Source organism: Hippopotamus amphibius, chromosome 2, assembly GCF_030028045.1.
Source record: "Hippopotamus amphibius kiboko isolate mHipAmp2 chromosome 2, mHipAmp2.hap2, whole genome shotgun sequence".
Lineage (NCBI taxonomy): Eukaryota > Metazoa > Chordata > Mammalia > Artiodactyla > Hippopotamidae > Hippopotamus > Hippopotamus amphibius.
This window is the reverse complement of record NC_080187.1, coordinates 214,956,562-215,087,709: the sequence shown is the minus strand read 5'-3', so window position 1 is coordinate 215,087,709 and position 131,148 is coordinate 214,956,562. Positions and strand designations below refer to the sequence as shown.

The following is a 131,148-nucleotide window of genomic DNA, read 5'->3' as shown; positions in this document are numbered from 1 at the left end:
GCCAGGACTTGGGCTGTGAATCACTGCAGGCTCCCTGATAAGCTACTGCCTCCAGCCCCGCACAGCTGTCTGTTGAGAGATAACAGCCTTATAAGCCTTTCTGCCCAACTCCAAGTCAGGTGGGAGGGTGGAGGAGTGCTGTATACTGGAAGCACTCTAACAAATGGTGGGGGCGGGGGGGAGTCCCAGGATCTCAGAAGCAGACCCTGCCCCCTTGCAACTTAACAGCATCCTTGGAAAGGAGGAGATGGGGAAGTATGTAAGTCACTTTGTAGGCAGAAACCTGAAATAAATCCAGAAGTAGATTTCTCCAGTTGACAGAAGGGGCTCTTCAGGGAGTCCACCCCTACTCCCCATCTTGGCTTGAGCTTTGAATGGGGTGAGCCCTGCTATAAGAAATTGCTCTCCCCAATTTCTTGTTCTTGATGAGTCCTGGGGAGGGCCAAAGGGTTTGGGTGTGCTTGTCTTCCTCTCTTAGGGGTGGCCCGAGAAGCATGGAGAGAATGTAAACTGTCCTGACAACTAAGGTGCCCTGGGCTGGCACTGGGCATCCTCATCCAAAGCAAATGATAAAACTTGGAAAAGGTCCCACGTGGTTGAATCTTAAAAGAGACTGGTCTTGGTTCTGGAAAAGGGCCAACTTTCCACAACCACTGGTGTTTGAAGTCCTGATTGCCGGGTCACCAGGACTATACAAGCAGAGACTTTCTCTTTTGATGCCTTGGGTCAGGTAAGTCCTCTTGAAGCCTAGAAACTCGTTCTGCGGTGTGGGGAGGAGAGGGGCATGTTGTTTCCCCACCTTCAGAGCATTAGCCTCTTCACATGGTGAGCTGAGTTCCTGCCCCCATGCTAGAAAGCAGGTTATGAAACTGGCTTTCTTTTCTGCACCTGTACTCTACTCCAGCAGCTTCAGTTCCCAGGATTTTGATAGGTGATCATAGGTGCCAATGGAACCCAGCACCCATGAGCTCCCCACCCCTGCTTTACTGGATCCTCTGGCCCTGCTGACCCAGGAGCAGGCTCCAGAGGTGATAGATATTCCTATATATCCCACCCCTTATTCTAAGGTGGGAATAAGGCAAGGACTGGCCAGGGGAGCACCTCAGAGACGGTTCACTTCAAGAACTGAGTAGAGACAGCATATGAGGGAGTGGGAAGCCCCTCACACACACGCACCGTGAGACCTCATCTTTCCAATAGTGGCCTCTATCCAAGAACTTCCTGAGCCCTGCCTTGGGGCACTTCCAGGCTAGAGGTGGCAGTGAAGACTCACACCCACAAAACTGTCCCATCACACAATCAAAATCCATTTGGTAACATAAATGTGTATCATCCAAGGCCAGAGCATGTGGTCAGACGGGCCCTAGACCACCAGCTGGACCTCGAGGGACTTCATTGTTGTGCCAGGTCCCAGTCTAGGCACAGGGTGGGACTGGGGAGGAAGAATCACAGTATAATCAGACATTGTTTCTGCCACAAGGATGTCCCAGTCTAGGGGAGAGAAAAAAGAAAGTTACAGCACAATACAATGACAGTGGGAGAAGGGAGTTCTGAGAAGAGGCACTTAATTTACTCAGAGATGCTGATGGAGCTAGTTCCCCAATGACCAGAAGGAATTAGCCAGCTGGACAGGACTGGACAGGGATTTCCAGGCAGAACACAGAGGTGATGCTGTGTCTGGTGTGGAGGCAGGCACAAGTGTGTGAAGGAAGCATGGTGAGACCCAGGTGGGACTGGAATACCAGGTGGGAGCTACGTCACACCTGAAGATTGGGGGATGGGGGGGATTGGAAGCCAGGGAGTGCCCTGGTCTGATTGATGTTTGGGAAGGATCCTTCTGGCACCTGTGTAGGTGGGCGGTGGATTGGAAGGGGCCTGACTGCATTCAGTATACTGCAGGGAGGTAGGAAATGGGACAGTGGGAGCAGGGACATATTTGAGAGCTACCCAGGCTAGGTAGGATTTCCCTGCTATTACAGCCAGGATAAAGGAGAGATAAAGGTGGCATTAACCCTAGCTTGGCCAGGACTTAGCCTGCCTTCCTGGCATCACAGGAAGAACCAAATAATAGATGGATTTGGGGGGAAGAGGGTGAGGTAGTGTGGGTCCACAGCTTCAAACTGGTAAAAGCTTTAGAAGCTCTTGTCCACTAACCATGAATCTGCCAGGGCGTGTTCACTGCACAGTTGGGGGAAGACCTGGGTGAGACACACTCCCACCCTGCCAGGCACATCTACCCCACTGGCTCCCTTCATCTCCCAGCCCCCACTCCATTAGTTCTACAATTTGGATCATTGCTACGCCCATACTGGCCACTAGGGACTCTCTAGTCCCCTCTATTTCACTGAGATGTTGAAATACCTACAGGTCTCCCAGAGAGAAGGATAATTGAAGAAAGGGAGGGAGGAAGTATAGTCAAAGGAAGATCTCCTGGTGACACCAGGTTTCTTCCTGTCAGAGCACAGATCTTTGTAATTGTGCCCTCATTAGTGTGAACCTCTGGTTGTCACCCCAATAAACCAGAAGCCATGATTGAATGGATCCTGCCTGCCTTGCTCTCTACCCAGCTGCTGGAACACAGGAAGCCCACAGAGAGCTGTTAACTGAGTGAATAGACTGGCTGAACCAGATTTCTTTTTTTCTTGGCTCCATTGTGTCTTCATTGCTGTGTGCAGGCTTTCTCTACTTGTGGTGAGTGGGGGCTACTCTTAGTTGCGGTGCATGGGCTTCTTATTGCGGTGGCTTCTCTTGTTGCAGAGCATGGGCTCTAGGCATGCAGGCTTCAGTAGTTGTGGCTCAAGGGCTCTAGAGCGCAGGCTTCATAGTTGTGGCACAGGGGCTTAGTTGCTCCGTGGCATGTGGGATCTTCCCAGACCAGGGCTCTAACCTGTGTCCCCTGCATTAGTAGATGGATTCTTAACCACTGCACCACCAGGGACATCCCTGAACCAGATTTCTGAACTGTTCTGATGCCACATCAAAGTCTTTAACTGTCCAGCCCCATAGACAGTGGCCAAAGTTTCCCCTTTTCCCTACCACTGCTTATTCCCTATCCCCACCATCTGGGCCCTTGGGTTCTACCTTCTCTTTGAAGAAGCTAAGGGTCACTATGGTGATATCCAGCTTGAGGATTCTGGTGTTGTTTCTGACACCTGCTGACTATCATAGATATTGAGAGTTGAATTGTGTCCCTCCAAAAGGTATTTTGAAGGCTTAACCGCTGCTACCTATAAATGTGACCTTATTTGGAAATAGGGTCTTTGCAGAAGTAATTAATATATATATAAGATGAGGTCATACTGAAGTAGGATGAGTTCTTAATCCAATACACCCTTATAGGAAGAGGAGAAGAAACAGAGACAAACACATAGAGGGAAGAACAGCCTGTGAAGATGGAGGCAGAGATTGGAGTTTATGCAGCTGCAAGACAAGGAATGCCAAAGATTGCCAGTGAACAACAAAAGCTAAGAAAAAGGTACAGAACGGAGTCTTCCCCAGAGCCTTCAGAGAGAGCATGGTCCTGCAGACATCTTGATTTTGGACATATAACTTCCAGAACTATGAGAGAATGAATTTCCATTGTTTTAAGTCACCCAGCCTGTGGTACTTTGCTAAAGCAGCCTTAAGAAACTAATACAATAGGTATTCTCACCACCTTCTTTGGGACTAGGAAAAAGGAATATGGGGTGTTTGCCAAGGTCCAGTGTTGCATGGAGAGAGACTCTCTTCAGGTTTCTGCTAGCAAATATGAAGCCTGGTGTCATATTGAACAGATCATAGGCTTTGTAGGAAATGAGGCTGCCTCTGATCTGAAGCAAGTTAATTCTTCTCTGAGCCTCAGCCTTCTCATCTGTAAAATGGGCCAGATTGCTGTGGGGATAATGCCAGGCTTCCCAATGTTTCATCATTAGAATCACCTACCGCACTTGTTAAAAAAATATAGATTGCACGTTATATGTTAATTATACCTCAATTAAAAAAAAAAAAAGAACAGATTGCTGGGGTTGAACTCCAAAGCAACAGGATCAGAATCTCCCAGGAAGGACCTGGAAATGGGCATTTCAATAATATCCTCAGGTGATTTTGATGATTAATCAAGGCTGATTAGTCCTTGAGATAATATATAGAAGGAGCGTCACTCACACTGGTAAGAGAGACCCAAAGTTAAAGCCCCTTCTCTTCCCCTGCCCATTCAGCTGTGGAGAGAAACTCAACTATTCAAGAACTGTTGAGAGCTGCCTCCTACAGCTGTTGCTGGAAAAGAGAGTCTCTTGGCTCAGGGAGCTGGGGGGCAAGGAAGAAACCTTTAGGAGAGAAGCTAATGAACTCAGAACACAAAGCACCCCTCCCCTGGGCCCTGTTTCCTGACAGGAAACTGAGGGTGTGGAGCTCAGTTCAGAGAGCTACAAAAACTCAGCTTTCTTTGTTTAAAAAAATATATATAAGGTTGTGCGGAAAACATGGAACCTGCCTACATTGCTGGCAGGAATGTAAAATGACGCAGGCTGCCTTGGAATAGCTTGGCAGTTCCTCAAAAAGTTAAACCTAGACTTACTTTATGACCCATATAACACTTCTAGATATATATCCAAAATAATAGAACACATATGTCCACACAAGAACATGTCCACAAATGTTCATAGCAGCCTTACTCGTAACAGGCAAAAAGTGGAAACAGCTCAAATGTCCATAAACTGATGAATGGGTAAACAAAATGTGGAATATCCATACGATGGAGTATAATTCTGCCATAAAAAGGAATGAAGTATTGATTACAACATGGATGAACCTTGAATACATTATGCTAAGTGAAACTGGACACAAAAGAACATTCATATTTATATGAAACATCCAGCATAGGCAAATCCATAGAGACAGAAAGTAGATTAGCAGTTGCCTAGGGTTGGTGGGGTTGGGGGGATGGGGAGTGACTGCCATTGGGTACGGAGTCTTTCTTTGGGGTGATGAAAATGTTCTGGAGTTAGTGATAATGCTTATACAACATAGTGAATATACAAAAAAACACTGGATGATACACTTTAAAAGGATGAATTTTATGGTTTGTGAGTTATACCTCAATCAAAAATTATATCCTTTAATGATGTTCTCATCATAAAAGAAATAATTTAGGAAATTACATAATAAGCATTAATTAATTAATTATGAAAAAGTACCATTAGAGCTCTCCTACCCACATTAGATGGTGGCCCCCAACAGGATCACCTTTGAAGGCTGCCTCCTCTTGCCACCCTTTCTCCCTGATTCCCAGGTGATCTGTGTGGTGTGTTTATCCACCCCACCTCCATGCCTTGTCCCTAGTCTCACAACCTGCCATGCCCTGGGAAAAGAACTTTCTATAATTTTACAATAGAAAAATACAACACTCACCATTTATTGAACTCCATTTATTGAGCTTCATTTATTGAAGCTCAAATGTCCAGCCAGGACACAGTATTTTGTAGTTTCCATTGTTATTCTCACTATATAGATGAATTAACTGTGGTTCAGGAAATTGGAATAACTTGCCTAGGACCCTGTGGCAGAGCTATAATTTAACGGCAGCAAGAATGTCATTCTCTCAGGTGCCCCCTCTTGTTCATTTCCATTTTCAAAGCAGTCTAGTAGTGAGATCTCCGTCATTGGAAGTACCCAAGTGGGGACCTGAGGAAATGAAAGCAATATAGGATCCGTCAGGCTAACGGCCTAAGACCACTTCTGGCCCTGAAATGGCAGGATTCATTTTTTTCCCAAGGCATGCTTAATTCCCACCAGAGAAGATAAGAGATTTTCTTGCATATGAACTCCCCTTTACTAGAAATTCACAGGATAGAACAGTGTCTTTGTCCTCACAAGCTCCTCAATAATCCCTCCCCTCCTTACACATCAGAGGAAATGCCTCATCACAACTCTTCCAGGATGAAGGCACTCGGCTGCAGCAGGAAGTTGATAGGCTGATCAACTGGTAACAATGATATCCCTGAGGCATTAGAAGTCCAGCTGCTGCTTCTTCAGAGGGATAGCAAAGGATTTCAGGGCGGAAAGTGATAGAAAGAGACAAAAGACCCTGACAGCCTTGAGCAAGAGCTGGAGGGAGTAGACAGAATGGTCTGGGGGCTGGGGGCACAACTGGAGGCAAACTTGGGAACAAGCAGGGCCCTCCCTACTTAAGTGATGTGGTAGGCTGACTTCAAAGATGGCCTCCAGGATTCATGCCCCCTGGTGCACATGCCTTGTATAAACAGGGCTGAATTTGTAAACTAATCCATTTAATTTGAGTTAATCAAAAGAGAGATTACACTGGATGTAACTGACCTAATCAGATGAGGTCTTTAAAGGAGGGTGAAGAAATAAGTGGTAGTATTGTGAGAGGGCCTATGGAGGGTCCATGTGGTAAGGCCCTGAGGGTGGTCTCTAGGAGCTGAAAGTGGTCCTTGGCTGACAGCAAGAAAAAAATGGGGACTCAGTCCTACAACCGTAAGGAACTGAACTCTGCCTATACAAGCTTGGAAGAGGACTCTGAGCTCCAGATGAGACTACAATCCTGGCTGACATCTTGATTTCAGTCTTGTAAGACTCTGAGTAAGAAACCAATTATGCTATGAAGGCATAACTGACCTACAGAAACTGAGAAATAATAAATGGGTATTGTTTTAAGCTGCTTAGTTTGTGGTAAATTGTTACACAGCAATGAAAAATGAATACAGGTGATGAGGGCTTACAACTGCCCTCAAAGTAGCAGGAGGTGCAGAATTTGCTGAGAAGTTGGGACTTCCCTGGTGGCGCAGTGGTTGAGAATCTGCCTCTGCCAATGCTCGAACCACGGGTTCGAGCCCTGGTCTGGGAAGATCCCACATGCCATGGAGAACTAAGCCCGTGCACCACAACTACTGAGCCTGTGCTCTAGAGCACGCAAGCCACAACTACTGAGCCTGTGTGCCACAACTACTGAAGCCCGTGCACTCTAGGGCCCGTGTGCTCTGCAAGAAGAGGAGCCACCACAATGAGAAGTCTGCGCACCACAGCAAAGAGTAGCCCCTGCTTGCCACAATTAGAGAAAGCCTGTATGCAGCAACAAAGACCCAACACAGCTAAAAATAAATAAATAAATAAATAAATAATATTTTTAAAAAAGAAGAATTTTCTGAGAAGCCAGCATCACTTTATGGGTGATGGGGAAAGAAAATTTCTGGAGTCTGACAAATGTAGGCTCAAATCTAAGCATACTGTTCATCAGCTGTGTGATTATTGGGCAAATGTCCTTTGAGTCTATTTCTTCATCCATAAAATAGGGATAAATACTTATCTCACAACATTGTTATGAGGCTTAGATGGGATAATAAATAGTTTGTAGCATGCAGCAGCACATAATAAATTATGGTCATAATTGTTTTTGAAAACAACAACAACAAAACACACAACACTCCAGTAGCCAATCTAAGGTACTGTAGCTAAAGTGGACTGACAGCAGAGACCAGCTGGGATTCAACTGGCATATACCTCAGTGCTTTTTTTTTTTTTTTTTTTGGCTACAGGACCTTGAGGGATCTTAGTTCCCCAACCAGGGGTTGAACTCAGGCCACAGCAGTGAAAGTGCCCAGTCCGAACCACTGGACCACTAGGGTACTCCTAGCCCAGTGCTTACTTGCTTGCTTGCTTCCTTCCTTCCTCCCTTTTTTTAATATAAATTTATTTATTTATTTATTGGATTTTTTTTTTAATTGGCTGTGTTGGGTCTTCATTGCTGCACACGGGCATTCTCCGGTTGTGGTGAGCAGCGGCTACTCTTCTTTGTGGTGCATGGGCTCCTCATTGTTGGTGGCTTCTCTTGCTGTGGAGCACCGGCTCTAGGTGCATGGGCTTCAGTAGTTGCGGCACATGGGCTCAGTAGTTGTGGCTCATGGGCTCGAGAGCGCAGCCTTAATAGTTGTGGCACATGGGCTTAGTTGCTCCATGGCATATGGTATCTTCCTGGGGCAGGGCTCGAACCCATGTCCCCTGCATTGGCAGGTGGATTCTTAACCACTGCACCACCTAGGAAGTCCTTTCCCTCCCTTTTTTTTTTCAAGTTTTTATCACTTTTTTGTTTTTGTTTTTTAATTTTTATTAGAGTACAGTTGATTTACAATGTTGTGTTAGCTTATGCAGCAAAGTGAATCAGTTACACATATACATATATACATATACCCACTCCTTTCTAGATTCTTTTCCCAGCGCTTTCTTAATTATGGGACCCTGATCTTATCCAGAGCTTCCAGCTTTTGATGAATATTAATTGAAATCAAAGAGGCAAAAGATTCCCCAGGTGTCCTTTCATTACCTTGGTGGGAGATGAGGCCAGGTGCTTTGAAAAAAAGCTTTTTTATCATTTTCCCAGCCATGTTCATACCCCCTAAAGCCACTTTGCTAGGGAGGAAACAGAGAAGGGCCGATACTGACACCCTGCGGACAGGGCCTAGCGTCAGGATGCAGAGCCTGAATGTCCATCTTTTCTTTCCTCAGTGGATCCAGGGATAGAGAATGAGGGATAACAAGAGATAATGAGACTTGTCCCATTAACTCTGTGGGGCACCAAGATAATTCAGGCCTGGGGAAAGTGGTCCCACTGCCCAGGAGCTCAAGGTCAGAATGCAGTTAGTGAGGCCAGATTTGATGTTGAGTCTTGGAACTTAATCAATCCCCTCCTGTAGGGATTGGGGGAGGACGTTTCACCAGAAATATCCAGGTGAGTCCTGGAACTAGGGATTAGGTCTAAAGAGCCTCGATTGCCAGCAAGGAATCAATTTCTGAGCCGGTTTCCTTCTCTGTAAAGTCAAGTGGTTGGACTCATTTTTTGAATGCTTGCGGGTTTGTGGTATAAGAATAGTTACTAGTAAGGTCCCTTATACGTAGGCAGTCGTTCTGTCCCACTCGTTCTCTTATTTTAGGCTCAAAGCGGGGGATAAAGCAAAGAAGGTATTTTTATTATAATTTGTCGTTGTTATTGTTATTGTTCCCATGTTGCGATGCAGGAGTCGCCTCCCCAGCCAGGCTTGAACCACGCTACTGTCCACTGACGGCTCTTCGCCTTCTTCCTTCCATCCTCGCGCCATGACGACCGCTGCGGCCCGCGGGACCTCACAGCCGGCGGGACCTGACAGCCGGCGGGGAGCAGCGCCGAAATACTTTGTCCCGAGCGCGCCGCCGTAGCCCGCCCGTGGCCGCGCTATGCCCCTTTCCACCCAGGCGCGAGCGCCGCAGTGGGCGGGCCTTCACGCTCCGCCCGTCGTGCGTCGGTGCGTGAGTTCGGCCCCCACGAGCTCCCCGGCGATCTTGAGCTCACGCCCGGCTTCTCCTCAGCCTTGAGCTGCGCGCCGCCATCGCCGTCATGCTAGGCGCCGCTGTCCGCCGCTGTTCGGTAGCAGCAGCCGCAGTCGCCCGGACCAGCCCCGGAGGCCTCCTGCGCCCCACTCCGGCCCCCGGCCCCGCCGCCGGTAAGGCCCCCGCCTGCCACTGTCCGCTCCCGCGTGTCCTTGCGGTGACCTGGGCCCCCGCCGCCACGCGAGGGCAGGCTCGCCCAGAGGCCTAGCTGCTGCCCCGCGGGGCCGGTGGCCGAACCTGGTGACCGCTGGCCGTTCTCGCCGCCTCCTCGAGCTGTGGAGGACTCGAGGGCGCGCCCCCGGGGCCTCGCTCGACGCGACTTCCTGGTGCGGGCACCGCGGACCGGTCAAGTGTGGACCTGCTGTGGGCACCAAGGAGGGGGCGCAGCGCACCTCCCGCGCCCACCGGAACCCTCCGGTGCCCGGGCCGTCCACCGTGCCCCGGCGCCGACCCCGCGGCCACCTGACTGGGAATGGCCACCGGCGGCCTGCAGCGCTTCGGCGAAGGTGACATTGAGCTCAGGGTAGGGGCGGGGGTGGTCCCTCCGGGGACCCCGGCACCGCCACCCCCGGCGTCTTCCGAAAACATGTTATATACTTCTTTGTGCGACACAGTATATAGTCTTTCCATCCGACATTTCACTGTTAGCTTTAGAGACTGCTGTGCCACGTTCCAGTTCTTCCATTCTTAGGACAGATCGACGTGTGTGGTTGTTTCCTGAGGTCTGGAGGAGAGCCTGACTGTTGATAGGTCTTACGATAAGAATATTACTGTTTCGAAAAATTGGGTACCACAGCCCCAGGAATCCTGAGTTCTTCAAACATGGGGAAGCTTAATTTTTTGCTTCCGGTTAGAAGCCTGATTGCTGTTTCTTATTTTCCCTTCCCCCTATATGTGTTCCGGGAGACTTTGTGTCCAGCACTGAACTTTTAATTATTGTAACTGCACTTTGATTTTGGTCTGTGATGGTAGTATATGCTACATTGTGACATTTGGCCCCTAAGCCCGCATATTTAAACATGTGAACTTAAACTCTTCATAAGTTTGGAGATAGTGATTTATCTCCTAGGCGTTCTAGTCACCCTCTTTAGGGTAATTCATAAACAAAGCTTTATTTTAGGTGTTGTCGTGTAAACCTAAATATTTGCCACAAGGAGGCAGTCTTGGTTACATTCGTGTCAGCCACTTTCTAGCTGTGTGACCTTGGACATAGTTAAACCTAAAGACTAGGTTTCCTCATCTTTAAAATTGGGATAATGTTTAGTAGTTGTGAGGTTTAAATGAGATAATGTTAACTCTTAGCACCTTTCCTGGCGCAAATGCTTAATACGTATTTGCTCTTTTATAGTGTATTTCATTTTTGCATATTGTAGGTGAGGTTTGTTAATAGTGTGAGACTGAAGACGTTTTATGCAGTTAAAAGTCAAAAAGGACTAAGATTCTTGGATGAGGCTATCCAAAGTCAAATGAAGGAGCTCTGGAGGGGTTAACCTGAGGGGCTGCAAGTTTGCAACAGATAAGTAGCAATCCAAATTCCATATTTGGTCCCAGAAGAAGCCTCCAACTTGAAACAGAATTGTTTTCCAATAACTGCTGAATTAGATAATTCAGTGTTTTGAATAATGGTTAGATTCTTAAAAGTTACACAATCCTGCCACCTATTCCTTACCCTGATAGCTCTGGAAAGGGGGGAGGGGTCTCTGCTTTTCCTTTCTTGGTGCAGGGCAAAATTTAAGTAGCACTTTTTATTACCTTCCAACCTTTTCTGCACCACTCCCACATTTATAGATTTCCAGCCTTTGGGCCCCAAGGTTCATGACTGCTCTTAAGTCTTGTACCTGCATAAAGAACCTTGCCTTTGAGCTTGTTCCTGCAGCCTCCACATTATTCACTTCTTTCCATTATTCCTAGAATCACCACCACCAAAATGTCCATTCTTTGAACCTTGTCTGAGCTGAGTAGTTATTGAAGGGGATTAATGAGCCCCTTAATTTTTCTAAGTATGTTAGCCTTTTTTTTTAAAGATTGCTTAACTGAATGCCAAAAAGCAATGTTAGGAATAGGTTTTTAGATTGTAGCCCTAGAAATGTCCCAATTTTTTTACAGCTGCTTCTCTTTTCCTACTCTGGAATCTTCAGTTTATATAAAAGTACTAAGGAATTGTTTTCCAGAATAGTTTACCATACAAGCCTCAAAACTAGGTGGAAGTGCTGTACTTAATTAGGGGTGGTGTGAGGGAGGGAAAGAATGCCTATATAGTTTACTGAAAAATCAAAATGTTAAGCATGTCCATATCTAGAAGAATGGATCCTGCTCTACACATTACTGGAATTAGGACTATAAACCACGTGGGAGAGTACGTTTTTCCCAACCTAGAGGCTATGTGTGTTCCCAGTGCTTGCTTGGTATGCTATAAATAGTTGTCTCATGCAAGGTTTTTGTTTTTTGTTTTTGAATACAACCAGTTTGTAATTTGGGACTCTCAGAAGAAAGGTGAACAAATTGTCAAAGGTAATCCATCTATCTCCCTGTCTAGGATTTGCGGTTGCTGGCCATCTTTTTCATAGTTAGAAAACAAAACAAAGCCACAGTCATTTAGTGAAATCCATGCTCATGCCCAGCAGTGAGCAAAAGAAATTTATTATCATGAACCACTTTTTGGGTGGTTGGAAAGGTACACTTAATAATTACCTCTGGGGAGAGAATTATAGACTTCATTTTTCTTGGGTAAATACTTAGAAGGGGAATTATTGGGTATGGTAGCTGTGTATTTAACTTGATAAGGAACTGCTAAGCAGTTTATGCTTGATTATATACTTGCACTTTAAGTATTCTGCTAAGGATAGCTTTAGTTTTTGAAAAAGGTAGTTTACAAATTTTTGGTAACAGTAGGCTAAACTGTTTTTGATATGTTAATCCTTTAAAATCCTTTAAAAATAACTAGAAATTATACCAAGCTTATCTAATTCATATAATGAGAACTGCAATTTGAAGAATGTTGCATTTCTATAAATTATGATTTCCATAAATAGAAGATCAATCAAGACATTTCTAGATAAGGATTAATTTAAAGCTACCATTCATTGAGTACCTACCTACAAGGTACTAAGGCCTGGCAAAGTGTTATCTGGCTTTCACTTTTAATCAGCATACTCTGCTAAGGTAGTGGTATCCCCATTTTACAGATAAGGAATATACAACTTGAGTTAATTTTACTAGGGTCAAACGGCGGGAGAGTGAAGAGCCTAGAAGTGTTTGACTAGGCTCCTCTGCCTCCTAAAACTCAAAGGTAGAAATACCTTTTCCCACCTCCTGCTCCATTCAGAGACTATTTGGAAAGAATTCAAATTTCTTAACTCCCAATTCACTGTCCATTTGACAGGCAAAAACTAAAAATGGGAAAGCTTTTCATATGGTACTGGAAAAGGTATATTGATTGGGAGCAGAATGCTAAATGTTTCCTATTTTCTTGATAGTGTTATATTAAAAAACCTCACTTCTTAGAAATCTAATAAAACTTTTTTTCCCATTGGGTGTAAGTCACTTTTTTAAATTAGAATGTTAGGTCAGGGGGCTGTAGTTTGATAAAAACAGTTTTTAAATTACCATTGCTTTGTCAGGATGTGTAATTTATTTTGAAATATAATTTAATGGAGAGCATAAGGGATTTTTTTGTTTTTTGGGGGTTTTTTTTTTTTCAATTTGTCAAGAAAATGTATCATAAATTTGCTTAAGAACTAGAACGGACATTATTTCTTTTTTTTTCTTTTTTTTCTTTTTTTGGGACATTATTTCTTTTGGCCCCGCTGTGCAGCCTGTGGGATCTTAGTTCCCCAGTCAGGGATTGAACCCAGGGCCCTTGGCAGTGAAAACTCAGAGTCCAAACCACTGGACAACCAGGGGGTTCCCAAGAATGGACATTATTTCAAATTAGGAATTAATACTCTGCTTATCATAAAAATAAGAATACAAAAAAATAGCTTTTCCTTCCAAAGATAACACTTAACAATTACATGTCAGCATTACACATTAGGGGGATAAAAGCATAAACATACATATATAATACTTTTTGCTTTTCTATGCTTAATTTTTAAGACTTTTTTCAAACCAGTACATAAGATTTGTTTCATTTGACCTGCTGAATAATTTTCCTACCATGACGTACATAGTTGTTTCAAAACTTAATGCATTAAGTGTATTTAATACCACCGAACTGTATATTTAGAAATGGTTAAGATGGTAAATTTTATGTTATGTGTATTTTAAGACACACCAAAAAAAGAAAAAATTTATGTATTGGCGAGACATGTCAAGTACTACTTCTGTACCTTGAAGTTATTGCTCTTTCTCCCCTGTAGCTATCCAGTCAATTCGCTGCTACTCCCATGGGTCACATGAGACAGATGAGGAGTTTGATGCTCGCTGGGTGACATACTTCAATAAGCCAGATATTGATGCTTGGGAATTGCGTAAAGGTAATTGGAACATAGGCATATGTATCTATTTTAGTGTAGAATTATGAACTGCTGGGTAGTCTTCCACTATTTTGTTGAAAGTAACTACAGTTAACCCTTGAAAAACTTGGGGTTAGGGACACTGGCACCCACCCCCACGTAGAAAATCCACATATAACTTTACAGTTGGCCCCCCTTATCCACAGTTCTGTGTCCAAGGTTCTCCATCTACAAACTCAACGAACTTCAGATCATGTAGCATTGTAGTATTTATTGAAAAAAAATGCACATGTAAGTGGACCTGTACAGTTCAAATCCATGTTGTTCAAGGGTCGACTGTATTTTGAAAACGTGTCATGTAAGCTGGGTATTGTCATGCATCTTACAATTAGGAAAGCTTATGTATCCAGAGTGAGTGTTTCCTGTAAAGCAGGGTTTTAAAAGAGGCACAGTTGACATTTGGGGTCAGACAGTTCTTTGTTGCAAGGGCTCTCCTTTGCATTGTAGGATATTTAGCAGCATCCTTGGTTTCTACCCACTAGATGCCAACACCCCCACACACCCCTAGTTGTGACAATGAAAAACATCTCCTGGGGGACAGCATTATTACTGCTATAATGATAGGCCAAGGTGAGCAAGATTTAACAGTTGTGTAACTTTTAGATAATTTGTGCAAATAGTCATTTGGTTCTCTTCCCCACTTGGTAAAAGTTGGGGGTTTTTGTTATTTTTATTCTCAGTTATGATTTGTCTTGCCCTGAATAAGTGTCCAGTCTGAGTAAGCTAGAACTTGTTAATCTTAAATTTGCAAATGCACATTTTAACATAAGTAAGTAGCATTAATAATAACCAGGCTAGTAGACTGGTAGATAACTAATTTTATGTGTAGGCAGTTTATCTCAGACCAAGAGTTCATTCTCTGTGACTATACTCTAGCATTGCAGCTGCTGGTGTCCTTTGTTTAAATATTTTAAAATAAATAAAAGCAGGAAACCTAAGTGCTTCATGCTTCTCTTCAGGAATGTAATGACTCCATTTAGCTACAACTGGGGAAATTTTTGGATAATCTTGAGTAGAAGTAATGAAAAGAACATCAGTTCTGCATTCCCATTAAGAGAATCCTAGATTGTATGATGTGTCATTTTGTGCAGAGCCAAAAGTAATCATGCCGTCATTTTCTGGTTGAATGTTTATGACTGTGCACTGATGGTTCTCTGTATCTCCTTAATGCCCTCATTTGGGCTTCATTACCTCCTTAAGCATTTTTAGATTATTTTCCAAACAGGTCTGTTTTAAAGCAATCAAAGTACATACATTGTACTAAGAGTTAAAGATATGAGTTGAAAATGACCCTCTTGTTTGAGAAGAAACCAGCTAATTGAAAATAGTGTTTGCATTTAAGAAAACTCTTGAGTTTTTTTCCTTCAGTCTGCATGCTACTGCCCTGGGAATGGAAGTGCCATGTCCTTACCTCTGGACCACCAGGGAATTCCCAAATATTTTATTTTAGAGATAAGAGAATAGAAGCCCAAACAGAAAAGATCACATGTCTATGGTTCAATAAAAATATAGGTAACTAAAACATAGTTTAAGTGAGGATGTTCCAGGTTGATATGACCCCTCTTTTTAATTTAACAGGGATGAACACGCTTGTTGGCTATGATCTGGTTCCAGAACCCAAAATCATTGATGCTGCTTTGCGGGCATGCAGACGCTTAAATGATTTTGCTAGTGCAGTTCGCATCCTAGAGGTTGTTAAGGTCAGTGAAATAACAATGCTGTAAGTTTTTCTGGAAGTAGGTGGACAACTGATTAGGTATTGGCATATTCTGTGTTTTTGAATTTGTTAAAATACCTAAAATTAGTCTTTATATAGCTAGAGGGATTGTACATTGTGGTTACAGTCTTTTTGGGAGGTGGTTTGGTAAAATTCAGGGACTAAAAATTGTGCTTGATACCCATTTGTTCAGCAATCCTGTTTGCGAATTTATCTTAAAGAAATAATTAAGAACGTACAGCATCTTAATGTTGTAGAAGTGTGTTCAACATTAAAGGTATTTATGGGGACTTCCCTGGTGGCACAGTGGTTAAGAATCCGCCTGCCAATGCAGGGGACACAGGTTTGATCCCTGGACTGGGAGGATCCCACGTGCCTCGGGGCAACTGTGCCTGTTTGACACAACTACTGAGCCTGCACACTTAGAGCCCATGCTCCACAACAAGAGAAGCCACCGCACTGAGAAGCCTGCGCACCGCAACGAAGAGTGGCCCCCACTCACTGCAACTAGAGAAAGCCCTCATGCAGCCAATAAATAAAAAAATAAATTCATTAAAAAATAAAATAAAGATATTTATAGTATATTAACTGAAGGCAATTATGAAGTAATTTTTGTGGTATATAACCCCATTTTATTAGAAAGTATAGAGAGAATGATCAAAATGTAAGAGGATATGTGCTTATTCTCCTCCCTCTTACTTGATTATAGTTTCTAATTTTTCTGTAATGAAAAAATTAATGCATTGAATTTTAAATTAGAATTTTATAATTAAAAAAATACAATTAAGGAGACCTAGAATTTGTTAAAGATAGAAGAGTAATAGCTTGGCACTGTCTTAGTCCATTTGATTTTTAATATTTGTCCCTGAGGAACCTTGTGACAATATAGGTGTAATTGTATGTTATGGTGAGTATTCATCAAAACTCTCTTGTCTTGGAAATAAGTATTCTCTAAGTGTAGCTCTCCATGAAAAGACATTATGTTCTATAAGAAAGAAATTCAAGGTCTGTAAGAGGGAAAGTATGACATTATCTAAAATGGGTAAGATAATTAAGGGTTCTGTAGGCTATCAATCCATTCAGCACCAGTAGTTAATTCAGTTAGGGTCTCAAATTGAGGCAAATCAGAAAACTTTTTTTCCGTGTTAACTTAATTATTCCTGTTGCCTGTTGGGCACATTTAATTGCCATCACAAAATTCTGTCATCACCACCTTCTTTTCCAATAACTCGAGTCTTTAAAATGTTTTTTCCCTTGGATTTAGTCCAATTGCCTTAGTCTCCAGGTATCTTAAAAACCTACCTTGGATAGTGCCTACATAAGTTGCTCTCTTTTTGAACAAATATGTTAACTTAAAAGTAGGTGACTTGTATTCTCTGCTACTGGCCTCTGCATATGTGATTAAAAGCATTTTCAAGTTAATTTTGGTAACAGAGACAGCTTTTCAGAGCTAAATGTGAATATTTTCTTTGCCAATAGGACAAAGCAGGACCTCATAAGGAAATCTACCCCTATGTCATCCAGGAACTTAGACCAACTTTGAATGAACTGGGAATCTCCACTCCAGAGGAACTGGGCCTTGACAAAGTATAAACCCCATAGGTAAGCTACATACCTGAATAAGGCAGGAAAGAATCCAGGGAGGGGTAAGTGAGTGGTATTTCAGTATCTCAGAGTAAGACCTTTTTGTGGCCTTGTTAGAGGCTGTGAGCTTAGAGATTTAGAGAGGAGTACCTATGTTTAAGGAGCTAGAATTGTTGTTTCTAGTTGTTATAATTACTCTTTTACTGGTGTAAAGTCAAGTAAAAGCCTTATTTTAAAATCTGTATAAAATATTTCAAGCATAAAGAATAGCATAGGGAATAACTGTAGCAACACCCCAATTTTGAGATATTATTTTTGCCATGTTTGCTTTAGTTTCCCCCCTCCCCCAAGAAACGACAGTTTTCACATAGAGTTGAAGCCCTCTCTGTACCTTTTCCCTAATTCCAGCCCTTTAAACTAAACTCCCTTTAAACTAGCCTTCCTCCAACTGAAGGTAGTCTACTACATACAAGGTGTTCATCATGCATGCTTTTATGCATGGTTTTTTTGCATCTGTTTATTTTTAACAGCAAGGTTTTGTTGATTTGATGCTTCTGTTTTTGTGTGCCCAAGTTGGAATATAATAGTTAACTGATATTCATTGATAATAAAAACTTATTCGATACCATGTCCTCTTGGAAAGACAGATGAGGTAATAAAACCAGCCACAGGGTTGCCAGAGTAGTAAGCAGTATGCAGAAAATCTTTTGTAAAACAAAATATATAAGTAATAACATATATTTATTTTATTTTACAAATAGTGTCTATAACTCTTACTGTGTCAGGTACTGTTTTATGAGCTTTATAAATATTAATTCATTTAATCCTCATAAACTGTCCTGTGAGGTACTTACTGTTATTGTAATTATTCCCATTTTACTATTTTACTGATGAGGAAACTGAGGCACCTTGTCCAAGGTCATACAAGTAGTGGAGGAACCCACATTTAAACCAAGGCAGCCTGTCTCCAGAGTCCATTGCTTTTACTATGCCACACATCCTTTGTAGGCATTGCAGTACTGAGGCATTTACTAAGGCCATACTCTTATTTCTCAGAGTTAAATAGAGGATTTGCTTCCTAAGAGTAAGAAGTTTTAAGAGCTAGTATCAGATCCCTCACAGGATAAAGAACCAGTGAGCCTGGTTAGGGTAGCATTCGTGAACACCTAATTTCATACCTAATAAGCACTTATTTAAAAATCTTAGAACTCAAAAGAATCCCTGCATTCAATCTTCCTACTGACAAAGTAAACAGAAAATGCCTGGGGTTTTATAATCCAATTTTGAGGTATCTTTTTACAGCTTGCTTTGGAGCAGGAGTCTTAATTTATCTTTGTCCACCCCTATGCCACCACCTCCTCCTCCTCCTCCCTGAAGCCAGATAGCACATCTTTGTAAAATGTGGAACGGCTTTCATTTATCAAGTATTATTCCAGGGAGTTTAGAAGATCTTTGTTATATAGGATATTTTGTAGCTGCAGTAATACTGTATTTCTTTTACTTAAAATTTTTTTAAGAGGGCAACTCCCCAACACTTTTCTGATTGGAAAAGAAGACTACCCCAATAATTACCAGGTGTATAACAACAAAAAACTAAACAGCTAGTACCTGGTGTGTTGATTGCAGGCAGGATTAAGTAAGAGCAGAAGAGACCACACAGAGGCAGTGGTTTTCTTCAGCTGTTGCTCTGAAAGTTATTTTTAGTAAGATTACTTGTTTTCTTTATTTCCTAGCTAATTTTTCATGTTTTCTCTTACAGATGGGCTTCCCAAGGATTTATTGATAATGCTACTTGATTGTAAACAAACACCTGGAAATACTGATGATAACATATTACCTTATTTGAACAAGTTTTCCTTTGTGGAGTACCAAACTATGTAAATGTAACTTGGACTTTAATAAAAGGGAAATGAGTTTGAACTGAAATTAGGTATTGTTTCATGTGTTTGCATTGAAAAGCAAAAGAACTATTATAGGGTTGTTAGTTTCACTGTTTGGTTGCCACCTTATATGCTGAGAGAATGGCTTCAATTCTCTGGAAACCACCCAACATGAAAGTCAGCTACATAAACATATTTGGGTGCACTGGCTGGTAATTTAGCTAAAAATTAAAAATCATTTATGTTGAATTTTCTTGTTGACAGGGCCAGCAAGTACCCTGGACTTATGGGATTGGTTCTCTGTAGGGATAGATCAAATTGTGTACCTTCCCCCAGACGGGTGAAATGAAGTTTTGAAGTGGTCATTGAGATAGTCTTGAGGATGTACTGTGTAGTAGCCAGTCCCTGCATACTTTACCCCTAAATACTTAGTGCCTCTTTCCTTCCTTACCTGTTCTTCCCTAGCAGTACAGTGTTAGCCTTGGACATCAAAGAATTTGCTGGGGTAGATTTGGAGGCTTTCTGCTTAAAAGAACTGAGTAAATGAGTTTACTTCTTGAAAAAATAAAATACATAAATCCTGTCTTACCTTTGAAGCCCCATAATACTGGAAACCAGCTGCTGGATCAAGAGGTTTTAGGTTTGAGTGACTTCTAATACATCCAGTTCAGACTGCAGCATCAGGCTAATTGGATTAATATTAGGTTGAAATTTAGATGTCTGCTCTCCTAAAGCCATGTAAGGAAATATTAGTAAAATCAGTTCGGGGGTACTTCCCTGGCAGTTAAGCCTCCGTGCTTCCACTGCAAGGGGCATGGGTTCGATTGGGGAGCTATGATCCTGCATGCCCCGCAGCGTGTCCAAAAAAAGAAAAAAAAAGGTAAAATCGGTCTTGGTAAGGTTTGACACAAATGACCTTTTATAAAAGGCTGATTACTTACCCAAAAGTCCCCCTTTTTAAGAAGTAGAAATGTGAAGCTAACAATATTTATGGTCTACTTCTTTTAGGTAGAGCTAGAACAGAGTCACAGCTTGTTGACGGGTAGGGCTTCTACCCTAGCAGAATGGGGTCTCTAGCTTTTTCTTTCCCTACTCTTTGTTTTGAAAATTTTCAGACCAATTAATGGTTTACTACATTTGTTTTGTCCTAGTATATATACACTTTTTTTCCTTAATCATTTGAAACTAAGTTTCAGACATGACACTTTACCCCTAAATACTTAAGCAACATCTAAGAAAGAGGAATTTCTCCTAAATAACCACAGTACTGTGAATGTGCTTCAAGAAGTTTGGCATAAAATATATACAGTTGATTTTTCTGAGGAGTCCAGGCCAGTGGTGTAGAATGTCCTGTATCTGCATCTTCCTGATTGTTTCCTCATACTAAAATCTAGTTAAACGTTTTGGGCAAGAATATGGTTGCTCCCCGCCCCTGTGCCCCACTTATCTGCAGTTTTGCTGTCTGCAGTTTTGCTTTCTGCAGTTTGTTACCCATACTAAACTGTGGTCCAAATATATTAAATGGAAAATTCCAAAAATAAACAAGTTTTAAATTGAGCGCTGTTCTGAGTAGCGTGATGAAATCTTTTGCCTTCTCTCTCCATCCCATCCATCCCATTAGTCACTTAGTAGCTGTCTTAGTTATCAGATTGATTGTCATTGTATCACGGTGCTTGTGTTCAAGTAATTTTACTTAATAATTTCCCCAAAGTACAGGAGTAGTAATGCTGCCAGTTTGCATATGCCAGAGAGAACCTGTAAAGTGCTTCTTTTAAGTGAAAAGGTGAAAGTTCTTGACTTAAGGAAAGAAAAAAAGTCCTATGCTGAGGTTGCTAAGATCTACACTAAGAAAAACTCTTCAATCTGATATCGTGAAGAAGGAAAAAAATGTGTGCTGGTTTTGCGGTTGAACCTTGAACTGCAAAAGTTAAGCCACAGTGAGAGATAAGTGCTTAGTTAATATGGAAAGACATTAAATTTGTACAATAAGATATTTTGAGGGAGACATCACATTCACTTAACTTTTATTACAGTACATTGTAGTTATTAATTATTGTTAATCTCTTACTGTGCCTAATTTATAAATTAAACGTTTTCATAAGTATGTATAGGAAAAAACATAGTCTTTACAGGGTTTGGTACTATCCCCAGTTACAGGCATCCACTGGGGGTCCTGGAATGTATCCCCCGTGTGTAAGGGAGTATGATGTGAGATTCCAATTATATCCCAAGAGGGACATGATTGTTAGTATGTCCTAGTGTTTTTTTTTACTACATCTACCCATCAGCCAATGGAAGGCAACACAATGTAGCAAGAGTGAGAAAACAGTTTGTATTCAGACCTATGTTCAAATCCCATTCTACTATATAGCAGTTATATGACTATGGATAAGTTAGCTAACCTTCCTGTGCTTCTGTTTTATGATCTGAAAATGAGAGCTACTTTGCAGCTTAAAATGAGAATGAAAGATTAGTAAGATTAGGTCTTATTTATTATAATCATTTTTATAATCATGATGCTTGGGAAAATGGTTTAAGCCTAGCCATTCTTTAGGAGTTTCCTGGTGGTCTAGTGGTTAGGATTCAGCACTTTTACTGCCATGGCCTGGGTTCAATCCCTGGTTGGGAAACATTCTGCAAGCCGTGTGGCCAAAAATCCAAGAAACCAAAATTTATTTTCTCACAATTCTGGAGACTGGAAGTTCAGGATCAAGGTGCCAGCAAGGTTGGTTTCTGATGAGGTCTGTCTTTCTGGCTTGCAGATAGCTGCCTTCTCTCAGTATCCTCAAAAGGCATTTTTCTCTGTGTGTACACATTTCTGGTGTCTTTTTTTTTTTTTTTGCCACACTGCACAGCATGCAGGATCTTAGTTCCCCAACCAGGGATTGAACCCGTGTCCCCTTCAGTGGAAGAGCAGAGTCCTAACCACTGGACCACCAGGAAATTCCCTGGTGTCTCTTTTCTTATAAGGACACCAATCCTATTGGATTACAGCTCCACCCTTATGACCTCATTTAACCTTAATCGCCCACTTAAAGGCTGTGGCTCCAAAAAAAGGCACACTGGGGGTTAGGGCTTCAACATATAAATTTGGGTGGGTGGAGGCACAATTCAGTCCATAACATCAAAGACATACACCTGACTGGTATAAAAAGAGGTTAGGCTTTTGAGGCAGATAAGTATTCAATTCTTATCTATACAACTTTGTGGCCTCCAGCAAATCAGTTAATCTCTGTGATTCTCACTTTCCTTATACATATGTGAAGTAGGTATGACAGTACCATATGAGGATGCTATGAGGATTTGGAATATCTCTTCCCTAGAGGGAGATGACATGAATTAAGGTGGGGCTTAAGGTGGGGCTGGTGACCTGGAAACCCAGAAAGACCTGCAGATTCATGGGCTCCGTGTGTCAGTTATCTGTGCTCTACCAATAATAGGAAAAATCAAAGGGTAAAGTCTGAAATCTAGTGAGATGGGAAAAGAAAACCTCAGAAGTAGCAGGATAAAAAATTCACCCCGATGAACACATGCAAAAATCCTCAACAAAGTAGTAGGAAACAAAAGTCAACAATATATTAAAAGGATCATATAACATTATCAAGTGGGATTTATTCCAGGAATAAATGCAAGGATGGTTCAATATCCACAAATCAATCAACATGATACAGTCAGTCCTCCACATATGAATCTTCAAGTTGTGAACTTTCAAAGATGCAAACATGCATTTGCATGGCCAATCATGTAAGTTAGTTCACATGTCTGGCATACTTTTCAAGGTACTGTACTATAAGATTTTAAAAGTTTATTTTTTGTGTTTGTTTTTTATGTATTATTTGTGTGAAAGGTATTATAAACCTGTTGCAGTACACTACTATATAGCCGATTGTGTTAGTTGGTACCTAGCCTAACTTTGTTGGAATTTATGAACAAAATGGACTTACAAATGTTCTCTTGGAACAGAACTTGTTTGTATGTAGGGGACTTACCGTACATCACATTAACAAAATAAAGGATGAAAACTGTATGATCATCTCAACAGATGCAGAAAAAGCACAGGACAAAATTCAACATCCAGAAAAAAAAAAATTCAACATCCATTTATGATAAAAAAAAAACAAAAATAAAAACCAACAACACTCAACAAAGTGGGTATAGAGGGAATGCACTTCAACATAATAAAAGCCATATATGATAAGCTCATAGTTAACATCATACCCAATGATGAAAGCTAAAAGCTTTTTTCTAACACCAGGAACAAGACAAGGATGCCTACTCTCATCACTTTTATTCAACACAGTATTGGAAGTCCTAGAGAGCAATTAGACAAGAAAAAGAAAGAAAACGTTTCCAGAAGGAAGAAGTGAAACTGTTACTATTTGCAGATGACCTATTATATATAGAAAACCCTAAAGACTCCACCAAAGAAAGTGTTAGAACTAATAAAAAACAAATTCTGTAAAGTAGCAGGGTAAAAAGTCAATATACAAAAATCTGTTACGTTTCCATACACTTACAAACTATCAGAAAGAGAAACTAAGAAAACAATCTCATTTATAATTGCATCAAAGAAAATAAAATACCTAGCAATAAATTTAATCAAGGTGAAAGACCTGTACACTGAGAAGTATAAGACGTTGATGAAAGAAATTGAATAAGACAAAAATAAATGGAAAGATATTCCATGCTTATGGACTGGAAGAATTAATATTGTAAATGTCCATAATACCCAAAACAATCTATAGATTCAATGCAATCCCTATCAAAATTACAGTGGCAGTTTTCACAGAAACAGAACAGAGTCCTTAAAATTTGTGCGGGATCACAAAATAGCCAAAACAATCTTGAGAGAGAAGAACAAAGCTGGAGGCATCATGTGCCCTGATTTCAAACTATATTACAAGGCTATAGCAATCAAAACAGTATAGTATTGGCAAACAAACAAACAAAACCAGACACAATGATCAGTGGAACAAAATAGAGAGTCCAGAAATAAACCCACACATGTATGATCAATTAATTTACAATAAAGAAGGCAAGAATATACAGTGGAGAAAGGAAAGTCTCCTCAGTAAATCATGTTGAGAAAACTGGACAGCCACACCCAAAAGAATAAAACTAGACTATCTTCCATCACACACAAAAATTAACTAAAAATGGATCAAAGAGTTGAATGTAAGACCAGGAATTGTAAAACTCCTAGAAGAAAACATAGGTGGTAAACTCCTTGACATCTGTCTTGGTGATTTTTTGGATTTGATACCAAAAGCAAAGGCAACAAAAGCAAATATAAACAAGTGGGACTACATCAAACTAAAAAGCTTTTGCATAGCAACAGAAACCAACAAAATTCAAAGGCAACCTACTGAATGGGAGAAAATCTTTGCAAATCATATATCTGGTAAGGGGTTAATATAAAAAAAAATCTACTTTAAATATGCACAGAGGGGGACTTCCCTGGTAGTCCAGCAGCTAAGCCTCCATGCTCCCAGTGCAGGGGGCCTGGGTTCAATCCCTGGTCAGGCAATTAGATCCCACATGCCACAGCTAAGAGTTTGCATGCCACAACTAAAGATCCTGCATGCCACAACTAAGACCTGGAGCAGCCAAGTAAAAAAATAAGTAAATAAAAGAGCCCTTCATTTTTAAAAAAAATTTTGTTTTTGGCTGTGTCCGGTCTTAATTGCGGCACGCGGGATCTTCGTTGCGGCATGCAGGATCTTTCTCTGCAGCACTCAGGCTCTTCATTGTGGCACACGGGCTTCTCTCAAGTTGTGGCGTATGTATTTTCTCTTCTCTAGTTGTGGCGCACAGGCTCCAGGGTGTGTGGGCTCTGTAGTTTGTGGCACGCAGTTTCTCTAGCTGAGGCGCGCAAGCTCAGTGCTTGTGGTGAGTGGGGCTAGTTGCCCCACAGCATGTGGGATCTTCCCTGACCAGTGACTGAACCCAAATTCCCTGCATTGGAAGGTGGACTCTACCACTGGACCACCAGGGAAGTCCAAGAGCCCTTTCTTAAAAAAAAATAAATTAAAAATAAACGTGGGCAGAGGACCTGAATAGGTATTCTTCCAAAGAAGACATACAGATGGCCAACAAGCACAAGAAAAAAAGTATCAAAATCACTAATCATCAGGGAAATGCAAATCAAAACCACAATAAGATAATCACCTTACACCTGTCAGAATGGCTATTGTCAAAAAGACCAGATAACAAATATTGGTGAGGATGTGGAGACAAGGGAGCCCTTGTGCACTCTGTGGGAATGTAAACTGGTGCAGCTGCTACGGAAAATAGTATGGAGGTTCCTCAAAAAATTAAAAATAAAACTACCATATGATCCAGTAATTCCACTTCTGGGTATTTAACTGAAGAGAATGAAAACACTAATTTGAAAAGATACATACACTCCAATGTTCATAGTGGCACAATTTACAAAAACCAAGACATGGAAACAACCTAAGTGTCCACTGGTGGATGAGCAGATAAAGAAATTGTAGTATATATATATATATATATATATATATATATACACACACACACACACAATGGAATATTATTCAGCCACAAAAAACAGAAATCCTGCCATTTGCAACCACATGGACCTTAAGGGGATTATGCTAAGTGAAATAAGTCAGACAGAGGAAAACAAATACTGTATTATCTCACTTGTCTGTGGAATGTAAGAAACAAGACAAAAAAATCAGGCTCATAGATAGTACAGAGAACAGATTGGTGGTTGCCAGGGTAGGCAGTTGAGGGGTAGGTGAAATGGGTGAAGGGCATCAAAGGTACAAACTTCCAGTTATAAAATAAGTCATAAGGATGTAATATAGTGCATGGTGACTATAGTTAATACTGTATTGCATATTTGAAAGTTGCTAAGAGACTAGATCTTAAAAGTCCTCATCACAGGAAAAAAAAACATAAAATATTTTTGTATCTATGTATGGCGACAGATGTTAGCTAGACTAATTGTGGTTATAATTTCACAACATATACAAATATTGAATCATGTTGTACACCTGAAACTAATATAATGTTATATGTCAATTATACCTCAATAAAAAATAAATTCACCACTGCCTCCCATTCTTTTCTATACCTAATCTGAGACACTTGCCTAGACAAAGGAATTTCAAATTTAGTGGGCAGCAGAACCAGAATTCTCAACCAATGATAAAGATTCATCTGTCCCAGGACCAGAAAATTTAGGTGATGAGTGGGATTCCCATGATCTGGAGCCAAAGATAAAGAATGTGACTTGGGCTCAACTCGGTGGTATTGTTCATACTCCAGAGCCCCCTGTGGACTCCAGCTGAGACCACCTCCTTGCTTTACAAATAAAACTTCTATGAACATAAGAAAAAAAGAAGAAGAATGTGACTGCCCCATGGGGGCAGGAGTGCCTGAAAGCCAGGGTGGGAGTTTTAGCTTCTAACAGCCAAGAATCTTCCCCCACCCCCAATAACAAAGAATAAAAGAAACAAAACTAGGAATCAGAGACTAGGAGGTACCTTATGTGTCCTGTTCATCATTAGATCTGCAGGGCCTAGTATAGCACCTGCCACACATTAGGAGATGAATAAAGCTTTGCTGAATGGAGGAGCTAAGGATCCCCAGGCCCAGCAGGGGAGCCAGCACAGACATTCTGGATTAGGGTCTGAGTAGCTGCCGTGAGGAAGAGGGGCTCTGTGCCCTTTATGCTGTGGCTGTTCTTGACCTGGAGACTCATCTCCTTACAACCTAGGTTTTATTCTTTGCTGTTTGTTTTGGGCAGTAGGAAGTAATTTATTCTGGTTCCTAGTGAATATAATATCTTAAGCAGAAAAATACAACTGCCACACAGTTGGTAGTCACAATTTCTTCATAATAAAATCAATTTGGACTATATGGTCTCTAAGATCCCTCCTAGCCCCAAAGTTCTGATTCTAAATTGACTAAAAGTTAAGAAGGGAAATAGGACATTCATTCAACAAATACGTATTACTACGACTTTGTGCTAAAAACAAGGGATAAAAAATAAATAAGGCAGTCTGTCCTTGGATAATGTAAAGCTGAGTGAGAGAATAAATACTAAGTCCTTAGAACACTGTGTAAGCTTCATAAGGTTACATTTCTCGAGCACTTACTATATGCCAGGTGCCATTCCAAGCACCTTACGACTTAATCTCATAATTCTTATAGGTACTATTATTACCCCCATTCCTCAGCTAAAGAAACTGAGACATAAAGAATTAAATAACCTGCCAGTAAATGCCAGAGCAAATAATCTGGATTCATATTCAATCACATAGCAATTAGCTGAGCACTAATGATAGGAGACCCAGGAGTGCCATGGATGAGGGCACTCAAACTCTTTTTCGCCACAAGTTCCTGGAGATGTTGTGACATCAAGAGGGTTCTGATCACATTTTCTTTGGCCCTTGGTGAGGTTTCCATCAGTTTAACAGGCACCATAAGAAAAACTATCTCTTTGGAGTTCAAATTCCAGGTTTACCACTTACCTGGTGAATCTGACCAAATCTAAGCCTCATTTGCTCAGTGGGAGTAACAGTGCTTCATTGGGAGGTCAGAAGGATTAAAAATTAAGTTGAGCCATATGAAATTGCTGTGGAGCTCGAAAACAGGGGTGGAATCCACCGAAATAGTTAGCATTCTTTCTGCTTCTGATTTTTCAAAAAAATTAGTCCTTTTCTCCTATCCTGTCTGCAGCACACTCTCACTCAATCCTTTGGGTGGCCTTGAGGGTTCATAAATTGCACACTGTTGACTTACCCTGCAGAAGCTAATAAATAGTCTTGGGACAGCCTCATGAGATTACTACATGGAGCTACTTTCCAGTCAGCCACAACCACATCTCTTGGGGGCCAGAGAAGTCAAGAGCCATGACAGCTCCATGTCCCAATGCGCACCTACTCAGCGCACTTTCTTTCTTTTTCTTTTTTTAAAAAAATATTTGGCTGCACTGGTTCCTAGTTGCAGCACACAGGGGTCTTCAGTTGTGGCATGCATGCAGGATTTAGTTCCCTGACCAGGGATGGAACCCAGGCCCCCTGTATTGGGAGTGTGGCGTCTTAACTACTGGACCACCAGGGAAGTCCCAAACTCAGCACACTTTTGCTCTTCTTTCCAAGTCCTATTTTGTCCTTGTTTGTTGCTGTAAGGCAGGTAGTGATATTGGTTCCATTTTTAGAAAATTTTTTAAAAATAAATTTATTCATTATTTATATTTATTTACTTATTTTTGGCTGCTTTGGGTCTTCCTTGCTGCACACAGGCTTTCTCTAGTTGCCACCAGCAGGGGCTACTCTTTGTTGCATTGCCTGGGCTTCCCGGTGCAATGACTTCTCTTGTTGCAGAGCACTGGCTCTGAGAGCAGGCTTTCAGTAATTGTGGCACTTAGGCTCGGTAATTATGGCACATGGGTTCTAGAGGTCAGGCTCAGTAAATGTGGCACATGGGCTTAAGTTGCTCTGAAGCATGTGGGATCTTACCTGCCCAGGGCTCTAACCCGTGTCCCCTGAATTGGCAGGTATTTCCGTAACCACGCCGCCACCAAGGAAGTCCCTGGTTCCATTTTAAAATGTGTAAACTGAGGCCTAGAAAGGGTCAGGTCTCAGGCATCGCATGGTGTTGGAAATAACGAGGGTTTGGCCTTAGATCTATCGGCCATGGCACTGTCTCTAGTTGTGTGACCTCCACAAGGTCCCTGAACCTCTCTCCGGCCTGTTTCCTTTTCTGGAGAAGGGCACTAAAACCCCGCTTTCTCATACCGCTTTTCCCGGTTAAATCCAGCCTCTGCCGGGTTGGCCCCTGGAGAGCTCCGGCTGTGGCGAGACGACCTGCGCGGAGACACTGCGGAGAGCGCGTGCGCGCCAGGGCATAAAGGGCTCTGAGTCTGTGGGCGCACACCCGCAGCCCCCCAGAAATACTGACACTTGATTTCGGCTAGAGACATAACTTGGCTTGATATCCCCAGGCTCAGGCCAACTACAGCACCGCGGTGTGCCAGAAAGCAGGGACTGCAACAATCCAGCCCCCGGAAAGGCGGAACCCTTGAGCCAAGCCCACAGCAGGCCGGGCCCGAAAGCTCGGGAGCTTACGGCCTGCGCCTGCGCCTGCGCCTGCGCGATGCCATCTTGCTCGCGGAGGGAGCGCCTCCCTCCCGGCCTGCGGCTGGTCAGCCAGGAGGCGGGGCTCCGCGACTCGGCGGGGCGTGGCCGGGCGATGGCGTCCGCGGAGCCCAGTGGGCCTGCGGCGCGGGCGTCCCTCCCGGGACCCCGGCCCAGCGGGACCGGAGCGGCAGGGCCGCCCTCCGGGCGAAGCGGCATTGGAGTCCCCCGGCTGGGGGAGCGGACCCCGGCGGCTGTGGAGAAGCGGGGGCCGTACATGGTGGCGCGCGCGCCTTCCATCCAGGCCAAGCTGCGTGAGTGCGGCCCGATGAGGGGTCTCGGCTTGGGCGGGCTGCCGCGTCCCCGGGGCTCCGGAGCGCCGCTGGGGCGACCCCGGAGGGGCACCTGCAGCCCGCTCCCGCACCCGCACGTCTGTTCGGAGAGCGGGCTCCTGGCGTTTGGGAGACACGGCGGAGTGGGGAAGACCCCGCTGACTCGGGCTCTTTGACTTCCAGAGAAGCACCGGGACCTGGCCAAGGCAGTTCTGCGGAGAAAAGGCATGCTGGGGGCCGCGCCCAAGCGCCCCGACTCTTCAGGGAAAAGGTCTCGGTGCAAGCGTTTCCAGACAAGGCCTTAGTGCTCAGGCTGGGAGACACAGTACCCATGTTTAAGGCCCAGCTAGTGATTCCCCTGGCGCCAGCTTGTCAGGTTCACTGTTTTAAAATGGGATGAGGAACGACGTTTTCTTTCCTTCCCAGGATGTGATGGTGTTAGGGAAAGGGCTTTGGAATAAGAGTTTTGTCAGTGCAGGATCATTTACTGTCTAAATTAGGGAGGACATAGTGGCCGGGGTTCCCAGGAGTGAGGATGGAGAGCAGTGTGGGAACAGACAGGGTTGTATTTTTTTCCTTAACAATAGACAGTGGTTCTTAACAGAGAACGGTAAACTCTGAGGGCTGGATGGGACCTTACCCAGGGCCTCTTTTTTACAAATAAGAGCTAAAGCAGGTGAAGGAATTTGCTTAAGGTCTTTCGTTTTTCTGTTCTCTGGGGCTTTTCCTGTCATGAAAGAGGAGATGTGCTTTTCCTCAGGGGCAGCAGGGGGAGTGGTGTGGGGAAGTGTGTATTCTGAGCCGCTGTAGCCAGATACATGGCAGGCAGTGATGGCTGTCCAGGTAGAAGGCAAGTCAGGAGTAGCGCAGTCAGTGTCTTTTCCATAAGGGTGAGGACTCTGGCTTTCCCTGTGAAATGCTGGCGTTTCATCTATGCTTGGTCTCTCCCCCATCTCCCCTCAGGTCAGTGAAGTTTAACAAGGGCTATACTGCTCTTAGTCAGAGTCCAGATGAAAACTTGGTGTCCCTCGAGTCTGACAGGTGAGTGCTCTCCTTGGAAATACCCCTTGGAGTGACTTGGGTAAAATTGCAGGTCACTTGCTTCGCTTATTCCCTGTCTCTTCCAAGACCTTTTGTGCATGTTCCAGGGCTGCTGCTTCAGAGCACTGTCTCTTCCCAGGATGGCTTGCTTAGACGACTCATAGGTGAGCTTGCTGCTCCTGGATTTGAAGCACCAACTGTGTCTGGGGGAATCATCCTGCCCCACTATGTCTGCACTGTTAGTGACAGTGACCCTGTCCCTGCTGGAGCCAATGGAAGGAGCCATTTACTCTCATGGCAGACTATGGGTTTGAGTTCTGTGGTGTGTGATCTTTGCTTCACAAGTCCTCCAGACCCCCCTGCATGCTGTGCACCTTGCCATTTGTAGCTGTGCTCCACAGGCATCTCCCTGAACTGTCTTCCTTCCTCTTCTTCTAGTGATGGAGAGCTGGAATCCAGATACTCCTCCGGGTATTCCTCTGCAGAGGCAAGTCCAGAGCACCTTTCTGTGGCGGGGCCAGGCTGGAGGCAGTGTCACTGCCACTGCCAAATGCTTGTCTGGTTCCTACTGTGTGCATGGCACTGTGCCAGACTTCCAGTCTGTTCTCCAGTCTTCTACTCTGCCCCCTCCCCCAGCAGAAGTTTAGGTGTCTGAGGAGGGCTGTTGAAAGTCCAGGAGACCACAGACCCTTAGGGATGGAAATGACCCCACAGGTCTTCCAATCCAGGCCACCACTTAGAAAAGGAATCCTTTTGATAAATCCCAGCTAAGTGTTTACCATCCTCTGCTTGTTTGAATGCTTCTTGTAATCGGGTACTCACTACCTCCAAGAAACCTTGCTGTCTGTCTTCCCCACCAATACACACAATTCAGGTAGCTCGTAGACAAGTCTTCCTTGTTAATTGGAAATGTCTATTACAATTTAGACTTAGTGCTCCTAGTCCTGTCTCCAGTGTCACATAATAATTTTAGTCTCCCTTCTTTTGTCTTTTATCTGAGATCAGCATTCCTGTCCCTCCCCTGGCCATCCTCTACCAAGCTTGCTTTCTTTCAGGCCAGACAACTTCTGTTCCTTCAGTTGTTCCATCTATGGAAACAGAGTGAGATAGATATTCCTGGGCTGGCCCTTTGGACATATTTCCAGAGTGACTGTCCCAGACAAAAACACAGGGATGTAAAGTTCTGGGATGTGCGGCTTACTGCCTTTGACATAAGTGAAGTGCTGGGGACTTGACTGTATACCACTGGTATTTCTTCCTTGTTCTCCTGGAAACCCTTGGCCACCCCCTGAGTTTCTGCCAGATAACACAGGCAGTTTGAAAATTGTATCCTCCTTGAATATTTGGGTGCCTAAGATTGTTAAAACAAAGAAAAAAAAATTAGCCAAGAGCCAGAGAAAGTCCCACACTCCCCAGTCTCATTTTCCTTCTGCTTAGTGGAACTGGTGAATCCAGTTCCATTGACAGGTTCCACTTTGCAAGGAATGAGTTCTGTCGGCTTGGCATTGAAGAATAACGTGTCTAACTGGCGGTGTAGAAAAAGCTGTTCCCCACCCCGTTCTACTCTAGCCCATATTCCTCTACCCTTCTACCGCATTGTTCTGGTATCATTATTCCATATTCTTCAGCCTTCATAAGGACCAGTCTGGGTTCCCACTGGGAGTAGCCAGGGCTTGACTTTCACTGGAATCTGATATTTACATCAGCTGCCTCAGGATTCTTTAGAGAGGGCAGCTTCCCTGGGAGCTAGTGACAATGCAGCCTGGACAGTACTGGCTCGGGCCCCTGGATTTTCCTCCCTGCTGGGTGAGGCACACATAGGAAAAGGTGGGACTTCTTCCTGTAGTCCAGGGGATGTGTGGGCTTGGCCTGAGGGTGGAGCATGGGCAGTAAGCTCCAGTAAGGAAATATGGGTCTGTCTTTTGGGCAGCAGTTATTTCTGCCTTGTGGCCTGCCTTATAGTTCTCTCCTCTCCTGCTCTTAGCAGGTGAACCAGGATGTGAGCCGGCAGCTGCTTCAGGATGGGTATCACCTGGATGAGATTCCAGATGATGAGGACTTGGACCTCATTCCCCCCAAGCCTATGACCTCCTCAACGTGCTCCTGCTGCTGGTGCTGTCTTGGGGACTCTTCCTCCTGTACCCTCCAGTAGACGTAACCCCCTAAGATGGGTCCTGCTCACCATGCCTGCCAGAGTCCTGTTGGCCCTTCATCGGTCAGAGTGGAGTGAGAAGTGCTCTCAAGCCCAGAATCACTGGAGACACTGACCCTCTGGGAAAGTCAGTGACCGCAGTTATCCTATACCTGGTGTTTCTCAGGCCAGAGGCCCCCATCTGGGCCATAGGGTGATAGTTGGAATTCTGTAGTTTTCCTCTACTGTTGGAGAAACCACTTTAATAAGGGCAGGAACAGAGGAATTCTGGTTCTTATGATGAGTGACAAAGTTGGCTAAGAGAAAAACTTGCAGACGTCTTGACTGGTATTTGCTATCATGCTCTATGGAGGGAAAAGGAGAGCTTTTGTGCCTAGGCTGTGCTGGATGGTGTTTTATGGGGCAGAAAATAGCACTTTATGGCTTGCAGCGGGGAGTCTTTGAAAAAGAATTTAACTGTTTGGGACCAGTTCAGTTCAAGAAATTCCATACGCTCTCCTCTTCCTAGCTCCAAGATGGGTTACATGTTTGACCTTCAAAAAAGCATAAAGCAGGGCCCTTTGGCCCTCTTCCAGTTGTTCCTCTTTGACTATAGCAGGGAGTACAGTAGGTTGCTTGATGGCACAGCCTTGTCAGGGCTTCCAGAATCCCTGGAAGCAGAGCATTCCCAACTGGCCCAACTGTCTGGGTGAGCTTAGTAACTTGGTCAGTCCATCCCTAGAGAAAAACTGCTCTACTATGTAGACAGAATTTGTCTTTCCTTGGTTGCTATTCTTCACTTGGTCTTAGCTAATATCTTCACCCAGTCTTTGAGCTAAAGTTGGGTGAAGGTTCTAGAGCTCTCCCAGACGCCAGCAGTTTTTGGTTGCCAGCAGAGGGAGCTGCAGGAATAGGTAGGTACCTTCCCATTTGTTTAACTTTTTTTAAGTTCCCTGACCAGGGAGGGTTCCTGCAGTGGAAGCACGGAGTCCTGACCACTGGACCACCAGGGAAGTCCCTCATTTGTTTAACTTTTTACACTTGAGCAGCAATGGGTGGGAAGTATACTGGTGCAGCTGTGTGGTCTTTGACATAGACAGAGGATCACAGACAGGATGAGGAAGGACCTGTGAAAGCTCCCAAGGCCCCGCCTGAGGATATGATCTTGCCATTGCAGACGGCCTCCCTTCACCCTAGCAAGAACCATTCTGTTGCATCCAGATTCCTCTGACCACAGCATGGGCCTCACGGTGGATACTCAAGACTGGGCTTTGGGTGCAACACAGCCTCTCTCAGCCCCCAGTCTGAACAAAGCAAAGGCAGACATAATCTCCCCTGTGATGACGCCCCCCTCCCCATAGCATTTCTTGCTATACCAGACCTCCCTCTGGAATTTAATTTTCCAGTGGTTCCTTTTTTTTCTTTTGCCTTATCTAAAACCAAATGGGACTGAATGGGAGTGGACAGGGCTCCCAGCCTAAGGGGTAGGGCAGTCAGGATTGAGGTACGGCCCCAATGTGGGAACCTGCCCAGTCTGTTGCTTTATTTGGTTAGGACAGAGTAGCCTGAGACAGCTGCTGGGGGGTGAGGATGGCAGTGGGACCCCAACACCAAGGCCCTCCGGTGGTGCTTGTTATAAAGCCACGCTGGTGTATTTGGCTGCACCTCTCCTGGGAATGTTTCAGAGCTGACTGACCCTGTGTGGGAGGCGTTACCTTTGTAGCAAAAGTTGCAAGAACACTGTACAGCATAGCAGGGTAGAAGTGGTCAACTGCTTGGGGCTAGAAGCCACAGGCTAACATGTCACCAATAAAGGCACCAAGGTGTCTAGAACCAACTGCCTTAATGAAGAGTGCTGGGTGTCCTGTAGGCAACGGCACTCTGGGGAGACGGGGGTATTCAGGCTGACCTCACATATGGGAGTGGAACTGTATGGTGTTTACAGAGTACAGAACTCTTGGCTTCGGCTTCTACAGCTCTGTAAGTTTGTGAGAATAAATACAATCATGCTAGTTGAGCCGTCTCTGTGTTGCAACAGGATTTTTAAGAATGCCTAAACCACGGTCACTGCCCCTTCTGAATTCTGAAATGAAGAAATAGCCTCATAGGCCCAACTGTGACCATTCTGCCAAGGACCGCCTCTCCTCTCTCCTGTTCCCGATGGGCGTCATTTTCAGGCCTGCTCATTGGAGACCATGGATGGACTAGGCCTTTGCACATGACTTCTGTTTAGAATGAGTTCCTTTTGATAGACCCTTTCTTCCCAGGTTTTCTTGTTTTGTTTTGGATTTTGTTTTTGTTTAGCTGAAGGAAGTTTTATTGGAGGCCAAAAAACCCCAGAACAGATTGGCTAGAACTTTTTTGAGGTAGTTTCCTGGAATTCCATTGTACAGGTCTAGTGTGGGCAGGAGTCCAGAAAGATCCCTTTGTGTGAGACTATTCCCTTACCAACAGGAAGGAGCCACTAGCCTGGGTTTCTGCTTAGTCTGGGGTGAGAGGATCTAAGACTGCAAGTCAGGAACTTCAGTGGCAAAACACACAGCTGTGCAGCCTCCGGCAGAGGTGTGTCCCACCTCTAGAGGGCAGGCACAGGAGAGCAGATGCCCTCCTCGTGCTTCCTGGCAGTGTAGGAAAAAAGCAGCTGGGTTTCTCTTCACACTAATTGGATTGTTCTCTCCCTTAGACCCTGTATCTACAGTGACTGAATATGTTCTAGAGAAGTGGTTGACAACCTGTAAAGGCCAGTCAGTACATTCGGCTTTGCAGGCCATACAGTCTGGTGCACCTACTCAGCTGTGCCATTGTGGCCTGAAAGCAGCTGGACAGCATGTAAGTGACAGGGCATGGCCAGATCCAGCCTGCTGGCCTTAGCTTGATGATCCCTGCCCTAAAGCCAACTAAAACACTGGAGAGAAGAATCTTGCACTGACAATGCCTTTCCTTAGACTCATCTTCCACTGTCTGCAGGGCTAGAGGGCCCAAGGCTTGCCTGCAAGCTCTGCAACTGAGGCTACAGCAGGCTGCCTCTCCCACACCTTCCTTTAAAAGGCCTCTGGAGTCTAGCCAGCCTACCTCAGGGAGCTGTTTGAAACAGGAATAAAGCAAAAACCAGACACTATCCAGGGAGGGCTCTTGCAGCCCACTTCAGAGACTGGAATGGCAAAGGCTGCTCTTTACCCCGCAGGCCTCAACACAAGTGATCTTTAATTGCTTTGACAGAGCAACATTAGTCCACAGGCCTACCCTTTTCCTTCCTTTGCACTGAAGAAATGGGCAGTCCCAGCGCCAGAACTCTGTTCTTACAAATTAATTACTATCTTGGCCATGACCAATGCTGAGCTCAGCACAGATCTCACCAGCCTGCCTGATGTTACAGGCTGGAGCAGAGCTGTTGCTTCACACAGTGAGGAGAGCCTGGCTCAAGTGTGGCGCAAAGACAAGGGGAGTGTCAGCCCTCGGTCCTCACGTGGGCCCTTCCTACCAGGAGACGGTTCAGCCTAGGCCTGCTCAGGAGTCACTACCCTCACGCTCCTCCACCCCAGCTCTCTCAGGATGTGCCCAAAGAGCCCAGAGCAGGGAAGGGATTTGGGCTGGGCCTGAGGGGGTGAGGCTGGCCAGGATTTAGGGTGACTGGCAGAGGAGAGCCAGGAAGGCTGTGGCCTCTACAGCAGGCAGCAGGCACGGAAGAGCAGCAGGTCCTTAGGCACAGTGAGCTTCAGTGAGACACTCTCATTGGCCCCAATGAAGAGCACCCCGCCACGCTTCAGGGGGATTGTCGCCTGGGCTGTGGGGGTGCTGGCTGTCACTGTCCCCTCCACCAGCAGGAGGATGCTGGCAGAGTCCAGTGCCAAGACCTTGTATTCAGTGGCGGAGCCAGGTACCTGGGCAGGAAGAAACAGCAAGATGGGGCAGGGTCTGAGCTGCTGTTAGCTCACAGGGGTCCTGGGACAACCCCAAGGGCAGTGAGAGGGAGAGCTCCGTCGCCTTCTCCCCCACTGCTCAGGCTTTTGTCAGCACGGAGACCGTTGCCTGGTCCTTGGTAGAGAGAGGCACGGGCCGGTCCTGTGGCCATTCCCCTACCACGTGAGCTTGGCAGAAAGGAAACCCAGCCCCAGGTATACTCCATGTTGTGGCCCTTGCCAGGGTTCTTCATGCCACAAAAAACACCCACCACAGCCCTCACTCACCTCCATCTTCATAACGGTGAAGTCTGGCACAGGGGGATCATAGATAGAGAGGTAGGGGTCTTCCTGACTCCGTGCTGGAGGAAAGAGCCTGTCCTGGCTGGGGCTGGGGGTATAGCTGAGCATTTCACACAAAGTCGGCACATCGATGAACTTGGGTGTCAACCCAGCACGCACCGTGTTGTCTGAACATGCCATGCACTCCACGCAGTCTGGGGACAGACAGTTGTCATGTGCTAAGCTAATGAAGGATGCCTTGGAGTTTGGCTCTCCAGGGCTGGGCCTTCTAACCTAAGCACCATGAGCTCCCTGCAGAATTAGGTAGCAATGTGTGAATTGCATCTTCTGTGACAATGGGCTAAGATAACGGATACCAAAAACAGGTGACATGATAATCACCCGCCATTGTCAAGGGGGGTCATGTGAGCCCCGAGGGGAGCCCAACCCTCTGGAGACTGTATTTTCCCCTTCTACCACAGAATGCTGTCCATGAGCGGATACACTGCCAACAGTCAAAATGTGACACCCTTCTGTGGCAATGTGTTTTTTAACATAAAATCTCTGTGTAGGTAGGACAGACATGTGAAAGCAATGTGATGCAGGAAGAGAACAATGGCCTTGATTCAATATAGCCTGGATTCAAACTGGGGTTTCCACACATATTGATAGGACTTAACATGAGAGTATCATGACCTCACAGGGGTGGTGTGAGGATCCCAGCAGTGCCCGACACCAAGCTGGCATTCATCCTGCTGGCCCCTGGAACCCTGGGAGGCCAGAGTTGGATGGGACTTTAAAGGTGGTCTCCTCGACCACCCCCTCCTGTTTTGTCCAGACGGGGAAACAAGGCCCGAGGTGGATGGCAGTGGGGCTCACTGCTGAAATGCGGCTTACCTCCTTTCAGGTAGGCATGGGGCATGTTGGCCTCCAGAAACATGGCCTCCCCTGGCTTCAGGGTAAGCAGGTTCAGGAAGTAGATGGCAAAGCATCCGATATCACCTGGGTACTGCTGGTGTAGCTGTAGCAAGAGCTCCCCACAGATGTCCTCCATGTTGTTTCCAGCAGCCACTGAGGGTCACAGAGAACCCCAAGGCCACTTAGGAACCCTCAGGGGCATTCACAGCCTCACCCTGGCCAGGGAGAGTCCTGGGGAAGTCCTTACCCAAGGAATCCAGAAATGGGTGGGCATGTTCTCCTTTGGGGGCCAGCCTTCCTTGATATTCCAGCCTACACAGATGCCGGTTTCCCCACTGTGACTATATGCCCACCACTCTACTAGGCACTAAAAGGCGTAGAGTGTAGTCCTTCTGAGGTTTCTCAACCTCAGCATTATTGACATTTGAGGCCAGAGAATTCTTTGTTGTGGGGGGCTGTCCTGTGCACTGTAGGATGTTTAGTAGCCTCCCTGGCCTCTACCCACAAGATACCACTAGCACCCCAAACCCAGCTTTGACAACCAAAAATGTCTCCAAACTGCCAATGTCCCCTGGTTGAGAACCACTGTTCTAGGAACTTAAAATCTAGTTAGGAGATAACCCGGGGTTCCGTGTGGGGGGACCATCTGTCCCAGTTAGCCCAGGCCCTTCCCTTAACACTGAAAGTCACTCAGTCCCAGGCGAACTGAGATGGTTGGTCACCCCAGACAGCATGAAGCAGGATGCAACCAAGAGCCAAAATGTGTCCTGGAGGCGAACCGGGGGGCCTGAGCTCAGCCTGGGCTACAGCGGTAAAGGAAGGCTTCTTGGAACTTGTGGGGAGGAGGGGAGGGCGGTGAGCTGGGTTTCCTTGACTGTGGAGAGAAGGGGGAGGGTATCTCTAAGTAAAAGCAGAGTGTGTCCGTGCCACAAAGAAACCAGTTGGTCTGGATTGGAGGGTTGTTCTGAGTCTTCATACAGAGACGGGCTGAATGCCTACTCTGTGCTAAGCACTGTGGGACACGCAAGGGTCAAGGAGACAGGTCCCTGGCCTGGAGAAAACCCCAGTGGTAACAAGTGTGCACGCGATGATATCTACTCACAGGTGCTAAGGGCTATACCTGATGTATGAACAGGGTGCTATGGGAGCTCTGAGCAGAAGTAATCAGTTCCGCCGTGAGTGCAAGAAGCCCTAAAGGGAGAGGCATGCAAGCAGAGAAGACACCAAAAAAAATAAAAGGAAAAAAAAGTACGGTATGCTTGGGTAAAATAAATAGTTCCTTGTGGGTTAAAGGTAGCAGAGGAAATGTGTAGAAGAAGAGCCCGAAGAGCTCTGAAGTTGCCTGGAGAAGGAGCTGGGGTCTCATCACGTGTGCCATATAAGCACCTAGCTGACAGTTTGTTCTGTTTTTCACTGCCTGTATTGACTCTCCAACCCAAAGGTGACACAACCACACCCATCACAGACATTTCCTGAAGTCTCCTTAGTTAGCACAAGGTTGGGCACAGAGGAGGTGTTTAAGGAAAGACCTACTGATTGAGGGCTCCGGACTTCAGGCCTTTGGAGCAGAGAGAAGATCCTTTTATCTCCTTCCTGGTCTCTAGCCCCAAAGTATAAAACCCTCCATGGAGAAGAGCTATAAGGCTGAGGAAACCTGAGAATGCCTGGGTGGAAAACATCTGATAGTCTTCCAGGCCAGTCTGTCTCCAACCACCTAAAGATGGCCAGTTAGGAAGCAGCACTCAACCTAGAGCCTTGTTCCACAAAGACTGGGAAAGAAATGCTAAGTCACTAACAGGTCATCTGAGTCAGGCCTGTTTTGGTGTTCTACTTGAGCAAAGGGGTTGAGAATCCTATCCTCACATCCTAGTGTCTGTGCCAGGGGCCCAGGATGGGGCACGGCACCCAGGCCTGAGACGCCCACCTTGCTGGGAGATCCGCTTCACCAAGAGGTTGAGCTGCTCCACCACCACCTTCTTCTCGCTCTTCATCAGGTGGGAGAAACAGCTCCGCAGAGCAGAGGCCACAGCCTGGGAGTCATGGCTCAGGCTCTGCTTCAGCTGTGTTGCTGCATCATCTCCCATTAGAAACTGGAACTCGGGCACCTCTGCAGGAAGGTCAGGCCAGGGCCCATATCAGGAATGATTAAGATGGAACCCTCAAAAGTGGGAAGCTGGAGGAGGCCTCCCCATCTCATCCCTAACCAAGGAGCCAGGCAAGGCTACACAAGCTTTGAAGTGAAAACCGACTGCTCACCACCAGCCCCCAGCAACCACCCCTGAGCCTGGTCTCACAGGCCTGCCCCCGGATTGTCAACAATTTATGAGGCCAACCAGCCCCTTAGTTCCTGTGACTTTCAGCCTCTGTTCTCTGCCACTGTTCCAGCCCTGCCCTGGGTTGCCCATGCATCCTAGGCCCAATATGCACGCCCAACCTTACTTGGCAGAAAGCTCACAATCTCCTCCACTGGCCGGAAGCCACATAAGCCCTGGAAGGGGGTGAGGGCAATGGCCATCTCTGGCTTGTGGTTGGCATCAGGGTAGTGCTGTGGAGCCTGGAGGTGCAGCTTCTCTGCCAGCTCCTGTGGGATGGCCAGGGGAAGAGGAGGATGGTTAAGGTGCAGCTGTGATCTAGCAGGACAACAGTCCCACCTAGCCCTTGCTCTCAACCCTCCTAGTCGGCGTCCTACCTCTGGCACATAGCCCAGTCAAAGCATAATTCAGAAACTCGGGGTTCAGGCAACCCGAGGCAGGCACAGGGACCAACTCTGGAGAAGAGCTGAAGCAGACTTTAAGAAGACTGCGAATCAGGAAAACCGAACACCAAGCCAAGTTCTGACACTTAATGAGCTGTGTGACTTTGGGTAAATCCCTCTCTTCTCTGGGTCTTACTCTGCTCATCTAGAAACGAGGAGTTTGGACAGGCAGATGCTTAGGCTGACTCATGAGCTTGTGCAGAAAGATCGGCAATGACTAGGGTAACTGCCCTGCCTTGGAAGCTGAACTCTTTGAGAAAAGCCAGGTGGGAAAATGGCAGATACGAATAGTCCTGGGTTGGCTGAGGGGAGCTCAGGACCAAGCTTGGAGAATCTGCCCTGGCACAGGCTGGTCAGCTGTCCACTTAGATTTAGCTGCCACATATGTCACCAGCAATTGGTCTTGCGGAGCTAAATTGGGAGTTGTCAGGCTTGCATTTAATTTTGGGCTGGAGCCTGGCATGGGCAGGGTAAAAGCAGCAGTAAGAGTTGCAGGAGGGCCTTGACATAAGCTCTTCTCCATCCTGACCTCTGTGCCCTACGCTGATCCTGTACCTTGTTAGGGTGTGCCTGGATAGACAGGGCCGTTTCAACTGAGAGCACTTTGAAGAGGAAGGGCAGCTTGCCGTTAAATGTGTCCTTGACCTTCGAACCCAAGCAGTCCTGGTTCTCAGCAATCCACTGGCCTAGGGTCTTCTGCGAGATGTGGTTGTCAAGGATCTTGGCATCTCCCCGGGGATGGGTCCCCATCCACAGCTGTTAAAAACAGGAAACTTGGCAGGGACAAAGGAAGAACCTGACACCACCAGTTGGCCTGCCTGAGTCCGTTACCCTGTGCTCCCCACACGGCAGCCAAGTTCTGAGACAGGCCTCCCAGGACTGGGTATAAATGCTCATAACATCACAGATATACATAGGGGCAGCAGACCACAGAACACCAGGAGTCAGGAGACCCAAGCTCTAGTCCAGGCTCTGCCTCCAACCAGCTGCGGAGGCTTGGGCTGGTTATTTCCTATCTCTGGGTCTCAGTTTCCTCATCTGTCCAATGAGGAGAACAAAATTTGCAGTGTCAAGGTCAATGAAAAGGTCTGACTCTCAAATGGCTCTGTGAGGGGTTAACATGCATTCATTCCAATCTCAGAAGTAGAGGCTAAAGCTTTCTTGTGCTTTGGCTTTTTCTCTACTAAATGGACAGGAAGAAAATATATTTTAGTTTATTAAAAATGTCAAAGTTAGGGACTTCCCTGACAGTCCAGTGGTTAAGACTCTAGGCTTCCACTGCAGGGGGCACAAGTTCAATCCCTGGTCAGGGAACTAAGATCCCCATGTGCCGCAGCTCGGCCAAAAAAAAAAAATGTCAAAGTTCGTCAAAGTAAAAACTTTAATTGTCAAGGAAGGCTGAATTAAAATTCAGTAAGTGTTAAAAATAGAAAATCAACAAGATAAAATAAAATTCAGTAAGTGCTGACAGTTCTTGTGGGAAGGAACCAGGGTACTAGAAATTCCAGTCAATTATGACAAAACCACACTTCTTTTGGTGCTACCATCTGGGTTCATCAATCTGCACAGATCTGAAGAGCCAAGAAGGCCTCTTTTCTCTTTGCTGCCTCCCCTTCCCAGCTGATTCACGAGTTGCCTTGGGCCCTTTGAGTGGAGAAGTCCCTTGGTAAAGGAGGCTGAAATACAGGCCGGGTCTCACCTCTGCATATGGCTTGTCCTCCGAGATCTGGGCCAGTGGGTCACTGCTGGCCAGGAGCCGAGCCACTTCACTGTTGGAACCCATCTTCCCCCAGGCATACTGCTGCACCGCACAGGAAAGTGGGAATACTGGTGGTACAGACAGAGCGTCAGCTTCCACTCCACTCCTGAGGCCTGACCCTCCTGTCCCCAGGAAACTAGACCCTAGCTGAGGGTTCTGTCTGGGGGATAGAGTCAAATAAGGAGTTTGTAGGTTTTGAGTTGAGACCCTTCTCTTCTGCAGGCCTCGATGTTCCCATCTGAAAGACGGGCAGTAAAGATCTTCTGCTGACGTGAGGCAGATGGTTGCGTTAAGGTGATGGGGGGAGTGGGAGGAACCTGTTCCACTGCAGCCCGTCTCTAAGAAACCCACGCGCAGCCCCCTCCCTTCAAGGCCCTCCTTCGAGGGCTGCGATAACGCCTCAATCCCCATCGCAGGTGTACCCTCCTCTGCCCTCCATCTTTTCGCAGAGCCCCACGGGTGGATTCGATCTGGCAGATCAGGCCGGGAAGGGTCCGAGGACGCGACCCACCCCCACGCTCGCCGGCACCCCAGGCAACAGCCCACCTCTTTGAGCGGCCATCCTTGCGGCACCGGATCTGGCTTCTGTCACGTATACCTTTCCCAGCAGCACCCGCGGCCCCTCTGCGCCCAGAGCTTCATGGGAAATGTAGTTCCTCGAGTGCCTTCTCAGAGGCTCCTGCCCCAGGTGTGGCCACGCCCTGCACTCTGAATCCCTGTCCCACCCTCCAGCTCTCAGAATGAACCCCCACCAGTCCAGAGGCTTCCAGCCCGCAATCTTAGGTCTCAGTATTCATTCATCTGTTCGTTCACCAGACACATATTTATTGAGAATCTGCTAACTGCCACGGACTGTTCCGAGGGCTGGACATACATCCCAGAACGAGATAAGGATTACTTTGCTACTTTTGTAGAGTTTACGTTCTGGTGAAGGAAGACAGCAAACAAGTATAATAAATTAGTAAATCACATAGTAAGTTGAATAGTCAGTGCTACAAAAAGTAAGGGGAGTGGGTGGGAGGGGAAGGCAGCTGGTAGAATTTAAAAGGTTGTCTAGGTAAGCCTCATTGAGAAGGTGAGATTTGAGTGCAGACTTGGAAGTGAGGAGGAGAGAATGTTCTGGCAGAAAATACAGCTAGAGCAAAGGCCCTCAGGTGGGAACTTGGAAATGTGCCTGTCATTTTCTGGAGTAAATAGGAAAGAGGCCAGAGTGGCTGGAGCAGAGTGAACAGGAAGGGTGGAAGTAAGGTGGTTAGAGAGGAAAGGCAATGGTCAGAACTTTGTAGGCCATTGTGATGACGCCAGGCTGTCATTAGCAGGTTTGAGAAAGAGCTGCTGTGATCTAAGCAGAAACTCACTGATGCTTGATGATGGTGGCAGATGTCATACACAAGGCCGTTAATCTCTTTGAGCTTCAGTTTCTTCCTCTGTAAAATGGGGATAAAAATGCTGGACTGACAGCCTTTTTGAGGGGTTAGATGGGATGATGTGGGACTCAGGAAGACAGTCAGTGTTTGGTGCTCCTCTGATTCTCCCTGCCCAAAATACTGCAAGACTCAGAACCCTAGCTCCTCCTCCAGGCTGAGCTGTTCACAAGTCACACACACAGAAGTCAAGGGAAGTCACCAGGAGCCCTGCATGGGGAAGGCTGGGCTTGGCCTTGGCTGTGGTGTAATCTTGCTATCTCCTGTAGAGAAAGACTCTGACGTGCGGACCTCATCAGTCAGCAGCCCAGGAAGAGGGCAGCTGGCTAGAAGGGCCCAGGGCCATAGCAGCCAAAGCTCCAGGGAACCTGGAATGAGGGCCTATAACCCTGACTCTGCCTCCTTTTCTCCTCTCCCCCACTGATTCCCGTGACCTCTACCACACATGTCTAGGGGAAAGAGGGGCTACTGTTTTCTCTGTAATGTTCTGCCCGGCTGTGGACATCGACCTCCCTAAGGGTCCCCTGGCTCAGAAAAATCAGACTGCATTTCAAAGGAAGTGATACCAATCAGGGCCCTGTGGGGCTCCTGGTCAGAAAGCCTTTCTGTGTCACCCATTTCTTTGATTATAGGAAACAGCCTTTATTCAGCCTCCATGACCTTCCCTGAGTTCCAATGGGCAGATTCAAGCAGTTGTTAATTAGGGAAGGGAGGGGATATGAGACCAGGGAAAAACAGTCAAGAGCAGCTTTGGGGCAACATCCTGTTTCCCCATCAACAGATACACACAACAGTATCTTTGAGCTGTTCTGCAGATACTGAACCCCCTTCCAGATAAGAGAAGTTAATGATTAACGATGCTATGCTGCCCACAATGTCGACCCCAGACTAGTTGGACTTGAAGGTTGATGCTGCTGACTCCTACTTACCTCACCACCAACTAATCAGAAGAATGCAGGACTGTTACTGCCTTGATCCTTATCACCTACCCAGGACCACAAGACTATAAGACCTCTCCCTATTCCCCAGGGAGCGGGGCACAGTTCTTGAGGTGCTAGCCTACTGTGGTCCCCCTTTGCCTGGCAAAGTAACAAAGCTGTCCTTTTCTACTTCACCCAAAACTCTGTCTCTGGGATTTGATTTGTCACCAGTGTACAGAGAAGTGGAGCTTTCAGCAGCAGAAGCTTCATCATACACTAAGGAGTAATAAAATGAACAATACAAACAGCACATCTCACGTACCTCCTAACTTTGAATACCTCTCCTTCCTCTCATCCCCACTCCTCCAGCCATATGAATCTTCTGGGAGAAGAATGAGGGATTAGTCTAGGCACAGGGGTTCTTGGAGCACCTCCCACTATCACCATCACTGAAGTCAAGTCAGAGTCCCCTCCTCACAGTATCTCTGCACAGGGAAGGAAGAACTTAGATTGTTGGGACACAGCCCCAGCCCCACACCACCCTCCCTACACACAGAAAAACACAGCTAGAAGGGAATCTAGGGTGTTTGGAGAACTTAGAACCTTTCACCTTAACTCTTGCTTGTCTAGCTCTAACAGAACTGATCACATTTTATTATCTAGTGATGATCTGCTTTCCTATCTCTCCTTTTAGATCATATGTCTAATTCAGTTTCACATTTCTGCCAGTGCCCAGCTGACGTTCAAGCAATAATAGCAGCTAACATTTGTTTGTTATGTACTAAATAGTGTGTTAGCCCTTTCCAAGAATTTTCAAGAGAACCCTACGAGATACGTACTATTAGCCCCATTTAAAAAAATATATATTTATTTACTTATTGTCTGCGTTGGGTCTTCGTTGATGCACACTGGCTTTCTCTAGTTGCAGCAAGCAGGGGCTACTCTTCGTTGTGGTGCATGGGCTCCTCATTGTGGTGGCTTCTCTTGTTGTGGAGCACAGGCTCTAGGTACGCAGGCTTCAGTAGTTGCAGCACACAGGCTCAATAGTTGTGGCTCATGGGCTCTAGAGTGCAGGCTCAATAATTGTGGCACATGGGCTTAGTTGCTCCACAGCATATGGGATCTTCCTGGAGCAGGGATCAAGCCCTTGTCCCCTGCATTGACAGGCAGATTCTTAACCACTGTGCCACCAGGGAAGTCCCTAACCCCATTTTTGAGAAGAGAAAAATGGGTCTCAGAAAGGTCACTGGTCCAAGAGCATAGAGTTCCAATCTGCTATACTTCCTCCCTTGTTGAATAAGTTAACGAGTGAATAAATGTATGATGTCTCTTTCACAGAGAAGTAGGCAGATCCCAGGGATCTTCAGAGACAGATGGGTAGACAAGCTTCACATTGGTGGTATCAAATTCCATTCTTTCTTCAACAGTCCAGCAATATACTAGGCTGTACAGACAAGGAGGAGGCAGGACAGCCTCATGTTGTGACACAGAGCTCCTAAATCCCTTGCAAATTCCTGAGTGATCAGAGCATCTTTTGTCCTGAGGAGGCAACTGTTGGTGGGTTCTTGGACAGCATCAGGATGGGGGCTGGTCACCAGAAAGACTAAGCCTCGATGAGAAGCTTGGAATCTTCAGCCACACCTCCCATTTTATGGGGAGGGGAGAGACTGAATTAACAGTCGATTATGCTTACATGATGAAGCCTCCGTAAAAATCCCTGAACTACTGGTTTAGAGAGCTTCTGGGTTGGTGAACACATCCCCTTACCAGAAGGGTAACAAACCCCAGCTCTACAAGGACAGAAGCTCCCGCACTCGGAACCCAGACCTCACCCTATGTATCTCTTCAACTGGTCATTCATATGTATTCTTTATCATATTCTTTATTATATAATAAGCCAGTAAATGTGTTTCTCTGAGTTCTGGAAGCCATTCTAGCAAATTATTGAACCTAAGGAGGGGATCGTGGGAACCCCAATTTATAGGAGTCCAGGTGACAACACCCTGGGACTTGAAATTGGCCTCTGAAGTGGGGGCAATCTTGTGGGACTGCGTGCTTACTCAACCTGTGGGGTCTGACCCGAACTCCAGGTAGTTAGTGTCAGAAGTGAATTGAATGACACCCAGCTGGCGTCATAAGATTGATTAGTGTGGGAGAAAAACTCAACACGTCTGGTCACAGAAATGTTCTGTGTGATTTGTAAAGGAGAAACACAAGAGGTTTTCTCTACGCTGCGCTCGGAGGGGTGGCCATGGGAGGTTGGGGGGTAAGTAGTTTCTAAGGGGGCACTAACATAGATCCCTCCCATTCTCCCACTTGAGGACATTTCCTGAAAAAATGTTGAACTGGACCCTAAGCAAAGTGGTTGAGAGAAATAGTAAATATTTACTAAATGTTCATCATCTGCTTGGTATTATGTTAGTGCCAGAAATACAACAGTGAGCAAAACAGATGCTACTCCTGCCCTTGTGGAGATTACAGTCTAGTGGGAAAGACAGAAACAAATAACCACCTGTACAAGCATGTAATTACCACCTGCAATACGCATTATGAAGGAAAAGCACAGGGTAATAGAAGAGTCGGATTGGATTTGAAGGATAAGTAGGAGTTATCTAGGGGGTCATTAGGGTGTGGGCCAAGAGCATACCAGGAAGAGGGAAATTCTGGTACAAAGGCCCTGAGGCAGGAAGGAACAAGGGAAGTCTGAGGAACTGAAAAGCCACTACTGAAGACTGGAATGCACGGGGGTGGGGTGTGGTGGAGGGGTAGGCACAAGAAAAGATGGGAAGGATTGATTCGTGGGAGGGCAGATCTTGAAGGCCCTAGAGGCCAAACTAAGAATTTGGGCCTTTATGGAAAATAACTGAAGCACTGTAAACAGAAAGTTCTACAGTAATTTTTCCTCCTTTGAATGTATCTCTGGTTACAACGTGAACAACAATAGACGAGTTAGCAGCCCTGTACTCGTCCAGGATAACCGATGACAGTGGCTGGATTCAGTGGCAGCAGAAAGGTACAGAGATATGAGTAAATAACGTGAGTTTGTGGCGAGTGAATCAGTCATCTCACCCATGCTGATGTCTCTATTGCTGAACTCCCTCATTTACTTCATAAATGCCTGATTCCCGGGTTAATCCCAGCTCAGGCCCTAAAGCTGTCTGGGCTCAGGGATCTTCATCCCTAAAACGATAAAACTTGACATCTGGCGGCAAGGTCTAAGAGAGGCAGGGCTCAGCTAGTGTGGGGGACAGATGCATGGTCGGTTCTTCGGAGAAGAACCTCTCTGCTCGGCCCCTATCACCTGACCCCTTTCCTAGCTGGGCGAAGTCCTCTCCATTCCCCACTCCCGCCGCCGTTGGCTTCAACTTCTGTCCCCTGCCTGAACCAGTGCTTACTTCTTAAACTTGCCCTCCAAGAAAGTGAAGGGGTTAAGTTTCCAGCTCCACTTTGGGGAGTTTACTTTGCGGAGTTCCCAATACAACGTTGGAACCTATCCGACCGAGAGGCAGTTGGGAATGGCTCTGGCCCCGCCTCTGTCTCCCAAGTCCCTCGGTGCTTCCCTGACCCCAGAAGCACAGGAACTGGGAAGAAGCAGATGGAAAGGGAATGCCCCGCAGCAGCTCCAGAGTGGGGTGGGCAGGAGGGCGGAGCGGACTTCCGTGATGTCACATGACCACGCCCCTCTGGGAGGACGCTGCGCCTGCGCCAGAACGGCTGCCTCGCTCCGGGAAGTGGAGGGTCTACACGCAAAGCGTCGCTGGGTCTGGGTGCCGGGAGGGAGAAGCGCTCTCGGAGCTCGCCCGTCGGCCCCCGACCGCCATGTCGTCCTTCGACACCAACCCCTTCGCGGACCCAGTGGATGTAAACCCCTTTCAGGTAGAGCCCTCATCTTACAGCTCTGTCTAGTGCCAAAGGCCGCCGCCCTGGCCTCTTTCGCCAGAGCCGGGAGACGTGGCGTAGGAGGGACGGGCTGCTTGCCCAATGGGAGAGCGGGCTTTGAGGGCTGGCCTATCGTAGCGCCTGGGGGGCGGGACTAGCAGCAGGTGGACCAGCGGAGGGGGCGGGGTGCTGTGTCTGGGAAGAGGTGGGACTGTCTAGCTCCTGGGAAGTAGCCGCTCTAACTGGACACTGCTGGGGAAGAGGGCTAGAACGGAAACGATAAGGGAGACCCCCAGCTTCCGGGAGAGAAGCGACTTCACCTGAGGGGGAAGTGTGGGTACCACATCCCGCAGTCCTGGGGAGACACCAGCCTTGAGTCACTTTAGGAGAGGGGGTGAGAGTAACATAATGAGGAGGTGGAACCCTTTAGTGCGATGAAGAAATGTGAGAAAATCCCAAGACCACCCCCGCAACGTACACACAGCCAACTAGCCTATAATGTATAGGAGAGCCCCTGAAATTTGTCAGAAAAGGAAGGCTGGTAACCCAAGTTGAAATACGACCTTGATAACAATTTTGCATCTTGGTCATGAATCTAGTTTGGACTGGGTTTTGGCTAGATGAGAGAGCCCAGGTTAGGGAGGGAGAAGTGAAGAGCCTCTGAGGGTCTTTTTATTTATTTATTTATTTATTTATTTGCTGTGTTGGGTTTTCATCGCTGCGCGGGTTTTCTCTAGTTGCAGAGAGCGGGGGCTCGTCTTCGTTGCTATGCATGGGCTTCTCTTTGCCATGGCTTCTTTTGTTGCGGAGCCCGCGCCTGCACGGGCCCTAGGCGCGCGGGCTTCAGTAGTTGTGGCACACAGGCTCAGTAGCTGTGACTCGCTGTGTCTAAAATGCAGGCTCAGTAGTTGTGGTGCATGGGCTTGGTTGCTCCGAGGCATGTGGGATCTTCCCAGACCAGAGCTCGAACCCGTGTCTCTTGCACTGGCAGGCGGATTCTCAACCACTGTGCCACCAGGGAAGTCCCCCTTTAAGGGTTTTGAAGCGCAAGGAGTGTTGGTCTGATGGACCCGTGTGTGGTGGCAGGGTAGTTGAGATGCAGTGACCTGTGAGTGCCTGACCTTTTGAACAATTGACTGAGGAAGAAAGAGACTTCCTATTTAAAGCCAAAACCTTTCCGCCTTTGAGCTAAGAGCACAGGGGTATTCTTTTGCATGATGAAGGGTTGGGACTCCTGTTAGCGCCAAAGCTCCTGTGCTTCTTGTTTCATGTCTGCCCAAAACCAGTTCTAGGGAAGCTTGCTTGTGCTGACTGGTGATTTATGAGCCCTGAGCTTTCTGCTTTGTCAGGATGTCACCAGGCATGTTAACTCATCCCGCTTGTACTTTATTTTGGTCATTGGCAACTTTAAAGTTTCCTGCAGGTGTAGGGGAAGTTCTTGGAGGGGTGCCTCACGGCAGCTCACATGAGCTTTCCCACCTTGAATCCCTTCAAGGGTCAGCACAAACACAAAGGAGACTAGAATGAATGTCCGGAGAGTGAAAATTTTATGTCTTTTTCTTGGTCTCAAGGTGACTTAGCCAATGGGAGCCCTCAAGGCAAATTTTGATAGCTTTGTAACATCAGGGAATTCTTAACATTCCTTTTGTAGCTTAATGCTTCTTGACAGAACTGTTTGGAGGACCTTCTCTCTTATGTAATGCAGTCATGTCTATTTGAGTAAAAAAAGAACATTTGCATTTTTTTCTTTTGCCTGTGTCTTCAGATAACTGTTTTGCTTTATTCCTAAAACTGCTGTATGATAGTGAAATTTGAGTTTTAGTAAGGATCCTTTTGGTATGTGTACTGTGTGATAGTGTGCCTTTTTCTTTCCTTCTTCTTTTTTTTTTTTTTTTGTCCTGTCAGAATCAGAAATTTAAAATGTCTGCTGCCATCTGACAGAGGTAGTCAAGCTGTCCAAAGATGCAGAGAGCTCGTCCTCAGTGCTAGCAGTGGGCCAGATAGTTGGCCTGAATTCTTCCCTGTATTAATAGCAGCTTGAAAGTCCTAAACCACATCTCCAACCCCAGAAATGATTGTGCAAGCTGTGGTAGAAGTAACTTCTGCATTCAAGCAAGACAGTCTGTCCATCAGGCAGCCCCAGGATATGGCAGGACAGGAAGCAGCTGTGGTCCTGTAAAGAGCAACATCTGGTAGGGAAGCCTGTATGGGAAGAAAAGAGCTGGCTGGCTGCGATTCTGCTCCTTCTGAGCCTGGGCTGGGTTTTTCCTCTTGGCGCACAGCTGTGTGGGGAGAAGGAGCTTTGTGTGTGAGGCCCCCGATCTCCTTCTCCTGGAGAGCTGCCCTCTTTCTCCTTGTGATGGTGGTGTCTGCTTCCCTGACTGCCAGGGCTGGGACATTGGGAGGGTGCAGCCCTTGGGTGACTGGGTGTGAGCCCAGCTTCATTTACTTAGGGTGTTGGCACTGAGCTCGGGAGAGAGCAGGTAGATAGGCGATAGGCTCAGAAACTGACATTTAGCCGGCCTTCAGAGCAGAGTATTTTTTTTTTTTCCTTCTCTCCATGGTGGTTTATGAAAATATACTTAGTTTTCGGAGTCCAAGGTGGACTTTTAGAGCTAGCAACATCCTCAGAAATCTCTTCTGACCCCTTCAGTTTAGAGATGAGGAAATCAAGAACCTAGGGAGGATGGGATATGCCAGAGTCACCAGCTAATTTGAAGCAGGAATGGGCTCAGATCTGGGTCTCTTTCTCAGGACAGTACTGTTTTAAAGGTTTTAAACTGCCTTGGCATTATTTAGGCTAGCTAAGGAAAGAATGTACCATTGTCACCACTGTCACCATTCTTAAAATGAGAGTATTGTTAGGGGTGAAAGTAAAAAATTAATATTAGGTAAGCTTTTTTTCTTTTTTCTTTTTCAGTGTATGGGGCTGGAGTAATATGGATTGTATTGTGCTTTTTAAAATGGTACTTTAATGCAGCATGTGTTCTGAAAGGTGTCCTGAAAGGTGCTCAGTGTTCTGTGGTCAAATAAGTTTAGGAATCCTTTTTCTTGAAGGTTGTCCAGGCTTATGAGTTTGTTAAAGGCTTCTGAGAAATCCTACAATAAAGATATTTGCTCAACTTTGTTTGACTCAGCCTTTCTCAAAGTTATTTAACCATGGAATCCTGTTTCTGCTCTTGTAATATCCCCTGAAGCTCCTGGTGCGCCTTTAAGTTGACTTCCTTATGCATGTTCTTTATTTACACCCTACTTCCATCCCCACCCCAAACTGTGGGCATGGGCTTTTATGACCTCCTCCTTGTGTGTAGTTATAGTGGGATTATTAGAAAACTTCCTGCAGAGTAAGACTGTGAGTGGAAAGTTGTCACAAGAGTGCAGCAGAGGTTTTACCAAACTCCTAGGAGGAAGCAGGAAACTGCAAGCCAAGTGTGGCTGGTTTCCCAACCTCCACTGGCACTCCCTAATCCTTCTGTGAATGATGGCACATCTGCTTTGTACCATCTGGGTATGCAGGTTCTGCTTTCCAGCATGCCTGTTCCCAAAATTTTCTCAAAGTCTTGTCGGGTGATAAAGAGGTTGAGGGCTACAGGTAGGCATCGTACTCCCCATTTTCTTTTTCAGCGGTCCACTAAAAAGCAGCTCACCCAGGCAGATGCCCGGGCTGCTTTCCTACTTGGCATTTCTGCCAGGTTACCCCAGGCAGTGGGCACTGATCTCAAGGAGGGGGAGTGGACTCGCTGGTGGTGCTGAACAGAGAAAGCCTTTCAGTGCTCTTGAGTTGCCAAATCACACCATATCACTTTCACACGTTGCCTCCTTGCAGTTAAAAGATAATCTCAGTGGTGTGGCTGCTTCCCAAGGATTTAAAACATTTCTGTCCTGTAGGAGGAGAAAGTGGTGGCAGAAACGTGATTTGGGTGTGAACAGAGTTACAGGAAGTTCCCTGCACAGACACTGAGGGCTTTGTCACTTCCCAGAGAGGGTGGGCTCCAGCTTGACTGTAGCTTTGGGAATTCTCAAAACCACCAGTTGGACCTGGTAGAACTTTCCTGTGGAACAGGAGCATTGTCTTGAGAAATTTGAAAATGGCAAGGTTCATGTAGTTCAGCTGACCCCAGACAGCTTCCTAGAAGGGGGCGAGGGGTGTGGGAAGTCTCCCTGCCTTTATGGTTGGTGCCTGGAGCCAGGCTGGGTGTTAGAAAGCACTTGGCCAGAGACACAGCTGAACTTTGACCCTGCACTTCTATTAAGTTTTCTTTGCAGCCATTTGGTATAGGATGGTCCTGGGTTCAGAGGATCACCCTAGTAATATTTAATCAGGACAAACAAGGGGTTCTCGCTTCTTGTTGAGAGAAGGATGCCGTGCCCATGAATTAGCAAGGTGTGAGCCATCCAGCAGTGCTCCTTGAGATGCTGACACATTCGTGCACATCACTGAGCTGCTGGTGCTCCGAAGGCCTGTGCAGGTGGCCAAGATAAATGGGCACATGGCCTGCAAGAGCTTCTAATCTGGCAGGAGAGCTAAGAAATGCTCACTGATCACGACAGCATGCCGTGGTGTGTTACGGGCAGTTAAATCTTGCCAAAAGGATCTGAGGAGTAACGGGGCAGAGTCCTGTGGTAGGGAGGCCTTGAGCTGAGAGCAGAAACCTGGCACATGGCAAGAGAGGGTATGTCAGGTGAAGGAGCACCAAGAACTTCAAGTCGCTTCTACGCACCGTGCCCCTCGCAGCCCCAGGCGCCGCCTCACTCTCGGATCCTGTGGTCTTTCTGGGAGCTGTGGGCCCATGAGAGGTCTGCTGCTTGTGATGGACAAGCTTGTGTGGCCAGTCTCTCTTGAAATTCTCTCTGTCCTTGGCCTCTTTGTGCTGGTAACTCTCACCTCTTTTCGCTTGTTTCCTCTTCCTGTCTCATACATTTAGGGGTGTCCTGGAGTTCTGTCCTTGACTTTGTTCTCACTATATACCTCTCCAAGTAAGCCCTCCTGCTTCTATGGCTTCAGAATAGCATCCACTACTAGCGGTCCCAGATCTAGAACTCTAGCCCTCACCCTCCTTCTGAGCTTCAAACCAGTATTTCCAACTCTCACCTGGACATTTCCACCCATTCCCCCCAGATGCATTTTCTAGGTCTCTCGGGTAGGGTACGACTCAGTACCTTCTCAGGTCCTCTCCCTGCTCCCACACACCTGCTCCTAAAAATCCTGTTCTTCTGCCATGACTGCCTGTCTTGCTCAGGGGTGGCACTGTTCACTGGTCCCCCAAGCCCACAGCCCGAGTCACTCCCTCTTTTCCCTTCCCTCCCCTCCCCTCCCCTCCCCTGCCCTCCCCTGCGCTCTTGCCCTGAAGTAACTCTATACCCTGACCATCCCGGGGAGTGGCTGAGCCTGTGGCATCTACCTGAGAAGAGTCTCTGGAGTCCGTCCTCTCTTGTCTGTCCCCAGTGTCATCTCTTACCTTCGTTCAGGCGTCACTGTCATCCATGTGAACTCTTGTGTCCCAGCCAGTGTTCCCGCCATCCTCCTTCCCCGCGCATTGCATTCTCCTCGCTGCTGGCAGAATGATCACTGCTCACCATCTCTAGCTGTCCCCATTGTCCACAGGGTGAAGTCCGAACTCCTGCAGTCCGGCCCAACCCCTTCTTCAGGCTGGGGCCCTGGGGCCCTTCTCTGTATGTACGCATTTCGCTCCACAGCCTCCAGAACCCTCTCTCCGAACACACGCAAGCTGTTTTTAAAGATGCTGTGTCTTTGCAAATGCTGTTCTTCTCTCCTTCTTTAGTGCTTGTGAAATTTTTAGTGGCTGTTTAGGCCATCGAGGGAGTGTGCACCAGAATGTACCTGTGCTCACTGCCATTGGATATTTAAGCCATTCCCTGCTTCTTTTCCCCTATTTTAAATACTGGTGCAATGAATACATCTGCAGATGCAGATTTTTACATACTTCTGTCATGTTTCCTTCGGGTGGCTTCCCAGACTCTGGCTCAGAGGGTACCCAGGTTAGCGGTGGCTCTTTGTGCCCCTGGGACCCGGCCGGCCATCTGGGGATGCCTGCCCTTTCTCGTTGTGAGACACAGCCTTGTCACTAGAGCAGATAGGACTTCACAGAGCTTCCAAAGTGTGGGGGACTCTTGGCCTCCCAGAGAGTGGCCGAGTGTTTTTTCAGTCCGTGAGGTATTTATTGAATGTGTTTATTCAGAGCCTGAAATACATCTCACCTTGGGAGCCTGGCTGGTGTGTGGGGTGGGAAGGGAGGAGAAGTCACAGCACGCGCGAGCACAGCCGGGACCTGGGAGGTGCGTGGAGAGGGGTTGCCAAACCAGTGAGAACAAGTATGTTTTTGAGGGCCCTTCCCCGGCAGAGCTCCAGCCTAGCTGTGCTGCCTCTTTTTCTCATCCCCTCGCACCCCAGCTCCACAGAGTGTGCCTTTGCCCCACAGCTGTGGTGGCCTGAGCTGACTGGCTGGGCCTCCCCTGCCCTCCTCTCCTGTTTTCACTCTCGTGCTGTGTGCACGTGTCTCAGCTACGAGACCATGGTCTCCAGAAGGGCAAGAGCCGCGCCCTGTTCCTCTTGGCGTGTCCCTCACACTGTGACTGTTCACTGCATGAAAAGAACTGAGTTTAGGAGCGTTCTCTTTGATATAAGTTCAGTGGAGGGTATGAACCAGTCGGAGTCCTTCGGGCATGGAGGGGGTGTCACGTTACTTCTTTGTAGGTGAAACTTAGCTCTCACCATGCTTTTATTTTATTTTACTTTTTTAAAGAACTTTTATTGAGATACAGTTAACATACAATACACTGCTTATATTTAGAGTGTACAGTTTTCACCACGCTCTTAAATAACTACTTGACCCGCTTACAAGCAAGCTGATGCTCGGTGACTGGGAAAGAAGGGTGCTGCTGTTGATTTTTTTTTTGAATTTAATGATATTTTATTTTATTTATAATATATATTATACAATATCTGATATTATTTCAACCTATTTATCCACAAAAAAATTAGTAATAATTTATTTAAAAATTTTTCCCATATGAAGTCTCTTAGCCTGGTGTATATTTTATGCTCACAGCACATTTTGGTTTTGATTAGCTGCATTTCAAGTGATCAGTTGCTACATGTGACTCATGGCAACTGTGTTAGGACAGGTCATCTCTGTTAGTTGAACTTATCTTTGCATCCACCCCCTTTACCCCCCACTGTTTATTTTATTTTTTTTAACTTTTCATTTTTTACAATAAACTGCATATATTTAGAGTGTACAATTTGGTATCCCAGTCTCCCAATTCGTTCCCCCCCCAACCCTCCCCGCTTTCCCCACTTGGTGTCCATATGTTTCTTCTCTACATCTGGGTCTCTATTTCTGCCTTGTAAACCGGTTGATTTGTACCATTTTTCTATAGTCCACAGATATGTGTTAATATACAATATTTGTTTTTCTCTCTCTGACTCACTTCACTCTGTATGACAGTCTCTAGGTCCATCCATGTCTCTAAAAATGTCCCAGTTTCATTGCTTTTTACAGCTGAGTAATATTCCATTGTATGTATATACCACATCTTCTTTATCCATTCATCTGTTGATGGACATTTCGGTTGCTTCCATGTCCTGGCTATTGTAAATAGTGCTGCATTGAACACTGGAGTGCATGTGTCTTTTTGAATGATGGTGTTCTCTGGGTATATGCCTAGTAGTGGGATTGCTGGGTCATATGGTAGTTCTATTTTTAGTTTTGCAAGGAACCTCCATACTGTTTTCCATAGTGACTGTATCAATTTACATTCCCACCAGCAATGCAAGAGCGTTCCTTTTTCTCCACACCCTCTCCAGCATTTACTGTTTGTAGATTTTCTAATGATGCCCATTCTAACCGGTGCGAGGTGATACCTTATTGTAGTTTTGATTTGCATTTCTCTAATAATTAGTGATGTTGAGCAGCTTTTCATGTGCCTCTTGGCCATCTGTATGTCTTCTTTGGAGAAATGCCTATTTAGGTCTTCTGCCCATTTTTTGATTGGGTTGTTTATTTTTTTGATATTGAGCTGGATGAACTGTTTATATATTTTGGAGATTAATCCTTTGTCCATTGATTCGTTTGCAAATATTTTTTCCCATTCTGAGGGTTGTCTTTTTGTCTTGCTTATAGTTTTCTTTGCTATGCAGAAGCTTTGAAATTTCATTAGGTCTCACTTATTTATTTTTGTTTTTATTTCCATTATTCTAGGGGGTGGATCAAAAAAGATCTTGCTGTTATTTACGTCGAAGAGTGTTCTTCCTGTGTTTTCCTCTAGGAGTTTTATAGTGTCTGGCCTTACATTTAGGTCTTTTATCCATTTTGAGTTTATTTTTGTGTATGGTGTTAGGAAGTGTTCTAATTTCATTCTTTTACATGTAGCTGTCCAGTTTTCCCAGCACCACTTATTGAAGAGGCTGCCTTTTCTCCATTGTATATCTTTGCCTCCTTTGTCGTAGATTAGTTGACTGTAGTTTATCTCTGGGCTTTCTATCCTGTTCCATCGATCTATATTTCTGTTTTTGTGCCAGTACCATACTGTCTTGATCACTGGAGCCTTGTAGTATATCCTGAAGTCAGGAAGCCTGATTCCACCAACTCCGTCTTTCCTTCTCAAGGTTGCTTTGGCTATTCAGGGTCTTTTGCATTTCCATACAAATCGTAAAATGTTTTGTTCTAGTTCTGTGAAAAATGCCATTGGTAATTTGATGGGGATTGCATTGAATCTGTAAATTGCTTTCGGTAATATAGTCATTTTCACAATGTTGATTCTTCCAATCCAAGAACATGGTGTGTCCCTCCATCTGTTTGTGTCTTCTTTGATGTCTTTCATGAGTGTCTTATAGTTTTCTGAGTACAGATCTTTTACCTCCTTGGTTAGGTTTATTCCTAGGTATTTTATCCTTTTTATTTGTGACTCGGAGTAAAAGCTGAGAGTCCTCATTTAGGCCAGTGAGTGTGGTCCTTACTTGCAAGATTCTCTGCCTGTGTCCTCCCAAGGGTGTTTGCCAAGAAGGACTGCTCTGAAGTCTGGGAATAAAGAGCCAAACAAGCAGCTGTCCTGGTCGCTCATGGTGCCCTTGGCAGCATCCCTCGACCCCTTGACCCCTCAACCCCACATTGACCGGGCACCTTCCATTGGTGAGCGCCTGAGCCAGGTTTTGGGAATGCACTGCCCACTCAGGTTTACCACTCAGGTCTTTGGAGACAGACAGGCCTGGATTCAAAATCGGGCTCAGACACTACAGTCCCTGCGGTCTTGGATGAGCCGGAGCTTTCTTCATGTGCAAACTGTACACACTTCTGCCTCACAGGGTGGTCATGAGGTTGAATGAGGAGGTACGTTGTAGCTTTTCTCAACCCGGGCTCCTCAGCCGCTCTGTTCTCCCAAGGATGGAACATAACCAGGACTGTTCTAGATGTACAGGAGAGAAGTCAAGTCATTGTAGACAGTGGATGCCTTGAGGCAGTGGGGCTTAATTCTCTCGAGGAACCAGGTTGAGAAAGACTGGTAAAACCTTCTTTTCTGACAGCTTGATACAGTAGCCAGTGCTGGAATGACTAGAATTCCCCAGTAGCATCGCTGTGTGATAAGCCTGGCACATGGTAGACACTCAGGAAACGTCAGCTCCCTTGTCAGTCCCTCCTCCTCCCTCCCTCCCTCACCAGGCTTCAGCTTCTCTTGAAGCCAAGTACATCTTTCAGGAAGAGCCTAGGTCTCCTCAGGTGGAAAGTACCCGTGTCTCCCAGAGTGTTCCAGGCTCCTTTTCCCAGGCAAGGTGCTTCTTGGCCTCGGGACTGCCACTGTGATGCAGGTGGCCCTCCCCTTCTCTGTGCCCTGGCATCTGGGCAGGACCTCCTAGAGAAAGCAGAGGAGCGCCTACAGCATGTAGCACTGACTCTCAGACATGGCCTCAGCTTCTGCTTGCGTCAGGCCCTTCACCAAGCACTAGGGAGCCGGAAGCATGAACTAGATACAGAAGCACCTGGCCGCAGAGTTTAAAGCCTGCTAGAGGAGACAGGATTTATTTGTGGTGAGCCTGGTGAGGGGTCCAGGGCCAAGCCTTTAAGATTTTTGAGAAAGGAGGCGGGATCGGTGTGGACAGGGTAGTCGTGCCCCCCTCCCAGAATCCTCTCCTGGCTGACCTTGGTAAAGGAGATGACGTGTCTTCATGGCTCTGGAGGCTGCCTATTTAACATGCGCACCACAGCCAGGTGTGTGTGCCAGCTCCTGAAACTGCTACCAGAGCTTCCTTTCTGTCCTTGTTCTGTAGTGACAGACTCACGTAACCAGCTGCTTGGACAGTGGATATGATTTCAGTGACTTCAGCTCACTTACTCAGCTGTGGCTTGGTGTCTGCTGCGTCTGAAAGGGGAACAGATACCGAGCCCCAAATCTTTCTTGCAGGAAGCCGGCCCACTAATCCTGGGAGAAATCTGCTAGTTGTTCAGCCAACAAATAACCTCAAGGCCAGTTCCTCCACTGGCCTCTCGAGCCTCACCTTGTCACTTTCTCCAAGCTGCAGGAGCCACCAGGCAGGGATGGTGTCCAGCAGAAGGGACACAGGCACATTGCCTCTTTGCAGGGGAGACTGGGCGGGGTGCAGAGGATGAAGCCCATCCAGGGACAGGAAGTGAGTCGGGGCTGTGCGCCCAGCTCTGGGCTAGGCCCTGGGGCCCTGTGGACACAGACTCTCCCTCTAGGCGCTGCTGGCCCCAGTGGGAAGATGACAGTTAGTACGTGTGGAAAAGGCACATTCAGTGCTCACTCCCAGTTCTATAAATGTTCAGAATAGGGGGCCAGCTCCCATTTTGAGACCTAGGACACGTACTGCACTGTGGCGAATATCCATTTCCACGCCTAAAAATTTAGGGGTGATTCGCTGAGGCTGAGTCTAATGTTAACATTGTGTTTAAGAATCCAGTCAGTGGAGGATTCCTCCTGGAGGGGAAGCTGGGCAGGAAGGACAGGAGCATCTGGGTGAGTAGTGAGGGACTGGGGGTGAGGTGTGCAGACAGGGGAGCCTAGATGAGGCCTTGTAATGAGGATTTGGCAGAGGCCGGGGGCAGCTGTCTCTCCCAGAGGCATCGCTGTCGAGCTGGACCTGAGCCCCATACCTGCTTCGTACGGGGAAGAGGAGGGGGTGTACAGGATGAAGACAGCCCGGCCTCAGGCCAGCACGGAAGCTGCTCGGGTGGAGAAGATGGCGGGGAGCCGGGTGTGAGGCCCCAGGCCTGCAGGGTTGGCCCCAGCAGAGATCAGATGGGAAAGGGAAGATTGAAAACTTGGGAAAAGGCTGTGTTCTGAGGACATTTTTGCATTTTCTGAAAAGAATCTGGAAAAAGAAACCCAAAAACATTTTCTTGGCTTCTCCTCTGAGTCCTTCACATCTGTATTCCCAGCAAGTGCGCATAATTTAATAAAGTCAGTACTGGCGGCCGCAGCGTGTTTCTGTTCCAGAACCTCAAACTGTCCTTTAAGAAATAAAAGGAATCAGTGCTTTCTGTAAAATAATAAATAAAACAGTATAGAGAGGTTATAAAGTGAAGAGTAAGCATCCATCCACACCACCTCATTTACTCCCTCTTCCCCACCTGCTTCCCCCACCGAGAAGACAAAACAACAAAACAGAATCTTCCCTGAAGGTGAATGTTAAACCATTTTAAACTTCTTTTCTTTCCTTCTTTTCTACCTCCTTCCTTCCTTCCTCCCCTTCCTTCCCTTTCCTTCCTTCCCTTTCCTTCCCTTTCTTCCTGTCTGTCCTTCCTTCCTGTCTGTCCGTCCTTCCTTCCTTTCTTTCTTTCCTTCCTTCCTTCCTTCTTTCTTTCGTTCGTTCTTTCATTCTTTCTTTCTTCTTTCTTTTTCTTTCTGTCTTTCTTTCTTTCTTTCCACCACATAGCTTACAGGATCTTAGTTCCCTGACCTGGGATCAAACCCGGGCCCCGGCAGTGAAAGTGCGAAGTCCCAGCCACTGGACTGCCAGGGAGTTCCCTAACCATTTTGAATTTCTAACGGGCACTAACAGGAACATGTGTGGTGTCCCTTCCTTGACCTCAGAGTGTAAACCTTGCCCTGGGTCTCTTCTGGGAATTCATCTGGGCCGAACTCCTCCTTTTCCAGAAAAGGAGAAGTGATTGCAGCTGTGGTGTGGCAGGGGCTGAGCACAGAGCCTTTAGGAGAGACTTTCCAGGGCACTAGGAGGGGCCGTCAGCAGCCTCACTGCAGCCAGGTGTCCCTGGGAGGGGCCAGGAGATGGTGATCTCCCTCCCCCTCACCAAGGTTCTCCTTTTCCCCCAGCGTCTAATGGCTCTTTCTCACCTTCTCAGGATCCCTCTGTGACCCAGCTGACTAATGCCCCACAAGGAGGCCTGGCTGAATTCAACCCCTTCTCAGAGGTTGGTGAGCATGCCCTCTTTCTGAGTCCCTGGGTTGTCTGGGTGGTGCTGGCATCTCTGGGGTAAAGAGACTTGGCAGAGACAGAGCAGCTGCAGTCCTCAAAGGGACAGTCCTTGTGTGAACTCGGGTGGGGTAAGGGTGAGGAACTCATCCATTCTTCCCTTGGGATCTGTGATCTGGCCTCCCCCCCACCCCTGCACACCCCCGAAGAGGGCTGGGCAGTGCTGGAGAGCCCTGGAGGCAGCGAGCCCAGGGCTCTGGGTTAGGCATCCCGTTGCCCAGGGCCTGAGGCTTGCTGGCCGAGGAGCTGCAGAGGGAGTCCCGGGGCAGGCCCCGAAGGAGTGCCCTCACAGGCAGGGGCACATCACTCACCCTGCTGTGGGTTTGTCCCCACACGGCCAGCTCGTGGAGGCCCGCTCACCTCCTCCTCTGATCTGCCCCACGCAGACAAATGCAGCGACAACGGTTCCTGTCACACAGCTTCCTGGGCCCTCGCAGCCGGCAGTTCTCCAGCCTTCAGTGGAGCCAACCCAGCCAACCCCCCAGGTACTGCTGACAAGATCCCTTGGGCCTCTCCTTTTTGGAAAGGGACACACCCAGACTAGTCGCTGAGCCCTGAGATTGAGGGTGGGCAGAGGGCTTTCATTCCTGGCTCCCCTTGCAGAGCCCTCTTGATCATCTCTTGGGAGTTGATCATTTGCAGATGGAGGGTCTGCCCTGCCAATCTATATCCTCTCCCCCCACCCCACTACCACCACCCAAAATAAGCTCTACTCACCAGGCCAGGGTCCTTGGTGTCAGAGAGCATTTGCCCCAGTTGTGCCACTCCGGATCCTCCTTGGGTCTTTGGTTTGTCCTCTGTTGCTCAGGGCCCATTTATTCCTCCCCGCCTTCCTGTTTTCCCTTGTCCCTTCGCCAAAGACTGTGAATCTTGCCTGCTTTGTGCCTGACACTCCCCTGCACGTGTCACTGCCCTGCCCCACGCTCCTCGCTGCCCCCGGTGGGCGTGGCCCACAGTGGAGTTGTGTGTTGCAGCTCCTGCTTAGACAGGCCAGCAGGTTCCTGCCTACCCGATTCCTGGCAGTGAGCGAGCTCTCAGAGAGGCAGATGCTACTAGGAGGAGATAGTGTTCTCAGAGACAGCTACATGCGAAATCTTCCAAAGGTAGGCAAAGTGTAGACGAGCAGGAATGAGGAGGGCAAGGCTCCTAGCGCCTGCCCAGGCTGGGCTGTGGACTCTAGTGGGCCCCAGGCTGCTCCTGCCGTCTGACTGGACTTGCAAGGAACGTGCTGCCCCTGCCTGGGCCCCTGGGCCCCACCCATGGCCCTAGAACCCTGCGGAGGTAAGGCAAGGCTTAGAGGCAGGGGTGACTTTCCTGTTCGGCTGGGTGGAGGCTGAGACCTTCAGCGTGGTCTAGTGTGGTCAGTTCTGGTCCTGCTTTCCACCCCTGCTGCCTGAAATTTACCTCCTCAAGGTAGTCTTAGCTTTTTGGAGAACGCCTTTTGTGGGGGGGCGGGGGGAGAGCACGCACATACATAATTACAGGTCTGCCTGCCTTGTCCTCCTGTGAGATGACCTGTGTGATAACCTGCTCCCTGAAGAGGACTGTAGACTTCAGGAGGAACCAGGTCCAGCAGGGGGAGCAGAGCCCTGGGCTGGAACGCCAGGCCCGAGCCCCGCTCTGTTCAGCCTCGTGTGTAGTCTCCTAGCTGCCTCACTCAGGGGCCCCACTCTGCCTGGAGAGGGATAACGCTTGGACCCTGCACGCCATGAAAGCCAGGCCAAGCAGAGCCAAGCCTAGAGGGCTGTCCTGGGTTGTTGCGGGTCACAGTTCAGGTAGACCTCTGGGCCGCTCCTGGCAGTGGGGCAGGGGGTGCTTGTCTGGGTACACGAGGCTGCCCTCAGATATCTCCCTGCCCCTCTCACTGCTAGCAGGTTTTCATTGTTTCCTTTTCTCACACACACACACATACGCGCGCGCGCACACACACACCCCCACACACCACACTGTTCAAGTGAGATTGGGTCTCTGGGTTTTTGGCTGTAGGTTAGTCTCTTGTGAGGTCTTTTTCCCTTTGCTATTACCCCAAAAATCACTTTAACTGAACTTTGCCTGGACTTCAATATGGGAGATAGTTCCCCTCTATCCCAAGCTCAGGAATGAAGGGGAAGGGAGAGCCTTGGTAATGGCTGAGGGGCCAGAGGTGGTGTGGAGGCGGTAGGGGGCAGATCACCTTGGCCTCTCTATGGTGGTCTCAGGTACCTAAGACATTCTGGGGCTGGGACTGCCTCAGGGCTCTCCCTGCATGGGGAAGGCCCCTCTGACTTCTGCTCACGCTAACACTGTCTGACTGTCTCTTGTGTCCGGCCACCCCCTCCCTCCTCTGTTCCCGCCAGGCTGTGGCCTCTGCAGCTCAGGCAAGCCTGCTGCGGCAGCAGGAAGAACTGGACAGGAAAGCGGCTGAGCTGGAGCGCAAGGAGCGGGAGCTACAGAACAGTGTGGCCAACTTACACGGTAAGGGAGGCCTCCGTGCTTGGCTTAGGGAGTTCCCCGAGCCCGCGTGTTCTGGGGACGCCTCAGCGCTCTGCTGAGCTCTTGTTCATCTTAGAACGGCATTGGTCCTGGGGAATACCAAGTGAGGGGGAGGTCAGGAGACTTGCCGTGTAGTCCTAATGCATGTAGGTTATCTGTGCACTCCTTCCCAGCTCTAGAATTCTTAGAGTGGGGGCACTGGTCCCAGGATTCCTGACCTGTGATGATGATCCCTTGTGCTTATGGTCTGGTTGTTAATAAAAATAACCACTTAGGGGACTTCCCTGGTGGTCCGGTGGCTAAGACTCCGTGCTCCCGGTGCAGGGGGCCCAGGTTCGATCCCTGGTCCAGGAACTAGGTCCTGCATGCCACAACTAAAGATCCTGCATGCCAAACAAGGATCCCACGTCCTGTAACTAAAACTCGACACAGCCAAATAAATATTAAATAATAATAATAATCACTTAGGCCGTTGAGCTCTGTGTTTCACAGTGCATTTAGGGTCCGTTATCTTGGAATGAACTCATGGGTGTTTGTGTCCCATCACCCTTTTCCCATCCTGCTCCGTATCCATAGACCCCGAGCCCCGCCTGCTGGTGCCCCTCTGGGACCCCTGGTTCGGCCCGTGACCTGGGCCAGTGTGTGCACTCCACCAAGCTGCTGTTGAGGCCGGGCTCACCTCTTCTCCTCTTTCCACACAGTGAGAGAGAACAACTGGCCGCCCCTGCCCTTTTGGTGCCCTGTCAAGCCCTGCTTCTATCAGGATTTCTCCACAGAGATCCCTGCCGACTACCAGCGGATATGCAAGATGCTCTACTATCTTTGGATGTGTGAGTCCCGCTCCTGCCCCTTTGAGCTCCAGGGTGAAATGGGCTATGACTCAAAGAGCCCTATCTGTGCTCTGGCTGTTCCTCGCTAGTGGGCTCCAGCCTTTCTCAGTGCTGGGCTGGGCTGGGGGGGGTGCAGGGTGGCTTCTGCCCACATAATTGGCCCTCCCCAGTCTGCTCCCTGTCCTGGGAACCTCCCCACAAGGGCCAGTCCAGACCCTGCAGGCTTCTGAGTTCCTGCAGAGCTCGCTGCAGTAAAGGGCCCTCCTTAGGTGAAGGCCTTCCCTCCCCACAGTCCCCTCAGCTCCTAAGAGTTAGGATGAAAGACTTTCTGTAGCTCCACTGTGGGCTGTGCAGGACCAGGGGAAAGAGTTGCTGAGAGAAAGACTTCATTCCCCAAGGATCAGTCCTTGGGTCTGCATCTGCCCCTCCGTGGCCACTCCTTAGACACCTAGGCTGTCCTGTCATCTCTTAGGAACTTGGTTTGGCCCCTGGTTTTAAGGTCGCAGAAAACCAGGATTTGGGAGCTAGCCCCTGCCTGTGTACAGACGGAGGTCCTCTAATATTTGGGCAGCTGCCCTCATAGCGTGGACCTCATTTCCTCTCCAAGGAATGGTTTGCCTTGCTGGGATGCCTGTAGTCAGCTTGGCACAAGTGTATCTCTCTCTCCCCTCTCCTTCCCCAGTGCATTCAGTGACTCTGTTTCTGAACCTGCTTGCCTGCCTGGCCTGGTTCTTAGTCGACACTTCCAAGGGAGTAGACTTCGGCCTCTCGATCCTGTGGTTTGTGATCTTCACCCCCTGTGCCTTCCTCTGTTGGTACCGACCCATCTATAAGGCTTTTAGGTGAGTGGGGCTAGGGCGAGGGGTGAGGGTGTGGCTGGCCTCCCTGGTAGCAGGCCAAGGGCCATAAGCCCTGTGGCCCCTTCCCAGTCTTAGAGCAGAATGAAGTAGGGGGGAACATCACGTGCCCATTCCCAGCCATAGTAAGAGCAGACAGGGATCAGAAGCTGTTTTCCTCAGTTGTACCTGAAGTCTGCTCTGGGCCCTGTCTTGGACTAGGCACAGGAGATCCAGAGAGGAAATCAGGAGCCTTACTTGCCTTCCCGCTCCTCCCAGTGTGTCTGGTTCGGTGGGATTTTAGTCACTGAGAAGAGGGTGTGCTTCTCTGATAGAAGTGGGACGTCGCTAATAGACAGAGTCTGATCGAGTCGGATAAGCTCTCAGTGGCTTACCCCTCCGTGCTCATTTCTGCCCCTCTCCCGCCTCCCCAATAACTCTTGAGCATCACGGAATGCCAGTGTTTGACTGGTTGACCGCGAGTCAGTACTGTGGACATGAAAGGATCCAACGTCACAGACCCATAGGACTTTTAGAATTGTGCCTCCGAGTTGATGCTTTCAGGACAGGGAGCCCAGCAGGCCTGGGAAGAGGGGCGGGGCAAGTGGTGGAACCCTCCCATACGCTCAGCAGGCAAAACCGGCACCCGCGCTGTATTCTGGCCTTCCTGGACACCGAGACGGAAGTACTCAAGACACCAGTTTTGTCTAATATTCCCTATTCCCCAGATACCTTTTGTTTTGCCCAGGCCTACAGATTTATTATTAAAGATTTATCATCTTTATAACAGGCTTAGATTTTCTTGCCTGTTAGAAATGCAAGGAAGTACTCCAGGAAATGAACCGTTAGCCTCCTTACATGGTCCTCGGGGTGAGCAGCTTTATTAGCTCTTTGAGGGAGGAGTCGAGCATTGACCCTTACATTGGAAGGCAAGCCCTTTTTGATTATGGGGGCGAGTGTCTGTCTGCGTCTGTGTCCTTATGGACAGTGCGGCTGGCCCGCTGGCGCTCTGCTCTTGCATGCTACCTCCTGGCTCCTAGCGAGGAAGGTGTCACAGCAAGTGAGGAAGGCTGAGGAATGAGGCCGAAGCCCTTTGGTGACTTCTCACTTCCCCCTCTCTCCACAGGTCCGACAACTCTTTCAGCTTCTTCGTGTTCTTCTTTGTATTTTTTTGTCAAATAGGGATCTACATCATCCAGTTGGTCGGCATCCCTAACTTGGGGGACAGGTGAGACCTAGGGCAGCACAGAGGGCACTGTGCCCTGTTTGCCCTGCTCCCAGAAAGCCCCCACAGATGACCCATCTCCCACCATGGTAGGGAGGGTGGGGTGGGTCAGCTGGGCTCTGCCTTCGTGCCCCCGTCCACTTCTTCACCGGTAGCCACTCACTGTCTTGCCTCGCTCCCCACTTTCTGGGATGTTGTGAGTAGACTTGGCCTGAATCCTTAGGCTACCAGGGCTGTGTCCTGCACTGGATGGCCTCCTCTTCCTTTTCTCCTGCCACGCACTCCCAGAGGCTTGATGCTACTTCCACAGGCCCCAGACAAGCCCTGGGGTTTGGGCGGCGGCTGATGGCTGTCCTGAGCTGTGGCTTTTTCCCGAGGGTCTGTAACCTCAGGAGACGGAGCCCTCGCCCCACATGGACTGGCTTCTTCTGGCTGCTCTCCTTGAGCTTACAGCTGGCTTGAGTGTCCTGGCTGCTGCAGTGTTCAGCTCAGAATTAGTCTCAAAAAGAAAAGCTGATAGCTGATGTTTTCCTTTCTGCTCTGGTGCACAGGAAACATTACAGAAAGGTCAGGCTGGCACTTGGCTGAAAGCCTGAGCCTGGAAGGGCTGCACTATTTTGGTCCCCTCCCTCCAGTGGAGCTGGCAAGTCCAGAGTGGTGGGGAGGGGTGACTCACCTCACACTGGGAGCAAGTGCGTGCTGCCCTTCCCCCACCCCTCTTCCTTCTCGCCTTGCTGTTTCTAATCTGCCCCTTTTCTCGTTGACTGGTGACCCAGTTTCATTACTCATTACCTTAAGTGAGATCCTGGTAAAAGGCTGTGATTAATAACTGCTGTTTACACCCTGGACTGGGAGCCAGAAGGCTTGAGTTCTGGTCCTGGCTCCGCCCCTCACTGCCCTGCCTGGGTCTATCTGGGTGCGCTCTGTAGCCTCGAGCCTCCCAGTGCCTTTTTTTTAAGTCTTTTTTTTTTTTTTTTTTTTTTTTGATTTATTTATTTTGGCTATGCCGGGTCTTAGTTGTGGCACTTGGGAATCTTCAATGTGGCATGCCAGTTCCTTAGTTGTAGCATGTGAACTCTTAGTTGTGGCATGCATGCAGGGTGTAGTTCCCCGACCAGGAATCGAACCTGGGCCCCCAGCATTGGGAGCACAGAGTCTTACCCACTGGACCACCAGAGAAGTCCCTCCCAGTGCCTTTCTCATCTCACCTCAGACACCCATGACTGGGTGGATATAATCCCCCCTCCCCTTTTTTTATTGATTACAAAATACACATAACATAAAAATTTATCCTTTTATTTACCACTTAAACCATTTAAAAATATACAGTTCAGCGGCATTTAGTACATTCACAGTGTTGGGCAGACATCACCACTGTCTAGTTCCAGGACGTCTGTTTCACCCCATAAGGAAACGCCATGCCCATTAAGCAGTCACTCCTCATTCCCTCATTCCCTGAGCCCCTGGCAACTGTTAAACTGCTTTCTGTCACTGGATTTGCCTATTCTGGACATTTCATATAAATGGAATCAGACAAAATGTGGCTTTTTGTGCCTGGCTTCTTTCACTTAGCATGATGTTTTCAAGGTTCATGTTAGTACTTCATTCCATTTTATGGCTGAATAATATTCCATTGTTTTTGGAGGTACTGCATTTTGTTTATCCACTCATCACTTGATAGACATTTGGGTTTCCACCTTCTTGCTGTTGTGAATAGTGCTGCTATGAACATTGTGTACAGGTTTTTGAGTACCTGTTTTCAAAACAGGTACTTCTGGGTATGTATCCTGGCGTGGAATTACTGGATCATATGGTAATTCTAGGTGTAATTTATTGAGGAACTGCCAAACTGTTTCCCACAGTGGCTGAACCATTTCACATTCTCAGTAGAAATGTGTGAGGGTTCCGGTTCCTCTACATCCTCACCAACACTTGTTATTTTCCTCTTTATGTTTTTCCTTTTTTTGTTATAGTCAGTCTAAAAGTTTGGTAACTCATTGTGGTTTTGATTGCTGTTTCCTGAATGATTGTGATCTTGGCCATCTTTTATGTGCTTGTTTGGCCATTTGTATATTTTCTTTGGAGAAATATCTACTCAGATCGTTTGCTAATTTAGTAATTGGGTTGTCTGTTGGTCTTTAAATTTATTATTATTTATTTATTGGCTGTATTGGGTCTTTGTTGCTACACATGGGCTTTCTCTAGTTGCAGTGAGCGGGGGCTACTTGTCGTTGCGGTGCGCAGGCTTCTCATTGAAGTGGCTTCTCTTGTTGTAGAGCACAGGCTCTAGAGGCGGGCTTCAGTAGTTGTGGCACTTGGGCTCAGTAATTGTGGTGCATGGGCTTAGTTGCTCCGCAGCATGTGGGATCTTCCCAAACCGGGGATTGAACCTATGTCCCCTGCATTGGCAGGTGGATTCTTAACCACTGCACCACCAGGGAAGTCCCTATTGTTCTTTATGTATTCAGGATACTAGCTGCTTATCAGATATGTAATTTATAAATTTTTTCCTTTCTGTGTGTTGTTTTTCACTCTTGATAGTATCCTTTGATGTACAAAGGTTCTTTTTAAAAATTATTTATTTATCCATTTATTTATTTATTGGCTGCATTGGGTCTTCGTTGCTGTGTGCGGACTTTCTGTAGTTGCAGTGAGCGGGGGCTACTCTTTGTTGCGTGTGCGGGCTTCTCATTGAAGTGGCTTCTCTTGTTGCGGAGCACTGGCTCTAGGTGCATGGGCTTCAGTAGTTGTGGCATGTGGGCTCAGTAGTAGTGGCTTGCGGGCTCAATAGTTGTGGCTCGTGGGCTCTAGAGCACAGGCTCAGTAGTTGTGGCACATGGGCTTAGTTTCTCCATGGCATGTGGGATCTTCCCAGACCAGGGATCGAACCCATGTCCCCTACATTGGCAGGCGGATTCTTAACCACTGTGCCACCAGGGAAGTCCCCAAAGGTTTTTAATTTTGATGAAATCCAATAGTTTTAGTTCTTATTCTTAGGTTTGAGTTAATTTTTGTGTGTGGTGGAAGTAGGGTCCACTGTCACTGTTTTGTATGTGGATATCCAGCTGTCCTTGCACCATTTGTTGAAGGGGCCATTCTTTCCCCATTCAGTGGTCTTGGCACACTTGTCAAAAATCAGTTGGCAATTGGGACTTCCCTGGCAGTCCAGTGGTTAAGACTCCGCACTTCCAATCCAAGGGGCGCGGGTTTGATCCCTGGTCTGGGAACTAAGATCCCACATGCCACGTGGCAAAAAAGAAAAAAAAATCATTTGACGATAAATATTTGTTTCTGGACTCTCAATGCTATTCCATTGATCTATATGTCTTCCTGATGCCAGTACCGTACTGTTTTGATAGCTATAGCTTTGTAGTAAGTTTTTAAATTAGAAAATGTGAGGAAATCCCCTTTATAGATGAGGACAGTGGGGCTCAGGAAAGAGACATGACTGGCTTGGAGGCAGAGGGGCTGTCCCTGGGCTGCCATGGGAGGAGCCGAGGTGAGAGGATGAATGCAGTGGTGCAGTGGGTTGGCCAGTCATCCTCCTTCCCAGAGGGAGGGCCCTCAGGAGTGAGCAGCCAGGCTTTCCACGTCTCCCTGATCCCCAGAGTGGCAGGAAAAGGCCCTACCCAGGGCTACTCCTAACTGAAGGCAGCAGCCACATCCTCCCTTCCAGACCTCACATGGCCCCAAGATTCCCCATGGGCAGTGGGGGCCTGATGGCCTTCACAGAGGCCTGGCCTCTCGCAGGCCAAGGACTTCTGGCCTACAGGGCTCTGTGCTGTAGGGAGATGCCTGGGTGGCGTTCAGCACACAGTGGCCACTTGGAGAGGAGCCCCTCACGGGGAGCTCTGAGCCCCAATCCCACTGTGCCCCTCAGGCCTCTTCCTCTCTTTGCAGTGGTTGGATCGCAGCCCTGTCTATACTGCAGCACAACTTGGCCGTGTCCATCATCATGATGGTGGTGGCTGGCTTCTTCACCCTCTGCGCCGTACTCTCACTCATCCTCCTGAAGCGGGTGAGTGGTGGGTGCTGGGCCACCTGCAAACCCAAGGAGGCAGGCACCTCCTTCCTGTCTTCTCCATGGGGGTGTTCATCTCTACAGCAGTTGGACCTCCTGGGTCCTCAAAGGTGTAGCAGCTTCCTCCAAGGCTCTGGATGGGAGATCAGGCAGGCTGGGGTTTGTGGTGGCTCCCTTGGGACTATAACCTGGATGGCTTGGTTCCTGGTGGCCCACAGGGCAGGCTTTTCTCACCACAGTCTCTTTCCGCAGGTGCACTCCCTGTACCGCCGGACGGGGGCCAGCTTCCAGCAGGCCCAAGAGGAGTTTTCCCAGGGCATCTTCAGCAGCAGGACCTTCCACAGCGCTGCCTCATCTGCTGCCCGAGGAGCCTTCCAGGGGAATTAGTCCTCCTGACTCTCTTCCTCTGCCCTGGCCTTTTTCTCACCTGCCTTATGAGCTGCACTTTCCGTGGGTGCCTTAAGCAGTGGTTATGCCCAGCACAGACTGGGGAGGGTCTTGCCCATGGCTCTTCCTCCTTCCTCAGCAACCAGCTTTCCCTTCCACCCAAGGAAAGGGGAGGGAGGGACAGGGACTTTTCTTTTCACACAAGAGAAAAAAAAAACAAAGCTGTCTTTCCTTCTCTGGTGATGGTTTGGTAGGATTTTTTTGTCTCTCTGGAAGCAGCGGGACTGAAGTTCTCTTCTCCCTCCACACATAAACACACGTGTACTCACACACATACAGACACATATGTATACACTTGGGGTCACCGGCTGCCCTGGGCCCACCCCAGCTGAAGTTTTATTTCTGCCAGAGTCCTGAGATTCCACTGCTTCCCCAGCAGGCCTGGCCTGAATCTGGATTCACAGACCAAGCTAGTGGCTTCTACAGTCCTGTCCTTCCTTCCTGCCCAGGCTGGGGTAGCCTCCTAAGGGTTCCCTTTTAGACGAGCTGCAGTCTGGGCTCTGCTCCTCAGATCACTGTGGGGTGGTCTCCAGGCTTCCAGAGCCTCTGGCCTGGTTGCCCCAGCCTCTTTCCTGCCTCATGTTTCTTACAAACAGTTTCATAGCCCTTCAGGCCCCCCTGCACCCTCCCAGTGTGGGCAGTACCTTGTGCCCTCTAGGGCCCTTCTTGAGCCCTTCCCTTTTTAGACTTACTGAATGTGCAATGGGGTTGGTTGAGATTTGGGGATGGAGAGGGATAGAGGATACTGACCTGAAGTTGTCTTGCCCAGGCTTTGGCAGTCTTCCAGGAGGATGGGTCTGACTGTCCTGGTGTGGTTTATTTGGTCCTGTTTGTTCTGATTTCCTGTCTTCCTGAGAGACAGCTGCCCTTTACCTTGGCCTCAGACTCTGTGCCACCCCTGCCCCCCACAATCAGCAATATCTAGCTTGTATGACTCTTAGGGAGGGTGGAGGGAATCAGTTCAGAACTGTATCCTTCAGGCCACCTTTTTGAGGGTTCCAGACTAATCTTCCAGGGTTCTCCCATACTCCCAAGTAGAGTCTAGGTCACCTTCCACAAGTCCTGGGGGTTCCCAAGGAGATGTGTCACTGTGATGGGTGCTTAGAAGTTCACAGTTAAAATCTGTACCCCATCCTCCAGAGGCGGCAGGAGTGGGTGGGTGGACTGAGGGGACTTCTCAAAAAGCTGGCCAACCTCAGGCATCTGGGATCTGGGACCTACACAGAGGCAGCCCTCAGGTTGCCAGCGTACACAGCCCCAGAGCCACTGAATGATAATAATGGCAGTGACCCAGGTTTTGTAAACTCCTTTCTGGTATTTTTTTCTTCATGTACAAATGTATATGTTATGTCTCAATTTTGTCCTTAAATAAAAACAAGACATTTTCAGACAATACTGGTCCTAATGTCTGCTGGACTTGGGAGGATGGGAGTGGCCCACAGGGTAGGGGCTGAGGCACACCAGCCATAGGTGAGAGGAGACAGTGAAGATGCCTGGCCACTCTACTCCCTGGGTGGTCTGTGACAGGCCAAGCCCCTCATCCCTGGGGGTCAGCCCCTTACCGAGATTGCTTGTCCTCTTCCACGGTACTTTCTTGTCCCAGTACTTCCGCTTTATGAGCTTTTGGTCTTGGGGGAGGGGGACCTCTTTGAACCCCCCTCCCCCGTCTTACACACCTGCTCAGCTGGGCTTCTGTCTTCTCGCCCCTTCACGTGGGCGACCTCTAGGATGTTGTCTGAACCTGGATGAGATTCCCCAGGTGACCTCGTGTGACGACCTCCACTAACTCCCGCTAGGCCCGCGAGCTCCTCTATCCCTCTATCCATCCCAGATGGATCTTGCGGGTAGTGGCGGCTCATGTGATTTCCAGCGCGGGCGGAGGCGGAGGAGGCGCCCAGGAGCAGCACCTGGAGGGGCGGGGCGCGGCGGCGATGGGGAGCCGGCGCCCCGCCCGCCGCGTTTCACTTCCGGCGGGCGCCGCTGGGGGCAGCGTGGAGTCCAGTCTGGCCGCTGCGCGCTCTCCCTTCTCGGCTCCTGGCCGGAACCTGGCGCAGGGGACCAGGAAGCGCCCGGCAGCGGCCGCGGGGCGGTCGGGATGGCGGGGCCAGGCTGGGCCCCCCCGCGGCTGGACGGCTTCATTCTCACCGAGCGCCTGGGCAGTGGCACGTACGCCAAGGTGTTCAAGGCCTACGCCAAGGTGGGTGCGGGGCGCCCCGGGGCTTCTGTGCGAGACAGGAATCAGGGGCGCGGGAACTTCTGAGGGCCCGGCCCGGGTGCCCGCCAGACCGAGCAAGCCCAGGCGGCTGCTGGGCCGGGGAACTAGGAGGGGTTAGAGACGGCGTGAGAGCAGCTGGCGGCTGCCCTGTCCGAGGCCGACCTTCCGTGGAGGAGGTGGGTGGTGACCGCCAGCAGCAGGCTTTCAAAACAAACACATATGCACACACCCCTGTTGCGTGAAGAGACGGGTGGAGACCTCGATGGAGCCTCGGTGTCAGTGGCCGAAGAATAGGCTCGAAACAGGGAGGATACCCGTGGGCTGGGAGGAGTCTGGGGCAGGGTTCTAGAAGGCTGGACCCACTTAGGAAGCAGAGTGGGCGGTTTAGAGGAGTGAATAACATGCCTTAACAGGGGCACTCCAGAATACAATGAAAGGGATTGTGGAGCAGAGAACACCAGGCTGGTGGGGAAGCCGGGATTCCAGAATCCCGGTGCCGCATCGGCCTGAGAAGGGGCAGCTGGGAAGCCTGGATGCTGGTGTGAGGGGGAGAGGGGTGGAGGGAACCAGAGCCCTTCTGGCCACGCATGGTCCCTGGTCCCATCAAGGCAGAGTCCTCAAATCTCCTGTCCCCACAGAAGGATACTCGCGAGGTGGTGGCCATAAAGTGCGTGGCCAAGAAGAGTCTCAACAAGGCATCTGTGGAAAACCTACTGACAGAGATTGAGATCCTCAAGGGCATTCGACACCCCCACATTGTGCAACTGAAAGACTTCCAGGTGTGGGCCTGGGATGGGGCCACCCCTAAAGGGGGCTGGAGAAGGGACGCTCTCTTCAAGCCTCCTCTCTGCCTCTACCTGCAGTGGGACAGTGACAACATCTACCTCATCATGGAGTTCTGCGCAGGAGGTGACCTGTCTCGCTTCATCCACACCCGCAGGATTCTGCCTGAGAAGGTGGCTCGAGTCTTCATGCAGCAGTTGGGTAAAAGCCTCTGACCCCAGCCTGACACCCCTTCCCATGATCTCTGCCCTCCCCCCCACCTCTGCCCCGGGCTTAGCGCTCTGACACTCTTAGCGGTTGCCTTGCATCCCAGCTTGGATTTTTAGGGCCCTTCCTATGTGCCCACCCTGGCTTAAGGATGCTGTGAGGGAGTCGAGGAGGGGCCCCATCTGCGGGGAGTAGAGGTTTCCACACGTGAAACGTAATGCAAAGACCTCGTAGAACATTCCAAAGATGCAAGTACTTTGTCAAGGAAAAGAGCGAGGGCTAAAGGGCTGGGGCATCTAGGGAGGCTTCTAGGAGGAGGGGAGACTTGTGAAGGGGTGCAGGGGAGGAAGGCGGTCACTCAAGGTGGTGGTGGGGCACGTTCTTAGCAGCAGGGGGAGCCTGGTGCTTGTATGTAAAGCATTCAGTAGACCAGCCAGGCCAGAAGTGGGGTTGTGCAGGCTTGAAGAGGCAGCCATATAAGCCTGGGCAGGTGAGGGGGGTGGGAGATGGGCTTCTCCGACCTGTCTGTCTGCACGGGTCCTGCTCCCCAGCGAGTGCCCTGCAGTTCCTGCACGAACGGAACATCTCTCACCTGGACCTGAAGCCACAGAACATTCTGCTGAGCTCCTTGGAGAAGCCCCACCTTAAACTGGCAGGTGTGAGTCTGAAACAGAAGGTGTGGAGGTATGGAGGGTGGGTGTGCAGAGGCCTCTTCCTGCCTGGGCTCACTCAGCAGCCCTGGTTCTCATGCAGCCCTCTCTTGAGTCATCAAACAGCGACAGACTGGGAGGTCCGGAGATGGACCCCGTCACCAAAAGGGAGGGCCTTTCTTGGGCTACCCATGGGCGACTCCAGCCATGTCATGGGTGGGGTAAGGGCTCAGTCTGGAGTCAGGGCCAGGACCAGAGTCAGGGTTCAGATCGTGACCAAGGTTAGCACTTTATCTGTCACCAAGATTGGGGCTCAGACTGTGACTCAGTCTGTGGCAGTGTTGGAAAGTGTGAGGTGGGAAAGGGGTGGTTGTGGCCCCTGGTAACATTTGGAGGAGAACTGACTTGAAGCTGGAGGCCAGAGAGGTCCACTGAGCTCGGTGGGACAGTGATGGAAAGTTCTAACCTTTAGTGAACCCTCGTTGCTGGCGTGATCAAGGTGGGCTTCCTGGGAAAAAGGTACTGAGGAGGATGGGTAGGATATACGCTCCCAAAGAAAGAGGTAGGAGGGTGTTCCAGGTTTATAATGAGAGAAATGGCCTGAGCAAAGTAGGAAAGTGGGATTAATCCTGGTGAGTCTAGGGACTTCCCTGGTGGCACAGTGGTTAAGACTCCGAGCTCCCAATTCAGGGGGCCGGGTTTCGATCCCTGGTCAGGGAACTAGATTCCACATGCATGCCGCAACTAAGAGTTTGCATGCCGCAAGTAAAGGAGCAGGCGAGCCTCAGTTGAGGAGCCCGCCTACCACAACTGAGACCCAGCACAACCAAATTAAAAAGAGAAAAAGAAAAAAAATCCTGGGGAGTCTGGAGCCCAGGGTGAGGCTGTAAAGGCCAGGAGCAGAAGCAGCTGTAATCTGAACCCTGCCGCCTGGCCTCTTGCCTGCAGACTTCGGCTTCGCACAGCACATGTCACCCTGGGATGAGAAGCACGTGCTCCGTGGCTCCCCCCTCTACATGGCTCCCGAGATGGTGTGTCAGCGTCAGTACGACGCCCGTGTGGACCTCTGGTCCGTGGGGGTCATCCTGTACGGTGAGAGCTCCGTCCCCTGCCCCGACCTGGAGGCCTGCACTGTGTGTCCTCAGGCATGGCCTCTCTGGGCCACTCCTGAAAGCTTTTAATAAGAACGCTGACTCTCCTGGTCTGGTGCCCCTCCCCAGGATTGGGCCAGGCCAGACTTGACCCTATCCCCCCCAGCCTCGCCTCTGCCTCCCTTCCACAGAAGCCCTCTTCGGGCAGCCCCCCTTTGCCTCCAGGTCGTTCTCGGAGCTGGAAGAGAAGATCCGGAGCAACCGGGTTATTGAGGTAGGTCTAGTAGGGCCTTGGCAACTGTTGGGGGGCAGAGGGAGTCAGGGCCCTGAGGCGGGAGACCTCACTGCCACCTGCACAGACTGTGGCCACCTTCGTGGAGCTGGGACACACTCTAGCCGGGAAGTCTGCTCCATTCACTTCCAAGGACCCAGATCAGCCACAGCAGGGAGCAGAGGGCCTGCCCCATGATCTGTTACAGGCCCCTGTGGGGAGGAGGCCAAAGCAGACCTAGGCCCAGCCTTCCCAGGGGCATATTCCAGACAGGGGAAAAGGATCTGAAAACAGGGTTCCACGACAGCTACGGGTTCCAGGGAGGGCGTGGACAGGTGCCTGGGGGAGGAGGCTTGGCTGTCACTGGCTGCGGCCCTCTGACCCATCACTGTTCCTCCTGGTCTCACGTTCTTCATCTGTCAGATGTGTCTCTCCGGGTCATCCCAGGACAGGGTGGTCCTGACAGGTCCCTGGGGCTGGGGACTGCAGTGGCAGAGCCCAGTGTGATCTGTACCTCCCCCACCTCCACAGCTCCCCCTGCGTCCCCCACTCTCCCAGGACTGCCGGGACCTGCTGCAGCGGCTCCTGGAGCGGGACCCCAGCCACCGCATCTCCTTCCAGGACTTCTTTGCCCACCCTTGGGTGGACCTGGAGCACATGCCCAGTGGGGAGAGCCTGGCACGAGCAGTGAGCAACCAGTGGAGATGGGTGGGCTCGGGGCAGGTTGGGGGTTTCATCTGCTCCTTTCCGTGGTGACCAGCTGACTTGCCCGGCAGGAGGCAGAGGCTGGGCTCAGGGCATCACCCCAGTGGTGAGTAAGGGGGTGGGCGTGACTCCTTACCCGCCCGTCCCCCAGACCGCCCTGGTGGTGGAGGCTGTGAAGAAGGACCAGGAGGGGGACGCTGCGGCCGCCTTATCGCTCTACTGCAAGGCTCTGGACTTCTTCGTGCCTGCCCTGCACTGTGAGTGCCAGGCCGGGTGTAGCGGGGTGGGGTCGGCCGTAGCTGCAGTGGCTGCATTCCAGAAGCAGCTCCCCTTCCAGAGTTGCGTGGGAGACAAGGCAGAGGGTGCATCTGGAGCTTAGTGCTTTGGGGGACTCCCGAGGGTTTGGTGTGGGCAGGGGTCTCCTCGCTCTAGACTCCTCACATAAACCCCGACTTTCTGCAGACGAAGTGGACACCCAGCGGAAGGAGGCAATTAAGGCCAAGGTGAATGAGAGTGCCCTGAGGAAATGGGTGAGGGATCCCAGAGCCTCTGGGGATTGGCTGTCTTAGAGGAACTTCTCCGCCTGGGAAGGGGGCCAGGCCAGCCTCAGTTGACGCCTGGCATTAGTGCGGGGCAGCCACGGAGGGAGAGCCTGGAGGTGGGTGCTGGCGAGGCAGGTGGGGGGAACAGCCCTTCCTCCGCCCCTTCCTCCTGCAGGTGGGGCAGTATGTGTCCCGCGCTGAGGAGCTCAAGGCCATCGTCTCCTCCTCCAGTCGGGCCCTGTCGAGGCAGGGGACCTCTGCCCGAGACCTGCTCAGAGGTAGGCCCTGATCCTGGCGGGTCACCAGCTCCAGCAGCTTCCCCCCAGCCTGAGGGGAGGCAGGTGGGGGAGGCATCCTGAGATGAGGAAGCAGGCTGCGCGCCTCCCCCTGAGCCTTTGCCCCTCATCCCAGAGATGGCCCGGGACAAGCCGCGCCTCCTAGCTGCCCTGGAAGTGGCTTCCGCTGCCATGGCCAAGGTTTGTAGCCAGTGGGAGGGGTCCGGGCGGGGGAGGGAGGCGTCCAGGTCGTGACCCTAAATGACCTGGTGCCCCTGCGGCTGCAGGAGGAAGAGGCTGGCGGGGAGCAGGACGCGCTGGGCCTGTACCAGCACAGCCTGGGGGAGCTGCTCCTACTGCTGGCAGGTGAGGCCCCGTCACACGCTCCCCCCAGCCCCTGGCCGCCTTGCCTTCACCACGCGCCCTCCCTCTCTCTGCAGCGGAACCCCCTGGCCGGAGGCGGGAGCTGCTTCACACTGAGGTGCCCATGGGGCTCGGGAGGGTTGGGGGGCTTCCTCGTCCCTGTTTGCCCTGCTCCCATTTGTGGGGACCTCCTCAGATCCCCTCAGGGTGGTCCAGTTCTGGGAGTTAGACCTCACAGAGTTGCTAAGTTGGCGGCCCCCCACATGCCATCAGGGCTCCAGTCAGGGCAGGGGGACAGGCAGGATCTGGGGACCCAGCAGCAGTCGGGAGGCTTCCTGGAGGAAGGGGCAGATAGGCACTCAGAGGCACGGTGTTCTAATGAGGCAGAGCGTTGTGGAGAGCGTCGGGAGTGAGGAGGAGCTCCGTTTGAAGGCCTCTCCTCACCCCACGTCCATGGGCGCGTCTTCCCTGGGCAGGTTCAGAATCTCATGGCTCGAGCCGAATACCTGAAGGAGCAGGTCAAGGTGGGCATGTGGGGCCCCCCCTGGGGCGAAGCTGTCTGTGTTCTGTTCCTCTCTGCCTGTGGCTCTCTGTCCCCTGCTCCCCGCTGTGTGACCCCCACTCCCCGCTGCGTATGTCTCCCTCTCACCTCTGTCTGAAGGGCTCTCCATCACCCTCTCTGTGCTTTATGTTCCACAGATGAGGGAGTCTCACTGGGAAGCCGAGACCCTGGACAAAGAGGGGCTGTCGGAGTCTGTTCGTAGCTGTGAGTCCCGCCCTGGGGTCTGACGCTCCACCCGGAGAGGGCTGAAAGGGGGGATTCGGCCTCTTTTGCCAGAGACCTGAGAGCGATGCCGCCCCTTTCCCCTCACAGCTTGCACAGTGCAGTGACCCCGAAGGATGGTTGGACGCGTCACTGGGAATTGGGGGAACACGCAGCCCAGCTGGCGCCCAGAACTCCGTGGCCCGGAGCAGCCCTGCGGAGCAGGCTTCCGGGATGGGCAACACCGGGACCCCGCACATCCCAGGGTTCCCAGCACGCCTTGAAAGCCTCTTAACCCCGTGGAAGGTCTGACAGCCCACGGTGTGTGCTGGCAGCACGGGGCCTTGGCACGGCATGGGGAGGGCTCTGGGAGAAGAGTGTTTCTTTCACGCGACTTTTGTTATTTGGTGGTTGCTGGGCCCTGAGCCTGTTGATTTCTGTTTTTGCTCTGCGATGAGCAAGGGGCCCTCTGCAGAGCACGTGTGCTCTTTCTCCTCCCTGCCAGCAGGCAGCTGTGCCCTGTGCCCACCCCTGTCCTTCCTGGGAGCCTTTATTGCAACTCACCTCTCTCCTTGCACTGAAACAGGGCACTCCAAGACCCCTCAGGGACCACCCATCCCACCATATGCACTCAGCCCCACAGAACTCACCAGTCTTCCTGGGAGCTGACTCCTGCCCACCCTCTCAGTATTTTAAGATAATCCTTCATGCGTGAAAATAATATCTTTTATAGAGGTGGGGCAAATGTGAGAAACCCATGCTTTGTTCTTGCTCTGGCCCTGGGGGCGCAAGGGAGGGGTCCTCAATCCTCCTCCCTCCCGCCTTCATCCCTCTTTGGGGAATGCCCCTACTGGCCACGGAGCTGGTCCTGGCCGGGGAGGGGGAGGCATGGGGGCTGCCTGGCCTGTCAGGCTCCAGGGGACCCAGTGATCCAGGAGACCTGGTTCTAGGCCTGACACTGCTGCTCCTCCAGTGTGTGACCCCGGGCAAGCTCCTTCCCCTTTCTGGGCCTGGGTCTCCCCATCTCTCCAACGGGACTGCTAGTATCTCCTCGACCCCCTACATGGGCTTTCAGGAGAACAAAGTGATTATAATCTGGAAAGAAAATATATGCCTAGAGTTCTTTAGGGGTTTCTTTTCTAAAAAATCAGAGAAGGTGTTAGTGATCTCTAACCCTTCTGCCCTTAAATGCCTCCTTGGGGCAAGAGGTGTCTGCCTTCCCCGTAGGAGGCTGGGTGTAAAGAATGTAATTCATTGTTTTTCTATTAAATTATTTTCTAAACTTGTTCTTCTCTTCTTGACCTGGGAAAAACAGGAGAGGTAACCCCTGTTCACAGGCTGGGGCTAGAGGGGCCCCGGAAGAAGCTGGGTGACTGAGGGAGGGCTGGGGGAGGCCCCAGGGCGGTGGGGGAGTGAGAGCCACATCTGCCTTCTGCCCTCAGCCCCTGGGGGATCTGGGAGAGTCGGGCTGACCAGCCGCCAGTCCTCCCACCCCCCACAAGACCAGCGCAGGCCTGGGAGCCCAGGCAAGGCCCTTCCTCCCTGCACGTGGAGGAGGGCGCAGTGGCAAGAGTTGGTCCTGTGAAATCTCTGCTTTGCACTGCATGCTCCCTCCCCCAAGACAGGATCCCCGGCCCCCATCCCCTCATACCCTGGGCCAGTGGGTGGGCAGGGAGCTGGACCAGGGAAAGGGCATCCTCTAGGGTGTGTTGTACTCAGGCTCGGCTCCCCAGGCCCTCCCAGGTAGGGGTGGTTTCCAGCAGCCCTCACCCCAGCCACTGGTGGGGTCTGGGCCGGAATGGCACTCGGGAGTGCCTTTGGGGACTTAAGGGAGGGGGCGCGCACCCCCTGGGCAGCCACCAAGGCAGGAGTTCCCTAGCTGCTCAGCCTTCTGTGCAGACCTTAAAGGGTTGCTGTACGGGGAAGGGAACGCTAGGAGGGACCTAGTTTCCCTGAAGCCTGTCCATGGGGAGGCAGTGTAGAGCAGTGGCCCAGGCGGCAGGAGGCAAAGCTAAAAATCCGGGCCTTGCCATTTGGCCCTGAAGCTTGGGACCCATTGATTAGCCCGTTTCTGAGTAGAATGAGGATGAAGATAAACACCCCGTGGGAATGTGTAAGGATTAAACGAGTCAGTGCGCATGAGCCTGGCACCCAGAATTCAATAAATGTTATTTTCAGATCTAGAGAGAGGAATGCACTCAGACTATCTCTGGGAATGGGCTGGACGAAAAGGCCTCAATGAGTAAAATGAGGGGAAGGAGGAGAATGAAGGGACTCAGCTGGGTGGGTTCATGGAGACTGGTGGGGAGGGAGAGTGGGAATGAGGAAGGACTGGGTTTGGGAAAGGCTAACTGAATGGAAGGATGATGGGATGAAGGCTGGCCTCGCAGACCCCAGTTGTTTATTTGTGCTGTCTGCATTGGCTGTCTAGCTCCCCGCCCGCTCACTGGCCCAGGGTAAGGGGGGGGGTGGGGGAGTGTGGGTGTGGAGAGGAGTGTGCCCCCGGGGGGCACTGGGTACAGGAAGGGCCCAGGAGGCTGAGGCCAGTGGAGGAGGCCCTGGGGAAGGGCCCTCCCTGGGCAAGACATTTCGATGTGTCTAAGCCACCTGCCAAGGAGGGAGGCAGCCCAGCCAGAGGAAGTGGGGCTCCCTAGGGCTTTCTTTGAATGACAGAGGCCTATGGGAAATATGCTAATCTGCTTTTTTAATAATATATTTTTTCTCCTAGGAGTGAAAGTTGTTTCTACCTCTCACCTTTTAAAAGTGCCCAAGGCAGGGCAGGCCCCTCCAAAACCAGCCCCCCAGCATCTGGGTGCTCACCCTGCCCTGTCCTCCTGCCTCCACTAAATTCCCCAAGTCCAGCCAGCACTGGGCCTTTCTCCCAAGGGACCAACCCTGGGAGAAGTGGATGGGCTTCTGGAGCAGAGTGGGCGACCCAGGTGTCCCTGTGTCCAGCCTGCCCCCTTAACTGGGGATGAAGAAGGACATAGAACCTTGGTTCCTGAAGGAGCTCATCTAGAAAGGCTCCTGTCCTCAGAGGCCAGCTGCCATCCCAGCCCTCCCTGAGAGGGAGATGGCCCAACCTTGAGGCTAGGGCATGAGGGAAGGGGACGCTTTCCCCAGAGTAACTCAATATCCACACCTATACATTCGAAATCCCACAGGTGGACACTAACAGGCCATGGGCCACAGACACCTACAGAAACACGGAAACCCATGTACGAGCTCACAGCTCCATGCAGACCCCACACGGACATGCACTCGTGATCGTTCGGGCGCAGGCACAGTTCTTGCTGGATGAAGGCCAGGCAGCTTCAACGCTGCTACTTCCCAGACGCAGCTCCCCCGGCTCCCTTGCTCTCCCAAGCCTCACGTGGATTCCAGGAGCAGTGATGTCTGGTGGGCACTGGGTGGGGGGCAGGGCACAGGCTTTGTGGTTCCCTCCCACTCCCCTCATGTGTGGCTCCCTACCCCCAACCCAGCCTCAGGAGTCAGCTGGGTCCACAGGCATTGCCAGCAGCTCGGGCTCAGTGAACGGACAGTCCCCCACATGTCCCAGTGCCTGCCCCTGCTGGGGCCTCCGGTGTTTGAGGAGGGACCATCTGGCCACTGGGGGGAAGGGGAGATCCTCTGAACTCCAAACCCATCGCTGCCCTCTCCAGCTCCTCCCTGGAGACCAGCTGGTCTCCAGAGAGTCACTTATTGTCTTTGTACCCCTCCTCCGTCTGGGAACCAGGCCTGAGCCGTCTGGAGGGGTGGAAGGCAGAGGAGGACTTGAGCTGGGCAGGGGCGAGGGCTTGCCACTAATCTCCCTTAAGTCCCCTGTTTCTGGGGCCAGAGAACCTGAGGGTGGGAGTGAGAGGGGGCGGGCTGGCCACCTCTGCTGTCCTGCTCTTGAAAGAATAGAGGGGGCGTTGGAGGGGCCGTCTCATCACCTCTCAACATTTCCTGTATCCCCAGACTGCCTGCAGGGTGAGGAGGAAGAAAACAGAACGGGAGGAGGGGTCAGGAGAAGCAATTACCTTCTCTAAACTATGGTGTCCTAATGGTGGGACTTGAACCAGTCTGAAAGGGGAAGTTTGGGTGGTAAGTGGTTTTCTTTGTGGCCCTCACATCACACTGGGAGGGTAGACGAACATGGAGAAAGGGATTGTCTGAGTGGGAGTAGAAGCAGGATGGGAGGAGAGTGGCAGTCTCGTAGTAGAGGTAGACAGACCCTGAGGGCTGGGAATGGGGTAGGTGAAGAGGGGGCTCCGGCTCGGCCAGGTCAGCCCCACGCTGAGGGCATAGGTGTAGGACAGGTACAGAGATGAGAGGGACGTGGACTGACAGGGAAGCCCAGAGAGCAGGGGAAGGAAGAGGGAGGCAGGGGAGGCCAGCAGAGCCAGGGGACCCCTCAGCCTGCCCTCCTTGCCCATCTCTGCCTGAGCCCCAGAGCCAGCTCCTTCTGCCCCAGGGCCTCCACTACCCCGCCCCCCCAACACACACACACTGAGTCCAGGGATGTACAGACAGGTCAGAGCTTCTCAGGGCTCTCAGGCTGTGAGAAAGGAACCAGAGTGGGGGCTCAGCCCCCTCCCGCTCCCTAACCCCAGGCCCCAGCCAGCCCATTTTGTGAGGGTTCAGTGCGTGCTAACCCCCCAGCCTCCCCACAGCCCACAGCCCTGCCTCTTTCGCTCTCGGTCTTGCAAACCACTGAGGGGAAAGGGGTCTGTCCAATCCCATTAGGCAGAAGGCCCCTGGAGGGCGGAGTGCTGACGCGGGCCCTGCTGCGGCCCTGCTGCCGAGGAGGCCCGTGCCTGCCCCCGCCGCCCCCCCTCCCCCCCCACACAGCCTGGAGCCAGAATTTGGTCTCCTCCAGCTCCAGGAAGGTCAGGAGGGGTTTTTGTCCGGTGACTACCCTGGGGGAGGGGGAGGGCAGCCTAGGAGCAGTTCAGAGGCCCAGACCCCTTCCCCTGGGATGCTCAAGAGAGAAGGCCCAGTGTGAGGGCCCAAGCAGCACTGCCCAGATCCCGGGCCTGCGCCCCTCCCTGCCTCCACCCTCCTGAATCCTTGTCCTCTCTTTCTCTTCTACCTGTCCCTCCCCACATTACCTACTGCACAGGTTTTATGTTCCTTGTTCTTATTTTACAAAGGAGGCCTAATGGAAGCTTTGCTCTTGAAACTGAACCCTGGGATGGCTCTTCTGCCTGTAAATCTTGGCTGGCTTCTCCACAGGCTGGTATCAAGTGGGGGCACCGGAGTTGGCCTGTAGCATCTTGTTCCTCTCGAGCCCCTGGGATGGGCTGCTTGTGGACCCTCCTGGTTGGTCTCCTGGACTCCCCACTCCGCGCTCCCCCCTCCCGCCCCCCACTGGTGAGCAGGGTGAGATTTGGACTCTTCATTTTTTTTAAAGAATGAGTTACCTTTTATTGATATTGTCCATCATGTGCCAAGGGCTTTACAAATGGTCACCCTTTGAAACAGGTATTATTATTATTGGGTGGGGGGCTCTTGATTTCACAGGAGGGAAAACAGGCTCAGAGAGGGAAAGGGACCTGCTCAAAGTCACACAGCAGTGCCTGGGCTGGAACACAGTTGCCCTGCCTTCTTTTTGTTACACTTTCCACTTCCAAGATGTGGAAGGGGATCCAGAGACAGCCGCTGGTTGAGTCTCAGCCCCTCCTTTAGTCTCAGGTAATTACCCAGAGGCTCTGCCTTCCCCAGGTGCAGCCCATCCAGATGGCTGCCACATCCTCCTCAAAGCCCAGATCTGTTTCCTCTGGCCGCAGGTTGAACCTAGGGCTCAGTCAATGAGGGGACCCTGCCCCAGCCCAGGGCCCTAGGAGGACAGAGCTTGAATATTTTATAGGAGCTGGTGCTCCTGTGAAGCTGTGGGTGAGGAGGTAGAGGACACCACTCCAAGAGCAGGGTTAGGGGCCTGTGAAACCCATGACTCTTGGAGATCAGTAAGAAGTGGGAGAATAGGCAGGGCATCTGGAAATTTTAGTTTTCACTGAGCTGAGAGAATTCCAGCTATGGAATCCAGAGAGAGTTCTACAGGAACAGAACAGAAATTTGCTGGGCTCTGGGCCCAAAGAAGGCCTGGAGCTGCCTGGGCTACTGTTCAGTGCCAGCTTCATCCTTGGCACTAGGCCCCTCACATAGGCTCAGCTTCCAAGAGCCAGAGCCCACAGTGGCAGCCGCTGCAGACTACGGCTGCAGCTGCAGCCCTACCCAAGGAGGGGCGTGGGGTTGGCTCTCAGGGACCAGGGAGGCCAAGCTAGAAAGTCTTAGGAATCACCCAGTCCATTCCCATTTTATAGATGATGAAATGAGGCCCAGAAAGGGGAGTGGGTTTCAAGGAGAATAAATGTGGAGACTTGAACTCAGGCCTCCTGTCTGCTGAGAGTGTCTGCCAAAAGCCCCCTCTAAGCATATCTGAGTGTTGGTGTCTCGAGGAGCTAGGCACCCAGGGGAGCTGGCCTGTGTTTGTGTCTGTGTGTGCCAGGATGCATCTGTGGCATCCCTCTGCACGTGCCAGGGTCTCTGTGTCCCTCTGTGTGTCCCTCCGTGTGTCCCTCCATGGGTGCTCCTGTGTGCAGGAACTTGGGCAATGACCAGAGAGGGTCGGGCCTATTCCTACAATCTTGGGAAGCCTTCCCAGGCTGAGTAGGGAGGATGGGGACTGAGGGGAAGGGTGAGGAATGGGGACTTTGCTCCCAGTGGAGAGGGAGAAAGCAGAAGGCAGATTGGAGCCATGGATGAGAAGGGTCCTGGGGCTGGCCTGGGGCAGGGAAACAAAGCCAAGATGGGATATGCTGTTAGCACTTATGTGGGCCCAGCCCTCTGGTCACCCCAGTGGACAACCCCAGAGGAAGTAGTCACATGATGTGGCATTTCTCAGCTGATTGCTTGAGGTCCCCTAGAGTGGTCTGGGCCTTGTCCTTGAGTGAGCCAAGATCCAAGCCAGGGAGGCTGGCCAGCTGCCCAAGAACCGAGGCCCTCTCCTCCTCCTCCTCTGTGTCCTCCTCAATCATCTTGGCCAGCTCTCGGGGCAGCTCCACGTCGCCACCTGCCATCTGGATCTGGCTCTCATCTGTCTCGTTCTGAAAGGGAAGAGGGAAAGGGGTGGGTGGGGTTGGAGACTGTGTAAGAACCGAGTTGAGGAGCAGGGAAGAGGCCTGGACTGGGTTCCAGGCCCCAAGATTCTCGAGGTCCATGTCCCGGGGAGCTCAGTCCCCCTCCCCCATCCCAGAATCAAGCTTTTGACACTTGGATATGGAGACCTTGCATTTTTACAGCACCTTACTTCACTCTGAGACACTAAAGGTAAGACACTAGCATAGTGAGTAATGAGAAGGTGAAACTACTTCGGAGTCGGACTGAGTCAGCCAAGTCGTGTGTTGACTATCGTTAACCACACTGAAGGATGTTACCGATCACAGGGGTGGGTTCCATTCATCAGACACCTATCATGTGGCTGCCATTGAGCTGAGTGCTTTTAATTCTCACAACAACCCTGTGAGGTGCGTATTGTTTTCCTGATTTTACAAATAAGGAAATTGAGGCTCAGATCACTTATGTAAGTAACTTGCCCAAGGTCACACCACTAGCAAGTGAGGGAGCTAGATTTAAACCTATGTCCCTGATTCCAACAGCTGTGCTCTCTTTGCACAGCACCTACCTACTGATTGTCTTTGCATTTCCCTGTTCCTTTGGGGGCCCCGGAGCTTTCCACATTATGTCCTCCTTGGTTACAGCTAAGTCTTCTCCCTCCTACCGGACTCAGAGTTCCCTGATGGCAGAGTTGTGTCTCTTATATGCTTAGTGCAAGCATTTGAGGAATGACTCCATTCCTAGCTGAGTTTAACTCTCCCGTAGAGAGATTTTCAAAAGACTAGTGCCCTGTGGGGTGTCAGAGGCAGCCAGGGGCTCAGTAAACATTTGCTGAATGAGTGAATGTGATGTTCACATATCTGATTTTCCAATTCAAGTGGAAGATCAAGGTCAGGTGTACTGTAGCCTGTGCTTCTGTTTCTCCTCAGAGTCTAGCACAATTCTGGGCACTGGGAGTGGCTTGTGCCTCAGTTCTCTCTTTAGGCAACAGGAGTAGAACACTTACATGGTCATCTGATGCTGCAGTGCTTAGGGGAGATATCCTTCTGGCTGCTTGGGCAACCAAGGGGGTACTTTGCTCTCTGCAGACAGACTTCATGCTCTGGAAGGCAGCCAGGGGTCTGGGAGCAAGTGCAGGCTCAGCAAACACAGGCTTGATCTCTGATCCCAGTTCCATCACTCGCTGGTTGTATGGCCTTAGCCAAGTTCCTTAATCTCTCTGAGCCTCAGTTTCCTTATTTGTAGATGTGGGTAGTAGCTACCTGGCAGAGTTACTGAGGAGTTATGTAAAGGTAGGTCAAGTGGCTGGCACACAGAAGGTGCTGCCTTCTCTCCTATTACTTCCCTCCCTCGGTGTTCAGAAGCCCCAAGAGATTTTACGTCTGTGGTAAAATCTACTACCTTCCAACTTTTCATCTGTGTAGGCCTGACTCTGGGTTGGGTGAGTGGTGGTTGGAAGAGAGAAGGGGCCTGGACTGACTCAAGAAACACAAACCTATCAGTCTCCTGAGGACTGGACTACCCCTCAGCGCCAAGCCCTGGCCTGTGGCGGTCACCAGTTAACCATGAATGAATGAATGAGTGAGAGAACCAATGATTTAATCAAACACTCCCTGAGAGCTGCAAGGCAGAGCATGGGGGAAAGGATCCCAGAGCCCAGAGCTCAGGGGTCCCGGAAGTGCCTTGCAGCCCAGGCTCCTAAGCTTACCTTGGGCAGCCGGTATTTATCTCGGAAATGGCTTCGCAGCGTGGCCCGCTCTGCCTTCCTCTGCGTGAACTGCGCGTCCCGCTCCATCCTGTGGGGGCACAGGGCAGGGGGTGGGGTGGGGGTGGGGCGCAGAGTCACTCCTAGGGCTGAGAAAATGGGCGGGGGGAGGGTCTCCTCGTCCTGGCCACAGTTTGCATCACTCCCACCTGCGGGCCTGTATGTTGGGTGCTCTGACCAGACAAGATTAATCTTTACTGCCTCTCCCAGGTATCACAGAGCCCTTTATTGCCTCTGCACCCGTCTCTGGACAGGAGCCTTTGGGTCGGGGGTGTCTGTCTGGCTGTCTCTGCGGACCCTAACGTACGTCCCTCGTGGCCTCCGACTCCATCTGTCTTTTCCTTTCCTGACAGTTTGTGTCACATGGGGCAAAGTATTGGGGACAGACATGGTCTCACGTCCTGGATCCACTACCACTTTATGTCTTTGAGTAAGTCACTTACCTTCCTCTTTTGTAAAATGGGGATGAGATTTTGCAACTCACAAAACTGTTATCACAATTAAGTGAAATAATAGCTAACATTTAATGATTTACCATGTTCCAGGCATTCCGCTAAGTGGTTTATGTTGTATTACGTAATTTAACCCTCATAAATATATGACCAGTTTTATTACCATCCCCATTTTACAGAAGAAACTGAGGTGCAGAAAGGTTAAATAACTTGCCTAGGGTCACCCAGATAAAAAGAAGCAAAGCCAGAATCTGACCCAAACAGCCTCGCTGTGGAGTTCGTCCCCTAACTCCACTCCAGCTGCCTCTTTGTCCCAACATTGTCCTCACACAACTAGCCTCAATATCTATGAGTGTCCCTATCTCAGGGTCTGTCTCCATGACTGATTTCCCCTCAGCTGCACCAGTTTTCTCAGAGCCTCAGGCTCGGAGGAGCTCAGTTGGAAGACAGACGGCTGGAACCAGATCGGATTAAGGGATTACTTGTTTCGTCAGAAATGCACGTGCCCCCACCTTGTCCCAGGCCCCCAGCGCCCCTGCCCCCACTACCTCTGCGCCCATATGCGTAAGTGGAGCGGGGTTCTGGGTTTGAGATGGGGTGGCTCTGGGGGCAGCCTAGAGGGCGCATCCCAGCCTCTTACCTCGTCTAGAAAAGTAGGGGAGGGACTCGGGGTCTGAGACTGCCCTAAGGGTGGGTCGGGCGGCTCTCGGGGCTGGGGAGGGCCGTTGGAGCCAGGAAGGGATCCCACTCACTTCTCTTCCACCAGTTGCTTCTGATACTCCTCATACTCCTCGCGGCTCATGCCCTGCGCTTCGGCGGCCGACTTGTCCCCGTCCCCCTTGTCCTCGCCGCCCCCCAGGCTCCCAGTGAGGTTCTTCAGCTGGCCGCCCACCATGGTCTTCACCATGAACGCCATGGTCTTCGCTGGCCCGGGCACCGGGCGCCGGGTACCACGCGGCAGGCACACAGGCACGTCCGCGCCTACTTCAGCACTAGGGCTCGCGGACAGCTCCCGCCGCAGGCAGGCGCCCAGCGTTCTGCACCGCCCACCGCCCGCCCCTGCCCGGGCCCGCCTCCACCTCTCCACACCCCTCCTCACAAGGGGCGGGGGGCATGCACGGGGCTGGGGAGGCTGGACCACGTGCCCGCTCCTCACCCCCGCCTCCCCCACGTGCCTCCTTCCATGCCAAGCTTCGCTGGGCACTGCTGACAACGGATTGGGGCCCGCCGCTAGGCGGGGTGGGGTGGGGGGGTCGCTCCCCAGGGGAACGAGCTGTGCTGTTACGCGCCCAGTACCCTGCTCCCTATTCTCCCCCCCACTTCCTCCTCCCCCAGGTCGCTGATAGCCAGGATTTCAGCCGGGAGATGCCAGGAGCCCTGGACCCTCCCCAACCTTCTTTCCAACCCGCTGCCCCAGCAGCTGCCCAAAGAGCTTGACGCTGGGAAAGGGAGGGAGACCAGAGAGCAGGGAATCCCAATTATGGCTCCATGGGTTGCCTCTCAGAGTTCTCGGTCACGCGCCTGCCCTGCTGACCCCTGGAGCTCCAGGGAGCAGGGAGAGTTGTTCACGGTGAGGCTGGCTGGGCTGGACCAGGAAGTGCATCTGGAGGCACTACTACTTGTTCTGGGTGAATTTGGGGACAGAATTACACACAGCTGTGACTCCATCTCCCACCATAGCACAGGGTTCAGGGTCTGTGGGTTATCTGGTCTTTTGTCAGTCAAGCCAGCCCTTGGCCTCCTTGCATGCTTGGAGCCCACTCCCAGTTACCATCAGGAAAAGGCTGAACTCTTCAGAGAGATTAAGGTGATGCTGGAAGGTAAATGAGCATATCAAAGCATGAGGAGAGGAAAATCACCTTTAATAAAATTGGAGCTCCCCTAAGGCTAAGGTGAGCTGGGTACAGAGGACACTGGCCAAGCCCTCCACCTCCCAGGCATATAGCGGCTTCCTAGTGATGAGAAGTGGACATTTCTTCAGGGCTTTGAGGTAGGTCACGCATCTATGCTGGAGGAGAGGGGCTGCCTCCTCAGAACCCCCAGGGCCCTAGGGACTTGTGGTGCAGGACTCAGAAGACGGCTGCCTGTGGACAAATAGTCCTGAAGGTTCTTGTTCAGCTCCTGCTTGCTGCCGGGGAGAGAAGAAGTTTACTTGGGCTTCTCCCTTCTGGGCTCTTGAGACCAGGCTCCTTATACTTACTACATCCACCTCCCTATACTCACTGCACCACAGTACCCCCTGCTCTTGGACCGTCTATGGCTCCCTTGGCCTGCTGCATCAGTATCACACGTTCCTTCTGGCATTCAAGGTCTGTCCAGGTGGCTCCAGCCTTATGGCCACCATTACACTCCTATGTAACTCATAAACCTGTCATCATTTCCACCTCATAGCTTTGCTGTTCTCCGCATCTGCAGGCTATCCCCTCTTCCACTCTGCTTTTAAAACTCAGCACACCTCACTCTTCCTCCAAGATCATCCCAGCCCACACTGATTCTTCTTGTCTTGAAATACCACCACCAAGGACTGTCCCATTTCGGAGCTCCTTAGCACACCTTACATCTCTAAGTGTTTCATTCATTTACAAACACTCAAGCAGAAACAGTGACCTCCCCCCAACCTTTTAAATTCTCTTTGCCCAGTTTCACAAACTGGTCCCACCCTTTGCCACTTTTTCTCCAAAATACTTTTTTTTTCATGCTTCCATGCCTTTTCTCATGCTGTTCCCTCTATATTAATGCCTTTACTTATCTTGTCAGACTGGAAAACTCCTAGGATCCTTGATGACCCCATCAAATGTCCCTTCCAGGTGATTCCCTGATCTCCCCAAGCTGGCTGAAGTGCTTTTTCCTGTACTTTTATAGCCCCTGAGCTTCCTGCCATCATGGCACTGACCACAAGGGATGTGACTGTCAGAGGTACTTGTCAGTTTCTTACATTAGAGAGTGAGTTCTGTGAGGGTAGGACCCAGATGGGACCAGCAGCTGAGCAGGTAGTAGTCTCTATTGAAAAAATGGGTCCTAACTTGGGCGCTGCTCCTTGCCAGCTGGTGGACCATGCGGGTCCCCCCTTGGGCCTCAGTATCCCCTCTCTCAAATTGAATGGCTATGGCCCAGACCCAAGAGATGCCAGGTAGGTGTGGGAAGTCCTGCCCATTGGAAGGCCCACCTGAAGTGTACATAGCAGAAGAAGCCTACAGTCTGGATGAGGAGGAAGAACAGGAAGATGCCAGGCTGCAGGCACAAGGAAACCCCAGGGGACCGGCCAGGTGGGCGGTGGTCCTTGGCTGCCGCTTTCTGAAAGAAGATGTTCTAAGATCCTGGATCAGCTTCTTACCCAGAAGGAGAGAGGGGACCTAGGATCTGGGCCACTGTTGGCTTTGTTTCCCTCTCCCAGTGTTGGGGTACCCTGGCTCTCATCCAGGGAACTTGGAGAGGGGGTAGAGTACAAAGCTGCCTCCCCACCCCAAATCCCACAGCTCCATCTGTGGGAACAGCTGGGAGGGCCTGGGGCCTGGAATCTTCAGGGGGCCGAATTCTCCAGAGATAAGCAAGAGAGAGAAGTATAGAGCAAAAGACAGGGTGACGGATAAGGCAAGGAAAAGAGCAAAATGAGGTGGGGCACGGAAGAGTGGACTTCACCACCAAGCTTTGAATGATCTTGGGTACAGCCCATTCTCATTTATCTTCTGGTCATTGTGGGAGTTGGGCCAAGTGGTCTCCAGGGCCCTGATGGTACTGAGAGACTGTGGGACTCTCCAGTGAGCAGAGAAGGCAGAGAGAAGATGAGATCCATGTGCTTGCATGCCGGTGTGCATGCATGTACAGACGCAGACACAGGTGTGCCTGACACGAGTCCCAGGAGGGGAGGGCAAAGGCAGGAGGGGCCTGGGGTTGAAGAAGTGCTGGAAGAAGGGCACTGAGCACTGCAGTACCCCTTCCTTCCCTCTCACCACTGGACCCCGCAGGTCCTTCTGCAGGAGACTCAGGATCTGGTCCAGCTCTAAGAAATGATGCTTGGTGCCCACAGGCAGGTAGAAGACCTGGGCTCTTGAGGCCATGTGAGCAGCTGCATCCCTGATGCAGGGTGGAAATCAAGGGAGAGAACTCATTATCCCTTCTGATTGCACCCAAACTGCCTAACCATTTCTCATAATTCCCAAAGGCAGCACCTGGTGAGGAGCAGGCACCATCCATATGGCCCCTGTTGAGGACTGGTCTTCTTACCCCAGAGCTTCCCCTTGAGACAGCTCTAGCTCAGAGAAGCATCTCCCTAAAGTTGTCTGTCTCAACATCAGGATCCCTGGGCTCTGCCTTCAGTCTCTGGCCCCCAGGGATTTAGATCCTCTTCCTCTTCCCATCCTCCCACCCCCAGGCATCTGGGTATAGGGAGGAGGGCCGTGGTTGGGCTGCAGCCATAGCATACAGCCTGAAGCCACCCTCCTCTCGCGGCATCAAGGTGACCCCCTGCCCCCAGGGCTCCGTGGGTAACTCCAGAAGCCTGGCCTAGAGTGGGATGCCGGGAGGTTGGAGGAGGGTGACATGAAGTCAGGGGCTGCCCATCCCCCAACTTGGCCTGACTTTGGTTGTGCTCCCTCTGAGAACCCCATCAAAATGTTCTCTCCTGGATTTCCCTGGTGGTCCAGTGGTTAGGACTCTGTTTTCAATGCAAGGGGCGCGGGTTTGATCTCTGGCTGGGGAACGAAGATCCCACATGCCTCATGGTGTGTCCAAAAAAAAAAAAGTTCCCTCCTTCCAGAAGCTATCACTGAAGGAAGGCTCAGATTTACTAACCCTCCCTGGGGTGAGAATGTCTCAGGGAGTTGTGTTTAAACTAGAAGTTTCAAACCTTTAAACTGATTCAATTAAATTCAGGTCAGTTCCAACAAATCAAACTCGGCCTCTAGCCTCTCTCTATGTTCCAGGCTTTGTGCTGGGTGCTCAGGAAATGATAAAAGGAATAAAGGACTAATGGTGGTGGTGGGGGGGGGGGACCCTTCAGGCAAAGAAGCACGTTGGTGGACAGGGACTTCTCTTCCCTCTCCCCCAGAATCCTCCTCTCCCAGTGCTCTTACCTCATCTCTTGCAGGTCTTGGAGCAGAGTCCGCTGTCCACAGAGTAGGGCACTGACCTTGGCTGAGTCCTGCAGGAGTGCCAACCTCTTCTCTAGGGCCCAGGGCACAGCCCCTCTCTTCTCAGAGTTCACCTTCCCCAGTGATTTGCAGCCCTCTTCCTTTCAGAAGCCTCACCCCATTACCGGGGCCCTCCTCATTTTGGCTATGTTAGGTTTATCTGAACCGCTCCATCTGGGTTTCTGATTTCCCCTCCTCACAAACCTTCTCCCTGAGGAGGATGGTTTCCTCTTTGACAGGGCCGACTGGGGGCTTCCTCAAATTCCCCCACCCCCTTTCTGGAAGTGGTTCTGCCCCCAAAGGAGTCAAAGGCCCAGGCCAGTCCTCTCCTCCCCACTTCCCCCAGGGCACAGTCAACTCTTGGTGCTTGGGCTGCTGTCTTGCCGAGTGACCTGGAGAGGTAGCCACCTCTCTCAGGGGTGGGTAGAACCTGGCAGGGGGCATCCTGGACCTGGCAGTGGGATCAGGGAGACCTGGCCTTGGTGTGTGGCCTCCCTTCCCTCCTCCCCACTCCAGCAGCCCAGCTTCAGCTGCTCTGTCCTGAGGACTTGATTCAAACCTCGAGCTGCCAGAACCCAGCAAAGCTCACAGAAACCACTGGCCTCTTCTGCCCAGCATCTAACATCTTGTCTGAGCTCAGCTCTCAGGCCCCAGGCTGGGTCTGCTATGGGACATGACTCCCCGGGGGAGAAGCCAGGATGGCAGTGGAGGGGAAATGAGGATTCTGGTGCATCTGAGCATTAAGCAAGCGTATGTGAATCAAATCACATGTGGAGCTACATGCAGATAAGCACCCGCTCTATTTCCGTCACTTGTCTAGAGACCCGCATCTAAATACCTGGCAACTCCTTTCCCCAGCCGCAGCCGCAGGGCTCTGGGGACCTTTGCTTGTGCAGAGCCGCCCTCCCGCACACTCCCCTGCCTGACAGGTCCACCCCATCCTGAGACCTGAAGCATTTCACCCCTGCCCTCCTTTCTCTCCAGACCTTGGCTGGGGGAGACTAGTTCCCAAGTACAGTGCTTGCTCCTCTTCTCCTCTTTCTGGACAGAGGGAGCCCACTGGTGCCATCAGATCCAGTGCCTATGAGGCTCGGCTTCTCCAGGCCTGCAGGGAGACCCTTGGATGCCTGAGGGACCACTCACCCAGCCTCCCTCAGGCCTGGCCTGGCCTGGGGACCCCAGCTGCTTCTTCCATTGCCTCTCAGCCTGGGTCAAGTGCTTGGAGAGACCCTGGAGAGCCTGCAGGATCTGGCTGTGTCTGTGCAGCATCTCCTCCAGGTCAAAGCTTCTTTCCCCTGGGGATAGGGGCAGAGCTGGGACAGGCAGCCGGCTGGGGTGGGACAACAGATCCTATCTTACGAAGGCTTCTTGGAGGGCCAGAAAGGTGTGGCTTCTGCCTCCAAGACTCTCCCCTAGAAAGATGTGTCTGGGTGGTGGGGCAGGGACAGGACCCAGGGCCTGGGCCCCAGAGCCTGCTTAGATATGGCCTCCTCAGGCCTCCATCTCCCAGCTAGTTGGAGGACTCCTGGTTCGAACGGAAGAGGATCCTCAATCGGGCCCCTGCCCTACCTGCCTGTTTCCTGGGTCCCTACCCTCTTCCTGGACTTCATAGTTCAGCTTTGGAATCATGTTCTCCTTGGTGCCCAGGGCCAGCCTTGCCCGCAGCCCTTCCAGCTGCCTTGCCAGGCGGAGCTGCTCCGTCTCCAGGAAGGGCTGCGGAGGAGGCTGGAGGAAGAAGACAAAAACTCAGGCTCCAAACCCATGGGAGATCTGGGGGCCAAGGGAGTCTCCCCACAGGTCCTCCCGCAAGCCCAGTCCCCCTCCCTGACCAAACATTCACCCCAGCATGGGAAGACACCCCCCCTTCCCATACAGCTGGCTCTCCTTCAGCCACCAGGCCCAGAAAGTTCTCCCAGCCCTGCTGCACTGCTGATCCTCACACCCTTCCCTCCTGTGCAGCCCGGACCCCAGCAGCTCTCTCAGGCCGCAAGCCTTTGTCCGTGACACTCCCTGTGTTCCTTCGAGCTCATCTCTGCCATGTGGTCTTCTCTGCTCTCCTGGTTGGTTAGGACCCCTCCCACAGCTCCTAGTTAGGCTGAGAGGTCCTTGAGGACAGGGTCACCTCTGGCCCCAGCACTGCCCAGCACAAGGCTTGGCTGAGCAGAGCTCCACGAGCAGGTAGAGAGAAGGGCTGGAATGACCGGTCTGGTAGCTGGACATGAGCAGAGCACCCGGGGATGGGAGGGATCCCTGAGCTGCCCAGGGAAGGCCCAGGGCCAGCGCTACCTCTGGACCCGGCTCACGCAGACTGAAGGTCAGGAAGGACAGGACATCGTGGTCATCTGGAAAGGGGGGTGGAGAAGGAAGGTAGCTCCCACCCAGCAACTCAGCCCTGGCTCCGCAGCCTCCATTATGTTCCAGGCAGGCAAGAGATCTGGGCGACTTTGGGCAGCTCTGACCCTTGTCTTGTTCACTTCATAGAAAAGGTGTGAGATCAGACTCGCAGATGGGTGGGCTATGAGGATGGACCCGCACGCAGAGCCAGAGGGGGACCCCCAGTGAGTAAGTACACCGGACGGTCCCGACCTAAAGCCATGACCCCAGGCTGAGCGACACCCTCAGGCCCAGAGCCTGGCTGCCACTGGCAGAAGCAACCATACAGAGGCCACCACCTCCGCATGGCTCTGACCATGTCACTGTCCTCCTCAGAAACCTCCTGTGGCTCCCCAGTGCCCAGAGTCTAAAGAGCAAAGTCCTGGCATCCCGGGACTCCCACCTCTGGTTGCTCCCAGCTTTCCAGCTGAGTTCCTCCATGGGTTCTCTGTTACATCACATCCCTTTGCTTCGTGTCTCTAAATGTCCCTATGGCTGTCCCTCTTCCTCTTGCCGCACAGCTCCCAGCTAGGGACCCTCACCTGCCAGGGTGCTGGTGGCTGCCGAGACCCCAAAGAAACCTCCAGGGGCCAAAAGCAGGGGCCCCACATCGACACAGACCTCATCCGGGTCGTTGGGAGTGAGGCCGCTGTTCAAGGACACCTGAGGGACACAAGACGGCATGAGCCTCTCAAGAGGGAGCCCACTTTTCTCTCCTGACCCTGGCAAGGGGATCGTCCCCACTGACTCACTGGCTTCCCTGGCCCGGAAGGCGGGCGGCAGCTTGGTGTCAGAGCAGTGTGGACACCTGGTCTCGCGCCAGCCCTCCCAAGCACGCGCTCAGGGCCAGTTAGGAGTCTGTGTAGGGAGGAGGATCCCTGGGCTGTTGCCTGCCTGTGCCAGGGACCCTGTGTGGTGTCGCAGGTATGTCTGTGGGGTCATGGGCGTTCGTAAAGCTCTGAGCCCTGTAATCTGCATTCCCCGCCTGGTGGACCCACAAAAGCAGGAGGGGCGACTCACACGCAGCCTCTGCCCCCAGTAGGTGATGCGCGCTCTGAAGGGGTACGGCCGGTTCCGGAAGTCCTGGTGGCAGGAGCCCAGCACCCGGCTGCCTCCATCCCTGTGGGCACTTGGAATCCAGCCAGGCCACATAGGACCCAAGGCCTACCCAGCAGGGGTGGTCCCAGAGGCCGTTCTGCCCAGGACTGCAGCGCCACCCACCCCCATTGGTTTAGGACATGTCCCTGCTGTCTAGCTCAAGCATCCCGTGCTGTATTCAGCTCCCGTAGCAGAGGAGAGAGGAGCAGGAAAGCAAGCGTTGCCTGGTAGGATGCTGGGACTTGGAATTCACAGAGGAGGCCAAGGCTCTGCCCTAGGGAGCAGAGCCTGGACCAACAGTGGGGGTTCCACCCACAATCCCCCAGGCCCACCACCTCCTCCCACTGTCTCCCACTGGCTTCCCTCTGGGTCTGGCTTTTCTTTCCTCTCCCTTCTGCCAAGCCTGGCCTGCAGCAAGACCGACAACACGAGACCCATCCTAGCAGCCAAGGACAATGTGACCAGCCTGCCTCCCCACAGGGGCGGTGCAGCTGGCTGTGGGAGTTAGGAGTATTCAGCCCGAGACGTCCTGAGTTTCCCTGGGCTCAGGGACACACAGAAGCTCTCACACAAGAGAGCCCGTCACCACCGCCTCCAGCCAAGAGGGAGGCAGCAGGGAGCAGGGGAGGAACCAGCTGCAGAGCTGCCGGTGTTTGCCCTCTGAGCTGTGTGACCTTGGGCAAGTTCCCTTCCCTCTCCAAACCCGAGTTTCCCCAGCTTTAAGAGGAGAATAATAATTGAAATTACCTCCTAACATTGCTACAAGGGTTAACCAAGCCATGAATGTGAAGGGCTTGGCATACAGTAAGCTCAGGTCATAAATGTTAGCAATTTTTCTCATTGTTATGAGCTAAGGGATGTTTGCTGAGAGACACTGACGAACCGGCCTGGCTACTGAGGAGGCAGCCTGGCTGGGGAGGGACGGGGCAGCCACGTCATCTGAGAGAAAGAGACAGCCCTGGCAGGCAGGCAGCTGGTGTGGGGAAGGGTGCGAGCCCTCCATGGGCAAGTCTGGCCTCCGATCTCCGCTCTGTGCCCAGCTGTGTGACCTGGGGCAAGTTACTTCCCCACTCTGGGCCTCCATGGTCTCACCTGTAACTGTGGGTGAATAATCCCCACTTCTCAGGAGTGTCAAGATGAGATGATGTGAGTGAACACACTGAGCACCGGCCCCACCCTGCGTCATTTCCAAACCCCTGCTGGCCTGGGGCGGTTGGGTTGAGTGAGTTGAGGACTCACTGGGGTGGCTCCCAGGAACAGCAAGCAAACTGTAGTCCCGGGCGGCCCCCGAGGAGGCACCACTGGGACCGAGTGGGAGGGAGTCCCAGGGCAGTGCCATCAGCTCAGATGGGAGGCTCGCAAGGAGGGCACCGTCCTAGGAGGGGGGCTCCCCGTCAGAGGCCAGGTCGGGGCACGCTGGGCAGTGTGGGTAACCGCCGAGCCCCTTGCAGCCCAGGAATGGGGTGGGGGTCAGCCCAGGCCCTTACCCACGTGGCTCGTTGCGGGTGTGACTGGCCAGCACGCGGATGGCAGGGCTGCTCTGTGTGGGAGGGGTGAAGCAGCCTGAGCCACGGGCACGGGGAGGAGGGTGAGGATGTGCACGGGACGGCGGGCAGGAGACCACGACTCACCTGGGTGTCCTCGGCCGAGGAGTGGAAGAGGATCCCGATGCCGTCCGTCAAGTCCAGCGCCCCCAGGACAGAGCTTACGTGGCCCCTGCCCTGGGTATACCACACAGCCTGCGGGTCCCCAGTGGCTCAGCTCAGGGGCCCCTGCAGGACACTGGAAGCCCAGGCTCCCCACCAGCCTCCCTGACTCACCCCCTCTGCTCGACCTTGGTGGGGGCCACTCACCATGCCCTGGGCTCCCCGGCGCCCCGGCCCGGTCACCCGCATCTGCATCTCCACCTCCCAGGCAGAGAAGAGGACAGGGGTCCTGCTCCACACGGCGCCACTCCTGTTCCGCATGGATGGCGCCAGCCGTACCTCCTCCAGGCCTGGGATGGCGTCTGTGGACCAGGGCAGCTCAGCGCCTGGGCCCCACCAGCCCCTGCTCCCCCATCATTCTCTCTCACCGGTCCAGGCTGGGCTCCGGGAGGAGGAAGGAGGTAACATCACAGCCATTAGAAAACAGGCTGGCTGGTCAGACACAGGAATCCACCAAAGAAGTGGGAATCGGGGCCCAGCACGGCTGCACAGGCCTTCGCCAGGGCAGGCCAACGACGGTCAGACCCACTTGGAGGGCTTTACCTGAATTCTCACGTAAGCCTCACCACAGGTCTGTGCAGCCTGCTTTTATAAGACCCATTTTATAGATGAGGAAGCTGAGGCTCAGAAAAGTTAAGGAACTGGGCTTCCTAGGTGGCGCAGCAGTTGGGAAGCCGCCTGCCAATGCAGGGGACACGGGTTCAATTCCTGCTCCAGGATGATCCCACATGCCGCAGAGCAACTAAACCCGTGCGCCACAACTATTGAGCCTGTGCTTTAGAGCCTGTGAGCCACAACTATTGAGCCCATGTGCCGCAACTACTGAAGCCCACGTGCCTAGAGCCCATGCTCTGCAACAAGAGAAGCCGCAGCAGTGAGGAAGCCTGCACACCACAACAAAGAGTAGCCCCCACTCACCACAACTAGAGAAAGCCTGCATGCAGCAACGAAGACCCAATGCAGCCAATAAATAAATAAATAAATAAATAAATAAATAAATAAATAAATTTATTAAAAAAAAAAAGTTAAGGAACTAAGTGAATTGGAACTCAGCTCCATCTGACTCCAACATACAAGCTTTTCCCACCATGAGAGAGATTTGTGTCCAACCCTCTGTTTCTCAGATGAGGAAACAGAGGCCCTATGAGGGAGAGGACATGCCTGAGACCACAGAACACAGGAGAGCTCCTGGAGAGAATAACCACGTGGAGGGTCAGGACTCTAGGCTCTGAAAGTGTGATGAGACACTTGGGTGTGTCCAGACATGGCTGGGCCTTCCTGCGGGGGTGGGGTGGGGCACAGATGCCTTCCCTAGGGGGCATCTCAAGGTGGGGAAAGCTTGAAAGTGAAGGTGGGAACTGGTCCACAGGACTGAGGAAAAGTTGAGGATGGAATGAGAGTGAGAATTATCACCGGTGCGGGCGGGGTGGGGGAGGAGGGAAGAAAGGGGAGAGAAACTGAGGCAGGCTTGGCAGGAAACGGAGGGAGATCAGAGGCCCCACCCCTGCCGGCTCCCCCCTCTGCGGCCTGCCAGCCTGGAACCTGGCCCTGGGCCCAGTCCCTCCCAGGACGTTCTAGAGACTGATCATCCAGCGTGTTTGCTCAGCAAAGGCCAGAGCTGGGGGCAGGGAGGCTCGGGAGCTGCAAGGCCAGGAGCCCTTGGGAGCCAGCGCCGCCTCTGAAGTGGCGTGCGGGAGGCAGAGAGCGCCCACGCCTACCACACTTCTGTGCTCCGCCTCGTGTGCGGTGCTCCTGGGACCTCACCCCAGACTGCGGGCTCCTTGAACCTGACTCGGCCCTGTGTCTCTGTGCGGGGCACAGAGGGCACGGGGGCGAGTCTGATAAAAGGCGGAATGAATGGATGGACAACACGCATATCACTGGGTGGCCCTGAAGAGTCATGCCTCTGTGTCTCTGCATGGCCTGGCACACCCCAGACTTGGCACGGCCCAGAGCAGTGAGTGTGGTTCGGGCCCTGTTATCCTGGCCCTGAGGCAGGGCCTGGCTTGGTGCTGTGAGGAAGAGTCCCCTCCTTCGCGTACCTTCTGTGTCTCTGTGAGGGAGGACTGGGCCTAAAACCCTGCTGAGAGGGCCCTTCTTCTTAAAGGGATATTTGTTCTGCTGTCGGGAATCATGCTGTTTTTCAGATATTACGTCTCATAGACACAGATATACACAAAGGATCTGCTTTCTCTCTTTGCTTTGTCTGCTAGGAGGCTCTGAACAAGATCCATGGCCCAACTCCGAAGGGTGGGCAGACTTCACAGCAAATGTTTTGGTAACAAGCTACTTTCTTGGACTCATTTCATGCCTCAACCCTAACTCTAAGTCTTCTTCTTCTTGCTCACTCCTAATGTAAACTCTTCCCTATTGCATAGGACCTTATAAGTCCTCAAAAATCTTTTCAGAACAAGACCAAGTGGAAGACGGATTCTTTGTAGGTCTGGGTTTGGAAGGCCCTGAAGACAACGTACGGGCTAAGATGCTCTCGTGCTTGCTTCCACCCAACAAATATACAGGGCAGGGCTGGGGCACTCTCTGGCGAAACAGCTGGCCATGAGGATGCTTTCCTCCAGGCAGCCCCCCAGTTCTCCTGGACAGTCACAGACCCAACAGCGTGGAGCCAGAATGTAGGTTTGTGCTGGTCCAAGTTGCCCTGTGTCTGTGTGTCTGGGGCTCAGCGTATGAGTGTGTGTGTGTGTGTGTGTGTGTGTGTGTGTGTGTTCACAGGTCCAAGGGGCAGGATGAGGGGCCCTCAAAGGAGGGGTACAAAGAGGAGAAAGAGAAGTTCCAGGGCAAAGAAGAGGAGAGGCAGAAAGAAGAAACTGAGGCTGGTGGGTGGGAGTAGGGTTGTCATGGTGGAGTAGGAGACAGGTCTGGGAGGGGTCCTGGGGCCCCTGGCACTCTCTGCTCCAGGCCTGGCCCCATCTTGGGCAGCGGCTGGTACTGGCAGGCCCACTCCCCAGCAAGTCACAGCCACCCAAAGCTGGTCAGCCCCTCCAGCGTTCTGAGGAACCCTGGGCATAGCTGGTCCCCTTACCTCCGTGATGGCTCCAGAAGGGTATTCCAGCCTCAGGCAATGCCAGTCTTGGTCCTTTAAAGCTAAGCTTGTACTCAAACCTTCGCTGAGGAGGGTGTCCCCCCTCAGGGCTGTGGAGGTCCAAGAGTAAGAGGAGGAGAAGGCAGAGCAAGGGATCCAGGCCACGGACCACCAGCATCGTGAAGGGACCTGGGATCCGGGATCCGGGCCCCAAGGTGGATTTGTAGCTGGGAGGCTAGGGAGGGGCTCCTGGGATGGGGCCAGGTGGGGAGGAGCTGGAACGGGCCAGGAGCTGATTTTTGGCCCTGTCCTCTCCCTCTCTCCCGAACACAGACATCCTGTTCCTTCCAGGCCTGACCTCAGGCCCCGCCCGTCACATCACCTCCAGCCTGACGGGCAGCCCAACCTGTTGCCAACTTGAGCTCTGCCCCTGCTCCTTGACTCAGGCCATCCTTCCACCTTCCTTCTGCTCCAGTGACTGCGGGGCCTCAGGAGTCACTGGGACAGGGCACCCTCAGCAGCTCTGACTTTCCTCCCTGCCTGGAATGGGCCTCCACATCCTGCCTCCTTCCCACAGATGGATGTCCCCACTGTCTGGCCATCACCCACCCACCTCATCCCTCCCTGGCCTGCTCACCCTGCTGTGATTCTCATCTCTCTCCCATATTCCCAAACGCTCATGCCTCTAGGCAACCTGGCTTCCTCAACAAACAAAGCATGTGAAAATAGAAAGGGACGTCTTAAGAGATAGAGTAAACAAATGCAATGCATAGACCTTGTTTGGAGCCTAATTTTAACCAACTAACTGGGGGAAAAATGAGACAATTGGGGAAATTTGAACAATGGATATTTAATTAAGGAATTCTTAGAATTTTTAGGAGCAATAATGGTATTGTGCTAATTTTTTTTTAAAGTCTTATGGGACTTCCCTGGTGGTGCAGTGGTTAAGAATCCATCTGCCAATGCAGGGGATGCTGGTTTAATCCCTGCTCTGGGAAGATCCCACATGTCTCGGAGCAACTAAGCCCATGCACCACAACTACTGAGCCTGTGCTCTAGGGCCCGTGTGCTGCCACTACTGAGCCCGAGAGTTGCAGCTATTGAAGCCTATGTGCCTAGAGCCCGTGCTCCTCCACAAGAGAAGCCACTGCAATGAGAAGCCCGCGCACCGCAATGATGAGTAGCCTCCGCTCGCCACAACTAGAGAAAGCCCAAGCACAGCAACGAAGACCCAACGCTGCCAAAAAAAAAAAAAAAAAAAAAAAGAAAGTCATGTTTTCTGGAGAAACGTGGTATAGTTTTATGGATGAATTGATTATAACATCTAGGATTTGCTTCCAAATATCCCAGAGCTTGAGGGGAACAGAGTGTGGATGGCACAGGACTGGCCTTGAGTTGATAACTGTTAAAGTTGTGTAGTGGGGACCTGGGGATTCCTTATATTCTTCTCTCTACTTTTATATATTTGATAATTTCCATAATAAAAAAAGTTTTCAAAAAGTAAGAAATCCTATATTTCAAATATTTTTTTAAAAAATTAATTAATTAATTAATTAATTAATTAATTATATTGGCTGTGTTGGGTCAATTGGCACACGGACTCAATAGTTATGGCTCGCAGGCGCTAGAGTGCAGGCTCGGTAGTTGTGGTGCACGGGCTTAGTTGCTCCGGGCATGTGGGATCTTCCCAGACCAGGGCTCAAACCTGTGTTCCCTGCATTGGCAGGTGGATTCTTACCCACTGTGCCACCAGGGAAGCCCCTTCAAATATTTTCATCTAAATACACTTTGGTTTTCCAGAGTGGCTCGTTTGCCAAGAATTCTGGATAGCTGAAGTTTTACTGTAGTTTGTAAACCCCCAGTAGGATTAAGATACTGAAGCTCTACAAGTTAATTAAAACCAAGGCTGTAAATGGTAAATTTTAGGACATGCTAAAAGAAGAACTTCATTTCTCTACACAGCCCTCTGCTACCTCCACCCGCTCTCCCCCTTCACCTTCACGGACAAGCTGTGGAATGGTGGGGTCCCCTCCAGCTCTGTTTCCTCACCTCCACCCAAGTCCCTCCAGCTCCTGCTCTCCCCACCCCCACTCGCCATGAAAACTGCTCCAGCAAGGAGCAAGATGCCTGTGCTCTGTGCCTAATGCATGTTTCTCTGCATGGTCTCTGCAACGTGAAATGCTGTGGACACCCCCTCCCTTCTCCCTGCTCTGAGAACCTCCTCCTAGGGCTCACCTGCCTCTCCGCTGCCCCTGGGCCACCCCAGGAGCTGCTCCTTTGCCACTGCTCACCCTCCCTGGCCCCCTTACACTGGGGCCCCTTAAGGGTCACATCTCTCCTCAGGCTCCACCTGCTACCTGGCTGAGCTCGTCCACGCACATGGCTTCAAGCACCAGTGCCGTGCTCATGGTCCCAAATCTCTACTTTCAGCCCAGCTGCTCCTAGAGTCACAGGCCCAGATGAGTGTCTAACCCTGGAGCAGACCTCTCTGCTTGGATGTCACAAAGGCCCCAGACAACATGTCCAAACCAAACTCCTCCAACCCCTGGCACATCTTCTTCTTCCAGGTCTGGGGTGTCATGGGTAGCACCACCCACCTTATCAAGCCAGAGACTGGAATCCCCCCAGAACCCTTCCTCTGCCTCATCCTCTCATCAGCCATCCGCAAGCTCTTCAATTTGCTCCTGCCACTCATACCGTTACCTGATGCTTTAATCTCTCCAGGCCTCACTTTCCTTATCTGTACAATGGAAATAACAAGAGTGTTTCTCTCCAAGAGTTATTTGGAGGGTTACATGAGATAATACATCCATTAGAACAAGGCCTCACAGCTCAGCTCAGTGAAACACCGTGTTCGTCCTCCTCTCCACCTCCTACCAGCTTCCCCAGCCCAGGCCACCATCAATCACCTCCCGCCTGGCCTGTCAGCTCCCCCACGATCTCCCTGTCTCCACTCCAGACACCACCACGCCCTCTAGCCAAACTGCAGCCAGAATGATCTTTCTAAAATGCAGATCTGACCATGTCACTCTGCCGTAAATCCTTCAGTTGCTCTTGTCACCTTTGCATAAAGTTAAACTCAAGAGGCCTGCGAAGCCAGCTGGGGTCTGGGCCCTGCTTTCTCTTCAGCCCCACTTACTCCCAAACGACACCCCTTGGCACCTTAGCCCTCACCACACTTAAGCACCTAAACTGGCTGTCACCTCACTGCCTTTGCCCAGGCAGTGCCCTTCCTTTGCAAGGATCACCCTCCTCTGTCCCTGTCTGTCCTCCACACGTCTGAGAAGCCGCCCTGTGCCTCCTCCCTCCTGTGCCTCACTGGCTCGATGCTGGCAGTAGGTGACACCCACCAGATTTTTGGGCACCAAGCTGAGTCCTGAGCGGACTACCCCATGTCTGTGAGCTCCTTGGGTGAGAACTCGGTCTTGCTCACCTATGACATGCCCGTGGCCAGGAAAGCACAAGGGAAGGATGCGCAAGAAGAAGGAGGGGGGAAATAAAAAACCATAAACCAAGTGAGAGAGGGTAGAAGTGAGGAAGGAACGGGGGCAGGAGGGGGGCTCCCATGCCCCCAGGTAGAAGGAACATCCCGCTACCTGCGCCTGCATTCCGGCAGGGCCCCATCAGCTGGACCCCGCCCCTTGACTCTTCCTGTCACACTTGCTGCCATTCTCCATTATGTCGCCTGCCTGGCGCCTCTTGTGACCCCACGGCCACAGGAATCTATGCATGTTTCTGAACCTGAGCTAGCTTCCGGACCAGCTAGTGAGAGCCAACTGTCAAAATCCTCCCTGATCCCTGCTTTCAGTGAAGTCAGGTTGGGAGTGTGAAATCTGCCCTGGCAGAGGGCACACCATAGATACTGGCACACTATAGATCAGAGCTCCCTTCCCCCACCTCGCCCTAGGTGTGAGTGTCACACATTTACCAGTGTGTCATTGCATGATTCCCTCTCTTCAGCAGTTTCACCAGGACAGTCTCTCTCCAGTCGCAGACGCTCTGGATTCCAGCTGCCCGAGCTTGCTCTAGGGAAGGTTCCACCTTCAATCACCACCATGTTCTCCCTTCAATATTCTCCAGCTCCCTCTCAGTACGTGGACACGATCCCAAGGTAAATGTCCTTCCCTTTGGCAGTCTGATTTGCTCAAGCCTCTGCTGCCTTAAAAATCCTCTCACCATCCCCACCCCCCTTCAATTACAGCTAGATTCTTCCAAAGATGGTCTACTTTCTGTACTCCTCACACCTCCCCTAGCCATTGTGATCTGGAATCTGCCCCCAGCAAACTCAGGTCTTGCTAAAGCCACCAGTGACCTCCTTGTGGCTAACACCTATGGCAGATGCAGGTTCCCTCCCCTGTGTCTTCTGGGAAGCAGGGACCTGCTGGCTCCTCCCTCTTGGAATGCCGCTACCCATGCCCTTACCCTCCTGATCTCAGCTTACATGCTGCCTCTTCCGGGAAGCCCTCCCTGATTTACAATCAAGGCCTGTTTCCTATGTTATACATATCTCTTTCATAGCACTTATCGGTTTGTAATTGTCTGTGTGATTATTTGTCTTCCCAACTGTGAACTCCCCAGGGTCTGTTTTGCTCACTGCTGAACCCCAGTCCTACACACAGTGGGTAACCAAATATTTGTTGTTGAATGGACGGTCTAGTTTTAGAAAAAAGAGTTTGGCTGTGTGCAGAGAACAGATTGGGTGAGGTGAGGAGGTGGCAGCACTGGGCTGTGGGAGGGGATGGGGGTGGACCACAGTGGGCTGAGCTGCTGCAGACACGAGGCATACTGCAAAGTCAGAGCTGCCTGGATTTCAGGTCCCGCTGGCTGGGACAGGAAGCGGCAGAGGCCCAACAACAAGGGACCGCCCTCCCCAGCTGCCTGTCCAGTGAATGAAGTGAACCTTCTCCCAAACCTCAGCGGTTCCGCACTGACCACTGGCCCTGGGGAGAAAATCTCATGGCTCGTCCGCATTCTCCATCTGTGCCCCACGAGGTGGGATGGGGAAGACCCCCCCCTTTGCATCCTCAGGCACAGAGCTGGGCACACAGGGCGGTGGGGATGCGGCAGCGATGCTACATCTTAGGTGAACTGTGAGAACCACCCTCCTATCAGAGCCGCACCCTCCCTCTCCCGCTCCAGGTCAGCAACTCCTCTGACGCGTGAGACGTTTATCTTGCCTCCTACCAGGGGGAGCCCATCTCCAGCTGGTCCGGCCTGGCTCTCTCCCCCTCCGTGGCTCCAGCCCTCCTTGTGCTGACGGCCTGGACAACACGGCAGGAGAGGCAGCCGGGACGCCCAGGCATCACCCCGTGGACGGGACCCAAGCCCGGGACGGTCTCAGGGCCAAGCCCGCCCAGCAGCAGGACGCTGGGGGCGGCGGGCAGTGAGAGCTCTCCCACGGCAGACAGGACACGCGTGCGTGCAGCTGACACGAGGCGGCGGCGACATCTCCCTGCCGTGCTCCCCACCCCGCCCCACTCACAGGGCAAGCACAGCCTCACTCACAGAGACAGGGGGAGGGACAGGATGGCACGGGGATGGGGGGCCGGATGGGACAGGCAGGCTCCGCGGAGGAAGCGCCGAGACGGGGCAGCGGTGTCCTCATGGAGTGGTTTATTACGATTCCATCTCACAAGGCAGGGGGTGGGCGGCAGCGGCACACGGACTCCAAGCCCCTGACAGACGTCTGCCTCGGGCGCATGCAAACAGTGCAACACGGTCAGGCGCAGACAGGGGGCGACCGAGGCGACACGGACACGGAACACGGGGTGGGGAACGAGGCTGGGGCGGTGGGTCCCTAGAGAGGGGCCTGCTCCCCCCCCAACCCTCGTGGGCAGGACAGGAAAAATAAGATTCGTACTTCTTGTAAAATGCCCATTTGCTGGGTACTTTCTTTCTCCTTAGCTTGAAAAATAATAAAAAATAAACACACGGAAAAAAATCTCAAAAAAGGAAAGGCATAAAACTCTAAGACGGCGACAGACGGGAGGCCAGGGGGAGCGTCTGCCTCCCGCTCCTCAGCCTCCTCTCTTCTTGGCCCGTGGGCAGGGCTCCCAAAGCCCCACAGGTGGGTCCATGCGAGAACGTGCCAGGCCTGGGCAGGGTCTCTGGGGCCAGAAGGGGCGCAGGCTGGGACAGAGGAGAGAAGCCCACCGGCCTGCTGGGCTCAGTTCAGGTGCGGGCCCAGTGAGCGGGGGCACCAGGTCCGCGATCTATCCGGGTTCCGTCCCCACAGGCCCACGACCTGGGCGGAGGCCGGCAGTCACAGGTGCAGCTCGTGGGATCTGATGTGCTCGAGCTGCTCACGCAGCTGCAGGAAGGAGGGCCGCGTGGCGGCGTCCAGCTGCCAGCAGTTCTTCATGACTTCGTAGACGGCGGGTGGGCAGCCGTCGGGGGCGTCCATCTTGTAGCCCTTCTCCACCCGCGGGACGACGTCCTTCAGGGGCTGCAGGCAGGTGGGTGGTGTGAATGCGTAAGGCCTGACCCCGGGGGGACCCCTCACCGGGCATTCCTCTGCAAGGGCCTCCCTAGTTCCGCCTCAGACCCAGGCCCAGCGAGCGGCCCGCGACCTCCCGAGGGCAGGTCTGCAGCTTCTAGGCCTCAGAGGGGGGAGGCAGGGCCCCGCGAGGCCCCCGCCCTGCCACCCCCACCCTCGCTCCCAGCCCCCCTCTCAGCCCCAGCGCCCACACTCACAATTCTTGGATAAGGCACGCGCCCAAAAGAGTAGATTTCCCAGAGGAGGATCCCGAAACTCCACACGTCAGACTTGGTGGAGAATTTCTGCCACGTGGATGGGAGAGGCAGTGTCAGGTCCTGGGAACCCGGGGGGCGGGGGTGGCCCAGGAACCCCATCCCCCACCGCTCGGGCCCTGAGGGGAGGCCCCCCCACCTTCTCTCTCAGGGCCTCGGGGGCCGTCCACTTGACCGGCAGCTTGCCCGTGTCCTGGGTGCTGGAGGCCTCCTTGGTGAGGCCGAAGTCGCTGACCTTGGCCACGTTGTCCTCGGACACCAGCACGTTGCGCGCGGCCAGGTCCCGGTGCACGAAGTTGTTGCCCTCCAGGTATTCCATGGCCTCGCAGACGTCTCTGGGGGCGAGCCGCCCACGTGCCCTCAGACAGGGATCCCCCAGCAGAGCGCCCCCCGCCCCGTCCCTCGGGGCTGCTTCACTCACAGAGAGAACTTGAGGAGGCAGTCTCCGCCCAGCACCGACCGACCCCGAGACCGCAGGTAGTCCACCAGGCTCCCCTGGGGCAGGACAGACAGACCGACAGGCCCCACGGGTCAGACTTGCCCTCTAGACCCCGGGGGACACAGGCCTGGGGCTGGGTAAGTGGCAACGTGCAAGGGAGGTGTGAGGAGAAGGGAGGGTCGGGGAGAGGCCCTGACAGCACTTCTGAAGGAATATCAGATTCTACATGCTGGACGCGGCGCTCAGGACTTTCATGCACCGTCTCTAAATTCTCGTAAATCTGTGAGGTAAACTCTGTTATCTCCATTCGCAGAGGAGGACCTGAGGTGTGGGAGGTGACACAACTCGTCCAAGGTTACAGTGAGTTAATGATGAGCCAGGACAAAAGCCCTGGTGACTCTGAAGCCCAGCTGGAGAGAAGGGGCTGAGGGACCAGGGGCCCGAGGGTGCAGCACGGGGCTCAGGGCAGCTGGACGGCACGGGCCCCAGTGTTCAGCTCCAGGACGGGGGCTGGATCGCGGGGCAGGTACGCACCTTGGCCATGTACTCGGTGACGATGTACAGCCCTCCCTTCTCCTCTACGATCACACCCAGAAGCTGTACCAGGTTGCTATGCCGAAGTTGCCTGGGGCAGGACGGTGTGGTCAGAGCCTGCCAAACCTCCCCATCACCTCCTGGCCCCGGGCAACCTTCCACGCACTGCCTGCCCCAACTCACGTCATGACAGAGGCTTCAGCCAGGAAGGCCTGGGCAGTGGCATCGTTCTTAATGCACTTGACGGCGACTTTGTTCCCTCGGTAGTCGCCCAGCATCACGTCTGGGGGAAGAGAGTTGGGGGTTGTTCCCTGGACTCCTCACAGTCGCCAGCCCCTCCCAGGGCTCCTGCCTTCTCTGGCTCACCTCCAAACTCCCCCTTCCCGATGGTCTGCAGCAGCTTCAGGTCCTTCATGTTCAGCGCCCAGCCACCTGGCAGGGAGTGGGTGGTCAGTGAGGGGTGCTGAGGTCAGAGCAGGGGTCACAGCAGAGGCAGACTGGACTGTGACATGAGTGGGGTTCCCTGCAGGTCTCCAGAGCCTCCAGGATGGGGGCAGTGCCAGGAAGCCTGGGTGGGAGGAGCTGGGTAGGCAAGTGAGGTGGGGGTGGGGGTGGCACTCACTGCGGAAGAACTCATCCTGGGCCGCCACGGTGCCCTCCATGACCTTTGGCTTGATGAGGCGAGTACAGAGTCCGTCTGCATCTGAGGTGTAGTGCTGCAGACGGGCAGGGCAGGCGATCAGGGCCAACCCCCTGTGCACCGCCCGCGGCGCCCATGCACCGCCCTGGTCTGACCACCAGAGGGCAACAGAGGCCGGTCCCACCCAGCCCAGTGGCTTTGGGTCAGGAGAGCTCCCAATTTCTAGTGGGGGTTAGGGAGGCCCCAGACACATGGCCTATCTCCCATGCCACCCCACATCCAGGTGCTGGACAGATACCCAGTTGCTGCTATCACTCAGGGCCTCACCAGCATCCCAAAGCAGAGGACAGGGCCTGGCTCAGTCTAACACCAGCCTCTAGCCAGGTGCGCACAGGACCCTCCCCTGACAAGCCAGGTGTGCACAGGACCCTCCCCTGACATCGGCCAAGCCAGGCCAGCAAGGGGAAGGCGCTGAGAGTGGGCGCAGCAGGCATCTGCAGGCTGCCTGGGGCAGGGCTGGCCTTGGGAGCAGCAGGGACATGTGGCCAGCAAGGTGCAGCTCGCGAGGGCATGCTTATACACACACAGCTGGGCATCAGTTCTACGAGTGGCTGGAAGGAAGCTAGTGCTGGGGTCAGAAGACTCACATTCTAGTCCTGGCACCTCCAATTCACAGCTGTGTGACCAGAGGCAGGTCCCTCAACTGCTCTGAACCTTTGTTTCCTGGCCTATGAACCGGGGTGCCACCTCCCTGTGCTGACATTGCGGGGTCAGGGACCAACCCTGGCACACAGCGTGAGGTGACGCGGGCTCGCAGAGGCTGCAGGCCTTGCCCAAGGTCATGCAGCCAGAAGCGCTGGGAATGCAGCCGGAATCCGAGCCCGCGCGGGTGCTCCGCTCACCTCCACCAGCTGCATGAGGTTCTCAAAGTACACCTCCTCATCGATGCTGAGCTTGCTGGCGTGGTATATGATGCGGTAGTGCTCCACCTTGCCGTCGCAGCTCACGCACAGCGTGTAGTCGCCGGGGTAGTTGGTGCTCTCCCGCACCAGGAACAGGCCCGTCTCTGGTGGGCACAGGAGCCGCTCGGCCTGCTCCCGCGTGATCTTGCCATGGAACCAGCTGTGGGGAGGCCAGGCCGGGGGCTGTGGTGGTCCAAGGGCACGGCCGGGCTCCATTTCCTGAAGGCCCTCCCTCTGGCTGGCACCTCCCCGCGGTTCGTGGCTCAGACAGGCATCGGAGGCCCTCATCCTCTCCCTCCCACCCTTCTCTCCTCCGTCCTTCTAGCTCTGTTCTCCCCGCTGAGGTCCAGCACCACGACCTTCCCCTCATCTCCAGAGGCCCTCACGGACATCCCAGCCCGTTATTCTCGTCTCCCTGTTTCCCCGACTCTTCTAGGGGAAACGGGGCTCCCCGATCTCCTTCCTCCCAGTCTGGGAGTTCCCGACCATTCCTCAGGGGTACTCACGGCATGAGGCTGAGCTTGGTGCCTGCCTTCACGCCCTCCCGCTTCTGGACGTAGTTGGCTGGGATGATGCCCTCACGGCCCACCTTGTTCTTGGCTTTGTACCAGTTGGGGTCCTGGGCAGAGGAGAGCTCAGAGGAGAGCTCTCAGGCTCACCCTCCCCTTCAGGGGAGCCCAAACCCAGAGGAGGGAGGGGGTGGGGTGTGAAGTCCCTGGTTACCTTGGTGACAGCCACAATGGTGAGCACGTCTCCCTTGCAGAAGGGAAGGTCCTGCTCAGCAGTGCCGTGAAAGTTGTACTTGGCGATACATTCTGTACCGGATGGCCAGGCGGCCTGCAGGGCAGGCAACAGGTGGGTGGGTGCGGCCTGGGGCAACCCCCACCCACCTGTCTGCACAGCCCTGGAAGTCACAGCCTCCTGGGGGGCCTCCCTGAGCCGGGGTTAGGTGCGCTTCCCCCAGAGAGCTCCGGGTGCCTTCCAGCTGAGACTTCCCCACTGCCCCCCGACGTGTGCTTCTCGGGGGCCCCGCACCTGACAGTGGGCCCTGGAATCCTATTTTGTTGAAAGCCAGGACTGGGAAAGAGGAGCCAATCAACCTGAATTCTCATTTCCTCTCTTCTCTCAGTAGCCCCGTGGCGGTGGTAGGGATACTCATTTGCCCTAGACCCCTGCCCCTGCGGTACCTGAATTGCCGACATCTTCTCAGAAGATCTGGTGTCCCCGTGTCACAGGAAGGCCGACCTGTCACTTAGTACCATGAGAGCTGTGGGGAGAGGGGAAGACTGAAGGGAAGCTGGGAGAGGAGATGGCTCCCCCCGTCACTGAGACCCTGCTCCTTCCCCACAGCGATGTGAACAGATGTCAGAGGCTTCCAGAGCTGGGACTTGGGGCAAGGGCTGTCCTTTCCAGTCTGGGCAGGCTGAGGGTACTGGGCAGGGAAGGAGGCAGGGGATGAGGGCGGAGGACCCCCAAGGACAGGAGGCCACCAACCCTGAGCCCACTGTGGCCTGACAGCCCTCCGGACGACCAACAAGGCCACAGACTGCAGGGAGTGAGGGGCACCTGCCCCAGCGGCCTCATGGCTGGATGTTAGCTAAATGGTCTGTGGGGGACCACAGGGCCCCCCAGGGCAGCTGAGAACCTGCGGAAGGTGCTTGGGATCTTAGGAAAGTCACTTGTCCTCTGTGGGCCTCTTCGTTCTGCTACCTGTAAAAATCCGCCCAGGCAGTATCTCTGAAGCCAAGTGTACGCCAACCCCATGGTCTGGCCCCCCCACTTCCCGGCACACACCCAAGAGAAAACACGGCAGGCGCTGCTGAGAAAGGCACGGGAGCACGCACAGCAGCACAGTCCGCAACAAACCCCGTGCTGGGAACGGCCCAGATGCCCATCAGGAGTGAGATGGATAAACTGTGTATATTCACAGAACAGAAGACTGGACAGCGGCAAATGTGAAGAAACTACAGCTATGAAACAACACCGATGCATCTAAACATCATGCTAACCAAGACGCCAGACAGAAAGCACACATGCCGTGTGATTCCATTTATATAAAGTTCAAAATCAGGGGATTTCCCACTGCCCTTGGAGAAGGCAGTGACTGGAATGGGGCAAGTTCAACTCTGTGGCAATTCGCTGAGCTGGCCCCTTATGACTGATGTACTTTTTGGTGTATATGTTTACTTCAATAAAGCTGACTCCCCCAGGAAAGCTACCCCAGCCAATCCCACGCCCCAAGAGCAGCAAGTCAACCCCGTCTTGCACGCACGCTCTTTGTGGCCCCAGCTCAGAGCTCCCTCTAGGACCATCATCTTCCCAAACAGAGCCCAGAGCCCCTGTGTACCTGTCTCAGGAAGCAGAGGGATGGGGCTACTGTTCTATTCTGACGGATGAGGAAACTGAGGCTTAGACAGGGCCAGTGACTACTCTGTGCTCAAGGTATGTTAGAAGAAAACCTCCTCCACGTGCCTTCTTCCCAGGCTCATTTGCAGGATGGACAAGGCCTGGGGCCTGGCTGACACTCACAGACGTTACCACCTACGCCACGCCAGGCAGTGGAAGAAGACATCTGAGTGCAGGTTCCCAGGGGTGTGAGGTGAACGAGGTCTGCAGAGCTTAGATGAACTTCCTGGAGGAGGAAGCGCTGGAGCTGAGCCCTGAAGGCTAGAGGGCTTAGAAAGGCAGGGGCACCCCAGGCTGGACGCCCACGGTGAGGAGGGTGGGAAACAGACCCTGAGGGTCTAAGCACCCCGTCAGTCCACTGCACGGGACTATGTGTACTGGGTCTGCCTGGCACAAACCTTGCAGGGATAAGGGGGCTTCGAACGCTGACGTGAGGAAACAGGGTTTGCTTCTGAGGGCCACGGGGCCTGGGGGCCTCAGCAGGGGAGTGTGTGGTCTTGGAGACCAGAAGGAGCCCCACCACCGCTTCCAGGCCCCACTCTTGGTGCTAGGGTCAGGCAGACCCGGCTCTGCTGAGTATACAACTTGGGCAAATGGCTGCAACCCTTTTGAGCCTTGGATCCCTCACCCTGAAGGCGGGGACAGGGATCCCCCACAAGCAGGCTGTGGAGGGGGTGGAATGAGACCCCAGACTTAGAAGCGTCTGGCACAGGGCCCGGCATCACCCCCCCCCGCCCCTGGGAAAGAAGGGCTTCCCTTCCTTCCGGAACACATAGTGCTTCCTGTCCCAAGGCCAGCCTGTCAACCTCTGCCATCCGGGCAGAGAGACTGGGGCGCAAGAAGGATGAGGCTGGACTGCTCGACACACACAAACATTGACACGGCTGAACCACCATGAGTACAGGAGGCACCTCTGGGCTCCTGAGAACCTCCCCCATTTTATAGAAATGGAAACTGAGGTTCATGAGGTTTGAACAACTTGCCCTAAGTCGTTCAGCTAGCTAGGGGTGATGCTCCAGAACCTGAACCAGGGTCCCTCCGTGGTTGGCTGGGTCCCCAACCTGCAAGCCCTTCTGAACAGGGACTCTGCCAGCTCTCCACATCCCCATGCACCCCCCCCCCCCTCCGTTGCAAGACTCGCCACCATGGTAGGTGGGAGGGCGCGGAGGCTGAGGCACCATTACTCACCCTCCCAGCTGCCAGTTTGCAAACATTCCCTCTCTGGCCTGCAGCTGTTGCTGCTGCCTCCCCACTGACTTGATGATAATAATACAAATAATAATAGGCCCTGTTTGCTGAGCACTTATTCTGTGCCAGGACTGTCCCTGGCACATTATGGCTCATCAAATCCTCTAACAACTGGGAGAGAGGCTATTATTATCCCCATTTTACAGATGAGGATGCTGAGCCAGGCCCAGAGGCAAGTGGCCTTACCTGAGGCCAGTGAGCATCTCCAGTGAGCATCCTGCCCCAGTCCGACCCCCACCCCTGCTGCCGCCCTGCCTCAGGTGCCCGCACCATGCCTGCAGGCTGGGACCACACTGGCCTAGAAAAGAGAGTGCAAGGGAAGAGGGAGAAGCAAGCGGTGCTCAGAGGAAGGGCCCACGAGCGTCAGGGTGGGCTTCCTTGAGGGTCTGGGTGTTGACGATGACAGACCTGGAAAGGAGAGGCGGCAGCTCGCCTCTCCCCTTTGATCTACTGGCTATGACTTCAGGACCTCGTTTCTCCATCTGTACAACGGGTTGCTGACAACCCTATGGCTCCCAGGGCTGCTCTGAAGCCTGCTTTCTTCACACAGAAACCCTGCCAGCGGGAGCTGCAAACCCTCGCTCATGGCTCCCCCCTGGTGAAATCACGAGGCCAGGATGGCCCCATCCTTCGGGCCCTGAGGGTCCAGCCGGGCTATCCCCTTCCAGGTCAGAGGCCACGAGTCAGAGTGGCTGGAAGGGGCTGCTACAAACCTAGGTCTCTAGCACAGAGGGGCCCTTCCAGGGTTATGGGAACCTTGTTTCAGGCCACTTTGTGGACGAAGTGTGGGAACACTGTCCTGCGAGTCAAGGGCTCTGGGTCCTGTCCCTGACTCTGCCACCAACTTGTTGTGTGACCTTGGGAAGGTCCCTTGACCTTTCTGGGACTCACTGGCTCTCCAGCGCCTGAGCCAGATCCCTTCCTCACCTGCTGCTCCTAGGACTCCAGCGCCCCACCCACCTCCCTGCCTTGGCATTCCCTCTCCACTCCCTCCCCCTTCTCTACCCAAGGAACTCCCACTCAACCTTCGGGGTTGCACACGTGCCTAAAAAATGTAGCAGGACAGTCCCTACAGTACTGTTTGTTGTAGTGAGAGATTGAGAGACAACCTTCACGTCCGTTAATAAGGAACCAAGTAAATAAATGACCAGACAGCCCTAAAAGGGAACAATACAACTCCAGCTGTGATGGGGCCAGGACGGATTGCTAGATGTTGATACAGAAACCTCCCCATGATAGAGTAAGTAGAAATGGCAAAAAAGCCAGCTCAAGTCACGAAGGAAACGTTGCTGGAGGAATAGCACAGCGACATGGCATCTAAGTACCACCCTCCAGGTGAATCAGAGAGAGGGAAAAAGCACCTTCGCCACAGGAAGAGGTGGCAGATGCCTCGTTAACCAAGTGATCAAATTAAGCATCACCAATAATGAGAGGAACACACGGAGTGCCTCCTGCACTAAGGAGGGCACGGCATCCTCTGTGCGACGGTCCCGCAGAGCCACCTAACCTGACTCCAGTCAGGAAGACACAGGCAGGCAGAGCCCAAATAACTGGCCTGGGCTCTTAAAGTCAACGTCATAAAAGACAAAACAAACACAGGCTGGGTAATGCTCTGGATGAAACACGACACTAAAGAAACATGACACAACAACAAAATGGTAATTACGGGAGGTGAAGGATAAGTTAAGTAACCTTATTGTGGTAATTGTTTCACAATATACACAGATATCAAACCATCACATTGTACACCTTAAACTTACACAACATGAAATAGCAAACATATCTCAATAAAGCTGGAAAAGAAAAAAAGAAAAGACACATGATAGCAAGATTCAATGAGTGATTCTGAATCGGATTCTGGATCAGAGGGAAAAAATAGCTATAAAGATCATCTGGGGACAACTGGGAAAATGAAAATGTTAGATAATATTATGGAATTAATGTTAATTTTCTTAACTGTGATTGTGGTGCTGTGATTATGTAAGAGATCTGTGCTAAAGCACTTAGGAGAGAAAGGGATGATGCCTGTAACTAACACTCAAATAACTCAGCAGAACAATACACATACACATGTCTATGTATAGAAGAGACGAGGTAAAGCAAATGCGGCAAAAAGTTAACAACTGGTGAACCTGAGTAAAGTACATACGGGTATTCATTAGAGCACTATTTCAGCTTTTTGGTAGGTCTGAAATACTCAAAGACAAAAAAGGAAAAAAAGCATGGTGCAGGACATCACCCATGGTATACTACAAATTGTTGTCTTTTAAAAGGACATACCATTCATCCCTAACCCGAGATTACCTTTGCAAGACAGAAGAAACGGATAACAGGCTGTCTCTGGGAATGGGAAGGGAGGAGTGAGTAGCAAGTTCAAGGCAAACTCACTGTTCCTTGTATACCTGCTATTGTGTTCTTTTAACCTGTTTTTAACCACATGCATCTATTACCTTCCCCCTAAAAATAAGATTAGTAAGAAAATAAAGGACTTTTTGAAAACCACTTGTGCCAGGAGCCTTCCGTGGTCCCCCAGCTGTGGTGGCTGCTCCGGGCCTCCAGAGCCTCTCGCAGCCCATGCTCCGGTGCAGAGCTCCCTGACCCTGGCCTGGGAGCCCGGCAGGAGGAAAGCGGAGGCTGACTCACGCCCCAGCAGGGCCGGCCCAGCGTGGCTGCTCAGCCCGGGAGTGCTGAATGAATGAACGAACCAACAAACAACAGGGGGAAGCCAGGCTGGCTGCACCACGCTGGCCCCATAACGCACAGGACTATATTTAACCCCAAAGGGACAGCAGCTGCCACCCCACCCCCACAGGGCTGGGGGACAGGGGGCTTTCACTTCGACTTCCTGCCCCAAACCCTGCTCCCAGGAGTCCTTGTGCTGGGGTCCCGGGAACAGGCTGGGCATTGTGCCCGAGCGCTGAGGTCAGTGGCCGCAGTCTCGGGCGGGCCCTTCTTGGGACCCCAGGCTGGCAGGGACGGGGGAAGCCCAGAAACTGCCCTTTTCCTGCCTGGGGGCAGCTGCAGACCCTCAGAACCGAGCACGTGCTGGGGGCCCGGGTAGGTCAAGGGGCTCCTGCCCTGCCCCCCGCACCAAAACTCCACTGCCTAATGGGGCGTGGGAGCCTTCAGTAACTGTTTACAGCCAGCTAAAAATACCCACTGAAAAGGGAAGTGCACAAGAGACCTGGGGGAACTCGGGGGGCCATGGCCCCCAGAGACTCTGGTCCTGCCACAGCACCCAGCTGGAGCCTCTGCAGGGCAGGGGCAGACCCCAGAGGCAACAAGCAGGTCCACCTTGCCCTCTCATTCTTTGAGCCATTGTTTCAAGAGCCTCCCTGTGCGCCCAGCCCCATGTATGATGGCCAGGATGGACAGGAAGGGGGAAGAGCCCAGGAGGTCCTGCCCTTGGAAACCCAAGAATGCTACCCAGCACCTCTCCTCTGTGCCCAACCTGGGGTCCCCAAAGAAAATGCAGCCCTGCTCCTGCCCCCCTGGCTACCAGGTGGTTAATCACAGCCAGGTGTGCTTCGTGCCTCAGCAGAGGAGAGACGGGGCCACTTCCAGGAAGAGGGGGAGGGGAGCTGGAACTGGAAGGATCTCAGGTGGAAGCCACCGTGCTAGATCAGGCCAGGATGAGGATTTCAAACCATGGCACAGACAAAGTTAGTTAAGGCTGAAGAAAGCTCAGGTAGGGGGGCTGGGGGTCCACAGAGGCTCTGAAGCCAGGCAGTCTGGACGTTTCTGACAAGTCCCGGGGCAGACGCAAGCAGCACTCAGTTTCTGATTGGGCACGCCCCTCTGAAAGACACCTGAGGAGGGCGGGGCACCGCCAGCTGCTGGGCTGGTTTGGCAGCAGTAAAATCAGTCCCACCCCTGGTTCTGCAAAGGGCACCCAAGCTGACGGCACTGTGACGCCCCGGCCACACACCAGGCCGTGGGCTGGAGGCTGCTTCCCACTGAGCCGGATGCATGGTCCCAGAGCCCTCAGCATACCCACGACACAGAAGCCTCAGCTGCAGAATTGGGCACAAGACACTTGCAGAGGCCTGGACCTCCCCGGGGGTCAGGGGAGGGCGGGGAGGATGGACGGTCCCATCTCGTCTCCAGTGTGTGCTGCCCACCCCCCACCGCCAGGGTTCCCTCAGCTTTCAGCACCCCTGCCCTACGGGGAGGGAGGAGTCTAAAGGCTGCGACATGTTAAAAACCAAATTACAGCACAACGTGCTGGCTTTTCTCCTGCCCCGCAATGGCTCAGTGGGACCGGAAATCCCGTCTAGCGGTTTGGGAGCGGTGGGGGCTGGCGCTAGAGGAGGCTTATGGGGAGCCTCCTCCCCCAGGCACCGCGGCGGCGGGAGGCTGACACTCCTGGCCCAGAAAGGTTTCTAATTACCGCTCAGGAGCCTCATTACCTACCCGCACCGGGCCGTGGGGACTCCAGGCCTCCCCAGGGCCCTAACCCAGGCCTCTGTTCCGCCACCCCCCTCAGCACAGGCTGTGGCCTTTCATCCTCACTTGCCTACATTTACATACAGCTTCTCAGCACGGATCTCCAACGAACCCTTCAAAACCAGAGTGTCCTTGTCCGTCACCCCAAAGTCCCCTAGCCACCTTATGGGTCGGGAGACAGCGGCCCAGAGGCGGGTGAGCTGTCTAGAACTTTGACCCCAGATTCCTGGTTTCCCCATCTCAGAACTGGGATCCAGAGAGCACATGGCTTAGAAGGTAAAGCTGTGGGGATGCCCAACTCAAAGGACGTACAGCCTTGCTCCCCAGTGGAGGGAGAAGAGGGGTTACCGACATCCTCCCTCCACAGCGTGGACTGTAAAAATGAAAGCATGAGAGTGAGAGCCGACGGACCCAATCCTGCCTTGGTCACTTAATCCTCAAAAAACCCCCGTGAGGTTTTCCTGTTGATCTGTTTGACAGAGGAGGAACCAGGCTGAGGAGGGTCGCCCAGCTTCCAAGGCGTAGAGCAAGGACTTCAGCTCAGACTTGTCTGAACTTGGTCGGGAGAAAACCTTCCTCCCCCTCCCTGCGCAGGGCAGATGACACCCTGGACAGAGAGGTGGGAGAGGGCAGCCGAGGGAAGGTCCAGTCAGAGTTCGGCCCTCCCGCTCTGGGAAGCATGGGTTACATCTGTGTCATACCCTGCCTTGCACAGAGAGGCCAAGAGTTTGTCCAGGGCCACACAGCAACTAGAGAAGCCAGCAGCCCTAGAGCGAGTAGGAGCTCCAAGCAAGGACCTCTGCCCCTACCCTGCCTCTTTCTCAAATGCTTCTTGATTTTCAAGGCCTTTCCCCTCCAGGAAGCCCTCCTGGCTGTTCTGGCCTATGCAGATCCCCAGCTTCTGAGCTCCCACCAGCTCTGCCAGGAAGTTGGAACCACAGGCCTCCCCCAGCGGACTCCTCTCTGACTCTGGCCTCCTTTACTGGTTGACAGGGGAGCTCTCAGGGTTCCTTCTTCCCTCTCCCCGCCTGTCTCCCTGCAGCGCGGAGAGCACGGGCCACAGATGCCCGGGCCTGGGTGAGGAGCAGGGACCGGGCGGGCAGGGCTGAGCAGCAGCAGCCAGAGTGAGCAGGCGTCAGATGACACCCAGGTTTTCACCCACCCACCAGGCTTCCAACTGTGTGGAGAGGAGGACCGGCGGGGAGGAGGGGGGTGCGTCAGGCAGCCTCTCTTCTGCTTCTAGGGGCCCAGACCACGGAAGGGGAGGGGAGGCGGAGGGAAGCTGCGGTTGGAGGCCCAGCCCCACCGAGGCGTACATAGCTGCTGTGTGATGAGAAGCTACGCTCATTACAGTACCTCAAAACCAGGAAGAGAAACTGAGCAGGCAAAAGGGTGAGCTGGGCTGCCTGGGGCCCCAGGGCCCTGCGAGCCTGCCAAGGGGAGCTCCTGGACAGTTGCTGGACAAACCACTTGTCCCTCCCAGGCTTCAGTTTCCCCATGGGAGAAATGGGATTCTCTCCCTGGTCCTGCCAGTCTGCCCCTGACTGGCTGCATCATGCCTGATACAAGAGACTCCCCCCAGTTAGTGGAGTACTCCTGGTCCCCCAGAGTGGGCTCTGGCCTCTCCCGGGAAGCAGGGCTCGGCTCCCTGAATCCAGCCTCACCCTGCTTGCTTCTCCCCTCAGCCACGCAGGGAGCACACTAGCTCTTCCTCACCAGTTCTTTATTTTTAGGTCTGAATTTGACTTTAATCATTACTTAGCGGATTCTATTTCCAGCCCTTGGATGAGGGACCCAGAGGAGAGGAGGAGGGGAGGCAGTGCTCCCCGCGTGGTGTGGAGGGTGGCCTGCTCCTCCACCCATCCTGTCCCCAACCAAGGAGGGGGGCCCTGAGAAACACCCAAAGCGCTCACCCCAGCCAGGCCAGCATCTTGGAGAGGACCGCACCCTGTGACCTCATCCCAGTCCAAGCTGCGGGACAGGAGGGCAGCTGTAATGCCCACTTGCCCTGCGCCAAGACCAGGGAGGAGGGAGACACCCCGAAGGCAAACGTCTGGCGGCTGGAGTCCGAGGTCATGCGCCTGGGAGCCCTCTGCAATGAGTGGGCCACCTCGGGGAGGACCCTCTGCCTAGGTTAGTCCTGAGCCATACCAGGGGTCATCTGGGGCGATGCTCTCTTAGGCCCTGGGAGTGCCGAGCTGAGACTGGTTTCCTCCTACTGTTCATGGAGGGGCCCTAGAAGGGCACTCCCAGTTCTCTGCTCTCCACAGAAATGGAACAAGAGGAGGCAAACGATACCAGAGCAGTACACACTCAGGTTAGACCTGGGGAGCATCTGCCGAAGAGGAGGACGCTAACACAACAAGACGTCCCCCGTGATTTGTGGACCATCTATGTTCCCCTTCAACTCCCAGCTTGAAGGCTCTAGAATCTGTGCCCCCCGATCCCAGCTTTCTTCCCTCCCCCAGCCACTGGGCGGGAGGATGAGGCTGGCATGGTGGTCCCTGGCTTGGGGCTCAGGATGCCTGAGTTCCTTGCCCAAGATTCAGTTTTCCCAGGGAACGGAGGCCTCTGTCTCCACTGGGGAGATGGGGCTGGCCTAGGAAGTAGCTGAAGCTGGGGGACAGGAGGCAGCCAGGCTCTCAGAGAAGAGGCCTCGTCCATTCAGCTCTGACGCTGGAAGAACAGAAGGAGAACGGGTAGGGCCAGGCCCCAGAAACCAACCAGCAGCCCATCTTCCACATGGCGATGGGGAGGGGGGAAGGCAGAGAGGGGGGGACCGGACACCGGCCAGAGTAGTCTCTGAACACAAGGTTTCCGAAGGGCTTCCTGGGCAGAGACCACCCTCGGTCAGGTGAGCCATTAGCCAACCCTGGCCCAGGTGTCTTCTGCACACGCTGAGGCAGCCTGCAGTGGGCTCTCTGTCAACAATGCCTACCCCTTCCTACAGAGCATCTAGCGGACGCCAGGGCCTGTGCCAGGCACCTGCCAGTACCTTGGTTAGTTAGTTCGGTGTCCGCACAGTCCCCTCTGAAGTAGCTATCACCACCCCGTTGGGTATACAAAGAAACTCTGGCTCAAAGGATGACCTGTCCAAGGTCCCTCTACCCAGGCCTAAGCGGCAGAGCTGGGTCTGGAATCACACTGGTTGGGTGCCAAGTTGCCCACTCTCTCCAATTCCCTCGGCTGTTACCCTGTGACAACAATGACAACAGCAACAGAGGGGAAAGCATGGTAAGAGGGTTGGGATAAAGCTGCTGTGGCAGAGCTGTCTGGAATATTCTATAGCGTTTTGGAGGCAAAGTCACACAGACTGCGTAGCAACATGAGAAAATGCCCAGATACAGTATCAAATGAAAAAAGGTGTGACGGGCACGCACACCCAAATGACAACAGTGACGAAGGGAAAAAAGATCAGGAAGAGACTGGCTGGGAGCTCCAAGACACTAACAGCCACCGTGCCAGTGAAGAAACAGGGGGTGAGTTTCTGTCTTCTAAATTTTCTGTAGCGTTGTTCTGTTACTTTCTAAGTTAAGACCACTAGTACTACATACCTACATAGGTAGTTTTCTCATAATGAGCTCAGATTTGCTTCCTGGGGACCTGCCTGTCCCCCATCTCTGATCCTCGTGTCTGGGACATCAAGGGATGGCCTTTCTGGTTTGGGACAGCCCCTCAGACACATGACGGTCCTTCCCTGCCTTCTCTTTTCCAGACCAAACACCTTTGGGGTGTTTCTTTGGGGACTGTGAACTAAGGCTTCAAAACCCCCCAAAGATGGAGCCCAGAACTGGACCCCGGGTCTGGCCGGATCAGGCTCGTTGGGGCAGCCACGTCACCCTGAGCCCTGGGCCTCTGTCTCTGCCTGTACTCTGGTCTGCTCCGTGATGGCTCAACCCCTGGGGCCTGGTGCCCTCTGCAGTGGTGCTGGAGACCTTATTCTGGTCCTTCTCTGTCCCAGACCCAATGCAGAGAGAAGAGCAGGGAGGAAGGCACCAAGCTTGCCAGATAAAAAGTGAATCCCTGCGCGCGTGCTTGCCTGAAGCCAGACCCCTTTCTACAAGGGCCTTGGGACCCCGGCCCACACCAGGCAGCTCACAGGCGTCCAACCATGTCAGGCTTCAGCCCCAGGCCCTCAGGCTGGAAAGGAAGTTAGGGCTGGGTGAGGGGAGCCTCACAGGCCTAACACATCTGTGTCCCCTCCACTGCGCGTGTCAGGGCAACCGGAAACAACTCTAAATCAAGGGCAGAGGCCTGAGCAGGACAAAACTGCCAGCGGCCCCAAGGGGCCCCAGAATGGCTCAGTATCCTCCAGGGAACCTCCCACACTCCCAGCAGCAAGAGGATCCTGCCACGCTCCCAATCTCCTTCCTGCTACCATCACCCTGTTCCTGCGGGGCCGCACCAAGAAAGACACTGGCAACATCAGGGTGTGGGGAGCTTGGAAGAGACCCCCTGGGTGTTCCCACTCTGACAATGCTCCTATGCCAAGGCTGTAGGGTGCTCCCTGTGGAAACAGGGCTCTCGCCTTCCCCATCCAGATCCCATTCACCAGCTGAGCCAAAGGTGTATGGGAGGGATGAGTCAGGAATGACCACCAGGCTGTCTCAGCTCAGCACCAGGGCTACACCCCCCGGGTGCCCTCCCTCGCACACTCACCACATCCCTTCGTGGGACCCAGCCTCAGGCACCAGGGGAAATCCCATAGGCAGTGCCGATGCTGCCTGAGCCCAGATCCAGACAGAGCTGGGGCCGGAAGCCCTCTCCCTTCTCTCTAGCCCTCTGTAGGGGAGCACATGCTCACCCCACAAGGTCCCACGGGCCAGGTTGGGGGCTTACGTCCCTGGTGGGTAAAGGCACCTGCTTGGTTTCCCTCTACCCACAGCAGTCCAGCTCTGCACAGTAGGAGGGATGAAAAGATAACCTCACTCTGCCAGAGGCCTGGGATAGCAACTTCCCCCTTTAAGCCTCACTCCCCAGGTCTACAAAATGGGAGGGGAGATGAACTCCTCGTTAAGCTCCAAGGATCTGGTGGCTGGACACGCCCCTTCCTGACACCTGGCCTGGGCCCTGAGAAGCCTGGGAAAATGGGCTGACAAGGCTGCCAGGAGGTGGGGGCATAGTTCTAATGCCCAGGGTCACCTCCACCCAGGACAGAAGCCCTGCCCAGTTTCCACACCCTGGGGTCAGAGGTCCCTTGGTTTAGGCCGAGACTTCTGGGAAGCCGAGGGTGACAGGCTCAGCCTCTGGCAGGCTCCTGGGAGGTGGCTGGGCCCTGGGCTTCCTGGAGACCGCAGGGCCTCCGCGGGGGAATGAGGGAGGGGTCAGAACCCGGCAGGCCAAGGAACCTGCAGAGAGGCCCTGGGCAGGGAATGGCAAACCACCCATTCTCCTCGGCCCTGGCCCACGCTGACCCCCTCCTTCCAGGCTCCAGCCAGCCCCTATACGGCGGGAAGGACAGACTCGGGGTGGCCTGAGACAAGTCTGTGGGGCTCGAAAAGCAGTACCTCCCTCGTGCGCTCCCCTCCCAGTCGGGCTGACAGTAACTCCCGGGAGATTTCGAACCCGGGAAGGAGGGGGTAAGGGAGTTGGGGGATGGGTGTGGACGCCACGGCAGCTGCAACAGAAGCAAGAGAAGCGGGACGAGCGACCTCCAACCGCCTCCGCTCCGCGAAAAGCACTCGGACGCCCCCCTCCTCCAGGCCTGCCAGGCACTCACCTCTCTCGGGGCACTGCGGTCCGGGCCACCTCGCTGCGGGCAGCATCAGCGGCCTGCGGGACGGTCCATGCGGCCAGGGGGGAGGGGAGGGGCGCAGAAGTCCCCGGGCGGTGCGGTACAAAGAGGTCTGGGGGCGAAAGGAGGGGGAGGAGGGACGGCCAAACAGAGCCAGGGGGATGGCCGCGCGGCCCGGGTCGGGGAGGGAAGAAAGGCGGGGGAAGGGGGGCGGGAGGGAGTCGGGGGGAGGAAACAATGTAGCCGGCGCGGCCCCGGCAGAGTTCCGCTTCCGAACGCCGCCACCGAGGTGCGACTGGGGACGGCGCGCCGGTTGCCCGGGGCCGCCCCGGACCCTGGATCGGGGGCCGCAGGGGGTCCCCGCGTTCCACGCCCCGGAGGCTCCGGCGGCCACAGGCTGGCTGGGGCGGGAAGGACCGCTGGCCGGGGGATGGCCCCGACGGCGGCGCTGCCGGGCGTTCGCCCCGCTCGGACCCCACCCCGGCAGGACCTCCGGGCAGGGTGCAGGGTGGGGCGAGGGCGGGAGGGCGGCGGCGGTCTCGGCGGCGGCGGCCAAGCTGGGCTCGCCCTGGGCTCCGCGGGGAGGAAGCTCGCAGGCCTGGCGAGAGGAAGCGCGGCCCGGATCCTCCGCCCGCAGCAGCGCGCCTGCGCGAGGGAGCCGGCCGGGCGCGCGGCGGGGCGTGGGCCGGCGGGGCGGCGCCCCCTGCCGGGCGCCGGGGGCACTGCGGGGGGTGTGTCCGCGCCCACGCCCTGCCCCCACCTGCCCGCCCGCGTCGGAGGCTCCTGAAGGTCCCTCCCCGAGGGCCGACCAGCCCGCCGTGGGGCAACCTCCAAGCCTTCCCGGGCGCAGCTCCCCCGGCGTAGGAGAGATTGAGGCCAGGCCTGGGCCGCTCTCCTCGGATCTGTTTGTGGAGAGTGGGCCACACTCTCTGCAGCATTCGTCCATTCCAGACGTTTCCTGGCGCTGACAATGTGACAGTCCCTGGGCTGGAGTCTACTAGCAGGACCCCTTCGTTACCGCCAAGGAGTTCCCAGGACTGACAGGCCAACAGACAGCGCCAAGAAAGAATTCTTAAAAGTGAAGAAGTGGTGTAGAAGGTCCACAAGAAGCAGGAAAGAGGGAAGGGCTGATGGGGAGACTTCATAGAGCTGGGACCTTAGGCAGAAGGAACAGCATGGACAAAGGTAGGGAGGGGTGAGAGCGCTGGCTGGCTTTGGGAACTGTAAATAGCGCAGTACAGCCGCAGTGTGCAGTGTGGGTCCAGGAAAGTAGTGGGAGATGGGGAGGGGGGTCCCTGAAAGCCACAGAGACGAGAGGGATCCAAAGGGCCTTAGGAACTTTCCAAAGCAAAGTTGGACTTTGTTTTCAGCCTGGCAGCAGTGAAGAAGTTATCAGTAACTATGTGACTTTGGGAAAGTTACTTAACCTCTCTGTGCTCTAGTTTACCAAATGGGGAAAGTAATAGCACCAACTTCTTAAGGTTTTGTGGGGAGGAAATGTGTTAATACACTTCAAGTGCTTAGTGTGCGGTGTCAGGCACGTGGTCAGCCCTTAGCTAAGTATCGCCTGTCATTATATGTTACTGTTGAGGAGCAGCGTGTGATCTGCTCTGAGCTCAGCAGCAGGCAGTGAGTGAGTGAGTGAGTGAGTGAGTGTGTGTGTGTGTGTGTGTGTGTGTGTGTGTGTGTGTGAGGGAGCGGGGAGAATAGAGTTGGAGGCAGGGGCAGTGATGGAGGAGAGACCAGAGAATCCAGTGTAGATAGGCAGCAGCAGGGCACTTCCTAGGGCCTGGGCCCTGAGGGCAGGGTCAGGGTTGGGTGGGCAGAGGGGAAGGACATTCTGTGGTGCGGGAAACGAGGTGTATACGCAAAGTCTTGAAATTCAAAATAAGTGAGGGACTAGGAAGTGAGAGGGACAGTAAAGGGTCCTGGGGGAGAGTGAGCAGAGAGGACCGTGGGGCTGTACATTGCAAAGAGCAAGAGTTGGGTGTGCCTCCCCAGACAAACTACGGGATGGCCCTCTGACCCAATGCACCCCTTGGCCGGTTTCCAGTAAGGAGCCAGCCCTTCACGGAGGGAAGTGGTAGTCACACCACTGCCCCTTGAGGAGACGTCCAGTAAGTCTCAGAGATAGCTGTGGTGTAATAGGAAAAAGCATGGATTTGGGGTTCGAGCTGTAAAGTTAAATCTCAGCTGGGCCACTTCCTAGTTGTGTGACCTTGGGCTAGTTACTCAATGTCTCTGAGCTCAGTTTCCTCCTCTGTAAGATCAAGCTCAAAATGCAACCCTCTCACAAGAGATGGTGCAGATTCAGCAAGATAGCAGCTTAGGGGTGGGGCCGGTGGGGAGGGTGCTCAGCCTGGCTGATTTCCCTTTCTTTCCTCTGAGGTCAAGATGGAATGATAAAGTGGGACCGGATGGGGCCCCCTCTCAGCCCAAAGGAAAGCACTTCTGCAACTCTGCAAAGGCTTCTGGAAGGGCCACGTTGACCTCTCCCCTCCCCTGACTGAAGCAGCTGGCAACATGGGCAAGGGCTGTGGGGATTTGTAGAAAATGCTCTCATCTCTGTCCCAGTTTTGTCACCAATCCATCTTTCTTTACCCCCAGACACGTTTGACATTTTCCCCTGGGTTTGCTGTGGCCTGAATGTGAACTTTGGAGTCAAATAGACTTGTATTTGCATCGTGGCTCCACCTCTTCACAGTAGAATGAAATAAATTTGTTAACTTCCCTGAACCCCAGGCACAGGGGACAAATCAATAAAGGGCCCTGCCCCACAGAGCTGTCCTCTAGTGGAAGAGCCAATTAACTTGCAGTCTTACCACCATTCCCTCATACATTCCCCCGCTCAAGTACTTACTGAGCACCTACGAAGTGCTTGGCACTATTCTGGATGCAGGAGTTGAAGGGGTGAGGAAGACCACCATGGGTCTTGCCTTGTGGGATAAATAAACAAGCAGAGCAATTAGACACTGTGGCATGAGGACAATGAATGTTTGATAGAGGAGAGAGTGCAGTGCCGGGAAACAGGCACGGAGGGCCCAGCAGGTTAAGGGACAGCCAGAAGGCCAAGGTGGCAAGACCAGCAAGCGAGGGGGAATGGTATGAGAGGAAGGGGCCAGATCTGGTAGGGTGTTGTGGGGCAGGGATTTTCTTACGGGAGTTTGGATTTTATTACCGTGAGCAATGGGGAACTGTGGAAGGATTTTTAAGCAGGGGAGTGACACGACTGAACAAAGGTCAAGAGACTGGCGAGGAGGCGTTGCATAGTGTGGCCAGTGAGGATGGGCATGGGCCCTGGGGGACAAAGGAGAGCCATGTGGCAGCTCTGGATGACAGGCGGTTTGGGGGGAGTGAGGCCCCAGAAGAAAGCGGGCCTGATCCTCAGGTACGACTGGAACACGGGGAAATGCTGGTGCTCTTTACTGAGGTAGGGAGGACCTGGAAGAGGGGCAGGCTGGGGGTAGCACTCAGGAGCTGTACTTTGGATAAACTGAGGTTAAGACTCCCGTGAGACAGGGAGATGTCGAGGTAGCGTTTGGAGCCACGTTTTACAGACAAAGCCACTGTGGCTCGAACCTAAAGAACTTTCCCAGAGTCCTACTCCCACAGCTGGGGTTCCAGTCTGAGGACCTTCAGAGCCCAGGGCACCAAACAGCCTCTCCTCTCAGTGGACTCTAGGAAAGGAACTCATCAGAGAAGGGTCCTCAGGTTGTAGGACAGGGGAGGAAATTTAAGAGGAGCCCCCTTTCTGCCAGGTAGGCTCAAGTGCTAGCTTTTCCAAGCAGGGTTACTTGCCCCCACCTTGGGAGAATGCAGAAAAGAGGGGAGGCTGGAGACCCCTGGATGTGGGAACAGGGCTCAGGACTTCTGCATGCATCTGATGACACAACTCCACTGCACTAGCTCGATGCAAAGTTGGGTTGGTTGCCAGAAGTCTGACGCTTAAGTACTTTTATGGGTGGACTAGCTCTGCTCTCAAGGTCCCCTCGGAAGGGAAGGGCCTCTCCTCCCGCCTCTGCCTCCTCCCCTCCCCCAGTCTCTGCTGTGAGATGACAGTTTAGAGAAGCTGGTGTGAAATAGTTTGAAACTCAGATGTCTGGGCGGTCCCCCAGGGCAGAAAACAGGAAGCCAAGATTAAAGGCAGATTTCCAGCAAAGTCCCCTTCTACTTCCTGCAGAGCAGGTGCTCAGGCTGAGCTGACTGTGAGCAGCTTCCCTAGCTGACAGCACCTCTGGGTGGCTCTGCAAAGGCTGGCTCTCCTGCTTTAGGAGCTGTTCTTCAGCCTCGTCATCACCATCCCCACCGGAAGCTCCCCGTCAGGCCCTTGGGGAGTGAGCCTCCTCCAGAAAGAGGCTGTGGAAGGTGGAGGGAGTGGCCACTGGTGAAGAGGCCTGGTGGTGGCACCAACAGGGAACAGCACCTGGGGACACCTGGGAGGCAGTGGGACCAGGCGGAGAGGGCATGGGCTTTGGGATCACTCAGGCCTGGTGTGAATGTCACTTCCTTGCTGTAGGGTCTCGTTGACCTGTGGGAGTGGATCGGGAGGTGGGAGCCATGGAAGGGGGGCTTCAGGGAAGAGGGCTGGGGGGACTGGACCAATGCTGGGGGCTGAGAGGGCTTAGGGACGGGCAGAACCAGGAGAAAGCAAGTGGCCACAGTGGCCATCTCAACATCAGGGACCGCTTGGCTGGGTGGCCAAACTGATATCCACAGCTGCTAAAGGCTCAGGGAACCAGGGGCCCGGATGGGCCTCCCCTGTGACCCCTTTGCCTTCCTGATCTGCAGGAGAGCCGGCTCCTGTGGGCTCCATCAAGGTAAGAAGCTATGCCTGCCTCACACAGAGGCAAAGCCTTGACCTTCCCGATAAGCCCTATGCTCTCCTCAAGGGACCTGAGCCCCCACCCTCACAGAGCTGTCCTTGGGAGTAAGCATTGCCCACGTGAATCTAAAGGCATCACACATGGAAAACCTTCCTCCTTGGGCTGGATGAGTTTATCACAAGGATAAGGCATTGGCCTGGGAGACTCAGGTTCTAGGGACAGACTGGCTTCTGATTTTGGGCAAGTCCTCCCTATCCAGGCCCCAGTTTCCCCTTCTGTGTACTGAAGGGTTGCATTTGGTGATCTCCTGCAGCTCTGACTCCTTGTGCACGAGTGGAGGCCCCGGGCATGGGGAGAGTGGACAGCTGCCAACGGACTCCAACTTCTGTCCCCCTGGGACCAGGGAACTACTATTTATTGAGCACCTACTATGTGCCTGATACTTTATTATTATTATTGATGATGACACTAATATTTACTGGGCACTTACTACACACAAGCATTTTTAATGTCAGATTAAGGTCTCGTCTTTACTGCAACAGTTTGCTCGAAGAGGATTTCTAAGGAAGCTTGTTTGTTGCCACCATGATGGTGGCAGAAGTCTTGGTGGTGACGGTTTGGTGGCTTTTGCTTTCGTGGTGGTGACCCGACCGAGAGCCATTAGGAGCTGGAGGACCTCACTCTTGTGGCCTGAGGCAGCCTGTACATAGGGCTTCCCCGACCACACCACAGGGGTTAATTGGCTAGTCTCCTGACCTCGAAGGTCACAGGTCTAGGCTCCCCAATTCAGAATCTCTCTGGAGTAGGCAGATGCAGAGCCTAGTTCATGACCTGAATTGGTCAAGGAACCTGGGATCCCTGCAGACTATCTGGTGCCTTCCTCATGGCGCATATTTCTTTCCTCCTCAGTCCTTGGTTTTGGAAAGTTCTGTCTGGTGGGCCACAGATATTAAACAGGGTGATGAGGGTTCCTAGGAGGGATGTGCACGTGTGCACAGCAGAGGAGCTCCCCTCACCTGAGCGCTCAGACCCTGCAGGAGGAGAGGTGCCTGGAGGCAGGCCGAGGGGATAATAGGAGCAGAGGCCCTGAAGCTGGAAGGGGTTGAGCTCTGGGAGAAGCAGAAAGAGGCCAGGATGGGCTGAGGTGCAGAGCATGTGGGGGCAGTCTTGGGAGCAGAGGCCAGTGGCCAGAGCCTGCAGGGCCTCCTGTGTCCACCTCAGGGCAGAGGGACCCTGCTCTTTGAGGGTTTTGCCACAGCCTCAGCTGTGCATTTGCATTTAAAAAAAAATAAATTTATTTATTTATTGGCTGTGTTGGGTCTTCATTGCTGCACACGGGCTTTGTCTAGCTGCTCTACTCTTCGCTGTGGTGCACGGGCTCCTTATTGCTGTGGTTTCTCTTGTTGTGGAGCATGGGCTCTAGGCACGTGGACTTCAGTAGTTGGGGCACACAGGCTTAATAGTTGGGGCACGCGGGCTTAGTTGCTCTGCGGCATGTGGGATCTTCCTGGACCAGGAATCGAACCCATGTCCCCTGCATTGGCAGGTGAGTTCTTAACCACTGCACCACCTAGGAAGTCTGCATTTGCATTTTTAAAAGATCACGTCTGCTTGTGGGTGGAGAATTGACTGGCTTTTTGTCCTCCAGGAAGCTGCAAATCCTTTCCCAAATCCCCAGGCTTAATCACTACCCTCTGCTGTGCCCCTCAGTAGGCCCTCTTCTCAGCTTTGTAGCAGGACCACCTGCTTTGTGCGAGTTTCCTGCTCTGCCGCTGGAGGCTGAAGCACTGTGCTCAGATGTTGGTTGAATGAATGAGTGACTTGAATTTTAATTAA

At 52.1% G+C, this 131,148-nt stretch overlaps 8 protein-coding genes across 17 annotated transcripts; 4 read left to right on the top strand and 4 right to left on the bottom strand.

The window, feature by feature from the left end:
* The first annotated feature begins 9,273 nt into the window (after positions 1-9,273).
* Positions 9,274-19,098, top strand: LOC130846504 (cytochrome c oxidase subunit 5A, mitochondrial). Of its 2 annotated transcripts, none has more exons than XM_057724789.1 (5): positions 9,274-9,470; positions 13,716-13,832; positions 15,450-15,571; positions 17,068-17,190; positions 18,932-19,098. In XM_057724789.1, the coding sequence occupies exons 1-4, from the start codon at positions 9,365-9,367 to the stop codon at positions 17,179-17,181; spliced, it is 459 nt and encodes a 152-aa protein (XP_057580772.1). In that variant the 5' UTR covers positions 9,274-9,364; the 3' UTR covers positions 17,182-17,190; positions 18,932-19,098. The 2 variants fall into 2 exon arrangements, with proteins under 2 accessions (XP_057580772.1, XP_057580773.1); XM_057724790.1 differs by lacking the exon at positions 9,274-9,470 and adding an exon at positions 9,480-9,863.
* Positions 19,099-29,235: 10,137 nt separating this feature from the next.
* FAM219B (family with sequence similarity 219 member B) lies at positions 29,236-34,680 on the top strand. Of its 2 annotated transcripts, none has more exons than XM_057723352.1 (5): positions 29,236-29,478; positions 29,680-29,767; positions 30,460-30,537; positions 30,976-31,024; positions 32,525-34,680. In XM_057723352.1, the coding sequence occupies exons 1-5, from the start codon at positions 29,280-29,282 to the stop codon at positions 32,687-32,689; spliced, it is 579 nt and encodes a 192-aa protein (XP_057579335.1). In that variant the 5' UTR covers positions 29,236-29,279; the 3' UTR covers positions 32,690-34,680. The 2 variants fall into 2 exon arrangements, with proteins under 2 accessions (XP_057579335.1, XP_057579334.1); XM_057723351.1 differs by having other exon boundaries at positions 29,238-29,478; positions 32,522-34,680.
* Positions 29,836-42,878, bottom strand: MPI (mannose phosphate isomerase). 2 transcript variants are annotated; one of them, XM_057723349.1, is made up of 8 exons: positions 42,828-42,878; positions 42,222-42,349; positions 41,078-41,278; positions 40,207-40,348; positions 39,692-39,874; positions 37,747-37,920; positions 36,856-37,064; positions 29,836-31,888 (listed from the first exon to the last, which is right to left on the bottom strand). In XM_057723349.1, the coding sequence occupies exons 1-8, from the start codon at positions 42,841-42,843 to the stop codon at positions 31,613-31,615; spliced, it is 1,329 nt and encodes a 442-aa protein (XP_057579332.1). In that variant the 5' UTR covers positions 42,844-42,878; the 3' UTR covers positions 29,836-31,612. The 2 variants fall into 2 exon arrangements, with proteins under 2 accessions (XP_057579332.1, XP_057579333.1); XM_057723350.1 differs by lacking the exon at positions 29,836-31,888 and adding an exon at positions 35,836-36,549.
* Positions 42,879-48,236: 5,358 nt separating this feature from the next.
* SCAMP2 (secretory carrier membrane protein 2) lies at positions 48,237-72,197 on the top strand. Of its 3 annotated transcripts, XM_057723348.1 has the most exons (10): positions 48,237-48,501; positions 60,843-60,911; positions 61,360-61,458; positions 61,948-62,076; positions 63,310-63,427; positions 64,147-64,275; positions 64,958-65,117; positions 66,238-66,339; positions 70,237-70,354; positions 70,610-72,197. In XM_057723348.1, the coding sequence occupies exons 1-10, from the start codon at positions 48,295-48,297 to the stop codon at positions 70,742-70,744; spliced, it is 1,266 nt and encodes a 421-aa protein (XP_057579331.1). In that variant the 5' UTR covers positions 48,237-48,294; the 3' UTR covers positions 70,745-72,197. The 3 variants fall into 3 exon arrangements, with proteins under 3 accessions (XP_057579331.1, XP_057579329.1, XP_057579330.1); XM_057723346.1 differs by lacking the exon at positions 61,948-62,076 and having other exon boundaries at positions 48,243-48,501; positions 61,315-61,458; XM_057723347.1 differs by lacking the exon at positions 61,948-62,076 and having other exon boundaries at positions 48,261-48,501.
* A 134-nt stretch (positions 72,198-72,331) lies between these two features.
* ULK3 (unc-51 like kinase 3) lies at positions 72,332-79,954 on the top strand. 5 transcript variants are annotated; one of them, XM_057723342.1, is made up of 16 exons: positions 72,332-73,001; positions 73,658-73,798; positions 73,883-74,003; positions 74,561-74,665; positions 75,608-75,751; positions 75,942-76,024; positions 76,553-76,708; positions 76,878-76,983; positions 77,189-77,229; positions 77,444-77,546; positions 77,680-77,744; positions 77,831-77,909; positions 77,984-78,024; positions 78,383-78,430; positions 78,606-78,672; positions 78,781-79,954. In XM_057723342.1, exons 1-16 carry the CDS (start codon positions 72,636-72,638, stop codon positions 78,795-78,797), a joined length of 1,683 nt encoding a protein of 560 aa, XP_057579325.1. In that variant the 5' UTR covers positions 72,332-72,635; the 3' UTR covers positions 78,798-79,954. The 5 variants fall into 5 exon arrangements, 3 of the variants coding, with proteins under 3 accessions (XP_057579325.1, XP_057579326.1, XP_057579327.1); XR_009051449.1 differs by lacking the exon at positions 77,831-77,909 and having other exon boundaries at positions 78,781-79,941; XM_057723343.1 differs by lacking the exon at positions 78,383-78,430 and having other exon boundaries at positions 78,781-79,941.
* A 4,671-nt stretch (positions 79,955-84,625) lies between these two features.
* CPLX3 (complexin 3) lies at positions 84,626-89,006 on the bottom strand. Its single transcript, XM_057724739.1, has 3 exons — positions 88,737-89,006; positions 87,476-87,563; positions 84,626-85,757 (listed from the first exon to the last, which is right to left on the bottom strand). The coding sequence occupies exons 1-3, from the start codon at positions 88,898-88,900 to the stop codon at positions 85,533-85,535; spliced, it is 477 nt and encodes a 158-aa protein (XP_057580722.1). The 5' UTR covers positions 88,901-89,006; the 3' UTR covers positions 84,626-85,532.
* A 973-nt stretch (positions 89,007-89,979) lies between these two features.
* Positions 89,980-101,478, bottom strand: LMAN1L (lectin, mannose binding 1 like). The gene is made up of 14 exons (XM_057724997.1): positions 101,331-101,478; positions 98,438-98,592; positions 98,216-98,323; positions 98,072-98,124; positions 96,507-96,606; positions 96,029-96,149; positions 95,400-95,455; positions 94,706-94,838; positions 94,257-94,408; positions 93,490-93,564; positions 93,057-93,124; positions 91,935-92,058; positions 91,147-91,278; positions 89,980-90,105 (listed from the first exon to the last, which is right to left on the bottom strand). Exons 2-14 carry the CDS (start codon positions 98,549-98,551, stop codon positions 89,980-89,982), a joined length of 1,362 nt encoding a protein of 453 aa, XP_057580980.1. The 5' UTR covers positions 98,552-98,592; positions 101,331-101,478.
* A 5,448-nt stretch (positions 101,479-106,926) lies between these two features.
* On the bottom strand, positions 106,927-125,135 carry CSK (C-terminal Src kinase). Its single transcript, XM_057724092.1, has 13 exons — positions 124,475-125,135; positions 111,843-111,922; positions 111,379-111,492; positions 111,162-111,274; positions 110,596-110,815; positions 109,676-109,769; positions 109,420-109,485; positions 109,237-109,336; positions 109,054-109,144; positions 108,502-108,575; positions 108,220-108,415; positions 108,024-108,110; positions 106,927-107,775 (listed from the first exon to the last, which is right to left on the bottom strand). The coding sequence occupies exons 2-13, from the start codon at positions 111,855-111,857 to the stop codon at positions 107,593-107,595; spliced, it is 1,353 nt and encodes a 450-aa protein (XP_057580075.1). The 5' UTR covers positions 111,858-111,922; positions 124,475-125,135; the 3' UTR covers positions 106,927-107,592.
* Positions 125,136-131,148: the final 6,013 nt, after the last annotated feature.

Coding starts and splice junctions, on each gene's coding strand:
- LOC130846504 (XM_057724789.1), top strand. CDS start 9,365: ATGCTAGGCGCCGCTGTCCGCCGCTGTTCGGTAGCAGCAGCCGCAGTC. Junction 9,471..13,715: donor GGCCCCCGGCCCCGCCGCCG/GTAAGGCCCCCG, acceptor TCTCCCCTGTAG/CTATCCAGTCAATTCGCTGC. Junction 13,833..15,449: donor TGCTTGGGAATTGCGTAAAG/GTAATTGGAACA, acceptor TTAATTTAACAG/GGATGAACACGCTTGTTGGC.
- FAM219B (XM_057723351.1), top strand. CDS start 29,280: ATGGCGTCCGCGGAGCCCAGTGGGCCTGCGGCGCGGGCGTCCCTCCCG. Junction 29,479..29,679: donor TTCCATCCAGGCCAAGCTGC/GTGAGTGCGGCC, acceptor TTTGACTTCCAG/AGAAGCACCGGGACCTGGCC. Junction 31,025..32,521: donor CCGGGTATTCCTCTGCAGAG/GCAAGTCCAGAG, acceptor TCCTGCTCTTAG/CAGGTGAACCAGGATGTGAG.
- MPI (XM_057723349.1), bottom strand. Junction 40,349..41,077: donor TCCAGGCACACCCTAACAAG/GTACAGGATCAG, acceptor GCCATCCCACAG/GAGCTGGCAGAGAAGCTGCA. Junction 31,889..36,855: donor TCACCGTTATGAAGATGGAG/GTGAGTGAGGGC, acceptor TAACAATCTTAG/GCACCCAAATATTCAAGGAG.
- SCAMP2 (XM_057723348.1), top strand. CDS start 48,295: ATGACCACGCCCCTCTGGGAGGACGCTGCGCCTGCGCCAGAACGGCTG. Junction 60,912..61,359: donor AATTCAACCCCTTCTCAGAG/GTTGGTGAGCAT, acceptor TGCCCCACGCAG/ACAAATGCAGCGACAACGGT. Junction 65,118..66,237: donor CCCATCTATAAGGCTTTTAG/GTGAGTGGGGCT, acceptor CTCTCTCCACAG/GTCCGACAACTCTTTCAGCT.
- ULK3 (XM_057723342.1), top strand. CDS start 72,636: ATGGATCTTGCGGGTAGTGGCGGCTCATGTGATTTCCAGCGCGGGCGG. Junction 77,547..77,679: donor TGCCCGAGACCTGCTCAGAG/GTAGGCCCTGAT, acceptor CCCTCATCCCAG/AGATGGCCCGGGACAAGCCG. Junction 77,745..77,830: donor CTTCCGCTGCCATGGCCAAG/GTTTGTAGCCAG, acceptor CTGCGGCTGCAG/GAGGAAGAGGCTGGCGGGGA.
- CPLX3 (XM_057724739.1), bottom strand. CDS start 88,900: ATGGCGTTCATGGTGAAGACCATGGTGGGCGGCCAGCTGAAGAACCTC. Junction 87,564..88,736: donor AAGCAACTGGTGGAAGAGAA/GTGAGTGGGATC, acceptor GTGCCCCCACAG/GATGGAGCGGGACGCGCAGT. Junction 85,758..87,475: donor ATAAATACCGGCTGCCCAAG/GTAAGCTTAGGA, acceptor CTTCCCTTTCAG/AACGAGACAGATGAGAGCCA.
- LMAN1L (XM_057724997.1), bottom strand. CDS start 98,551: ATGCGGAACAGGAGTGGCGCCGTGTGGAGCAGGACCCCTGTCCTCTTC. Junction 98,125..98,215: donor CCTCGGCCGAGGACACCCAG/GTGAGTCGTGGT, acceptor CCTCCCACACAG/AGCAGCCCTGCCATCCGCGT. Junction 94,839..95,399: donor TGCGTGAGCCGGGTCCAGAG/GTAGCGCTGGCC, acceptor TTCTTCCTCCAG/CCTCCTCCGCAGCCCTTCCT.
- CSK (XM_057724092.1), bottom strand. Junction 108,576..109,053: donor TCACCGAGTACATGGCCAAG/GTGCGTACCTGC, acceptor GTCCTGCCCCAG/GGGAGCCTGGTGGACTACCT. Junction 107,776..108,023: donor GCGTGCCTTATCCAAGAATT/GTGAGTGTGGGC, acceptor ACCTGCCTGCAG/CCCCTGAAGGACGTCGTCCC.